At 35.9% G+C, this 121,896-nt stretch overlaps 4 protein-coding genes and 1 long non-coding RNA gene across 9 annotated transcripts; 2 read left to right on the top strand and 3 right to left on the bottom strand.

Moving 5' to 3' along the window:
- Positions 1–2,986: 2,986 nt before the first annotated feature.
- On the bottom strand, positions 2,987–40,259 carry LOC128218260 (trichohyalin-like). Its single transcript, XM_052925875.1, has 50 exons — positions 39,751–40,259; positions 38,863–39,147; positions 38,184–38,257; positions 37,749–37,927; positions 37,176–37,451; positions 36,671–36,905; positions 33,444–33,630; positions 32,652–32,823; positions 32,217–32,371; positions 31,825–31,953; positions 31,404–31,480; positions 30,456–30,570; positions 29,827–29,902; positions 29,197–29,354; positions 28,815–28,909; positions 28,382–28,515; positions 27,718–27,921; positions 27,090–27,277; positions 26,662–26,787; positions 26,256–26,412; positions 25,900–26,016; positions 25,457–25,588; positions 25,058–25,211; positions 24,624–24,747; positions 23,807–23,984; positions 23,101–23,270; positions 22,809–23,003; positions 21,230–21,353; positions 20,612–20,725; positions 20,174–20,289; positions 19,817–19,989; positions 19,342–19,543; positions 18,872–19,027; positions 18,391–18,546; positions 17,749–17,943; positions 16,905–17,067; positions 16,499–16,681; positions 15,428–15,647; positions 14,915–15,063; positions 13,609–13,733; positions 13,083–13,275; positions 12,637–12,779; positions 11,896–12,103; positions 11,445–11,521; positions 10,878–11,063; positions 9,024–9,167; positions 8,643–8,792; positions 8,048–8,152; positions 6,465–6,551; positions 2,987–4,224 (listed from the first exon to the last, which is right to left on the bottom strand). Exons 1-50 carry the CDS (start codon positions 40,000–40,002, stop codon positions 4,204–4,206), a joined length of 7,734 nt encoding a protein of 2,577 aa, XP_052781835.1. The 5' UTR covers positions 40,003–40,259; the 3' UTR covers positions 2,987–4,203.
- Positions 40,260–45,720: 5,461 nt separating this feature from the next.
- On the bottom strand, positions 45,721–48,747 carry LOC128218496 (uncharacterized). The gene is made up of 4 exons (XR_008258390.1): positions 48,664–48,747; positions 47,842–48,021; positions 47,129–47,199; positions 45,721–46,463 (listed from the first exon to the last, which is right to left on the bottom strand). It is a non-coding gene; the product is annotated as an uncharacterized LOC128218496 (long non-coding RNA).
- Positions 48,748–48,826: 79 nt separating this feature from the next.
- Positions 48,827–88,130, top strand: LOC128217033 (nucleolar protein dao-5-like). Of its 5 annotated transcripts, none has more exons than XM_052923846.1 (22): positions 48,827–48,944; positions 63,499–63,541; positions 66,970–67,058; positions 67,443–70,576; positions 72,262–72,357; positions 72,878–73,029; positions 73,361–73,517; positions 74,241–74,328; positions 74,675–74,725; positions 75,272–75,330; positions 76,037–76,108; positions 76,715–76,783; positions 77,376–77,456; positions 77,984–78,160; positions 79,230–79,280; positions 81,117–81,254; positions 81,437–81,536; positions 81,916–82,082; positions 82,981–83,106; positions 83,667–83,726; positions 84,104–84,201; positions 84,583–88,130. In XM_052923846.1, the coding sequence occupies exons 1-22, from the start codon at positions 48,926–48,928 to the stop codon at positions 84,617–84,619; spliced, it is 5,064 nt and encodes a 1,687-aa protein (XP_052779806.1). In that variant the 5' UTR covers positions 48,827–48,925; the 3' UTR covers positions 84,620–88,130. The 5 variants fall into 5 exon arrangements, with proteins under 5 accessions (XP_052779806.1, XP_052779807.1, XP_052779803.1 ...); XM_052923843.1 differs by lacking the exon at positions 48,827–48,944 and adding an exon at positions 61,822–61,922; XM_052923844.1 differs by lacking the exons at positions 48,827–48,944; positions 79,230–79,280 and adding exons at positions 61,822–61,922; positions 78,774–78,815.
- A 377-nt stretch (positions 88,131–88,507) lies between these two features.
- On the bottom strand, positions 88,508–90,052 carry LOC128217475 (peritrophin-1-like). Its single transcript, XM_052924629.1, has 5 exons — positions 89,992–90,052; positions 89,839–89,862; positions 89,436–89,605; positions 88,900–89,230; positions 88,508–88,707 (listed from the first exon to the last, which is right to left on the bottom strand). The coding sequence occupies exons 1-5, from the start codon at positions 90,050–90,052 to the stop codon at positions 88,508–88,510; spliced, it is 786 nt and encodes a 261-aa protein (XP_052780589.1).
- A 4,634-nt stretch (positions 90,053–94,686) lies between these two features.
- On the top strand, positions 94,687–97,792 carry LOC128218136 (serine/threonine-protein kinase pim-1-like). The gene is made up of 5 exons (XM_052925690.1): positions 94,687–94,851; positions 94,963–95,072; positions 95,254–95,665; positions 95,832–96,017; positions 96,220–97,792. The coding sequence occupies exons 1-5, from the start codon at positions 94,776–94,778 to the stop codon at positions 96,426–96,428; spliced, it is 993 nt and encodes a 330-aa protein (XP_052781650.1). The 5' UTR covers positions 94,687–94,775; the 3' UTR covers positions 96,429–97,792.
- Positions 97,793–121,896: the final 24,104 nt, after the last annotated feature.

The following is a 121,896-nucleotide window of genomic DNA, read 5'->3' as shown; positions in this document are numbered from 1 at the left end:
TTGTCAGGACGAAACACGGTTCCGGCAATCAACGCTACCACGGCAACGAAAAGTCCAAACATATCTGCCAACATGTTGCCATGGCTGCCCCATCTACTGAAGAAGTAAGATGCAACAAAGAGAACGTACATCGGACCCAGCTTGCTGCGTAGTCCTTGTAGTTTGGCTTTTAGCCATGTTGGTTTTCGGAGGAACTGAGGAATGGCGGCTAATAGCACTCGCGCCATTTCCCAGGGCACGCTGCACGACTTGATGGCAAGAAAGGGCACTGTAAGGGCACTGAAATAACTATTAACAGATGAAGAAACATGCCAATCAAACAAACCGTAACGTACGTTACATATAGCGAAGAGAAACGCAAGGAACACGTCCATTTTAAAGGCGCTCACGATCCATTCAGCGTTTTTCATTAATATAATGGCTGCTATGGTTAAACAAAAGGCTGACACTTCGGATGGAATGAGAGCAGTGTCCAACATAAGTCCTATAACTAAGCCCAAAAACATGGTTGGTAATCCACTTCTTTTAAAAAAAAAATTGTAGAACATTGTCGCGGCAAGGGCGTATGCCCCACACGAACAAGCGGATGTTAGCGCAGTCATCTGACCAACTTTCAAATTACACTTTTTAACAAATGAATATACTGCGTAAAACGAAATTGCTAGTCCGGCCCAGTCACCGACGTTTGCGACATAACAGGTTGTGGAATAACACAAGACGTTACTTTAAATACCCGGAAGACAATGGTTTATTTGAAAAAGGGTATTTCACTTGGAAATTTGACAATCAAAGCGGGAACTAGTTTCTGAAAACCGCCTACTTGGGGCGTAGCGAGGCCTTAAAAACTTGTAGGCCCGATGGTTCGGGGTTACCCAACCCAAAGATTTCTTTCTAAATTAGAAACAAAACAGTGCAATTTGGGAGCATTCCAAGAAAAAAAAACGCACAATTACATCCATTTTATATGCACATTACACAAACTTAAATATATATGCAATGATTACAATAACATCAAGCAATACACCTAGCAGATAGTTTAAATAAACCTTGCTTCGTTATATACATATTTTGAGTTGTTTTTATTGCGTTTTGGAGTTATTCATTTTTTTCAATTTTCAAAATAGTTGTAGACCCAGGCCTACAAGGATATATGTAGCTACGCCACTGCCTACGCTCTGTTTTCAATAGCATATGTTCGCCCAAGTTATACGTGTCAAGGGTAAGGGCATTTACATGACCATCGAAGGTCTGTGTATACGTGAAAAATGTCATATTACAAATATTACTAAATAAAACAAGGAACATGTATAATTTCAGCGCGACAAAGCGCCATGTACATTTTACAGTATCTAATTTCTAAGCACCATGTATATGCTGGGATTCCAGCGCATTACAGTCAATTATTGGTTCTAACTGTAACCAGTATTCACCATTCTCCTGCAAACAACGATCGTTGGAGTTCATAATTGCACAATATATGTTAGTAATGGTTTAAGATTGTAAGGGAAAGCATGCGTTCACCGAAATAAATTCTTAAGTTTAAAACCTTTAACCTTTACATAGTTCATATTAAATGTTTCAAATTTTATGAAAATACGAGTGCATGGATTGTGACTATGTACAGGAATATCAGTATAGATTATATTTAATTAAAACAAACCGTACTGAACTTTGGTTCAGAAGTATACAGGTTATGGTTCGTAAAGAATTATTTATGTATTACATTGAAGAAGATTCACAAAAAGTTAATCTGCGCACAGTGAATATTGATAAATCGTTCACGTCTACATGTTCCCTAATTACCATTATAAATAATAACCTCCTATACAAAACAACAAAATCAATACCATTTTAATGATAGTTTTGGAAATATCATAGAAAAGCACTTGGGGAAACCCGGTGAAGCTTAGAAGCATGAACTTGCAACATGAGCAAAGTAAGTTTAGGTAACAACTTGCTTGACAGAAAATGCAGCTTTATACAGACGTGGTCGACTGGCAGAGGGAAAACAGATCAATTTCTCTTTTTGAGGGAGAACTCGTTGTCGGGCGTCATCTACTGTAAACTTCTTAGTAATGATAAATAGAAAACATATCAATTATATGTTTCATGTATACGTGAGATATGGAGTACAAATGTATATGATATCGCTATGTTCTTTGGAGACTTGATCATTAATGTGATCAAATTACATTATATAGCAAATTTTCACCATGAACATTTTCTTGTAAAATTTAACAATCAATTTAATCGATGTGAACGATTCCCTAAAGCTAAATGCTTTTAAATTCTAATGCGCACACATAATTCGTGCCTTTTAAACGCCACCCAGCGCTTATTACATTTTATACAAGATACTATAATCGTTATCAAACCTCTGATGGATGAGAATGGTTTTACATGAACGTTGAAAATTATATTTCTCTGATAAGGTACATATCTTGATTAATATAATTTGATTTGGTTCCGATGTTTTACTATAAAGCTGCACTCTCACAGATCGACAGTTTCAACAACTTTTATTTTTTGTCTTAGAATGAGCAAAATTTGGGTAAAAGACTTCTAACAAAAGATCAGTTCATATTTACGTTTGAAAATTGCTATGGCAAAAGCACTACTAATACTTTATGAAAAAGGAGTTATTTGGCAGTTTTCCCCAAAATTGAGACGTGTTCTATTGTGAGTTATATGACTAAAATGAAGGCATTTATAACAAAATCAGCTGTGAGACAAAAACTAAAACATATGTGAAAACTGTCAATCTGTGAGAGTGCATCTTTTACCTTTAATCTCACACTGATACATATCATTCAACAGGGGGAAAAAACATCATAAATATGTAATCTAAAGGTCAAGGTTGACAAATGTATAGATAAACACCTAACTTTGTAAATAAACACAAACCTATTTCAGAAAATGCAATCTCGGTGGATGGTGAAGAAAACGAAGAGGGAAAAAAACTAAACACAACTAGGATGTTATTTTGTTTATTTTGAAACAATAAAAGCACAGGCCTGCTGCGTTAATTAAGATATCAACATTTTATAAGCTGAATAATCATTTTTATAAAAGCATTAACTGCATAACAATTTTAAATGTTTTTGTGTAGTAGATTTTCAAAAAATTACACAATAATGTATATCTGTAGTTGTATATTCTTATTAATTTTAAATAAAGATATGTACAATATGATTTGAATAAAATCATTCAAGATAGTATTTATAACTTAGTTTCATTATTGAAACATTCTTTTTTGCAATATATATAGACTGAGAAGAGAAAAGTTTACAACATGATTGAGCTATTTTTGGAAATTATTAATTAACTAATTACAAACTGTTCACATGGGTAACGATTGTCATTATTGGTTCTATAATATCACAATAACGTTGCATGTGTTTGCTGTACTAACTGCATCACATCAAATCACAATTTTCATATATATCACAGACTATATACAACAAATAGGTTAGGAATAAATCACCAGCCAAAATGCCAACAAAACCTACAGATAAGTAAAGAAAACATGTCAAAAAACCATTCAATATACATTATTTACTCTGCAACATTAACAAAAACTGCAAATATAGAAAAACAGCTTTAAAAAAGTATCTTGTAAACAAAGTTATGAAATGCAAGAAAGCAATACTTAAATGCAAGAAAACTTATAAACATGGAAAAAAAAATGTAACAAGTATTCAACGTTTAATTAAAATCCAATTAACTTAATCCTTTGAAAACATTACAGGCTTATGAAATGTTTTATTTGTGCAAAGCCCTGATAAGGTACATACTCTTTAATACATTTTAAATGCAAAATTCAATAAATGCAGTAGTTAGACCACAGGGGGCAGAAACAATTTGTTTTTGTTTACTTAAGCCTTTATGTATATAGAGTCAATGGTAACACTGGCTTTTATAAGTATAAGAAAATAATTTGTTTCTGCTCCTTGTGAGTTAGACAAACTATTTGTAAACAGATACAAAAACAAAATGTAAACAATATGTCAATACAACCTTATCAAAATGTCCTGTTATAACAGAAAATATGTGCATGTTACAACAACATGAAAAACTATTTTGCATAGGACCTTTGTTTACATAAAAAAATATTTTGATTTTGTCTTTGTCACATCTTCTGACACAGTCAAGGAACAAGTATCCTGACTAGACGCCTTTTTGTTTTACCATCCTTTCAGCTTATTACTTTTCCTTTCCTCGAATCTGAAAATATAATAAATAGTTTAGTGTTATAAATTATATTTTATTCATTGGGATGGCAGTATTTTTTGAAGATTGGCCCCAATTCCCCCCAAAAATCATTTAATATCCAAATTCTACTTTAATAGCCCAGTAATAAGCAAAAGTACTTTTAGTGACTAAATATGGTTTCTTATGAAGGCCACTATCTAGGCTGGTAATAAGCAAACATAAGCAACTTGCTACAACTTACACTGAACACTACCTTTAATCCACATTATATCTTCACTTGAGTATGCACATAAAATGCAAGTCACAGATTTTCCATTTAATAAAATCAATTGAAATTCTATTGTCATCTATTGACATAAGCAATAAGAAAAGACAAAAAAGGTTTTACCACGGTACATATAATTACTGGTTTAGAAACATACAATATTTTTTTGTTTGAAGTAGGTCAGGTCTGACGCATGCGAAAAGGCTAAAGGCAGGGAGACAAACATTTTAACAGTTCACAAAAAGAATATAAATGAACTATCTTGAAAATTACAAAATACATGTGCTGTGAAATAGTTTTTTCTTTACTTTCAAGGATAAATTAGTTAGCAAGTTTTGTATATAAAAACAACAACATTCAAGTGAGATAAAAAGGCTTCCAAATATTTTTTTTCTCAACCCAAAGTCCCCAATATAAGTCCAACATAAAATATTTCACAGCACTGTGTTTTGAAGGAAAACTTTGTGAAACAACATCTAAATCACAAAACTGACATGATATAAAATTCATAAAAAACTAACAAAGGGAAAAAGGTGCACACTTTGCTTACAACTGATAATGGTTGTGTAATTCTAATGTTCTGTTATAGTGGTCAGCTGAAATACAATATTTTAATAAGTTGGTGCCAAACTGCAATATTGACAAAAAATTCCACCCAATGACCTTATAACTATTCGATTACTGTCTGTACTGCAGCAGCCATAAAACTTGGAGTGTGTTTGTAAGCTTATTTATACTCGCACTTGGGCCATGCCCATTCGGCAAGTGCTCCGTTAAGATTGTTAGTCATTTTAGGTTTTTGGAGCATAGTGCACAGACAGAATGTAACCCTGCTTAGAGCTTCCCTAGTACTTTATTTGCACCAGTGTATAGCACTGTCACATGGGACCCCCATTTAACGTCCCTCCCGGAAGACAGTTAGTAATTTTTAGTGATGCGATGGGGAATCAACCTGCGACCCCTGGATTGATAGTCAAGTGTGTTACCACTACCGATCTGCCACTTGGATAAATTGTCCATAGGTTATCTACTGGATACTGCTTCCTCATTAAACTGATTTGATTGGTTAATAGTTATCATTGGATAAATATTGACCAATCAATAAGCAGTTAAGTTAACTTTGACTAAATTAAAGAATTAACCAGCATAAAACAATTTGCTGCTGGTTCTAGATTTGAAGTTCCAAGAGTACAGCAATCAAAACGTTTAGTGGGCTTAAAACAACATGATATTTTAATTCAATGGTTTAAATAACACTATTATTTACATTAAATGTCAAAACTTTCATTGATACTTGATCTTGCAGAAAAAATGCCATGTTAATATTTCTACTCTTAAGTTTCATTACTTTTATAGTTCAGGATTTATAAATGGTCTTATTTTAAATTTAACATATTTACTTAAAATATATGATGTAGGATGTAGCTCACTGTTATTTTTTCTGTTTAAACACAAACACATCATCTTGCTAAAAATTCCTTTGTAGCATAAAAGAGTTAACTGTTGATAGCAATTTTTCTTGCATTTATGCTGTATGAACGCAGTAGAGCAAGCGAGCAAATTCCATGAAGCGTGCTAGCGCTTTTTGGTTACTTGCTCGCTTGTCCTACTGCGTTCATACAGCATAAATGCAAGTAAAAATGTGATCAATACTTATATAACATTTTAAATAATTATTCATAATGATTAAAAATTAGCATTATCTTTTACAATTGAGTAGTACTTAAAGAAATGTAACCGACAGCACATCTTTGTTTTAGAAAATTGCTGATTTTTGTAAGGTCTTATATCATTGGTTAAATCACATAATGCTAATCCAATCGGAGCGCAATATTGAAATAAACAATGACGTCATAACACAGTGCATGTTATACAATATGAATGTCAAGATTCACCGATACTAAGGTCTAGAGGAATGTAAATATTTTAGATAAAACACCTAGCAAATGAGGTTATGATTAAAATACAACTAAAACCAAGACCCCACCTTTTTTAAGCCTGGTGAGGGTGAGCGTTTCTCCCGTTGGCGAATCACTCGCTCCTGGATGGTCTGTAACTGCCGAGCCTTCTCATCCTGGTATTAAACACATCAACAAAATAAGGAAACAGTAAGTTTTTTCATTCAATAAGGGTGAATAACTCCACAAGTATTTCATCCAGAGTAATGGATCAATATCTTGAATGGTTTCTAAGTGATGACCCAACACCAATAAAGATGCATCAGGGTATTAACAATACCTTTAATGGATTTTTGCAACACAAAACAGTTGACAGGAGTGCCGCAGAGTGAACTGAAACACTCGTCTGTTTTTAAACTCGAAAAAGAGAATTAAAGCTAGAATTTTGAATAGTGATGAACATGTGCATTATTATTATTGGTTATGTGTGTACCAGTTACATTAAAAAAATATAAATAGAGTTTTTTTGAATGATGGCAAAGGTTAAAGTTTTTGCACGCTATCACCAGCACAAATATATATTTCTCATATGGTATACATTGCTATCATAAGAATGTGAAAAACACTGCATCGTGTAAAACAAGTTTAAATTGTATCTCAAACAGAAAAATAATATTGCAATTTCTACTTGTGCAAACTACACTCTTTAAATACTCTAAATCTTGAATGTGTATAAAAAACATAAGAATTTTTCCATCTACATAATTTTGCAATTTCTATTTAAATAATTCCACTCTTTGTCTATGACAGTCAAAATAAAAACAACTTAAAAAGTGCAACTTTAAAATGAATTACTGCAAATCACTACGGGGAAACTAATTATACTTCAGCCTCCTGTTTGATTGTGTTACAAAGCTGAATACAAATTGTTCAAATGATTTATGAGTTCATTGAAATATAACAAGCAATAGATCAGCGATGCAAAAGATAATTATTCCTAAAACATGCAGTATAATGCAAAAAGATCTAATTTACAGACACACAATCATGTCTTTATAGAAATTAATTCACTAATAAAATGGGGTTGTTAGAACTGCAATTAATGTAGGAGGTTGTATTCAACTCAAATGGATTTTTTCAGATACTGATTTCACAAGTCACAAAATATCAATCAAAATCTGCAAAAATCCATGAGAGTCAAAAATGACAATACAGATCAAAACGCATTTCTAATAAACCTTTTATCATATGCATTCCTAGTTCAAATCACTCAATAGACACACAATTTCATACCAAAAATCATTTATGACTAAATATTCAGTATTCTGTTTAATGACATCATTTTAACATCACCCATTTATATTTGTTATGATGTAAGCAAAGCCATATTGCAGTGCTGTGGAATACCGACTACTATTATTTGTGAAGTGTAGAGTTATGATGGGTATATCATAAATAACAGAATAAACTTGATTATGGTTATTGCAGTTCTTATGCGTCGAATAAAGAATGAATATTGATACAGAATTAAACATTAGAACAAACCCTGCATGCTAGCTGGACTGGTTAAATGTGTGCCAGACTGGTTTAAATTAACACACCAGAGCCCAGTAGTTTAAATCCATGCATGCTTACGTTTAAAAGTTTTAAGCCTGAAACTGCAAAAACAAACCTGTTGTGTCTTTTCGAGGATGGTTTTCTGCCGCTGTCCGATGCTGAAGACCTCGGCAGCCTCGTCTGTCTGACGGCCTTTCCTCACATCTAAACGTCGACGCAACTGAAACACAGACACAAAGGTGTTTATCATAGCAGTTCATACTTTTCGTAACCAACTGAAAAATTACCTATGTCCCATTAAGGCATCTTAATTATTTAAATGAGCTAGACATGTGTACATAAAACCCACCTATGTAACAAAAGCAGAGACCATCATTCCACTCATGGTGGATGACTGTGCATCAATATTACCAGATGCAAAACGAAAGAGTGGGGGTGTACAAATGTAATATCACACCTTTCCACCTCAAAATTTACCTCCTTACCATAAATATACTATTTATTACTTAATCATTAAACAAGATCTACAATTAAGGAGGCAGTTTTTGACACTGACCGCAACCCAAAACATAACAAACACAACAGATGGCTTCACCACTGTCACTACTCATCACATGTAATCAAACACTAACAACTGTAAAAATAACAATTAACACAAGTCTTAAAAAGATCTGCCTCACAATGTCTCAATTATTTTAAGGATACCGTACCATTTCCTCTTGTTTCCTCTGTTGTTCAGTGATCTTGCTCTGCAGGTTCTTCTGGTGTTGGACCATCTGTGACAAGAGGGCGGCCTTCTGTTCGTCGCTCACCTCAACATCCACAACTGTCTTCTCACGGCGCATTCCTCCAAATGGCGGCTGGAAGAAAGGCATCAAAGATGTGATATCATATAGTTACTTACTTTATATTTAAAAACTGATAGCTTGCAATGTGTTGTTTTACTGACAATATTTTTGCTAGTACAAAAAAGGAGCACTTTAAAATTTGGAATCCTAGCTAAATATCAGAAAAAAATAGTTTCTCACTTTCAACACTTGTATATTGTGCAATAGGTTTAAATCAGATTATGATATAGTCAAATAGTTTACCAGAGGAGTTTCATTGCTGCCCCTGCTACTGATGGCCCTATTCTTGTTGTCCTGAAGGTCAAGTGTATTCTCCCGGGTATCTGATTCCTTCATGCTCTTTGCCTCACGTCTTGCGTAACGACGCTCGGCCAACTTCTGTTGCAACTGGTAAACAGGAAAAGATGCTGGCATACAAGTATTCACTTTAGAATGAAATGATGTGAGACAAATGTGATAATCAAGTTAATAATGAAAAGCAGTATGTGTTGAGTGCCAATGCCCAATAATGATGGGTGCATGCTGATAGACCTTTTGCACCAAATAAGATTATATATACTTAAAAGAAGAGTGAAGGGAAATGTTAATATTACATGTACAGGTATTAGCACAGTGAAATACTTTATGTGTTCACTGACTTTATTTCACAGCATCTTAAGCTTAAAAGAGTTAGAATTTTTATCCCTTCTATCAGATGTACATTGACCTGTTGAAGTGATGTTTAATAATGAAAAAATATGATAATAAGCATATAAATAAAATTATTCTCAAAGACGATTTTGGATGACGGAAAATAAAATATTTTTGTTTCAAATATTGATGTTGAGAAACTACCTAAACTAAACAAAATTTTCAACAATTTTTGGGCCGTAGACGTAAAATAGTATGTAATCTGTTCATGCTGTTGATAAAATTGATGAAAGTATTAACGATGTTCATCATACAAGTAGTACAAAGAGTTTTATTGTTAAGAAATCTAGATGTGTAGAAAGCAAAAACAATCAAAATAAACCAAAAAGGATTAATTAAAATTGTAGCAATAATATAAAAAAATGCATAAGACAAAATATTTATACAATTAAGAAGCTGTGACAATAAGAAGGATTTGTTTCGACATGCAAGTAATTCTATAAAGACAATCACTGAAGTTCTTACAAAACATTTAAAAACTTGAATATAACTCAACTAAAATAGTTCAAAACCCCAAATCGGAAGAATTTTGGAAAATTTTAAATAACAAAAGAAAACAATTATTGCTGCTAAGTTTGTTAGAAACTTTTTTAGAAATGCCTATGCTGATGATATGAATGATGATACTGGTAAACCAAATACTTTAAAATAATCATTTCAATCATACATTCTCTACAGCTGGAATTAGCTACTCCTTACAAATCGTTAAAGTAAATGGTAAATTTTCAAACCAGAAACATTCGCCTTCCAATCAAAACCGGCAGCTGGATGTTTGATGTACCAAATTGACAGTAGTATTGGAGACAAGTATCACTTACTACTTGAATGTAGTGATCTTACAATTTCAAATCCATATGTATGGTAATCAAATTTATATCTTGACTATGTTTAGGAAACAAATATATAAAATTATGCCAGTTTGTAAAAGAAATAAATACTTTTTAACTGTCAATTCATATATACTTGCTTGCAAACAGCAATTAGAGTTAACTTAAATCTTATTAATATCACACATGTTCGTTTAAAGCATTGTTAAACATTTTTCTCCTGTCATCTATTGCTTTTTTGTGTATATTGCATGTTTTTTTCTTTAAATAACTTTGTTCTTATGTTTTTCTTTGTCTCATATACTCTTATACGTTCTCTGTGTTCTTTGAAATAAACTTGTAACTCGTAAACTTGAGTGCAAATCCCACTTCCGGATGAGCATGTGAAATAACAGTGTGACTGGCATATTTTTTTCTAACACAAAGAAAATTTACCCATATTATTTTTTTAAAGCTTGAAGAATATCAAAAACTGACAAGATTAAACATCTGTAGATATGACTTCCTAATTTAACTGCATGATAAACAAACAGTTCCAAATCCTTTAATAAAAAACCTCTCAATCCATTTAATCACTCACCACATTAGACTGCCGTCCCTTCTCCTGTGTGACACTATTCTCAATATGCCTCTTCACCTCTGCAGCCTGACGGAGCAGTGCACGCGTACTGTAATCCTCCCAATCTTTCTGCTCCTTGTTAAGACGACGTGCCTCCAGTTTACGTCGCATTGCCTCCTTCTGGTTGTCCTTCTCTGATAACAGTTTCTTAAGGAAAAAAAGATTACTTCAGTGTCTTCAAAAGTAAATGAAAGCAGATTGTAAAGAAACAATCATGCATGTTTTGTTAAGATTTTTTTTAAATTTATGTATTCTCGAAAAAGGGTTCTAATTTTATTTGTATGAATTCATCTTCAAAAGTTCCTTTGCTCTCTAGCCACAGTCACCAACATGTAAGTTCTACAATTTCATATTCAATCATTTATCAGAATCAGCATTCAGTGGTTGCCTTTGATTTTCAGTCAATAAAACACTCACTTTCAATACTCTATTTCTGGTGGTAATGCAGATAAAGTGTATTCTCCTGCAACATATTTTTGGAGACCTAAATGATCTCTGATAAAAAAAATTGGTTCCCTGCATAGTTACCTGTTTGGCTTGCTCATGCTCCTCAAGGAGCTGTCTGCGTATAGCGTCTATATCCACGTCATCTCCCAGGGCTCGAGCTGAAGAAACACATATATATAGTGTAACAGACATACATTACACACAATGCAATACATATTTAAACTGATTACAGACAAATATTATCTTTATCTTTATTGTGTTATTTAACTAAATTAGCTTTTACATAAACTTAATGTTCTAATTATTCAGATCATATTCAAACTGGAAATGCACTTATATCTGGTTATGAAAAGCTATTCTGAAAATTTTGCAGTGTAGCTGAACATATTCCCTTTTCTTCTGATTGACAGGATACTGAACTACCATGCAAAGCAAATCCTCAATTATAATATACATGTACTAAAACTATTTTTATGTATAAAACAAACTGTAAGAATATTTTTGTCATGAAATTCTCTGGCCAACCACCTACCTGACTGTATGGCTTTTTCTGTCTCTTCTTCAAGTTCACGATCCAACTCCGCAAGTTTCTCTTCAAACTTCTCCTCAACCATCTCTTCGTCTTCGCTGCCATGGTCCGGGTGTGACAGGTGGAATATGGCGCCCGTTAGATTGTCGTACCAGCCCTCGCGGCATCCAACGTGCAGGCTTCGCCGCATCTCACGCAACACTTCCTCATTCTGGCAAAAGATGATGAAAATTTAGGTTTTCAGTATAGATTATTCTTGTACATTTTAGCTTGATTGTGACTAAACCTGAAGCTCATTAAATTGTGCATTACCAGCAAGTATATTTTCTGGGGATAAACCAGTTCTGATGTCCATTTTGAGTAGCCAATGAGAAGGTGTGGCACAAATCCATTACTTTTTTGGGGAAATGCAGACACCTAACCATATGAATACCATATCTTGTCATTCATATTTATATATGAGATGTTTAAATAAGTACTTTTCCTAACTCTTATGGACAGATACATATGTTTTACCTTCAATTTTGTATACAAACTTATTTTCCCATATCAATACAATGTTCACACAGTAGTTAAAATATCATTGTGTTACATTTCAGCACTAAAATATACAAGAAACAGCTGTTGATAAAAATGGTTGCTTTTTGCTTTTCCATTTACAGATCTTTATGACACAATTCATTGTCAAATGTGACTAAAACACAAACATCTAAACTAAATTGTTAATATCCATAGAAAGCTCACCTGGTTTTCGAGTAGTTTTTGAACTCCTCGGCCCTCTGCCGTCTGTTTCTCCTGCAGGTCTGTTACCATGGTGAGCTCAACTTCCTCCTCTACAGCATCACCCGCTAAATCTGACCTCGCATTGTTCAGGTAGCGGCGCTCAACTAACATTCAAATGGTATGACTTCAAGTTGCTATCAGACATTTAAACTTTAAGTGTTACTAATATCCATGATGTTGCAAATTAAAATATATAATAACTTTTAAATACTTTCGATAGCAATTAAAAAAGATGAGTTAAATTTAAATTTGTTTCTGTCTGAATTGTCAAAGAATGAAAATCACTATTACAGACAAGGTAAACATTTAAAAATATGGAGTTTCGGATTTATTTACACACATCCAGGAGGTTGAGAAATAGTGTTTGTCACGGACTTTAAGGACAAGTTTTGTTTTATGGCAGTTACCCTCCATTCTGCAGTGTACAGCATCAGACAGCAGTTTTAGCTGGTCGGACTTATTAGCTGCAATGTTGGCGAGGTGGTTCTCACTCTGCTCCTGTGTCATGGTTGACTCGTTAAGCTCTGCCACCTGCTGGGTGGAATGACGACGCCACTTTTGGTGGTCCTGCTCTAATTGTGTCAGGCTCAGCTTCAAATCCTGAGGTCATTTTTGATGATAGGAATAAGAATCTCACTATTTTACTGTCATTGTTTTGACCTATTAAGAACTTTGTGATTTTAAGGTCATAGACTATGAGAAACTAGTATTTTTTTAAATACAAGGATATTTTGTTAGACATTTTCAAACCGACACCCCATTAAATCACAGGTACAGTTATTTGAATGAAATGCAGAAAATTTTCAAGCAAATAATCAATTCCATTGCCATACCAAATGATACATGATAAAAGATAAAAACTTTACAACTATGACTGAAGACAACTCAGATAAAAAAGAAAGAAAATTAGACACACTTAAAACCTGTGTTTACCTCATCAGGCTTATCAGCAGGCCTCAGTGTTGCCTTGGCAATGTCAAGGAGGCCCATCATGGTGTCAAGTTCTTCCTCTTGCTTAACCTCCAGTGTAGTGAGAAGGGCCTCCTGTATACTCAAACCTGGCAATGTACATAATGATAATGAGATTATTTTTTTCCAAGAGGCACATTACATAATTGAAACCCATCTAATGGATCTTTCTCCTTGTTTAAAAGAAAATAACAAAACGTCTCTACAGATAATGTACAAAAATGTGCACAATTTTTCATAAACATATCAGCCCTTTAACAATACAAAGATAAAGAAAGTCTTTTTGAAACGGCAATTGCCTCCACCATTGTGTTGTCATAGCTAAGAAATGATCAATTATGTACATGAAGTTTGAGCAGAAACGAAGAAGGATGTATGGACTTATGACCTATAATTCACCTGAAGGTTAATGTGACCTTGACCTACTGACCTCAAAATCAATAGGGGTCATCTACTAATCATGACCAACTAGTATACAAAGTATGAAGCCCGAACAGTTTTAGTTATTAAATGGAAGCCATTTTTTCACCTCAGTGTCATTGCAACCTTAACCTTTGACCTACTGATCTTAAAATCAAAAGGGTTCATCTACTAGTCATGAACAACTGGCATACCAAATATGAAGTTCATGTGTGCACACATTCTGTAGATATTGAGATGAAACCATTAATCAGCTCACTGCAAGGTCACTGCCAACATATCGTTTTTCACCCGAAGGTCACCGCAACCTTGACCTTTGACTTTCTGATCTCAAAATCAATAAGGGTTATCTACTAGTAATGACCAACTCCCATACTTAGTCTGAAACTCTTGGACCCAAAGGATCTCCATTAATTGAGCAGACACTCATTTCACCTCTAGGTCACTTTGACCTTGAGCTTTGACCTACTGATCTCAAAATCAAAAGGGTCATCTACTGAAATTCCTAGGTCCAAGCATTTTATAGCTATTGAGCTGAAACAAAGTGTGATGTAGAGACAGACTGACGGATGAACTAACTGACTGACTGACTTATGGATGGAGAGGGCAAAAACAATATGTCTCCCCATAATTGATAAAATATTTATTTGTTTTTCTTAGTTGATTAAGAGGCATAACATGAAACATGATTGAAAACAGTGGATGTTCTGTGTTATCTTCCAATCAACCGCCAATGTTTTTTCCTGAGTCTCATTATTTCTCCTTAACTTACAATGTATTCTTGACACAGTATATCATTATTGCACATAGGCCAAAGTTGATACTAATGTCAAGAAACCCCAAAACTAACCTTCCATATCCCTGATGGCATCTGCTAGTGCTGGGTCCATCTCTTCCTTCCCATGTTGACTCATGCCTGACTTTCTTCCCCGCCTATTTCTCCTGGCCTCCAATCTCTCCCTGGCTACATTCCGCTGACGATCCCGCTCAGCTGTGATTCTGTAAATAGAGAATTATAGTGTTATAGCTGTCTTTTTGTTCCGCTTCCTCAAATTGTTTTGTGGACCATCAGTTCATCCCTTGTTTCACAAACAAATGCATGATTGACTTTTAATTACCTAAAGTGGATAAACTTCTGTTTAGCATGATTTGGATTGAAGGCTAACAGTCTTATTTGGTAAAAAAATATCTTCATGTAGTGCTTTGAAAATACTCTAGGAGGAATTTCTTTCTCTTTTCTCATTTTCTCCTAGCCGATATTTGTTTCTTATAAGAATTATTCAAAGGAGTTTCATAAGGTTTCACACGTTTGCTTTTCTACACTTTTGTTTACATTGGTGCAGATATATAACACAAGACTCACGTCTGTTCCCTCCGCTTGTCACCCTCCTTGCTCTGCTGTATGATCATGACGACCTCATTTAACTTCTCTCCCCGTCTGGCCCGTCTTTCATCTCGTTTCAGACGAGCAAGTGCAATCTGCCGCTGTCGTTCCTGCTCGACTTTGTTCGTCTGATTCGACAGCGACTGTAGAAGCTGCCGTTTCTCTGCATCGAAGTTACTTTGAAGATTCTCCAAATATTCTTGTTTAAAGAAACGTGTAGGAATATTAATAACTGCCACAGTTTTTACATCGAACAGATTAAAAAAAATAAAAAAATACGCAATATGCCTCAGACAATCAAAATAATTACTTTTCAAATTTGAAAATGAGAAAAAGCTTAAAGTAATGCTTCATGGGTTTACACTTAGTGATTTACCAAAATGCAAAATTCTAATCCCTTAAAAATATAATGCCTTAAAAGACAACATCTTAAAAAATATAAACAAAAATATTAAATTCAAATTATTTTTTATTCTACAAAGTTAAAGTCTTCAACTTCAGTGTTTAATTGTTAATGTAATTTCGAAATTCATTCTATTTTTTGTTTGTTTTTTACTACAAAAAATTGTCATCTAATTGACATGTTGCATTCATAATATGTTTAATAAAAGAGCATTTATGAGGTTGTTTCTGATGGACATTAGTCACTGTAGTGACGTTTGTGTCAACATGCAAAGTGATTAAAAGCATAGTTTTAAAGTTGACTGAACTGCTGCTATTTAAACTAAGGATAAACAAGTTATTTGTTAATATACAATAACAAACTTTGACATTTTTAATAACAAGGAATTCTATGAAGCATGGATTTAATTCTTCCATAAATCCTGTAAGTTAGGCAACAATGGTAAGACTTTCTTTTCTTGAACAATATATGGACTGAAGTGGTCCAATGGCCAACATCTTAGCTAATAAGCCCTGTCCCCTGAGTGAGGCTCGTAGTACTTAACATTGAGTTAAGACATACACTGACCATTCTTGGAGGAGTTATACAGAGACCCAGACCACGCATGTACATGAAAGTCTACTTAATCCAATTTCTAGCCTGCATACTCACCCTCCGCCTAACTTTCCTTTCCTCTTCCTCTTCCTGCTCCATGATGCCATCGATAGTTGCATCATCTGTCTCAAGGCCTTCAGCCTCACGTTCAGCCACCACCTGTCGTCGTCGTGCCAACCGAGCCTCGAGACGTTCTCGCTGCTGCTTGGCCGTTTCCACGACCATCTCATCAAGCACTAGAATGTTAACGTTGTCTTAATTTTATTATATTTGACACATAAATACAACAGTATTAGATAAAATAATGCTTATAACTATTGTATAAAAGGGTAAGAGTCAACAGCCTTTCAACACTGTTCTTAAGTCACAAAATGTGTTATCAAGGCAAAACTTGTCTTGAAAATCTTGGTATTTATTAGTTTGAAATAATTCAAATTCAAATGCAAACTATCAACGTACATTTCTCATTTTCTAGGTGAGCCCCAATCAGGTCTGCAATCTCGTCAAATTTCCCAGCCCGCCTTAGTTGTCGCTCCTTAAGCTTCATCTCAATAAGCTTCTGTTGTCGCTGTTTCTCTGAGAGGTGATTCCACTCTGTCTCTCCTAACTCCTTCATTAAGGCCTGTATGAACATAAATATTAAAAACTATTACATACCATTAAGGGCCATATGACATTATAAGGTGTATATAGACCGAGGCGTAAGCCATGCACCTTCGGGGCTGACTGGCCGGTCCTTATAATGCCATATGGCCCAAAGTTGTGTGTTATATTCCTTAAATTATACCGACCATTTCATATTACTAATCAATATTTTGAAAGCCCTATTAATGTATTTCATTGAACAAAGCAATTAATGTTCTATTGTGACAATTGTGACGTCAGCCGTCCATATGTTTTTTGGCGAGGTCCTGGACCGGCCAAAAATATGATATGGACCACTGACGTCATAAAACTGGGTTTAAAATATACTGATACATGGACCGATCGACTTTATGTGTACATATAAAGGACATATTTATGTAAGGTATAATATACATATTTATATTAACACAACCTGAATTTAAACTCAAAACTACTACATGCCTTATTCAAACAAAATATTTGAAAGTAAAAATATTCTAATGGTAAATAAAATAAATGAACAACTTAACGATAATATTAACTAAACGGAAGAAAGTTTGAATCTAGCAACCTGTCTGAAAAGAAACAAGCCTAGCCATTAAATTGATGATGAAAATTACACAGTGGTCAACACATTTTTGTCTTTGTTACGACCTGTTAAAGATCAGTTATTACCCACCTCAATCATCAGTTTATCTCTTATGGCATCATATTTCTCTTCCAGAGCTTTCACCACTTTAGCCTCTTCCTGGTCTTGACCTTCATCCTGCGACCTTGACTTGCCTCCTAGCAACAGGGCCGCTATGTTGTCATAGCTACCAGTGTCACTGAGGGAGGTCACTGCTCTCAGAAGCTGCTGCAGACCTGTTAAGTCCTGAACAAGAAATTAAATTTTTTGGAGATTTTAAAGTCAGATTTTAATGTAGTTCTGAATTTTGCAGAACAAATTATATAATTACAGTGAAGCCATACCATTTGTATTTCAGCTTCTATCATATGAAAATGTATTTCTCAGTCTGTGTATTGCCTTTAATAAAAGAAAGATTAATCCGCCCAGTATATTCCTTGTGAATTGTCAAGTCATGTTATTCTATGAATTGACTTGAAAATCTTCAAGAAATTACAGGGCTGAATAATCATTCTTTTATTAAAATCAATTTTTGAATTACTGTTCTTTAAAGGCTCTCAGTGTACACTGTTTCACCAAGTCATGCAATATTAGAGAATTTACAAAAGTGAATTTTTGACATCCAAGTTCTGGATTGACAAACATTAGACAACAAGACTGATCTGAAAACAGAATACCTTGACAAATACCCACCTTATCATGAAGGTCAGCAAGCATTTTGTTGGTCTCCCTGTCCTGCTGTTGTTGAAGGTCGGCCAGCAAGGTCACCTGAAGGTCATCCTCTGTGACCTCACGACCCTGCATGGCTGACTCTGCCCTAAGGATCTCTAGCATCACACCAATTGCATCCTAAGAAATTAAATGCAGATAATTTATAGCTGTTTTACTTTCAATTCCTCATCTGGTATGAAACTTCTTACTTTAAACCTTATAAAGTTGGTTCACATTCTCACTCAAAACTAACATATATATGCATGCATTTATATGATATTCACATAAAACAACACAATTTAGGCAAACTAAATAAATAAACACTTCTATTAACCAATGTTCGAAACATGTACTTAATATCAATTACAAAAGTATCAGCTTTAAATTACAAATGTATCAGCTTTAAATTAAGCTCCTTTTAGATTTTATTCAAAATCAGTCATCAACTTTTTCCCTTTCTTACCCTGAGTAGTTCCAACTGTTCCGCAAGATCATGGTCGTCAGAATTTGCCCAGTTCTTGTAGCGCTCATTCAACTCAAACAGTCGGTCTGCACGCTCCTCCTCAGACACTTTCTCTGCGGCACGTCGTACGGGGCTCACCTCACTCTCTTGCATCAGCTGGCAGGAAGCAAAACACAGTGTTTAATAAACAGCAGTGAACCCTTCTATATTAGGTCATTACCAAAGGCTCAGTTCTTAATCAAGATAATAACTAAATATTATTGCTTTAATGATATGTTTCTTTATAATATATTTTCCATGCCAGGCCTAAATGCAGCTAATTCAGGCACAGGCAAGACGTAATGTTTAACATAACAATTTGCACTTGTAACAATGTAACAAAGTCCATAAACATAAGACATATCTTAATGTACAAGCTTTCTCTCGGATTTCAATAAAAAAAGTTACAAAAAAAACCACTCCTTGCAAACCTTCATAAGTTTCTGCCTCTCCAGTTCATGTCGCTGGTCGAGGGTGCGGGTGATGGCCAGCTGGAGGGAGGCAGGGTCCTCTGTATCCACAGGTATTGGTTCCTCTTCCCCTTTGCCCTGTCTACGCATCCGTGCCGCCTGCAGACGTTCACGGGCAAGCATCTCCTGGCGGCGACGCTCTTCTTCAAGCTGGAGCTGAAGACTGTATGAAAACAAAGGAAGCTGATGATAATTGTTTGAATTTTCAAGAGCTCCAATCATGTTAATAGTTTACACACCATAAACTGCCCCAACTTCTTTTAACAACTGAAATCTTATACATCTTAAACAATTTATTATGGAAGTTTTCTTAGGGTTGTAAGGTTTCAAAAATTCCACAATGGTGTGTCAGGCACAAATTGTACAATAAATATATTTTATACCTGAAGTTAATCAGAGAGAAAAAAAACTTAACAAGGAATAATAATCCCCCTACTCTTTCTCTCTCTCCTCAGCCAGACCCAATATGAGTGCTGCAGAGTCAAAGTTCCCTTCTCGCTCCGCCAGCCTCTGGTCCCTACGTAACCGTGCCAACAGGGCCTGTCGCTCCCTATCACGGTCTGTCTGATCACCAAGCTCACCCAGTCGCCGTAGCAACTCATCCTTCTCCTAAGAAATGGAAAAAATGGGTTTATTTGTATCACCTCATAATACAGATAAACCATGTTTTTATCCAAAGTTTGAGTGACCAAATCCAACCAACCAGTACAACCAACCAGTACAACCAACAAAATTAAATCTCCTTATTCATTATTTCTTAAACAGACATTTTGTGAATAGCATGCATATGTACCTGTTGAAACCTGTTGTTAAGGTCATCCATGATATTGGAGTCCCTGTATCTCTCCTCCTGATCCTCCAGGGCCATTTCCTGTCTCTCTAACTCCATAACTTCGTCCTCAGACATACCTGTAACAAATACACATTCATTCATATAACATTTCATTTGAGTGGATTCCTGTTTTAGTAAATGGTCAAAAAGATGAAAAGGAAATGAATAATGAGTCCTTCACCAACCTACTAAATCCAGTAAGATGGTTCTGGGCTTTCTCCCTTATTTATTCAAAAACACCACAATTAAAAAAAAATGATGGTGGCCAAGACATATTACAATTTATATGAAACTCACTCCCTTGAGACAGTTTTATTTTCCTACACATTTCTCAAATCTGGCTCATGTTGACGCCCATTGTCTTGAAACAACTCATCTTAAATACTTATGAATTTTTACCCTGGGCAAGCCTTTCTTTCCTGCGTCTAAGGCGTTCCTCCAACCTTCTTCGCTGGTCCTGAGTTGTGTCACCCATCAACTCACGCAGGCGCTCCTGGTCTTGTAACAACTCAGCTGAAACAGTGAAGAGTATTACGTTGATCATTCCTTTAATATGTTATAACAATGGTCATAATTATACTATGATTTGAAAGGAACCATTAATAATGTTGAGATTTCATATCAAAAGCAAATTTTCTTAACATCATAAAAATGAATATTGATCACTGTGTTTTGTTGGAACTTATTTACCAAAGTCAAAAGCAGATGATTTAATAAAAAAGATATCTCAGAATCTGAAATTATATCTATTGTAATTATTTCATTAAACACACATTGCATGCCTACTGTCCCAAAACACGCCCATCCTAATCTTAGGACAAAGTTTGGTGATAATTGGTAATACATGTATGTTAGCCAAATGAGAGAGTGGACATTGTAAATACAGTTTTTGCCAATTTGATGGTCATAACTTAGGTGACATTGTTCAGTATCAAACCTTATAGATATTCTGTCAATAGACACAGGCATATAAAAACACAAAAACTTTACTCAAAACTCATATCTAGCTACACTCACCAAGTAGGGCATTTGCCTCATCCACTTGTTCTCCCTTGCGAAGTTGTCTTTCCTTCAGTTTGAGCTGGAAGATCCTTCGCTGTCTTTCCTTCTCTGACATACGGTTCCACTCCGACTCTCCCAGCTAAGGGAAATAATAGGAAATTCAGTGATGCCATGATGCCACCATGTATTGACACTATGTTCATTTGCACTTGTTTGTTAAGGGCTTTTCTACTATTTTGTAAAAATTTAATATAAATAATCAAAACAGCTTTAAACAGAGTATTTAACACTTCCATGCTTTCATGTTACATTAAAAAAAACCCAGAACAATGTGTCCTTGACCAATTTTTCAGTTCTACACATTTATTATTTTAAGATCATATCATCCTTCATACAGCAACAAACCATTCAAGACTACTTATCAATCATTTTCTTTCAAAAACTTCCTTTTATAATGCACCATCCAAACCCATCGGCTCAATATTTCAGGGACCAGAAGAAATACTTTGAGCCTTGAGAATTTCAAGCCAAGTGCAAATGCTTTCTGAATGTGTATTTTTCTTTGATATTAACACATTTATAAGCTCATAAGATATAAACATAGCACTGAAAATATAGATAGCACATGAATAAAACATAAAGCACATTTTACAATTGAAAGGTTATAGCACTACAATAAAATTGCATGTCACATGTTATACAGCTTTAAAAAATGAGGCAATTTTTTTGATCATTTTATTGAAGTATTATCTTGTTGTAAATCATGTACCAAAATCGAGGTAGCTCTGTAGATCTTCTGTATTTTTACTTTCTTTCTTCTTGTGCTAATTAAAGTCATAAATTAAAGTGATGGCATGTTTGCTCAAGCTGTAAAATCATTTACATTTGATAATAATTATGATACCATAATAATGCAAATCTAATCAATTAGTGCCTTGTGCTAAATGAAGCCCTGCAAACTAATCAAGGTATGAAATTCTTACCGGAGATCAGGTAAAATGACATCGAGCCAAACAGTTGTGTTAAATTTTTACTAGGGACTGCAAAAATGACATCTAGCATGGAGAAATATTGACCCTCGAGAAACCCAGCCATCTGATCAAGTTTTATAAGAACTTTTAAGAACATCTGTCCTTTTAATCCTGATTGAGCCAATGAGGATATTGAGTCAAGCAATATCCAGTCAACAAGTTATGACTGTAACTTATAAGAAACCTTTTAATATTTTGCAAAATGCTACAGCCACATGAGCGATTAACATAACTATCCAGGCAAGTAATCAACTTCCCTGATAGGGACCCCAGCCCGTATTCTATCCCTTAGGGTGTCACATCTATCCACCTCCCCCCTCCAAGAGCCTCACTAAGCCATCACGGCTGCAGCTATGCCAGGGGGTCAGGTCTAAGAACCATTCTCATGCAACCAGTTAAATACCATACTCATCTCCTTGATAATAGCATCAGCCCATAGTCTCTCTTTGAATGCATCAAATTTCCCTTCCAGGGCCTCAATATGCCATCATGGCTGCAACTATACCAGGAGGTCAGACTAAGAACCATCCATACAATGTTGTTGCTACCAGTAAATTACTCACCTCCTTGATAAGGGCCTCTGCCAGTAGTTTATCCTTGAGTGCATCATATTTTCCCTCAAGGGCCTCAATAATGTCATCATGGCTTGAGCTGTCTCGGGGGTCAGGATTGAGAACCACCCAGGCAATGTTGTCGGAAATGTTGGAGCGTGTGTCCTGTTCTATCTTTCTTGCCTCAGACATAATGTCATCTTCCAACTAAACAAATAATGTGAACAAATGTTTTTTTTTGTTATAAAAATGTAGATTAATTACTCAAACATTTTTTTTTTATCACAGTTACACAGCATTCTACCTTGCCAGCCAGATTCCTGATGATTCTCTCAGCCTCAGAGTTTTGAGCCTCAAGAAGACTTGCCATGAGTCCCTCTTCCAGTGCCTCTCCAGGGCTGACAATGCCTCGTCTGTCCTCTACCTTGTACACTGTACCCTCTGTCAGAACCTCCATGTTCTCCACTCCCCGATCTGTACACGAAAAACAACTACCCTTTAGTTTACTTGAGATACTAAATCCATGTTTTAGCTCTCTAGTGAAGACAAATACAAGCTGATATAAATCACTTTTGATCAGACTGTATACTGGGGAGAAACAAGCACTAGGTAACTTTTTCAGAGGCCAGGAAAAAACTAGCCCTGATTGAGCTCAATCACAAAACTTTTACATTGGAAGGCTTAAACCACTTTCAACTTTCATGATACTCACTAATAAACTTCTTACTCTAAGTCTGTGGCAATTAGATGAACTAGAAATTAAAATGACATTTTATGCTTAACTATTTAAGGAATTACAATTATCCATAAATGTTGTATTTCAATAACTATAACTAGCCTTAGGAATCTTCTGACCCGTAAGTACAATGCCATGCTTAATTTTACCAGTACATGTTATTTTTTAAATTAAGGCCTTTGAGCAATGTGGCAAAATTTGTCACAGGATAATAGATTCATGCACTTTACAAGTATATGGCCTTAAAATAAAAAAAAAATGCACTGAAACTAACCTTTAAGAGTTTTCTCCCTTTGTTCCCTCAGTTCGGCCATCTTGACATGTCTCTCCTGTGAAGAAATCATGGCCACCTCTTCCTGTTGGCTTCCCATTTTTCCCGTATTTGCCAGCAGGCGGGTAAAAAGTTCCCGCTCTTTTATGTGCTTGTTCTCCAGCAGGGCAACAATATAGTCCTAAATAAAAATGTTGAAATTACATTTTAAACAAATCAAATGAAATTTAGATACATAATTGATTGAAAGTGATAACAACAAAAACACTAGATACAAGTGATTACATGAGTGTTTTCTAATAATTTATTTCAGGGATGGTGGGCTGAACAGAGTGTGCCAGGGAGGGATGTCGCCTCCCTACTTTTTTCTCTAGTATTTCATTCATCAATGGTGCAATTTGTTGTGCATTTCAAGATCTTTTAAGGCCAATAAGTGTAAGTAAATCAATCTCAAAATGATAACAAAACACAATGCAAAGTAAATAAAACTTCTAATAATAGATTCATAGTTAAATAATTCTTACATAATGTGACAATATACAGGTGAAACAAAGTCAATACATCAGTAAACACATCTCAATATAGAAATACTGGCCTTGTTATACATGTGTATACATGTATAGTCTCTAACAACATGTGTACCAGTTCATTTGAATATCTTGAACAATTTTGCCTTATGGCCAAGATTAAAGATTGTACATGCTGATGACAATAATGACACAAAGGCTGTCAACATTTCATAAATCTGTTCTTCTAAAAAGAGAGGAGCTTAACACAGTTTTAATTATCTGTGAGAATATTATCAACCCCATTTCCCTACCATGTGTTCTACCAAGGAGTTAGTGATAGGGCTGTCAGCCTCCAGACTCCTCTGTGTTCCCCTGTCTATATCCTTTATCCAGTGATCAGCTAGCTTACAGTAGCGCTCCACATCTCTCTCTAGTCTGGGATACATAAACCAATATGGTGATTCACTGTTTGGATCATAAATACCACTAAGATATATGTATAAATAGTTTCTCATAATAATCAAGGCATTAAAATGAAATACAAAGCGCTCTTTATCAAAAAGCAAGCTAATGGCTGTTAACTAAGTCTATGAGCAAGCATCTTAACTGTTCTTCCCCTGCCTACAGAACAAACCCATTGAAAGGTAATGCAACTACCCATTGGCAACTGAATGTAAAGAATAAATTTCCTTAAAATTTAACAAAAAAGAATCTTAATCCTGCATGTTTACAAGTAATTATATACCTGAACTTGATTTCCTCCTGCTGCCTCTCACAGAGTCCAATCATGGTTGCCACTGTAACAAAGGATTCTCCATGGCTGGCGAGGGCCACATCTCTATGGTAACGGGTCAGCTGGACCAAGCGCTCCTGCTCACTGAAGTGGTCCTCTGCATGGCCTGCAAGATGTGGAAAGTTATATCATTAACATAAATAATAAATATTAAAATTGAAACATCTAGTTCATATTTTCATACAGTAATAAGTTATTTATACATGTCAGTGATTGTAAAGATCATTTTCAAGGTCACTTTACTCTAGATGCAATGGTGTGTACATGTATTCAAAATGTCATTTCCATCTCAGTGGAAGTAAGACACATAGAGGTAGTGATGGAGGAATGGGAGGTAGTGACTATAGATACCTTTGAGCTGCCTGAGAAGTGCGTGTTTCTCCTCCTCCAGGCGTGTGATGAGGGCCTTAAGAGGGTTGTCTGGCTTGCTCTTCTTACTCACTGCGCCCGGGTCCTCACTCATACTGAGGTTGCTATGGTTACCTAGGAATAAAATAAACATAAATAACTTGCCCAGGCATATTGAAAACTTTTCTGTAATTGATATGCATAAATAGTCAGACAGTGATTTGTGACATTATCAATAAACTTATTTTTTAGTATGGACAATCAACCTTGAGAATTTTAAGTTCTGAAGGCAAAATGAAGGTAACCGTCATTATAGCATAAAACAGTGTAAAGACAAAATCAAAGGCTTGTAGCAAACCAAAACAATATTTTTCTTAGACAGTTTCACACATCCATTGATCAACACAATTCTAACCTACATTTATTGCAACATAGGCAAATCTTACCAAGGACTTGCTGTCCCTTGACTTTGTTCCTGAAGACATGTTGACAAACACCAATCAGCTGGGTGACTGTTTCCTGGAGATGGAAGCCCTCCCCTAGCAATGATGGCATTATCTTGCCTGAAATGATGGGAATAGTTTAAAGGCATTTTAAACAGCCATATAAACAACTCTTAATAACTTGAGTAAGTTCCTTCACTTAACTCTCCAAATGAAGCCTTCAAAAACATTACAATTAAAAACTCTCTTTAAGAAAAAAAAAATTAGTTAAACAATTATTATGAAGCCACTTAAGATCCCTACAATCTGTGATTTAGATGAAATATAAATTTGTTTAGGGGAAACCTTTTAGGATGTACCTATTTTTATTTGCTCCAAAGCTTGATTGTCAATGATCATCAGTTTCTGGTGTTTCTCATTTTGAGATAATGCTTCCCATTGGTCAGTTCCCATTCTGATTCTCAGGCAATCAACCAATAACTTCTGGCGTAACACGGTGTACTTGTTCTCCAAGGCCTGTACAGAAAGAGACACATTATTCAGTACCTATGTTGTTAAATATACAAAGAGACAAAACAAGTCAATGATTAGGCAAAAGTTCTAAAACTGATTTCATTTTCAAAGTGAAAAATAAAATCTACAACAAAAAAAAAACAGTGTGTTACTCTCATAATTCTTATAACTGGATTAAAAAATATCCTGTCTTTTGATGTATATTTCATCTTATAATATAAATTAAGCATGTCATAAAAAACCTCAGATCACCTTGATGAGTAGTTCATCAGTTGCCTCTCCCTGGTACCTGGTGAGCACAGTGATCACGTTCCATGCATTGCCATGGAGACGGTTGTTCAACTCACGACTCAGAGAGGTTCGGATGTCCTCTTCATTCTACATGGAAGTCAAGATATTTCAACAACATAATAACTGTAAAATATTTCATTTCTACTGCTTCTTTTTAGCATTATTTGTAGATGCGACAACAGATTTGTTTACTTGATACTATTGGAGCTCAATGGTTTCAGTGATATGATGTTTTTGTAAATGTTAAATCCTTATCAAATTGTAAGACCTTGCAGATGAAACATGATTGAATATAGCAACCAAGAAATACTCCATCATATCTTTACCTTATCCCAAAGACATTAACAAGTTAGCATTTTAATTAAATTAATGAGGTCAGTAGATCTCACCATGTTCTCAATGTTGACAAGCGTGAGGGCAACTTCCCTATCCTGTTCCTCCTGTAGCTCAGCCAACACTGCCATGGCAACCGTTTCCATGGTACCTGAGTTGCCCTGGGCAACCAGCTGTTCCCGCACACTCACAGCTCGCAGCGCAGCACACTCCTCCAGGATACTCACATGCTCCTCCTGGTCATCTGGTTGTGGACATTAGAATATACCGTAACGTTCATTGCTATACACATAATTGACATGGGTTTGGAGCAATATAACGTGAGGTCGTGATATGTTGTCTAACACAGGAGTTGCACTTAACTGATCTGACACAAACATATCAAATCAACCCAACAACAATCTTGATTTTGACCTTGTTACATAACCAATTTTGAACGTATCATTACGTATGATGCACACATCATTTTCAAAGGGCTTAGACTTTACATTGTAGGAGTAGTATTCTTTTGCCATTAATAATGTTAGATATTCTTCAAACATTTTTCAGTGCACTTGTAGCGAATTCCTTGTTTACATGGCCTAACACATCACACTTGTGTAAAAAAAGTACAGGTATACCTGGACATCAACAATTGTTTAATACTTAGAACCTGACGAAATTTCATAACATATCCCTTGCTACCTGGCACAGTAAGGTTGAGAGCCTGTCGTTTAGTCTGCAGCTCAATGAGCCTGCGTTGTCTCTCATCCTCTGTCATTGCGCTCGCTGCCTCCACCAGATCCTCGAGACTATCCTCCTGCAGGTGCCCCAGTAGCGTCTCGCGCTCGTCAGTATGTCGCTTTAACATCTCCCGCAGGTAAACAACCTGTAGACCTGTTATGTCACCTGTGGGAATAAACTGGGATTATTTGACATCATCACTTCATATTTGTATGATTTATACTTTTATCATTTCTACATTTTAATAATATTTTGTATATGAAATTAATATATTGACCAAAATCTTTATTTCAAAAAACCATTCAATATAATGATTACAATAGGACAACAAAGCAGCCTCTATAAACTTGGGTGTATGTTTTTTTTAAGAGAATCGGAAGGCATATCTGTACTAGTTGACTTGAAAACAGTGAATTATGTGTCCAATTTTTGTGAGAAAACTATGCTTTTTGGATTTTGGCCCCATTTTCCGTCAATACAGCAGTAACAAACATGGTAATTATTATTTTAAGCTAACTGTTGCTGCCTTGCCATTATGCTTATTAATGTACCAACCATCTGAATTATGACCTTAAGTTCAATACAGTATGGATCTTAAGCAAAGAACTGATGTAATCTAACCCACCTGCTGGGGGCACTTTGTCCTTAGTGATGGTAGGTTCCATCCTGTACTCCTCATAATGCTGTAGTCTAACCCTCCGCTGACGGACCCGCCGTCCAGCTAGCTCTGACTGACGCTCTATGTCACTCTGGTGACGACTGGAAAAAAAGAAAATTGACATATACTTAAATGTTAGATTAACTAACTATACTTTTCATCTTCCTTTCATGATGTTTCTTGTAAACTACCTTCAAACATGGTCAACCCAGCAAACAAATTAAATGTCATAGACAATGTGGAGACAAATATCAAGTATTTTAACAATTTGACAACTGAGTAACAGTGCTTCCATTGACCTACCAGACTAAATGTTTTAATATCTTGGATGGCAATCTCAGTTTACAATTCACTAGAGCTAATGATAACTGTTTCAATGTTTACCAATCTTAAACTTAACCTGTTGTTGAGTGTGTCCCTGACACGCTCCATGAGGCCGGCACTGAGTGTCGCAATTTCAAAATCTTCCTCCATCTCCACACGACATTCCTCCACCTGTTATGGAGAAAATTAACCCATTGGGATCAATCAGTATGTACAATCACTTCAGTAGGAAATGAAATTTTAAACATTTTGCAAACATGAAACCTATATGCCTTACTGAAATGAATAAATATAAAAAAAAATGGATAGTATTTTATTAACTTGGGTGTAAAACCTGAATTTTACCCAACTTTACTTATTTACAACAATTCATTCTAATTCATTTCAGCTGTGTTATCTTCAACTTTATTTACAAACTGAACAACAAATTTCAGTTAAATCCTTCAACCATTACTGACCTTAATCTCGACAATTCTCATGTGCTTGATTCGTAGTCCTAGGCTACGGGCCTCAGGAGCATGTAACCATGACAACAGGTACTCTTCCTCTTTATCTCTACGGGGAACGAGGTCAGCCAGTAAGTTCAATACCTCGGTCTGGTCAACTGGAATCTCGGCTGGAACAAGGAAACAATCAGTGTATGTGTAACCATGACAACAGATACTATTCCTCCTGGTCTCTACAGAGAGTGCGGTCAGCCAATGAGTTGGCTACCTTAGTGCAGTCAACTGCTTCAATGGATAGAACATGGAAAAATCTGCGTACATGTAACCATGTAACCATAATCACTGGTATCTTGGTTTCTATGGGTAAGGAGGTCAGCCAACAGGTTAACTACCTCCATCAGGAGCATAGAAACAATCATAGCATGGAAATACAGAATACACGACTGGTGATGAGATGGAAGAATAATTTTTGCTGAAATTGTTATAACTGCAAGAAGATTATACTTTTCCCATGCCAGAACTTTGTAAACAAGCTAAACTTAGCTCATGTTACAACACATAATCATGACTTATGTTGTTTGTTTTAAAGGTTGCTTATTCTTTGATGTTTTATGTCAAGTGTGTTTACTACCAAAGACCTACTAGTTTTCTGAGCCTGTCTCCTCCTGTGGTATTCCGCCTTGTCCTCCCCTATCAAGCTTCTTAGGGCCGGCAGGATCTGTAACGTTCAAATACAGGTAAGATTATACATAAATTATGAAAGAATTAAAACATGCTTAAAACATGTCAATGCAAATTTAATATTCAACTCCTTTGGTAGGAAAAGATAAAGCAACATTTATTTTATGTTTCACAGATGAACTGATGAAATCTCTAAATAGCTTTTAATTGCATCCAATATGTTAATCGTTTTATAGAACGTAATATACATGTGAACAAGATTTGTTTACCATTCATGTGTGGTAACCAGTGCTAATTACCTGTCAAGCTAAGAGCAGACATTGAACCTGGTACTCTCTGATCCAGAGTCTAAGAGGCTAACCACTTGGACAACATTACTGTTAAGGTACAAATGAGAATTCTAGCGGTGACAGACTGAGAGGCTGGGCGAGGGGCTCCCTGTAGAAGTCTTGGCACTGACCAATTCAACCATCTGTTAAAACTTGTCATTTTTGATGATCAGCTTAAGGTTGAAAACATATACTCAAACACAACTGACACACTGGGGGAAAACTGATAATACAATGACTTTCCCAGTCCTGACTACTCACAGAGGCTTTGGGCCCCAGCAGTTCCTCCATCTCAGGAAACTTGCCATCACTGCGGAACTGTTTCTCCTGCCTTACTTTCTCCTTAATAGCAGCATGCTTCTCATCACGCGACATGCTGCAACACAGAAGGTAGGTGTAATTTCTTCTTCCTTAGCTCATGTTTATACTTGAATATAGGGCCTATGATTGGAAAGAACTTTAAACTCGATTGTAAAGACGGCTGTTATCTGATAAGAATTACTCTTCAGTAGGTTCCAGAAGGTTTCATTGCTAGAAACCAGCATTGGTGTCCTTTTTGAGAGGCCATGAGAATTGGCCCCTGGAGTGTCTTGAACCCATACAGGGCTTTTTCTATAGTACCCACAGGTCCGACTATCGGACCCATTCCCAAAGCAAAATATAAGATATTTTTCCCAATCTTCAGGAAAAAATCCCAATCAAAAATTATTATTTTTTTTTTTTTTTTTTTAGAAAGTCTTTTTACATGTACTGGTTCATTTTCAACATCCTTATAAATTATGTGATGTAAAGTTTTTTTGATAATTGAACTCGGAAATCATTGATTTACATCACATTCAGATATCTGTATGAAATATTATCTGTCATGATGACTCATGATTGATTTATTGCAATAGATATTTACACCCAAGGATTAATATTTCAGCCATTTCGGGTCATTTATAGGGAAATAAACTAATATAAAATCATTTCCTAATTCGCAGGAGACTGGACAGCTTTTTCTTTTAACTGTAAAATTTCCCAAATTAGGCATTTTCACGACTCAAAATTTCCCAAAATGTCAAGGGTCTTTTTCCCAAATTGGGCAGAAAAAGCCCTGCCATGTCACTCTGGTGAGAGATCGACACTTATATCACTATACCGCTCTCACCCTTCAACTTTCTTGCCTTTAGAACCTTCAAAATAGAGTTACTGATTGTAAAAACTTACTTATTCCAGTCCATCCTATCCCTGAGAGCCATTAGGAAGATTCTCTTCCTCAGAATCTCATACTTGTGATCCAATGCCTATTTGAAAGTTGAAAGAGAAAACAGTTTTTAAATATAGTTTATATACAGATTTTCAACATATACACATGTGAAGAATAACAGGATATCAGAAGAATAAATATATTTTAAACAGGAGAATTCAATTTCAAATAAACTATTGAATCAAATCGAAATTTATATTGCAAAAGTAACAATATGATCGCAGAATAAGACTTTGATAATTAAAAGATGAATGTGATTGCCAATAATACACCCAACTTCGTAACATGAAGGGATGCTAATGTTCTTCATCTGTAAGTATGCTTTTTTATAATGAAGTAAACTCAGCGCCACATCATGCACTGTAAAACCGCATAACCTACCTTGATATACTCTTCATCCTCCTCTGTGATGTCAACGGTACCCAGGATAACAAATGCAACATTGTCAAAATGTTCCCCAATACGGGCCTCACACTGATGACCTACAGACACTATCACCTGACGCTTCGTCTGTGAAAACAAAACATTGAGTTTGATACAGCAGCAGTTTTTACAGAGTAATGACACCAAATAATTATAAAATGTAACATAATAAAATTACAATAGGTTTTTGAGAACAGAACATAAGCAAGATATAATGTATTTCAAACATTCGCTTGCTTGTGTTAAAATCATTTGTTATGCCAAAACCAAAACACAGATAAAAATTGTAATGTTGTAACTATGTACAATGAACTGCTTATTATTGCCCAAAATGATCATCAGGCTCTCACCATGTTCTGGAGGTCATGTAATGTCCCCTCAAAGTCTCCGCCCTGTCTCTGGTGGAGATCAGCCAATAGGATCTCTCGGAGCACCTCATTGGTCAGCCTCGACACGCCCCCAGTCTCTAGCTCCACCCTCCTCTCCTCAAACTTTATGCTCACCCCTGCAATTACGACAGCTTTGACAATAAATTTGTTTATTATTTATAATATTTCACAGTTGTTATTAAAAACATCTTAACTTATACTTGTACATGTACATTACAGAATGAAAGATAAACGTATAAAAGAAAATGCAATGTAATTCTTAAAATGAAATACCAAAAGAGTGCACAGTGATAATGAGCTCCGATATCAATAGAACTACTTTCTAAAACTTAATTTAATAATCCATCCTCTTTCAATATCGTAAAAACACTCTCATTTGAATGTTTAGTATCATACCTTGAGTCAGTATCTGCAAGAGAACCCCTGGATCAGCTCTGGGATTGGCCTTCCACTGCTTGTGTTGGCTCTGTAGGACCTTAAGCTGGGCTTTTCGGTCCTCAGGCTTCAACTTGCGGGCTCTGTCCACGCCCACACTTGTGTCCTTACTTACTAACAGCTCCATTAGGATCTGAATATATGTGGAGAACATAATAAACAATGATCGAAATAAGCAGTCTCTGGTAAACTGTATGCAAGGTTCGCTCAAAAATTTGAATAGAACTTAGCCTCGCACATCACAGTTTCTGAGACAATCACAGGTCTAAGTTAATGAGCAAAGGGGTGTGTTACTTAAGCTGTTTTCTATTAAGTGCTCTACATCCAAATCCTATGCAACAGTGAGTTAGCATAGAGCATCACCTAGCTCCCTGTGACTAGAATTCTGCTGCCTCATGGACAGTTCTTTTTTTAAATTCAGGCCGATGCATAACAAATCTGCATGATAAAATTTGCATGGACTTTTTTCTGGGCTGGTCTCAAACTTTCCTGCTCTTACACTTTGAATAAACTTTGTATATTTTTTACTGTAAAGTGCTATTTTAATTCAGGTTGTTGATATATAACAGAGCGCTATGTGGTACTCCCTTAAATATTTAATTTCAATGACTAAATTCAAAGAAAATTGATTATTGGGAGATACTAATAATACAAACTGGTAGTTGCTAAAAGTATTCCTTACATCCAAAGTATGCAAGTATCTTTTAAACTGTCAGAGTCAGATAAATCTATCATAATCACTTTATAACAAACCTCCTTCTCATAGAAGTGTTTCTTTGTGACCTCACGAGTGACCTCAGCATGTAGTTCTATGAGGTCAGATTTATCCAGCGCCTCAACATCTGGTTGGTCACGTGACGAGTGGTTGGCGGGCCGAACTCCACGAGACTCCAGACGTAATTGGGCCAGCCGCTCCGTACGACTGCGGTCCCAGTCAGACCTGTGGTGATGGTTGAATATGAGGGTTAAGTTCAAAGATAATACATAGCTGATGGCAAGAGAACCCATTGAAGGGCCTCTACCTACATGTAGATGGAAACAGCAGCTTCCCTAAAATTACAAAGTATTCCATCGCAAGAGGCGACAAGGTTTTTCTCAATGTAAATCATTAAAAAAGTGGTAACTTTTATAATACTTTTTGTAATTATCTCTGTTTGAAAATCCAGTCTTATCACTGTATAATGATCTCACGTTCAAATGTATTATGTGATGTTATGGTTTATTTAAAAATATTCATAATGTGTTCAAATAATGTACGTAAATATGCTCAAAGCAAATGTGATTGTTAGAAAAGTAATAGCACATATATTGCTTCTGTAGAATACATGTATTAGACACATCAAAAGTACAGCAGGAAATCCCAGCATAAAAAATAATGACCTTTGTTTTAAAAGTCACTAATAGCAAAATATTTTAGACACCAAAAATCAAAAGAAAAAAGTTTTAATTGACCACATTTTTATGTTATTTATATGCAGAAAACAGAATGAGGAAAAAATGAAAATGCCATATCTTTCTGAACTAGGACATGAACATGAAGCTTAAAAACAATAAAGCACTGCAACAAATTGACACAAAGTTCAGTATAATGGAAATTTAACTTCTAAATTCTAGCTCTCTCTTAATATTTCCATAAAGTAAAATGAATTCTGAGGGCATCTAATCAACATGTATTTCATACATTCGCTGTTTCAAGTTTAAGTTTCTGACTCATTACCTAAAAAAGATATAAGTCAGGTTTAGAAAAGTGATTCTGCATGTATAACTTTCACATTGATTTGTGTCACTCACTGAATATATGACTAAATTACTCATTTTAATAGTATTTTGTTCTAAACTCCTTGATAAGATTGCCCCTCTGTGTTTAACTAGGTGTGTTTTAATTAATGTGAAGGACTTTGGTCACTTTATGAATTTGCCCATCATAAATTATTATATGGAAAAAATGACTTTTCACTAAGTATCTGCTTTAATAACATTATGTTGAATAAACAAAGTAATATTCAAGATTTTTAAATCTTAAATACTTTTCTCTATATGTTATATATGAATTAGTTTTAATTAAAATTAACATTGTTCCCCCTGTGCATCAAGAAAAGCTTTTACACCAAGACAAATAATATTAAAACACATATGAACATATTTGCTGCAAGGGGGTGGGGGGTGGGTGATACTTAAAATCCATAGTTACTTCTATGGTCATGTATATCTCTATTCAGTTGCAAAAACCCAATAAATATATGTAACTAAAAGTTAAAGTATCGCATACAATGTAACTAACAGAATATCAAACTTTACAAAAAAATAGGAACATTGTACACTGAAAAATAGGCAAATTCATATGGATAGTGACACAAGGTTCTTTTCAAAGCCTGAAACATTTCATACGATTGATTTTCATTTTTATTGCAAAATGCATTTTTGGAAACTTGCATTTAACTTTGGCAAACAGCATACCATTGCAAACAAAGTACAGTATTCTGCACCCTGAACCTATAATAATAAATACAAGCCAATACTATTTGCTAATCCTAACAACATGTGAATATCTAAAAGTTCTTGTTTCGTTCCTATAAGCTGTATTTGGTGAGGAACTAGCAACATATGTCTACATATAGCAGCTTAGTTCCAAGTGAAACCACTTATTAGGCACTTACCAGGCAGGTCTAGAATAAAAGCATGAGAAACAATGATAAAACCATGAACCACAATGAGGGATGTGCATGAAAACTGGAAAGGAGTGTGCAAACTGCAGCCAAGCCACACAGAAGGAATGGGAAATGAATGGCAAAATATTTAAGCTTTTCCTTGAAAAACAAATGAATACTGGATTGTGGCCACCTTTTCAACAATATTTGTTGCACATGCCAACGCTGTCTGTTTTCTTTTAGGGTATAACTCACCAATTACTTGATTATTAAAGCCAAATTAAAGTGCCTTACTAAACATATGACTATTGTGTCTGGCAACATATGTATCTTAATACAATGACATTATTATTTATAAGCGATGACAACGGCACCAAATTTATGACAATACCTCATAACAGACCAGCTGAAAATGTATGGTTTTGATCCAATTACAATTTTAGTTTACATGGACTTTCAATTATTAAAAAACACTCTGACATGGAATTGGTTTACTACGTAGCATAACATGCTCTGAAAATGTTATCAAAGGACTGTTATTAAAGGAGAATGCTACAATATAATTCTCCTACAATACACCTAATTTTATAGCTTAGTGCCTCTTTGTAATATTTTGGAAGTCCAATATAAGCTATTGAGAAAACAAAGTTAAGTACTGTTTATTGATTAACCATTTTCAATAAAACAGCACAATATTTGACAAAGAAGAAAACTTAAATATCAAAACAGGACAAAATTTATTTCTTAAACCCATTAAACCATCATTTTAAGAATAAAGGTTAAGATGTTACTGTATATAATATCCTTCAGTCATAAATTTTTTATACAAAAAATGAACAAGTTACCGGTAATTTCATTGACATTGAATACCATAGAGGTTAATATGAGATAGCAATATATTTTAATGATCAAGCACCAAAAATGACATTTCATGAGAAGCTTTACAATTTTATACTGAAATGAACAATTTTATTTAAGGCTTGTTTTTCATTAAAAATAATATCTATTTGATATTAAATTGGAAAATCTTGCAAAATAGCCAAATGACATCATTATGGAGAAAATGTTATCATTTTTTCTTTCTAGTGTGCATTTGAAACTGGCAAAAAATGTCAGAACTATTTTTTATATCAAAATATACTCCAACTTTATTTTCGATATACCACTTAAAAGCATGTAATACATAAAGTGGCAAAATGCAGAGATACAGAAACAGAAATTCTAGTAAAGAAAGAAATCACTGATGTTCAATCATTACAAGCATTAGTCTATGAAAAGATATTACAATTTTACAACCATGTTCAATTGAAACAAAAATAGTATTCCACAAACCTGTCGGGCTTCTGTTCCACAGCTCTCTCTGATAGGCCAACCGCGGTTGCCACAGATACAAATGCTCTATCCTCCTCCATGATGGAGAGTTGCCTGATTATGCGGGCGTACTCCATGAGGAGAGCCTTGTTCATGGGAATGTTTGGATCTATTTTTAGCGCAGACATGAGGGATTCCCGTTCTTGTTGGTGGCGACGCTCTATCTGCTGCATCAAGCCTGCACATGATGTGTCTCCTAAACCAATGCAGGAAAAGCGTTCATGTATATATGCAATGATAAGAATACTATGGACACCAAAAGGATGCCTTCATTGTTTTCAATATTCAATTTGACCTGATTAACACCAATATATTTTTTGAAGCAAATAAATGATTTAACTTTAAAATGTTATTTAACATGCACAAACATGGAAGGCAATAAATATAACAGCAAAATGAGCGGAAATTATTTAACAACCTTGAAAATATGGTATTCTAAAAACATCTTGGACAGTACATAACTAACCAGAAATTATCTGCTCATATCTCTGCTGTACAGCCAGCGCTACTTCCTGTTGGGATTTTCCTTTGTCCTCCAGCCTCATTTTGAGTTGCTCAATCTGCTTGCGGTGTTGCCGATCGTGCACCCTCAGTTCTCCCATCAGTCCTGTGAGTGATGCGGGGAGTTTGAGGGTGGCTCCGGGAATATCATCTATATCTGAGGCATTCAGGCCTTCTCGAACTAGGTGTTTGAGGTTACGACGTATTTGCTCTATCAGCTCGGGAATCTCATCTTCAACAGCTGATTGGATAAAAAATAAGAAGCTTGTTATTTGTAGAGACATACTACAGTTTATGGTGTAGCATCTCTAACAACATACATAACAATAAATTATCTCTAAAAGTAAGTGCAGTAAGTCAAAACATGGATATTTAATTCAACAGAATGTAGATTGTGAATAATTTTCTTTTTCATCCAACAAGCCATGATTTCACAAAAAATAAATTATTAAGGAAATAACAAAATTAAGGATACAGTCATATCACTTACGAAGCAGGTTTAGAATAAGCTAAGCTGAATTGTATATAATTTAATAACCTGCAGACTGCCTGGCCATTTCATGCATTAGCTTCTCCTTCAGTTTGGAGTACTTGACCTCCAGTAGCTGGTTAATGTCACTGACAGTCACATGACCTTTTGGTTTGACCTTGACCTCAGTGTCATCTACTTCTGAGCCATCATCAAACAGCATTGCCTCAACACCCTGCGTGTTCCATCTGGTGGAAATACATTGTTTTTTTAATGTTCTTTTCATTATAATTGTTAGAAAAGCAACAAGTGGTATGTTGAATAGCTTTATATCATTAAGCTGTTTCCAAGATACACTCAAAAACACTTTCCTTTTATCAACATCTGCCATAAGAAGAAATAAGTTAAAATTGACAAATGAAAGTGTGTCTTTCAATTTCATTTGTTTTCATATAATATACCAGTAATTGTCATTAATAAGATTGATTCATGTAATTTTCATACTTATTAAGTTTTCTCCTTGCTTGAGCTGTCTGTTCTTCAATATGGTCAGCCATCTCTGTAGTTGAATCATCTCCCTTAAATTCATACATATAGAAATAGAATTTATGATTTTATTATATGATACCAACATGAAAAACAACAACATGTAAACACACATAAAAACAATTTGGATCAGGAATTTAAAGCTGATATTAGAAATAGCAAATTAGATATACATACACACAGCAATGAAAGTATGTTCAATTCATTTGATTTTTCATTTAAATCATTGATTTTCAGCAAAAGGGCTGCTCTAAAAAGGATAAGATTAAGTGCAAACTTATGACACAGCTTTAAAACTGCACTCGCACAGATTAACCGTTTTTACAATTTTTTTATTTTTTGTTTTGGAATGAGCAAATTTTTGCGTAAATGTCTTCAAACCAGTGATAAAAGACTGCTCACAAAAGATCTGATTGCAGAGTTTGATACTTTTGTTTGAAAATTAATGTTTAATAAACATAAATTTTTGAACTTAAATATAAAAATCTGCAACCTAATTTTTTGTCAACAGGCCCATATGACTGGTTTACATGCATTTTTACATTTATAAACTGGCTCGTTCCAAGACAACAAAAAAAAGTTGTCAAAACGTTCAATCTGTGAGAGAGCAGCTTTAAGACAACAATACTTAACTAACCAGACTCTCTAGGAGATTATTATATCCTTGTAGGCCATGATCTGCCTGCCTGGCCAACATCTTGTTCTCCTCATCCTTCAGATCTTTCTCTGAGCAGGTGCTTCCGACAGGTGGAGAGCACAACCAGAAGCGGATCTCATCAAAGAATACATCTGCGTCGCGAATTTCCCGCGATGAGAGGAAACGGTTCCAAGTTGCCATGGAGAAAGAATCACCATGGATATCTTTGAAGAGCAGCAGAGCATTGTGAAGAGTGATTCTGTTTTTTCCTGTATAGTCCAAGGCCTAAGACAAATGTAAATTCAAAATGCACAAAACAGCAATTTAATTTTATATGAATTATTTTTTGTAGTGGCCACAAAAAAGGTTTCTTCAAACTTATAGGACTGAGCAAATAAGCATCCAGTATGGAAATATTTTGCTTTTTGATCTCTCCAGCCTTAGTTATGGCCACCAAATCCACACTTCAGCAGCATGATTTCATTATTTAAATGAAATCATCAGAATGAATATGTCAAAAAACTTACAAATAATTTCAAACGAACAAATTCAACAAACATAAAAAGTTTATCAAAATATTATTAACGTAACTGTAGTCTTTTGTGATAAGTTACATAACAGTTGTGTTTTAGAAGTAGTCAGTATGTAGGCACTCTGAAAAGGGAAAGGCCTTTATTTAATGTATACCTGACTTATTTTTCATTTATTATGTCAGCTCATATTTTTTTTCTTCAGTTGAGGACATGAGTAAAAAGAAGTTGAAGAAATACATAACAAATATGGCCTGATTGATATACTCAATGGGTGCCAGCCCCATGTACACATAACTTGTAATTTTTGCAAATACCCATCCACATGTACATGATTTTGTTGTCAACACATATATACCTGAAAATCCCAGTAAGCCTGTTCATCCACTGCCCTCCTCCTCTCAACATCAGTTAGTACATCAAGAAAATCCCTGCGTGTAACGGCTGCCGGGTTTTGGCACACCAATTTCATAGCTCCTTCAACATGCTGCATGCAAACTGGGGAGTAGTACAAGGCCTCACAAAACCCATGCATCTGCACTGAAGACACTGTCCCTTTCCTTGACAAGTCTATAGTGTCAAACATTGATTCAAAGTCTTTGACCCCCATTTTAAAGCTGTTAAAATGATGCTTTAGCGACTAGTTTGTATATCCAATTATTTAACTCTGTGACCCAAGTTTTTGTTTTACTTTTTTAAACACTTTTTTCACACAAGATCAGCAATATTCATTATTAAACAATGTTTTACTCCCTCAATCAGTCATTAACATTTTTTGTTGAATTTATTACAGCTGTCATTTTCGGTGTTGCTCATTTGAATTTTATAATAGTTAAGTTTCAATGAGATGATATCGTTCATCCGCCATTTGTAAACAACCGTCGTAGTTGTGAAACGGTATCATTCGGATCCTCAAATACTAAATTATAAAACGCGGAAACCATAAAAAAGTGAATTGTCTGGAGAACGTGCCTCTATCCAACTTTGACTTTGATCTATAGATATATCGTACGTAGGGTATTAGAACTGCAAGACGGTGTAATACATTATTCTAATATCTTTATTAAGCTGCCCATCTGCTTCCATTCTATTCGAGTTGAATCAGCGCTCAGAAACTTTTATTATTTGAACGGCGGTATTGTTTTGGTAAACAACAACAATAATTCATTATAAGTTTGGCATTTTGTATAAAAATAAAATAATAAAAGTTTTATCAAAAATTGTCAGGTAATAATCCTATAGACATAAGCTCGCACAGCTTTTAAACTGGCTAGTTAATAAAATAGTGTAGAAATATAACGGATGTATAATAAATATACATACATAAATATATAGGAAAATCAAATAATTAAATACTTAAGACGACATGAATAATAAAACGCATGATAATAACCATGATATGAAATATAATATTAAGATTAAAGCAATGAGTTTTAAGACCAATATTGCAAACGATGAATGTGCATAACGTTACTTTAAGTTATATATATAGATATGTAAAGAACAGCATAAAACACGCTTGAGACATAGTGAAAAAAACAACAGCAGAATATATATATAACCCGAGACATATATCGCACTCAAACGTCTAGCTTATCGAAGACACACAACGGAAATAAATTAACTTATGGCAAGAAATGTATAATAACTTTTAAAATTACCTATTTCTTTACTTATTTTAATAGCCAATGATTTGATAAAAATCTTGACCAAATTCCCTTAATCCACTCTATTATTTGAGCACTTTTTTCTACTCCTTACTAAATGAGGTCATATTGTTTACCTGCGTTATATATCGCCTGATTGCAATAAGCAATCATATAACCCGTTTGATTCTTACGCGTTTCTGCCTTACTGACCAATTTCACCCTGTATTCTTCCATACTCATTACTTCCTTGTTCATGCATAATATAATGCCTGGAATGCTTGCCTGATAGTAACATTCACTTTGGAGTTATGTACTTTACTTTGACCATCGCTGCATACGTTATATTAGTCCTTATTAAGTTCCATTCGACAAATTGAAGTTATCCCATATTCTATAGGCCATGTTTGCACATACTATGATAAAATAAAACCACGATGAACGTGTAGGATCTTGGACGTAATGCAGGAACGTGTAAGCATTGTAGCTTTATACCTCGGACATGATATATATTCGTTTACTGGTTAAATGTACAAGGTTCAAAACCCAACACGACAATAGTCGTTTATTAACACATGCTACGGATCTTTCGAGTCTCGGTAAACACCAACATCTTTTTTAAACTTGATTTAGAGTTTTCAAACTCACAAAACACAGTTTTGGATGTGAGTAACATGACCTGTATAATAATGCTGCTGCTGATCAGTTTGCTGATTAACAGCCTATATGTGTTGTTTGTATACGGGTAGTGTTGTCAAGATGTTGTTGATGCTATTTAATAGTAGTATCTGGTTATCATCTAGGTCATGATGTTAGTCATTTTTTAAATCAAAAGCTATGGTTGTCTCCCATCATATCCAAACCTATACAAGGCCATCGGACGTGACGACAGATGGATACTATATGAATGATGGGGGCACAGTAAGCCGACGCGAACAAACATATCCTTCCCCGGACGTGGTATGTAAGATGAACACCACTAGAGCCACATTGGCATCGCTATCAAAAACATCGCCAAATTGGGGAACACGCATGCCAAAATTGGGCACATACATACCGTTGTACAGGGTCGCCATTGAACTGACGTATGGAAAATAGGCACAAAAGTAGGCACTCTCGGGTCGGGGAGAACCATTCTCTGCACCCAGGTTATCCATTGCGTTTGAGTAGTCGAAGTGAGGGGGGAGGGGGGGGGGGGGCACCGGCTTTGAGAACAACAGACGTGTGGTATATGAACATTGAGAGGGGCACATACATATAGAAAATATCTCTATTAAAACGAGAACATGACGACGAAAGGGGCATGCCAAGAATGGGCACAAACATTTCTACATGGTCGCCATTGAACTGACAGGCGCTAACGGGCGGGTCCGTGGTCATGTAGTTCCTCACATGACTGTCACCAGGGGTCGCAAGTTTTACTTTCCACCACACATCTAAAATGCTAATTGTTTTTCGAAAGGCACGTTAAATAGGGGCCCCGTGTGATTGTGTTATACACTGGTGCACGTTAAAGAACCAGGGTAGCTCTAACCAGGGTTTAATTCTGTCTTTGCACTATGCTCCAAAATAATATGACTAACAATCTTATCGGAGCACTCGCCAAATGGGCCGCCTTGCCCGAGTGCGAGTATAAATTAACTCAAAAACCAACAACCAACTTCTCCAACCATTAAGATAGATCAACGGAACTTTCAGTGGTCATGACTTGTTAAAGCTGACTATCACAGATTGTACGTTTTGACTACTTTTTTAATATATTTTTTTTGTCTTAGAACGAGCCAATTTATGCGAATATGCATGGAAACCAGTGATATTTAAAAATATTTAAGTTAAAAACATAATGTTTTATGATTTTTTTTTCTAAAACCGTTAGTAACGCTTTTAGCAATAAAACATTAATTTTCGAACAAAAAAATAACAATCTGCGATCTGATCTTTTGTCAGCATTTTTATTTAACTGGTTTGCAGATATTTGCGCAAAAATTGACTCATTCCAAGACAACAAAAAATAAGTAAAGTTGTCAAAACGGTAAATCTGTGACTCGGAGTTTTCTATGAACAAATGTTCACATATGCAGCCCATGGATTGATAGCTACTGATAATTCCTGTCTGACGACATGGCGGACAGTCAAAACTGACGTTGGGAAATAGAGCATATTATTGGTTATAATACATGTAAAGGCAATGGTGCTCTTAATTTAATCCAGGTGGCAACAATTGGACATTCAAAGTTAATTTCATTAGCCTACATCGAAAATGTTTTGGACAAAGAGTCCTATAAAACAATATCGTTACGAATGGAACGCAAACATTATACAAACTCATGTATTTGAAGAGCTCTTCATATCATTAGAGACCTCTTCAAATAATAAAAGAACTCTTCAAATGATTTGAAGACCTCATCAAATTAATTAAGGACATCTTTAATTGACTTGAAGAGGTATTTATCATTATATATAAGTATTGCAAGCAACAATTCAGTTGTTGATCTCCCAACTTCCGCTACATGTACATTCAAATTTAAATCGTTGAAATGGGTAATAGTAAACAAGGTATAGTGTAACCTTAAACCGTGTACCGCTTTCCGAAAAAAAAGTCCGAAAAATACACATTCTGTTATCCGTCACGTGATACATACGGAAGCAATCGTAACAACTCGGCCATCTCCGGCAAGCTTCGAGATAGACCTCGTAAATAGTAGTAAGGATATACGAAAGTGCGATGCTGCTGCCGGCGATTAACACCGTTTTCAATCCGCGTAAAGAAGGCCCATTGTAACAACAAGGAAATGGATTGTGTTAAATTAAATGTGCTTGTTTAAGAGAAAATATTTATTTTAACCTAAAAAAATGTTCGTTTTATGAATATTTAGATGTTTTCTTATAGTTGAAGCACTCTATTTTCTCTAGAAAAATCGTGAGCACACAAAAAATGTACTTGACAGTCATTGAAATGATCATACGGTTCATGGCATGCATGAATCATTACATCGGATTAAATGCATGCATGGACTAAATGTCAACATTTTCTCAACAGTTATAGGAATACCCTATGAAATGTAAGTTTTAAGTCATACTTTGCCGTGTTATTTTTCACACCATGCCTTGCCATTAAAACAACATTACTATTCTGTAAAATCATTGATTGCATATTGTGCAGACTTTTGTGGATTGTGGTAGGATGGGTGTGAGCTTGGCACCCAGTCAGCTTTACCAGCTGAAATCTATGCATGCTTTTACTTCAGCATTATTGGGTTTGGGCTGCAGATTTTTTTTGTGTAAACAGTTCTGTGGGGTTGAGGTGGGGCGGTGACTATCCACGCAGTAAGCTCAATTGTTAAGAGTACCAATACAACGTTCATGTGGATATGCACCAGACAATTGTAACCACGGCCTCCCCAGGTCTGGGGAATAGTGGGGACTTTGACTTTCAGTACAGCCAACCCCGGCTAAAATCCCCACCCTGCGCGGACGATCCAATGGCAAAATCCCTGCCAAATGCCCCCACACCCAAGGGACTCTAGGTAAGGTCCATTCCCGTCTATATTTTAAGCGAAGATAAAACCACTGCATTCAACCAGCACTGCAGGGCCCCCTGATAGGTAAAAACACGGCCCATATCCCCTGGTTAACCCCAGTATTCCCCCGGACCTGGGGTGGGGGGGGGGGGTACAATTGACTGGTGCACTAAGTTGACAGATGTTGTCTTAAAATTGTATTTGTTCAAGGCAGATCATGCTTCACTTTACCTCCTAGGCTGTGGATAAAACCCACTCATTAGAAGTTTCCTTACACATTATACTGGTCTAAATCTATAATTATTAGTCTCAATATCTTTGAGTAAATTGTCATTTTTTATTAAAAACAACACCAAATGAGTAACTGATAAGATACTCAACTGATTCATTTTTTTTGTAAATAAAAGCCTTAAACAAATATTTAAACAGGTTGCTAAGCTTTTCAGCAATGTATACCAGACTTTTTTCAATAATACTTAATCTATTTTGAATAATTAGCCTTTAGATCACTCTTCACCAAATGACTCTTTTATGTCCAACTCCATAAAATGCAAACAAGAATAATTACAGTTTGGATCAACATGTCTCTTAATTTTATTTTTAATATTAGTCAAGTAATAACAGAGCCATGTGTATGCAATCCAATGTAAAACTAATGATAAATTAGATTTTGCTCCCATTTTTACTTTCATTTCTGTGCCAAGCCCTTTTAAGTGCATTGAGTCTTTTGGGAGACTTCACAATATTTCTGGCGCTTAATTCCCATATATGGCTTTAAGTTGCCCTACAAATTTAAGTCTTCATTACAAAATATACTGTATGTCTCCACTTTAACCATAAACACACAATGAGAGGACTATTTAAAGCATTACCATGTGTCAGAATTATAGATCTTTCTTTACATTTTATTTGTCTAATTGTATTACCGGTCTCTTTAGCAATATCCTTGTGCCTCTTTGAGTACTTGGCTTGACAGTTTGGTTTTTAATACATTGTTTTGAATGTTTTATTTGTACACAACAATGATGATGATGATGATGACACTATGCTATGCCAAAACCTCAACACATTTTCTTCAAACAAAAAAGGACAGTCATTCAGAATAACTTTTATTACATCATTTGAGAAAATAAACTCATTAAATTCAACTTAATAAAGAAAATAAATATTGGTTGCAGTAAGCAATGCGCATCACTTCTAATAAACATTCCAACAGACTGAAAAATAAATCAACACAAATGGAAAAACTGTTTGCAAGTCAGCTAGTACTTATTGTATGCCTTATCAGATTGCTATGCAAGCTGGAAGCTTACAAAATCACTCTTAAGTCTGTTGCCTAAGAAGAAACAAGTATGGACATCCTTTTCCTGAGGTCAAGAGAAAGTATCTTGGAGGTCTTGAACTCACAACCTTGAATTTGGGGCTTATCCTCTAGACCACTTTCACCTTTTCACATTTTAAAGAGCCCAGTTTACATTATGGCATTTGCAAGGATGTGCTCTATTAACAGATTTTCTGAAGTCTTAAAAATTGAACTGAACAAAATAGTTCTCCTTTATTTGGTCTGCCGATGCCATCTGTTTCTGTTTTTGTAGTTATCTTCCCTCCATAATATAGGAAAACCACTTAAAGCGTATATAAATCCTTTATCATTTTACCCTTTTAAAATATATGTTCAGATTTATTTAATAATCATGGACCAACAGATGACTTTTATCTTCAACTTCACATCAGTATGTAAGTCATCAAATATTTGAGATGACAAGATGTTCCACTGAACGCTTTGTTTCCATCTTGCACTCATTTTTCCAAGGAAGGCGTTGCAGTTGTGTTAAGATGATTGCCATGCATTGCAGGTCAATCCTCATACAATGGGATTTTTTATTACATTCGGATTCCAGTGCCTGAAATAGAATACAGAAAATACAACAATAATAGGAATTATATTTTCAGATCAATTATTTTAAAAGCCTGTACAACAACAGAAAAGTATTCATTAAACATTAAGTGCAACACCAATTTAAAGCTGCATCCTCACAGTTTTACTGTTCTGACACCTTTTTTATTTTTGTCTTTAAACAAGCCAATTGGCAATTATTGTGCAAATGTATGGAAACCAGTGATATTAGACTGCTGACATAATATCAGATCACAGTCTTTCATATACAAGTTTGAAAATTTGGTAAAAATTCCTCCAACTAGTCATATAAGGTCACACATAATAGAACAGATTTCAATTGATTGGAAAATATTTTTTTGCTATCGCTTTAAGCCGTATAATTAATTATATGTGTAAATTTAATTTAATTACTCCTTTGGGCTTTTGAAGAATGACCAAGAAGAACTGTCAATCTGTGAGAGAGCAGCTTTTAGCTCTGGACTGCTGGTTAATTAAAAAATATGAAATGAACTTGTTATCATGTTTAAATTCATCTACAATGTTGATATTTTAATACTGTCAATCCTTGTTGGTTAATTGTACAAACATGCAGGTACTTTTGGGCTTAACCCAATAGGATACTTGACTGTTAAATTATTGTCCGAATTTCGAAAATAGCACAACCATTACCTCATCTGCCTTTTTTCATTTGAACAAGCCGGGAATCAGAGTCAGCTGCACCCCTGGTACCATACTCGTCTCTGAAAATGACGATAAGATCAAAATTTAAATGTCTGCATTTCATTGGCACAGTAAAAATGTCAACATTTTTCAATGTTTCTGCATCACCACCACTGGTGGATATCAAAGAATTTAGTCTTGAAAGAAATGTGTGCTGGTTTATGCGTTCAAACTTATTTTGTTAAACCAATAGAATGAAGATCTAATTTATTTAGAGAACTATATTAGTGAACAGGGCCGAGGTATTCAATTGTGCCATTACATTAAGTTGTTTGCTACCAACACTCACGGACATATAAACCATACATCCTTGGTTAAAAGAATGTAAATTTTAATTATAAAAAATTAAAGTTAATGATATGAAATGTATGAGATAAATACACTGAGAAAGAAAGTCTAACCTATTATCGATCTAAGTAAAGTCAGATTCAGACTTATTTGTTATTAAAAAAAACAAATAGAGTATTTGTTTTCTTAATTTTTGCCACTGATCACTGGAGCTTCAAAATTGTTATTTACTAAATTAGAATCTATCAAATGAAAGAATACTTTACCCCACCCACTAAGAATTAATGACATTTCCAATTAGTTTCTCATTAGGGCTCTTTTAAAACTATTTTTGTATTTTATTAAAATACAATAAGTATAAAAATAACACTTACACACAAATAAGTGGTAAAAGTTCGCTCCTCATTCTGTCTTTGGACTAACATATCTCTTGGTTGTTTGAACATCTTCTTGGTCGGCCATGATGGACTATTTTCTAACGACCCGTATTATATCCGAGGCCATATCTTGATACTAGCCGAGGAGTTCCGATTGCCCTGGTACCATACTCGTCTCTGAAAATGACAATAAGATCAAAATTTAAATGTCTGCATTTCATTGGCACAGTAAAAATGTCAACATTTTTCAATGTTTCTGCATCACCACCACTGGTGGATATCAAAGAATTTAGTCTTGAAAGAAATGTGTGCTGGTTTATGCGTTCAAACTTATTTTGTTAAACCAATAGAATGAAGATCTAATTTATTTAGAGAACTATATTAGTGAACAGGGCCGAGGTATTCAATTGTGCCATTACATTAAGTTGTTTGCTACCAACACTCACGGACATATAAACCATACATCCTTGGTTAAAAGAATGTAAATTTTAATTATAAAAAATTAAAGTTAATGATATGAAATGTATGAGATAAATACACCGAGAAAGAAAGTCTAACCTATTATCGATCTAAGTAAAGTCAGATTCAGACTTATTTGTTATTAAAAAAAACAAATAGAGTATTTGTTTTCTTAATTTTTGCCACTGATCACTGGAGCTTCAAAATTGTTATTTACTAAATTAGAATCTATCAAATGAAAGAATACTTTACCCCACCCACTAAGAATTAATGACATTTCCAATTAGTTTCTCATTAGGGCTCTTTTAAAACTATTTTTGTATTTTATTAAAATACAATAAGTATAAAAATAACACTTACACACAAATAAGTGGTAAAAGTTCGCTCCTCATTCTGTCTTTGGACTAACATATCTCTTGGTTGTTTGAACATCTTCTTGGTCGGCCATGATGGACTATTTTCTAACGACCCGTATTATATCCGAGGCCATATCTTGATACTAGCCGAGGAGTTCCGATTGATACGGAAGTTATCATTTTGTAAGATAAACTGAGGAAGTCAAAATGTTTTTGTGTTTACAAACATAATTGTACAGTAGTAAATATTTACTTTGTGCCGAGCAATGGATGCGGATGAAAATGGTAATTAAAAAAAAAATATATATGTACATTGCATTTATAATTTCATATGTTGCAATCAAATGGAATAATCACAGTGACTTAAATCTTGATGTTTCGAAATTATTTTCTAAATGTTATTCTCTTTTGACAATAAATGAGTTGTGACCGTGGCCATTGTTTATAATTCCGTCCAAAAAATAATAATTCAGTATGCAGTAGAAAAATGCGACCCTGATATTGGTACAGTAGCGGAGTGAAGGGGTGCAGGACGAAGTGAACCATTTCACAAGTGAACCTGTTCCTAAGTGTACCATTTCAGGACCAAGTGAACCACATATGCATTATATAGTGGCTATTGTGTGATGGCACACTGCCTGAAAGGTGATAATAACTAGTAATTATCGCCATTTGAATGCAATACTTCACACGTTTGTTACACAGTTAAAGATGTTTATTTAGCTGTTAGAAATTGAAAAGGCATGAAACCTTAGACTTTTAAGCTTCATGACAATTAAAATAGTAGCTATTTTCACTGTATGATAGTGACATAAATTATTTATTACAAATCAATGAATTACATTCATGGTTATTTGGATCGACGTTTACAAGAGCATATTCGCTGGAACTCTTGGCACTATATTGTTCATTGTGGATAATAAAGTCAAACGATAGTTAAAATAAAAAAAGTTATTGCATAATCATGTAGCAACGAATTTAAATTTATTTACATGGAAGTTGAAGGACTGCCCTTCATGTATTTATTGCAATGAAGACTACGAACACTTTTTTATTGAATGTCCATTTTTGACAACTTTCTGGAATGCTATACATGAGATTTTTTGAAAGATGTGGAATACAGAAAGAATTTAAGATAAAGTAATAGGTGACAAAATTGACCAAAAAGAGTATGATATTGTAAACAGTGTTTAAGTCAAATTGCCCATTGCATCATTTCTAAACGTTTTATGAACACTTTTGTTAATGAAATCACAATATAATGTTAAAGCATTTTTGAAAATGTTCACTATTCACCTCCTTTATTAAATTATATTGTTCCACTTCTATTTCTATAGTGTATGTATTGCTTTTTTTTTTTAAATAAATAAATAAACGTGTTGTTGATCATGAACTGGCAATTCCGAATAGAAAAAAATAATTGATATAATGAAAGTATATGTCACTATGTTTGTTCACAGCTTCTGTAAGTGAGCTGTTTAATTAGTAATTACCAATTAATAAGGCCTATTATCCATTAAGTACACTTAAGATTTATTTGTTTTTGGGAGATGATTGAGGTGTAAATAATAAACATAGAGATTTTTTTAACATATATGGAATAAAATTCAACAAAGTAGGATGTATTGATAATATATTCATTATAAGGATTAAATAAAAGCGAATTTTGTTGTTCATTTTTATTTTCTTTTTTCAAAACATTGTTATAGCAAAATACAAACTTCTAATAATTAAACACTTTGATATGATAAACAATTTATTCTCCTTACCTATTAAATCATTTATAACCGGGAAAATAAACTCTAAAACATAATATAACATTAAGACAATATTCCCTATATAACATATAGATGGTTCACTTCGTCTCACCAAGTGGTTCACTTAGTCCTGGTTCACTTGGGAAGTGGTTCACTTAGTCCTACATTCGGAGTGAAGTAGTCCAAATAATTGTACGTTGACAGATTTTTATTTTTATTTTTGATATGGCAAATCCTTCACGTACAAATTGTTTCGTATCAAAAGAGGGTAGTTGTTCCGATCAGGATTCCGGGTTAAAGCTTATAGCGTTTATAAAATATCATAAAAACAAGAAATATTACCAGATAATGTTATTTTATATTAGTTCTGTACACAAAAAAATAAATATCCAACTTATAATTATGAGTTTGACGGCTTTTCTTCATTTCATTCTGTCAAAACATAACGAAATATACATGAAGGGCACCTGCAAGGCTTCAGGGCACAGTTTTAAATCGCTCGGAACATTTTGGCCGAGTTTTTACGATTGTATAACGAGGTCTATCTCGAAGCTTTGTCGGAGGAGGCCGAGTTTTTACAATTGTATGGAGTTGTTCCCCTTCGCATAATTGTTGTCTGTGCCAGTCAACTTTCGTTTTATTGGAAAGGTAAACAACTTGTTTTAATGCATTAAATGCTTGTTTAGTGCAAAATAACATTTCACTTACATGGTAAAATATGAATATAACTCTTTATGATCAATTTCAACCATAAAATACTTCACTTAAAACAATTTCAATATTTTTAAAACTCCCCCGTTTTTTTGCACATTCCCGTTTAGATGTTAGGGATTGGAAGAATCCTGTATAACACGTCTATTATTTTAGATTACTGAGTGAAGTAATGAGCGAATCCAAGACTGGTAGATATCGTATTGTTTTAACACTGAATTTGGCTAAAGAAATACTCAAATTCAAACATCATTCTCATATCTACTAATCAAGACAGCATTTAACTTCATGATGGCACAGCAATAACTAAAATCAAATCATATAATCCATCATTATGGAAATAAATGTTTACATGGTGTAAAGTGTCGCGAAAAATAGCACTGAAATGACTTCTTTTCGACATGCTTACATTGCATCACCTGATGGATGCATTCACTATTTCATTCATTGTGTACTAGGTAGAAGATATGACAACCTGGAAATGCACATTTAGCAGCTATTGGCAAATAATTGTTATCGCTGATTATGATGTGACCCACATCTGGACATAAGATATATTAAATAAATTTATTTTACTTACCTTGCAAATGGTTAGAATTACACTCAGCATCCTTTTCATGCTTTTGGTGCATTTGGACAACTTTATACATTTGGCTACATAAAGTAAGCAGCCTTATGCATAATGCTGTGCATATTTTGCGTAGAGATTTCTACATTCCCTCACTGAAAATGAAACAAGATATGAATCTGACAGGGATGCCGTGAATTTGTAATCCATGTAAAAAGTTGTGTTATTATTCAATGTTAACACTGTTTATATTAAATTAATCCAGATGATCATGAAAATCACTTTAAGGCCTGCATAATTGCCAAGTAAGTTAGTAACTACACTTGACTTTGTGTATAACACAAAAACGAGTAACTTTGAATACAAATTGTTGTACAGTTCCAAATATGTGAAGGATGTTTTACAGCTTCTTGATTGAAGGTTGCTAAAATTTGAGAATTTTTCACACAACGGAAGTACATATGACGTAATGGTGACATCATTCCTATAAGGTGACACACCACCATTGTTATTCCCTATATAATTCAATGTAAAATTATAATTTTCAGACAACATTTAAAGGCATTTCAAGCGAATGCAGGCTATGATAACCACATATATTCTTAAAGTACAAGCTTTAAATTACCTTTTAAGCCAATAATTTAAAAAAGTGGGGGGGGGGGGTCAAGTTATTCCTAAGAAAAATCACTCCACTTGAAAAACAAACTCTAAAAATTGCACCGTCCGCCATGACAGATCTTCCAAAATGACCTTTCAACTATAGGGCAGCGGTTTATGCTTTAATCTATACTCTAAATGATAAAAGAATAGATACTTCAGGTATAAAAGTTTCAGGAATAATGATAGTTTTGATTTACAGTGTATTGAGCAAGTGAAAACATGTCTATCAATCATAAGAACATTTTTTTTATTGAGAATTTTCCACACAACGGAAGTACATATGACGTAATGGTGACGTCATTCCTATATTGCACCATTTCATCAGTTACATGTAATTTGCAAATATTAAGGTCCTGAGTGAGAATTCTTTTCTGCAACTTGATGAAGCCCCCTGACAGCTGTGGTGTAACAATATGACGCCATGGAAATGCATATTTGACAGCTATGGATGCAACATTTTTCTTTAATTGTAAATCATAAGGATCAACTGTATATTAAAAGCATTAACTATTAAATAATAAAACAAATATTAACAGTGCCATTTTTTTTAAACCTTATTATTTCTTAAACTGTGGTTGGTCTGTGAATATCCAGCAAAGTATACAGGCAATTATACTCGGATGGACACGTACCAGTACCCGGGTTCTGAAATTGCTGTTATTACTTGCATGTATAGTCAAATAAAGAATAAAACTATACAATGTAGTAGCTAACACTAAATGTCATTTTAATACTACTGATTGTGCTTAATTATTCTTTTCCCAAATTATGACATTTAACAGCTATTTTGGACTCAGAAATTGAGTGAAATTTGACTGACAGATTTAAAACAAGAACTGTTTTAAAATATCTTGGGGGTTTCTTAAATTTTAAAAGCTTTATTTTTCAAAAACAAGAGTTAATCTGTCTGTTGCATTGTACCATATCCAAGTATGTAAAGACTGATATGGTTTTCCTTATATTCCAAAAATGTATTGTCTTGCCTTTATGCACCAGTCAATTGTAACCAATTATCACTCTTATAGATAATTGTTACATTGATTGTGCTGATGTATGATTCATCATTGTGTATGTTCATTTGAAAATTCTTCATTGCTGTTCATGACTTTGAAATAGAATTTAAGCTTTAAAATATTTGATACCTATTATTTTTTGCCATGGGATTTTCAAATGAGAGTTATGGTGTCACAGGGATATATCAAAAAGTGTCCAAACAATTGAACAAATTGTTTTCATGAATGTTTGTTATTGTGGTTAGGTCTATGACAAAGATTTGGCAATGAAATGAAGTAAGATAGTTGATTGAATTCAATAACAACTGTTAATTAAAGTTGACATAGCAAGTACATGTTTGCAAATTATCTCAAAACATTTATCTATAAAACATACATGTGCATGGTAAAATTGAGTGTGAATCTACCTGGAGCAGTCTTTTTTGTCTTGGTAATAAGTGAGTTCTTCATAACATTCTAAAGAGTTTCTCAGCATTTCACAGTTGAGTTTCTTACTTTTGATGATTTTTTTACCATGTAACAGTTAGATATAGATTTCCTTATAACTTTAGAAATATGTAACCATAGAGTTCTTTGTTACCTTTGTAGAGGCTGGACCTATGTAACCATAGAGTTCTTTGTTACCTTTGTAGAGCCTGGACCTATGTAACCATAGAGTTCTTTGTTACCTTTGTAGAGTATTGACCTATGTAACCGTTGAGTTCTTTGTTACCTTTGTAGAGTATTGACCTATGTAACCGTTGAGTTCTTTGTTACCTTTGTAGAGCCTGGACCTATGTAACCATAGAGTTCTTTGTTACCTTTGTAGAGCCTGGACTTATGTAACCATAGAGTTCTTTGTTACCTTTGTAGAGCCTGGACCTATGTAACCATAGAGTTCTTTGTTACCTTTGTAGAGCCTGGACCTATGTAACCATAGAGTTCTTTGTTACCTTTGTAGAGCCTGGACCTATGTAACCATAGAGTTCTTTGTTACCTTTGTAGAGTATTGACCTATGTAACCATAGAGTTCTTTGTTACCTTTGTAGAGTATTGACCTATGTATTCATAGAGTTCTTTGTTACCTTTGTAGAGTATTGACCTATGTAACCATTGAGTTCTTTGTTACCTTTGTAAAGTATTGACCTATGTAACCATAGAGTTCTTTGTTACCTTTGTAGAGTATTGACCTATGTAACAATTGAGTTCTTTGTTACCTTTGTAGAGTATAATGTGTATAGACCTATGTAACCGTAGAGTTCTTTGTTACCTTTGTAGAGTATTGACCTATGTAACCGTTGAGTTCTTTGTTACCTTTGTAGAGCCTGGACCTATGTAACCATAGAGTTCTTTGTTACCTTTGTGGAGCCTGGACCTATGTAACCATAGAGTTCTTTGTTACCTTTGTAGAGCCTGGACCTATGTAACCATAGAGTTCCTTGTTACCTTTGTAGAGCCTGGACCTATGTAACCATAGAGTTCTTTGTTACCTTTGTAGAGCCTGGACCTATGTAACCAGAGAGTTCTTCGTTACCTTTGTAGAGCCTGGACCTATGTAACCATAGAATTCTTTGTTACCTTCGTAGAGCCTGGACCTATGTAACCATAGAATTCTTTCTGGACCTATGTAACCATAGAGGTCTTTATTACCTTTGTAGAGCCTTGACCTATGTAACCATAGAGTTCTTTGTTACCTTTGTAGAGTCTTGACCTATGTAACCATAGAATTCTTTGTTAACTTTGTAGAGCCTTGACCTATGTAACCGTTGAGTTCTTTGTTACCTTTGTAGAGCCTTGACCTATGTAACCATAGAGTTCTTTGTTACCTTTGTAGAGCCTTGACCTATGTAACCATAGAATTCTTTGTTACCTTTGTAGAGCCTTGACCTATGTAACCATAGAGTTCTTTGTTACCTTTGTAGAGCCTGGACCTATGTAACCATAGAGTTCTTTGTTACCTTTGTAGAGCCTGGACCTATGTAACCATAGAGTTCTTTGTTACCTTTGTAGAGCCTGGACCTATGTAACCATAGAATTCTTTGTTACCTTTGTAGAGCCTGGACCTATGTAACCATATAATTCTTTGTTACCTTTGTAGAGCCTTGACCTATGTAACCATAGAGTTATTTGTTACCTTTGTAGAGCCTTGACCTATGTAACCATAGAGTTCTTTGTTACCTTTGTAGAGTATTGACCTATGTAACAATTGAGTTCTTTGTTACCTTTGTAGAGTATAATGTGTATAGACCTATGTAACCGTAGAGTTCTTTGTTACCTTTGTAGAGTATTGACCTATGTAACCGTTGAGTTCTTTGTTACCTTTGTAGAGCCTGGACCTATGTAACCATAGAGTTCTTTGTTACCTTTGTGGAGCCTGGACCTATGTAACCATAGAGTTCTTTGTTACCTTTGTAGAGCCTGGACCTATGTAACCATAGAGTTCCTTGTTACCTTTGTAGAGCCTGGACCTATGTAACCATAGAGTTCTTTGTTACCTTTGTAGAGCCTGGACCTATGTAACCAGAGAGTTCTTCGTTACCTTTGTAGAGCCTGGACCTATGTAACCATAGAATTCTTTGTTACCTTCGTAGAGCCTGGACCTATGTAACCATAGAATTCTTTCTGGACCTATGTAACCATAGAGGTCTTTGTTACCTTTGTAGAGCCTTGACCTATGTAACCATAGAGTTCTTTGTTACCTTTGTAGAGTCTTGACCTATGTAACCATAGAATTCTTTGTTAACTTTGTAGAGCCTTGACCTATGTAACCGTTGAGTTCTTTGTTACCTTTGTAGAGCCTTGACCTATGTAACCATAGAGTTCTTTGTTACCTTTGTAGAGCCTTGACCTATGTAACCATAGAATTCTTTGTTACCTTTGTAGAGCCTTGACCTATGTAACCATAGAGTTCTTTGTTACCTTTGTAGAGCCTGGACCTATGTAACCATAGAGTTCTTTGTTACCTTTGTAGAGCCTGGACCTATGTAACCATAGAGTTCTTTGTTACCTTTGTAGAGCCTGGACCTATGTAACCATAGAGTTCTTTGTTACCTTTGTAGAGCCTGGACCTATGTAACCATATAATTCTTTGTTACCTTTGTAGAGCCTTGACCTATGTAACCATAGAATTCTTTGTTACCTTTGTGGAGCCTTGACCTATGTAACCATAGAATTCTTTGTTACCTTTGTAGAGCCTTGACCTATGTAACCATAGAATTCTTTGTTACCTTTGTAGAGCCTTGACCTATGTAACCATATAATTCTTTGTTACCTTTGTGGAGCCTTGACCTATGTAACCATAGAATTCTTTGTTACCTTTGTGGAGCCTTTACCTATGTAACCATAGAGTTCTTTGTTACCTTTGTAGAGCCTTGACCTATGTAACCATAGAGTTCTTTGTTACCTTTGTAGAGCCTGGACCTATGTAACCATAGAATTCTTTGTTACCTTTGTAGAGCCTGGACCTATGTAACCATAGAATTCTTTGTTACTTTTATAGAATCTTGACCTATGTAACAGCCGAACTTCCTAAAAGTTTTAACCTGTTTTGAAAAATCAAAAACAACGAAATGTTGTTTTCAGCAAAATGGTCATTACTCCTGTTACAAAATGTCTTGACCATAAGTTGTTAACAAAGTTTTTATAGAATATTTAGCCTCTTTTTATTACCCCACAGCTTCACATTTCAAACAATAATTCTTGTTTCTTTACAATATTTTAAAAATATGATTTTAATGTTTTACTTTAGTTGTTTTTACTTGGTCTGTTTGAACTAGCAAATCATATTAAATTGCTTCAACCTGTGCAGAAATTGCAATAAGGTGGAGGTTGCAATTATTAAATCATAGCAAAAGAACTTCAACTAACAGACAGAACCTGTAGGCCCATATTGAAACTCAAAGCTTGACATTTTTATGTCACTCTGAAAAACTGACGAATCAAAGCAATTTTAGAAATTATATTTTGTCTTAGAATTTAACTATAATGCAGTTCAAAGACCCATTTTCAATATCTAAAACACTGTTTTTTTATTAATCCATACTTGTTTCAACACATTGTAAATTCATTGTAGTAATCCACCATATCAGCTATATATACATGTGTATAAAGAAGCGTCGTAATAAAACTCTATTGCAATATTTGTATTTATAGGCCTTTAAACTTACCCTCAATACACTTTCTAGCCTCGTTCATTTAGAACCGTGTTGGTTAATCCTGAAAAATGCTCAGTTTTAGTACCGTAAATGGTCATCTCAGACCAGTTGACGTTTTCACCTGGACTAACACAACTGTTCATCTCAGACCAGTTGACACTGGTCATCTCAGACCAGTTGACATTTCAACCTGGTCTAACTCCACTGGTCATCTTAGACCAATTGACATTTCCACCTGGCATCACTCCACTGGTCATTTCAGACCAATAGACAAGTTGACCTTGTCTTACACTACTGGTCATCTCAGAAAATTTGACATTTCCATCTTGTCTAATTCAAGTAGTCACCTGGCCTATTACTCCACTGGTCATCTCAGAGCAGTTTACAAAACCACCAGTCCTGGTCTAACTCCACTGCTCATCTCAGACCGGCTGACAAAACCACCTGGTCTAACTCCACTGCTCATCTCAGACCGGCCACTGTATATCTTAGACCAGTTTACATTTCCACCTGACCTCACTCCACTGGTCATCTCAGACCAGTTTACAAAACCACCTGGTCTAACTCCACTGCTCATCTCAGACCGGCCACTGTATATCTTAGACCAGTTTACATTTCCACCTGACCTCACTCCAATTGTCATCTCAGACCAGTTTACAAATCCACCTGGTCTAACTCCACTGCTCATCTCAGACCGGCCACTGTATATCTTAGACCAGTTTACATTTCCACCTGACCTCACTCCAATGGTCATCTCAGACCAGTTTACAAATCCACCTGGTCTAACTCCACTGCTTATCTCAGACCGGCCACTGTATAACTCCACTGGTCATCTTAGACCGTCTGACAAAGCCACCTGACCTCACTCCAATTGTCATCTCAGACCAGCTGACAAATCCACCTGACCTCACTCCAATTGTCATCTCAGACCAGCTGACAAATCCACCTGGTCAAACTCAAATGGCCATCTCAGACCAGCTGACAAATACACCTGGTCTAACTCAAATGGCTTTCTCAGACCAGCTGACAAATATACCTGGTCTAACTCCAATGGTCATCTCAGAGGAGTTGACAAATGCACCTGGTCTAACTCCAATGATCATATTAGACCAGCTGACAAATACACCTTGTCTAACTCCAATGGCCATCTCAGACCAGCTGACAAAGCCACCTGGTCTAACTCCAATGGCCATCAGACCAGCTGACAAAGCCACCTGGTCTAAATCCACTGGTCATTTCAAAATAGTTGACAAATACACTTGGTCTAACTCCAATGGTCATCTCAGAGGAGTTGACAAATCCACCTGGTCTAACTCCAATGGCCATCTCAGACTAGCTGACAAATCCACCTGGTCTAAATTCACTGTATATTTCAGATCAGTTTACATTTCCACCTGACCTCACTCCCCTTGCCATCTCAGACCAGTTGACAAATCCACCTGGTCTAACTCTAATGGTCATCTCAGACCAGTTGACAAATACACCTGGTCTAACTCCATTGGTCATCTCAGACCAACTGACAAAGCCACCTGGTCTAGATCCACTGGTCATTTCAGAAGAGTTGACAAATCCACCTGGTCTTAGTCCACTGGTCATTAAGAAGCGTTGACAAATCCACCTGGTCTAACTCCAATGGCCATCTCAGACCAGCTGACAAATCCACCTGGTCTAAATTCACTGTATATCTCAGATCAGTTTACATTTCCACCTGACCTCACTCCCCTTGCCATCTCAGACCAGTTGACAAATCCACCTGGTCTAACTCTAATGGTCATCTCAGACCAGTTGACAAATACACCTGGTCTAACTCCATTGGTCATCTCAGACCAACTGACAAAGCCACCTGGTCTAGATCCACTGGTCATTTCAGAAGAGTTGACAAATCCACCTGGTCTTAGTCCACTGGTCATTAAGAAGCGTTGACAAATCCACCTGGTCTAACTCCAATGGCCATCTCAGACCAGCTGACAAATCCACCTGGTCTAAATTCACTGTATATCTCAGATCAGTTTACATTTCCACCTGACCTCACTCCCCTTACCATCTCAGACCAGTTGACAAATCCACCTGGTCTAACTCTAATGGTCATCTCAGACCAGTTGACAAATACACCTGGTCTAACTCCATTGGTCATCTCAGACCAACTGACAAAGCCACCTGGTCTAGATCCACTGGTCATTTCAGAAGAGTTGACAAATCCACCTGGTCTTAGTCCACTGGTCATTAAGAAGCGTTGACAAATCCACCTGGTCTTACTCAAATGGTCATCTCAGACCAGCTGACAAATCCACCTGGTCTTAATCCACTGGTCATTTCAGAGCAGTTGACAAAGCCACCTGGTCTAACTCCAATGGTCATCTCAGACTAGCTGACAAAGCCACCTGGTATAAATCCACTGGTCATTTCAGAGCAGCTGACAAATCCACCTGGTCTAACTCCAATGGTCATCTCAGACCAGCTGACAAATACACCTGGTCTAAATCCACTGGTCATTTCAGAGCAGTTGACATGTCGACCTTGTCTTAGTTCAACTTACTTATATAAAAAATTATGTTGAAAAACAATATCAGACAGGCATTGGTATTCCCTTGTTGTATTATTGTTGGAATTTGACTTTTCCTGTGTCTCATTTTAAGGTATTTTCTTTAAGGTCAATGACATATGTTGGTTTTTAGCTCGACTTTTCGAAGAATAGGTGGGCTATACTACTCGCCGCAGCGTCGGTTTTAGGGCAAGTTGGGATTTTCACTTAAAACTCCAATACCATTCATTCAATTGACTTAATACTTCACACAGATGTTCAGAGCCATCACATAATGAGGTTAGATAACTCCATATTATCTTTTATACAAATTATGGCCCCTGATTGATTATGGCACTTAGGTTAAAATTTTAGGGCAGGTTGGGATATTGTTTAATAACTTCTATACCCTTCATTCAATTGACTTAATACTTCACACAATTGTTCAGGACCATCACCCTATGAGGTTACATAACTCCATATCCTTAATACAAGTTATGGCCCCTGATTGACTTGGGTTAAAGTTTTAGGCAAGTAAAAGTTAAGGGCAAGTTGGGATTTTTATAAAAAAACTTCTATACCGTTCATTCAATGCCCTTAATAAAATTCAAACTTATTTACGACCATCTTACAACAAGAAACATAACTCCGTTTTAAGCCTAAATACAAATTATGGCCCTTGAATTTTTTTTTATTTCCTTTGAAAGGCGTATTTGTATATTCTTAACCACATTTTCATAATGGGAAATCAAGTTATTTGAATGACTTGTGTCATTGTTTGAGCGGGCTGGTGGGAGTGCAGCATCCAAGTCACCTTATGTATCAAATAATTTTAGTTAGCTTTGACATAAAGAGACCAAACTTGGTATTATTACACCGTTGTTGTATTCTAAGTCAAAGCGGCGTAGTTGAGCGTGCTGTCTTACGATGGCTCTAATGTTTTGTGCATAATTTATATGGACTCAATATGTGCTACTGAATATAGAAAGGTTAGTTTAGCACCTGCAAGTAAAAAGAGAGTAATCAAGAACCTTGTTTCTACATTCCATGGTCTTTGACCTAAAATTTATTATTGTGCGTCACATTTACAAATGCTTTATGTGTCACTGACCGGCTGTTTAATGGTTACTGACTCACTTAGTGCATGACAATCATAATAATAAATAAAAAACACACTAGGTCTCAATTGTGGTGAGTAATACCATCACCACGGTCAAAGTATGATACTGAAAGAATAAATGTGAATTACATAGACTTAGTTTTACCTCTTTATATGAGGCATAATAATAATATAATAAGCTCTCTGACAGACTATTCATTTAAGTGTTGTTTAAATTGAAAAATTAAATACAAGTGCATCATATTAAGTATATACTTGATTTGAGAAAAGGAGGTTACTAGAACATGATCAGCGGGACTTATTGCAGTAAAAGTGACTAACACATCCATATAGACTGGCTGTGAGGGATGCATTATTTTTCCTCATTATTTTATGATTGTTAGTGACAATAATCATCATTAATGATTCATGCATAATCCAATTGGGATCTGTTCAAGTTCAGATAGTGTCTGGAACTCAACAACACTTGCATTAACAGCATTATGAATCCTGGAACACAGTTGGTGCACCATATTTCAGTTGGACTAAAAATTCATTGATGTTTTGGATATTTGTCTTAATATTATTTAAACAAGTAGTGCCAAGCAGCAGTTTTATTAGGTTGCAGTTGTTCATACACACTAGTTTTGAGCCAAATTTAACTGCGAATGCTCCACAGACCGGAAGGAAGTCCTCCAACGATGTATAAGTGGAACGTGTTTCACGAGTCCAGTTCTGCTGATGCAGTCTGTGTTGTAGATCTCAATGAAATTTCTGAAAATTGGATATTTAAGAAAATGGGTACAGTTTTGATATATACTAATATTCTTTTTCAAACATAATAAGTATCTTATTGATTCTTAGATGTTCACATTTCTTGTTGGTCAAATATTGTTGTAGATATTTATTACCGGTATATTATTTTACCATTCAGTACTAATTATATCATACATACTGTAATCAGGCATTTAAAGTATATTTTCTGTACCATGAAAAAAGCAAAATATGTTGAAAACACTCATTTACTGAAATTATATAAGCCATCAGAGCTGATGTATATACTGCCAGAGTTCATTTAAAAGGTTTTCCATTTCCTAGGAGCTTGCCTTAAAAATATTTACATTATTCTGACTGTACATGTAAACGAACTGTGAACATATGGAAATACTTCATATTAAAAGTGGAATATGTGCTCAGAACCTTTTATTCATAAAACATCTTAAGTCATTTCTTAACTTAAGTCAATATGCATACGTTGTCAAATTAAAAGATAATTATTAATAAGACTAAATGTTTTAACATAGAAGTAATAATTTTGACTGATTAGTGAATGTAAATAAATTGTTTTTGACATAATTTAGAAATTAATATCACCTGACCAGGATGATATTTTCACTTAAGTTTACTTAGAAAATGACGTATATGTAAGATGATTTATGTAATATAATACAAGCCCTGAAAGAAGATTCTCGATGTGTTCATTGGAGAAAATTATAACCATCCAAAACTAATCTAGATTCGGCTCTTACACTTCCCTGTGACTTATATATTTTGTTTCAACCTAGATATCTTAACCATTCCATGAAAACAGTCCTGCACAAGTTTCATGTTGTTTTATACTGTATTAAGTGCATTTTCTAGCACTTCCAACTCAATTTCCTATGTTCTCATTTCTTATAACAAGATTTTTATTTGGGGAATATTGCCATACATTGTATTCTGAGAAACATTTACAGTCCAAGATTCCTGCTATGAGCTATGGAGAATTGAGAGAATTCGTACAAAATGATGGGATGATCAATATTGGTCTGGAATATATAAGGAATTGAGAGATTTAGCGAGGCTAATGTAAGGTAACGTCTAACACAGAGTTGGTACATGCGAGACATTCTCTTAGGCGTTCTTGTGAAGGATCTTTTTCCAACAGTTTTAAGCCACTCAAGTTACTGTTGAGATGCATAAAAAAATGGAATAAATTTGAATAAAATTTATTAGTATTCCATGAATTGATGGAGAGTGTTATTTTTGACACGGAAAGTCACATCTGCCCATTATGCATTCGTACTTGGTAGTTCAGGACTGTTGAAATGACAGTTACATTAATAGACCTTGAACATGAAATATAAAAGATGAAGATTCTTCTGCCATGATTATGATGACAACTGTTAGACCTATAATTTTTCTGACTTTCAAAAATCTGGACTCCCATTTGCATTAAAAGTGTGGGAAAATGTTGATATCTATATACAAGTGGTGTCATGAGAGTGTCATTAGTGAATGATAAAAAAGACAGACTGGATTGTGTGCACCTAGGATACAAGAATAATTTATGAAGGGGAATTCGGAAACTATATATTTGGTCAAAATATATTTTCAGGTACGGACTCCCAGATGATTGCCCATTCGTCAAACAGGCCAAGGTAATTCCAGGAATTTTATTAAATAAAATAAAGAATTGAAACAAAAATGTTAAGAAATGTGTTTTATTGTAGTAATATTAGGTTTCAACTGCCAAATATATTATTGTATATATATATATATAATTGTATGTATATATAGCAATGCAATAAGTCTTAATCAAAACAAAAGTTATATTTGACAGTCTTAAGCATTTCATTCTAAAAAGGTAGAAGGTAAGCATGAAGGCGAAAAGGGTGCTGCCAGAAACTGGACAGGGTGCCACACCATTCCATAACTCATTAAACTTAAACCCAAGTTAGTCATGGACTGGTTTTATTATGTGGGTCATTCAGCGGTTGGTTCCTCTAAGCTCACTAGTGTAAAGAGACATTCGTGCCAACACTTAGACTCAGTTGGGCTGTGCCTGGCTTATGCTGATTTTTTTGGTTTATTAAAGCAGAAATAAGCTGTAAATATTACTAAGAAAGAAACAATATAAAAAGGAAAAAAGATTGTTCCCTTAAGTTGCTTTTCATTTCAAATTGTTTATTTTGTGTAATATAACTGTAGGATTTTGCATAGATTGAAATAACTTTGATGACTATATCGATAAACGCAAAGAAAATTTTATCCTGTGTTGGCAGTGGAACAAGATGTGAAATGATAATACGGTATATAATCCTGTATTTATTACTGGTATTTCTTGTTCGTAATTTCAAAACTTCAACTTCTCAGAATGAAAATGAGCAGAAATTTGTTATTTGTAATGTAATATTTATTTCATTAGAATTATGTGAAGGGTGTAATTGTTCATTATCACAGAAGAATTCATTTATCAGTTTAAGTTACAAAATGATGGTTGGACCTTTCATTATCTTAGTGTAAAGCATTCCAGATGCCATGCTGAAAAAAACGATGTATAAAGCATTCAGTGTTCTTTCATGTTGTGCACACATTTTCCTAAACTAATGCTTTTGTAAACTTAAACAAACACCATATGTTTAATATTCGTAAATAAATAATCTTGTTCCCACATTTATTCAAGTACATGTAACTCGGGTGAAATGGTGCACTTTGATTTTTGCAGTAAGCTTAAGCATTTATAACCATTATATCATCTTTGTAAAGAATGTTGTTCTGAAAAGTAAAAAACCCGGATGGTTTCATGTGTATTGAGCTCATTTAAGTAATATATGAAATAATTTACATACATTATAAGTACTGTAGTATATAACATTATTCTTATAATGCACCACTCAGTTGTAACCACGGCCCCCCCCCCCCAGGTCCGGGAATAGCGGGGACTTTCGGTCCATCTAACCCTGGGTAATATCCCCGTCCTGCAAGTACAAACTAATGGTAAAATCCCCTCCAAATGCCCCCGCACCAAAGGGACCCTAGGTAAGGCCCATTCCCCGCTATATTTTGCGCGAAGACATAACCACCACATTCACCCAGCACTGTGGGGCCACCATAAAAGATAAAAAACACAGCCCATTTCCCTGGCTATCCCCGGTATACCCTCGGATCTGGGGGAGCCGTGGTTACAATTGACTGGTGCATAAGTCTATGTTTCCTCCAGGATTTATAAACAGCATTTTTTTTCTGTAGAAAGACTCACAGAATTGCGACAATGTTTAAATTTGCCTAAAAGGGCATCCTGATTTTATAATAATGCCAGTTTTGCATGATGACTTAAGTATCTGACTTAAAACTTCTGAATGAACCATTAGGAATGCATTATCTTGTATACCACTCATCTAAATAAGCCCCTTCCCCCATCACACACTCTATTTACAAATACTGTATCATAACACAAAATATATTGAAATTCATATTCGCCTTGATTGCATTTACCAGATGGAAAATTTATCAAAAACCCAATCATATCGAAGTTTCTTTTTGTGGTAGCAAAAGTGTACTTAAGAATTTTAACTTTTCAATTTTTTCTGACTTGATTTATCTTCTTGTCCCTTTCAGAATTGCCAAAAAGATTTACAAATTTGATTTATACTGCATGCAGAAATTATAAGTTCATGTCTATGTTTTATGTTAAACAAACTTTCAAGTTTAGATTGTCCTGGATTGCATATCGATTGCTAGATAGGTTTTGATAAGGAGAAAAAAAAAACCTTAAAAGAAGAATTCTTTGATCATTGAAACGACTGGATGGCTTATTGGAAATAATGTTGTAAATATTCCAAAATGTGTATTATTTGTTCAGCAGGGGCCTTGGTACATAGATTTTCTTCAAGCCTTGTTTATCTTGGATAGCTATTTTCCATGGTATAAATCTTGATTAAAGAATTACATCTGTCTTCATTGAATTATCTTAATGCAGATTATGGTCCATTTCGTGGTGTAGGTCTGTTGGATTCACTGAAAAATGGGGGATAAATGAATCAGCTGCTTGGTACCATTTCTGAGGGTACTAGAGACCAGTTAGCAATACACTGTTCATGGTCGGAGTAAAGTTTAAGGGAGAGATTTGATGGAAGACTAGAACAAACATTTAAGCCTGTTTTTAAATACCAAATAATATAACGTTATTGTTTATATAATAGAGATATAACAGAGAATTAAAATATTTGAATATTTCAATTTGATATGGCCCTGAAGGGCGGCATCTACTAATCAGACTGGAAGTCTGCCAGTCTGTCCATCTGTATCCATGCTTAAGTCCAATCAATATTTGAAGAACTCTTAGGCAGAGTTACTCAAACTTGGTAGGCAGGTTAGGTCATTTCAACAAGATAAAGATCATAGTTACCTTGAGCTGAAAAATGGTTTTCAAATATTTATTGAAGAATACTTTACCCTAGAAATCTCAAGCATATAAAACAAGTTGGTTATGACCAGCAGATGATCCATATCAATATGAGGTAAGTAGGTCAAAAGTCAAGGTCGCTGTGACCTTGTAAAATATTATTATAAATTCACTATTGGTAAATTGTCAACCTCCTTTGGAAGATGTCTCATATCTGGTCAAACATCAAGGTCACATTTTGTTGCCAATGTTAAACAAATACTATCTCAGCAATGGTGTTTCCCTGAGAGTGGGAACTCAATCAGTCTTCACAGATAAGTAAAGCACCTCCTGAAAACATTTGTTAAGAGAAATGTGATTTGAATTCAACCCTTTATTCAACATATACATTAAATGTTAGTAATCCATCAAATAAGGTCCAATTGTGGGCATTTGTTACTTCGTGTGACAGCCCTCGTTTCTCTTGTTGTTGTTTTTAATAAAATATCTTTGGACATAATGAAGACTATGTCTCTTTCTACGATAATGTATTTTTGTAATTCATATTATATGCTTACTCCATTTATTCACATATAAAAAAATATATGCGACAAAAAGCTAAATGGTGTAACAAGACAAGATCTTCTCAATTTATCTAGCCTTCTTTTTAACAATCTTCAAAATAAATTCCTTTTTTTTCAGGCCCCCTCCGCCATCAAAGAAACCCAAGCCTTCATTGCCATTGAAACCATCTCTTCCAGCTAAACCAGCGTTGGAGCTGAAAAATGGAGGTTTGTCAAAAAAATGAATTTACACAATGTTGATTGCAATATCTTTTCCACTTACTTATTGCATTTTAAGTAAGACTTGTATCTTGCAAATTGTTGCTCAAGTTGGTGAAATTCATTACCATTAAGTAATCTGCTCAGCTGTTTGAGAGAATATGTAAATTAATAGAGTAACGATTTTTCATATTACCTCATATTGACTAATAAACTGTATACAGTAAACTCAAGGCATGCTTGTTTGTCAATAGCAAAGTATTATTGTAAAAACTACTTTGTATAAAATTGTAAAATATTTTGTGTACTCCTGTGCTTTGATATTGAGGAAGAAACAAGTCTTTATCAGAACTTATATCTAGTCAATGAATTTCCTCTTTTTTCACTGCACAGACGACAGTCCCTCATGCACAACAGAGCACTCCGCTGCAGATCCGACCCCGAGCAGCAGTGTTGACACTGCCCCTGTCCCAACCCCATCTTATTCTGGCTCCACCCCACCGGACACCAGTCAGTCCACACCTCAAGGCACCCCTGACCCTTCCACTCTGGATTCAAGGGCAACTCTCACACGTCCCAAGGGGCCACCACCACCTCTACCAAAAACAGCATCATCAGCCTTGCCGAAAACTCCACCAAAACCTCTACCAAAAACCCCAACCAGACCTCCGCCAAAACCTACGATATTTAAGCAACATCCTCCTGATAATCGCTCACCAGTAAGCTTGACTGAGTCTGAATCAGTTGTAAGGAGAACCCCACCTTCTTTACCAATGACCCCTCCCAGGGCCTCAGTGAGAAAGACTGTAACTACACAGGGCAGTGCTGAATCAGATAACTCACTGAATGTTAACAATAGTGCAGATACAGAAAATGAGAGAAATGAACATGAAAACAATTCTTCAGTGGGCAGGGAAACATATCAAAGTGACAATGATCGAAATACTAATGCAGGTTCTTCTGTGAATTGTATGATGTCAAAGCTGGCAAATTCTCAAGAAAACTTATCTCAATCATCTGGTCCCAAAGTTCCAATGAAACCTAAGCCAAGATCTATGCTTAATAAATCAAGGGAAACATCTAAAAAAGAAAACAGCTCAAATGACATATCTGTAAGTTCTGGAAAATCAACATTCTTTGCTAAACCAGATGAAAAGATAAAAGTTGCTGAAACTAGTATGGAGAAGATAAGCAAGTCGGAGAATGCCATTAAAATAGTTCATAGTTTAGAAAATCCCTCAAACCATTCAGTAAAGTACAAAAAAATGGCATCTCCGGCCCACTCTCCTCTCTCGCAACGAAAACCACCTCCTAAGCCACCAGCTAAGCCTGCTAAATCTGCAGAGCATACGGATGAGCCAGGAGATAACTCTTGGATTAGACATAGGACTGATAATGAAAGTGATGTGCATTCCAGTAACGAACAGTTGAATAAGAAAACTGAAACTGAATCAAGTGTTGAAGAAATTAAGCATACTATTATTGAAAGTGGGGATTCAAGTTCTGTACAATGTGATACAAAAACTGGAATAAAAGAGACTTGCATCAAAACAAAAGTCTCCCCTACCCCACTAAGAAAGCCCCACCCACCAAAACCAGTTGCAAGGCCACGACCTACACCTAGAAAATCTCTTAATAGGCAATCTTTGGATGAAGAGAGACTAGGTGCTCAAACTGGGGATAACCTTACTAGTTCTAAAACTGGTGCTGTCTGTGATAATGTGTTCAAGGAAAAGATGACTGAAAATGGTGTGAAAAATGATGGTGATGTGAAAGATGTTACTGAAGTAAGGAAAGATGTTCCTGAAAGTGACACTGTAGGAAGGGAAAGTCCAGTCAAATTAGATGATGATCAGTACAGAAAGATAGAGAAAAGAGTAAACAGATCACCAAAGTCTCATATAACTGAACTTGAGGGTGAAAACCATAGCCCAGTGATTCTGAGAAAGAAAATCAGTAGGGATACTGGCTTTGATATTCAGGATGTACCTTCGGTGGAAGAACTTAAGAGCCTCTTTTATGATAGTGACGAAGAGACGCAAGCTCCAGGTGGTGGCGAAAACCAGTGTTTGTCAAAGGATTTTCAATTTGGTGATAAATTTTTGAAATTTGCTAGTGATGATTCTCCAAATAAAACAAAAACTAGCCCTACCATAGCTCAACAACATAGTTCAAGTGATAAAGACAGTTTCGAAGATATTTTAGGTGATAAGGAATTACTTGAACCATCTTCACTTTTGAATGAAATTGAAGATATTTTGACTCGCAGCTACAAACATTCTTCCTTAACAAGGTCTGGATCATCACCAGAGAAAAAGTCCTCTCCGTTCCTTATAGCTGGTGAGAGATTTAGATCGGAGAGGTCAAACTCTGTGGATGTAGGAGAAGACTCCCCTATCAGGCCCCCAAGGCCAAAAAAGGAGGGGAAAAGGCTGAGATCGCTCAATCAAATGGCATATGATTCTTGTGGCAGTGATACAGAATCCCTGCCTGATATGTCAAGACCAAGAAGAGATTCTGAATCTTCAAATATCTCCATGACCTTAGGTAAGGCCAGGCCACACCCACCAAAACCAAAAAGACACAAACTGCTAAGAGTTCAAAGAAGCCAATCAGATATTACTGCTATGAAATCAGTGGTTGAAAAGTCCCCACAGACTAGACGTCAACAGTCAAATGAGTCAAATGATCTCTGTGCAACAAATACCCCACCAGGTAAATCAATAGAACCAAACAGGCCGGCTTCTTGGCGAAAGAACCGCCCATCGCGGAAAGCACCACCTCCACCCCCAGGCCTGCCTTTCAAGGTCACACCACCCTCCCCAACCATGAATCTGGACACTGTGGTACCTGTGGATGAACGGGTTAAGTCTATGCACTTGTCAAGACACTCAAAGCATGAGGACACACACAAAAGATTAGTTGACTCTACTGGGTCATTCTACCATTCAATACCAGATGAGGAGGGTGACTCCTCAGAAGGAGAGCATCATGATTATCAGGACATTCCTGATCAGAAAGATATTGATACTCACTTACAACCTTCCATTGCTAATGCTGCAATGTCCAGACCTGCACCAAAGACAAGGAAACAAACATCTCCTCCCAAGCTTCCACCAAGAAACTTGAACAACTCCCACTCATTTGATACTTCCAGCTTGTCATCTGCTGGGCATGACTTTGACAGTGCAATCACTGGTGGTGCTAGCTCGAATGAAGACATGTCAATCTCCAGTAGCTGTTTTGATGGTGATATCAAGTCTCCAGCTAATAAGAAACACCAGCTTCTCAAAGTTTACCCAAAAACTTCCAGTCCTTTTGGCAAAGAGAAGTACCAGACAGGAAGTGATGAGAATGTGTTGAGTTCTGGACTGGGTCCCAGCATGTCTAGCCTGTCTGACTGTGGAGATGAGAGGAATCTGAGACCAATCAGCGACTGCAGTATCCAGTCTGATATCCTATCTGGTAGTCATGGTACCACGGAATCCTCGTCCTCTTCAGACTCAGAACTCGATGAAGATGAAAGGGTATGTAGCCATTTACTTTATATATGATAGATAGTTTCTCTTGCTTTGCACAGATGGGGCACAATTATATGTAAAATGTAGTTGAATAGGGCACAATATAGGTTCCCAAAGGTTGATGCTCAAAAGAAACTTTTTAATTTTATTAAAGTGCATCATTATGTTTAACTCATTTTACTTAAATGATCAAAACGAAAAAGAGCATATGATAATGTATTGATAAATAAATATTAGCCCATAGAATCCCTGGTTAAAAATTTTTTATCCGACATTTTACATTGCAAAATAGGTAATTTCATATCCAGTTTTGTTTGAAATAAAACAAAACAATATCTCTTGCAATAACTTTATCATTCAAAACTAACTTTACCGGAAGGTCTACCCAGAATGCATAGAGTTGAGTATTATGGTCATTTACTTCCACGTTGCCTAAAGTCGTTACTAAGATTACATATTTAATAAATCATTTATCCCAAAATTTAAGATATGGACTTCGAGAAAATTCATTTTCAGGGTAGCCTACATGTTTTTGGGGTAAGCAGCTTAAAGCTGCATATATATATATATATATGCAGTACTTAGCCAAATTGGAACAAACTTTACAAAAATAAACCGATGTTTATCTAGAATGTATGCTAGTTATTTTCCATTTGCCATCAAATTGGAAACTGATCGATAACTCTCAGCATCATTGTGTGTTAATTACTGCAACATTTGTTTATTTTTTTCAAATTTACGTCATTCATTTTGTGAACACATGTGACTGTATAATTATGAAAAATGTAATGGCTGATACGAAGGAAATATATATTTGATCTTTAATTATCTCATTTCCTTTCCAATAATGTGTCATTACGATGATTGGAACATTACAATCAGATTGTTTTTAAAAATGTCCTTGTTTTGGTATAAACATCCTTGTTCTGTTTAGGAATTGTTATAGTTGTTTACTAATGTATTAGAGTACATAATGCAGTATTGATTGCTTCTTTATAAGAAGTCATAAGATTAAACACATTTGATCAAGGTCATGTCGTGTAACTAATGTACATGTAATGTTTTGTGAAAGATTCTATGATATTAATTTCAAGTTGGCTTCGATCCAGTAAAAAGGTCACATTCACCATGTTATTAGTTTGAATTGTTACACAGGAAGTTTTCAATAATTGATAAAAATCAAAATATCATGAAGGATGTACGATTCACTTGTATGATGGTCACTTAAGAATTGTAATCGATTTCGAAATGAAGTTGTTTGTCAAAAGGATTTTACGTCAGATAAACAAACAAAGTGAAAGAAATAAGGTTACTTTAAAAAAGTGTTCATGAACATTTATGTATGTTATGTTAATTTTTGATGATTAAAATATGTATGTAAGGAAAAGATACAACTAAACAGGGTGTCATATATTTGTTGCTATGGGGAATAAGTACCTGCTTAATTACCTGGCTGCAATAGGACAGGCACATGCTTTTGTTTCTAAACCAAAGGTGAGTTCTGTCTATCTGCGTGATTATATGAATTAATTTAAATCTAAACAACAACAACTTCAACAAGAATATCCTTAATTCCATCAAAGGTTGAATGAATTGAAGCTGTATAATGAAGCAGATTGGTCTTACGAACAGTCTCTACTTTTTAATGAAAAATAGATCTTTTGTATTTTCTTATATGCTATTTTTTCCAGGCTATGCGTAAAAAAGAGAAGAAGTTGTTTATGATTGCCAAGGAGATTGCTTCTTCAGAGCGAGTGTTTGTCGATGTATTGCGTCTGCTCAATGTGGTATGGGAAATTTCTGTTGATTTGAGAGAGAACAAATTCTGTTCCTATGTATAGATTAATTTTCACCATCAAAATTATTAATCCTATAATGTACTGGTACACTGCTTGCCAGGTTTCTTAAAATGTTTGAAGTGATTCATAAACAAACTAAGTGTTCTTTCAATGATAAATAAGATTGATGGACGAGAGTCAATATCAGCAACTATCGATAGTAATATGTCATAACCAAATTCTCCTTAAGAGCAGTTCAGAGTTGTTTTAGGTATTTTGGTCCTATTTTATCTCCATTAAAAACAATGATTTTACCCTTATGTTGTCCGAAATTGATGCTCCCCATTTGACAATTCTAAGTGTTAGATACTTGTAATTCAATTTCAAAGTACATGTATAATCAAGCCAAGAATAGCTCAAAGTTTTGTATCTGTTGAATTAATCACTGAAGTTTTAGTGTAAAGTAGTTATTTGTGACCAACTTTAAAATGAAGCTTTTGTCTCATCAAACTTTACTGTTTTCTATCAGGATTTCCGTAAGCACATTTCCAAGGCAACGGAGGACCAGGGTCGCCCAGTGATCCCTAGCGACACACTCAATCGTATACTGGACTACCTGCCGCAGCTACAGAACTTTAATGAGGAACTTCTGGCTGACCTTGAAGACAGGATAGAACACTGGTCTGTACTTTTAATTTAATTATGTGGAATCTTTGTTTGCTCTAGAAGGGGTTTAAAGTTTACCTTAATTCTCACATCTGGAGTTTAAAACATAAAATCAAGGGTGAGAGAGGTCTTGTGGTAAAGGTGTCAGCCTCTCACCCAAAGTTCTTTAGCCTTGAGCGGCAGTAGGGACTCATGGTCAATCAAAAAGGACAAAAATACAATAACAATATGTAAAAAACACTCAAGATATGAATCAGCTATAAATAAATTTATGTTCTTTAAACTGACAAATTCAATATTTATTCAGTTGTTCAAATTGTTTAAATGTTTTTGTGTCACATTGCAGGGAGGAAAAGCACTGTATAGCTGATATCTTCAAGAAGAAAGGCCCGTTCCTGAAGCTCTTCTCCTCCTATATCCTTAACTTTGAGAACTTAACCGCCACACTCGACGATGCCCTCAAGAAATACCCTGCATTTCAAGCTGCAGTGAAAGAATTTGAGGTTAGAAAGTGAACAACTTTAAAAAGCTGATATTTTTTTTATCTTATAGAGGTACATGTAATAGAGATTTTGTATTTGGTATGAGAGTCAAACAGAACGTATAACATCTTAGTTGGTTATCTGTTTGGCATTGATAACTGCACTACAACCCTCTCACTGATCAAGGGTGAGAAAAGTGCTGTGGTATACCGGTACGTTTATATATAGACCATATTACATGAGTGTGCATCAAAAACAAAAGTAATCAATACAAACACTAATTTAATGACTTGTATTATTTTACTAAATATACAAATTGTCACTATATAATCCTCACAATTTACAATGCTTCTAAATTATGACTCTGTCTGAGGGCTATTCCAGTAAAACATATAACCCACGGGGGGCAATTATTTAATTAGTATATAGGTGGCTAATTTGGACCCAACAAGGGTTAATTTGCTTCTGTAGGGGGGTGGCATAATTAAAATGTGCCTTCTCCCCGGGGGTTATATGTTTAAATGGAATAGCCCTGATTTTTTATACTAAAGTTATATTAAAAAAAATTATCATTATTTCATGAGGGTGACATCTTCATACATTTACAATCCATTTCACCTGCAGTAATTTTCCAACATTTTATTTGGAGTGAGCAGATTTTAGTGGCAAAAGTTCATATTAAATTTAAAGGTACGAGCAAAGTGTGGTCTATAATATAATTAAGAATGTTGTTATTCTATGTAGATGGGTCCACGTTGCGCCAGCCTCGCCCTGAAGCACTACATGTTAAAGCCCATACAGCGAATACCCCAATACAAGCTCTTCCTGCAGGGTAAGATACAGTTTATTGTGAATATGTTGGATCTGTCATGAGATGTCATATCATACATAATTTTACTCGAAAGTTCTGGAAATGTGTTAGTGAGCCAGCTCTTGTCAAGCTTACTTCTGGTAATATTTTTGCTGTTTGAGGGCGCACTTGCCAATTTTGCAACAGGTGTTCTTTATAAATGAAATCCATTATTGTTTAGGTGACCTGTTTATTAGGACTACTTGCTTAAAGTAGTTGTTGTCATTCATTTAGCTTTGAAGCTAAGAGTACTAAAAGTTGTTTAATGTTACATCAGTTAGTGTGTGATTCTTGAACATATTTATGCAATTATGAGTGTCTGTTTCAGACTACATGAAGCATCTTCCTGCCGACAGTCCCGAGATCAAGGATATGACCAGTAGGTTCTATATAATTAATGATTATGTTTCCCGCATGGTGTAAATTATGATGAAGTTTAAAGGCTGTGGTAGTTCAAGTGCTAAAATTTCATTTTTTTTTTATTTTTCGCTTCCTCAACCCAAACCCCTGGCTGAATCTGGATGAAACTTTACAGGAGGGATTTATATCTCGCTAGAGGTGCATGCCATCAGCAGGAATGGCTGTGACTTTTTCACACTGTTAATAGCCTTTTTATTCACTGTATGTAGTGAGTCTAGTGTGCACTTTAACTCCTTTAATGGTCCTATGTGTGGTACCCAGCCATGTTTGTATCGTCAGCATCACCTTTAGTTCTTGGGATGTGTTTATTTCTTTGTACTTGAATTAATTAACAGTGGATAGTGTCTTAATACCTTTGATAGCTCTAGTTTGCTCTCACCTTAACATTTAATGATAACGTTTAAAAGTAAGGATGTAAATATGCTTACTACTGTGAGCATGCTGGTAGAAAACACTTCTCTCAGTTTAGTTGTGATGTAAATGATATACACTGATGCTGTTCCAGCTGCCCTGGCCATCGTCAGTGATGTGGCCTTCCATGCTAACGAGAATATGAGGCATGAGGTAAGTGACTGTACTTTGTATTTTAATGCTGGAGAGCATTGTGTTACATCTCAAAAACAACACTTGCCGAACATTAACCGTAGTCAGGTGCATGACATCTAACCCTCGAAAGACCATGTTTTCAATGAAGAACATAAGGTTTAAGTTCATTGTAAATTTCTAGGTGTAACTCTGTTTTAAAAGTGTTTTGAAATAAAGTATTGAAAGCACATTTATCGCATAGATTCTGATGTCACTTTACTGGTGTACCTTAGCACTTTTAAGCAATATAAGGTTTACATCAAAGATATCTTATTGAAATGGGGCCAGATTTATATATTTACATATACATGTTCTTATGTCTTATCTGGACAAAAATAATATGACACAGGGATTTAGATTCGTTAGATTTTATGCTAAACTCTCTTCTGATTTACCGAGGGCCTACCTTATCTGATTTAAACATCATGTCAATCCCAAAAGTTGATTCTTGAAGGTTCTTTTTCTGAACCACCAACCCTTATTTCTAGTATGAATGATAGATACAATCATTAATTTTGTTTCAAACGTGTCCTGTAATTGTGTAGAGATGCTAATCTATGTTGGTTAATTTACCCATATTTCATAAGTGTAGCCTTCATATCAAAAGATTACAGAACCAGTGTTTAAAAAAATGGGATATTATTGATGCAAACCCACACAACTTGTTCACTTGTTTTTTCCCCAGGACTATGTACAGAAGATGTTGGAGATACAGAAGTCTCTGGTGGGTCATTTTGAGATCATCAAGCCAGGCCGGGTGAGTCTTATTTTGTAGTACCAGTTTTGAATAAAGGGCTAAATGTCATGTAGTAGCTATTGAAGCTATATCTATAACACTCTCTTTCATTGTTCAATATATTGATAGTAAAAGAAAAAGTATATAGCATAAAAATATATATATAGTATAAAATTTCACTGTTTTTTAGCTGCAAGAATATTCAGCATTAATGCAGTTAAAAATTTGAGAAGAAAGAATGAGTGAGGTCAATTGGTCAAGGTGTCTGATCTTCACCCGTATGGTTGTGGGCTTAAACCTCACCAGTGCACACTCTTATTGCCTCTCTTAAAGATGCACTATTACTCCCGAATAAGATTTAAGACATTTTTTCCATAAATGCATTATTTAGTATGTTGTTGAGCGTTAATCACAACATTTATGTTTGTTTTACATGTGTATGTATTGGTTTTGAATAAGAGTGCCACTTTAAAGTCACCAGTGCTGGTTTCTGCTCAGGAAAAGAACTCAAGAAAGATTGAAAACAGCTGTCTTTATAAATGTGATTAAATAAATCATTATTTTCCCTATAGATAATTTTATTTTCTGCATTATAAAGAGCATATGTTTTTTAATCCCATGATTCAGTTGTTCCTGAAGGAGGGAGAGCTAATGAAGCTATCTAGAAAGGACCTTCAGCCCAGATACTTCTTCCTGGTATGCTTCTATTATCTAGTGTTATAACGTTCACCCTGGACCTTGTACTGGGTTCAAAGTACTCGGCCCTCTTATTAACAAATTTATCGTAAAATTGCTTTCCCAAATGAAGACTGGTATACCTGGGTAGTTATACTTTCTATTTTGAAACTAAAATCTTTATTGGAAAGTTTTTGTAATGTTTATATGAAATTGCAATTAAATTGAATTGATAATCCGAACATAATATTTAACAGAAAATCTTAATGTTACGATTATTTGTTTTACGCACGTTTAGCATCAGTTATTACTGGACTTCAATGTATTAGCATTGGCGATCCACATACACACATACATGCATGTCAGTAACAAAAAACAAACAATGAGAACTGTTTGGTATTCACTGATCATCTGTATGTAAACATGCATTTAGCAAAACTGAAAAATATGCTTTATTGACAATTAAGCTCTTGTCTTTTAGCTATTATATATTAATTGTTTAACCCTTCAGACAAACATTTATCAATTATGATTCATATATGAAATCATATGAATTACAATTGCTTACATTATATGGTCTTAATCTCTTAATTTTCTCTTTTTTCCATTCCAGTTCAGTGATGTACTGCTGTACACGACAGAGGCCCCGACAGGCTACAGACTCAACAACACACTCTCCTTAACCGGCATGAAGGTGGAGACATTTCATTGTTTTTCTATTGCATTATATTGTGTTAAAAGATGCTTCAAGAAATTAGTTGAATATGTTCAACACTTTTGGCCTTTAAGTAATGGCTAACTATGACGTCGACATTTGCATTTTTACGGACTTGTTCATATTTTAAAGGATTATACAACAAAATTAAACTAGAAAAGTGTCGTAAAACGATTGAAAATTGAATAATATGGAGGCTTGGAATTCAAACGAGTATATGCAAATTGTTGTTTGAAAAAACATATGCCAATATATTATTATGTGAGTGAGTCCCTTTAAGTACCAGCTACTCAGCCTATGTTGGGATATGGCTCCTGTCAGAGGAATCTTTAATAACATTCAAATTCTTTTTTTGTAAGCAGTTACTAGTCAGTGTTACAGGCATACTGTTTTGATGTGTCTTTAATATGAACTGGCTAAGTTCAAATAGCAAACAGATAGGCTAGCCATCAGATAGACTAGCCCTCTGAGATGCATACAATAATGTAAAACACCACCAACTTCAGGTGTCCGTAGCAGCACGTGATGAATACAAGATGGAATTCAGCATTATCTCCACACAACGCTCGTTCACCCTCCAGGCATCTAGTCTCGAGGAACGCGACGACTGGGTCTCTGCAATCAACTCCGCCATTGAGGAGAACACGCTGAAGAGAGACACCTTCGTCACTATGCGTTCACAGGTGAGATTGATATTTTATTTACTGTTAATGTAATCATACTGTAATTTAAAGTTTTATCAATAATGTATTTACCATCTATTTCAGCTTGCTTTTCTGGTCACTTATGATTTTAAGATTACATTTAAACGATTACATCAAGTGTGTGTACAGGGTATTATTATTCTTTGGCCTATGTCTGAAAGCATTTCAGGAGTACAAGCTTTTTGTTTTAAACACTCCCGTTATAAAATCCGTTTTCAGGTACATGACTTTGTGTCATCTACTGCATTTATTTTCCCTGTTAAACTACGTCAAGGTTTTTCCTCTTGATGACTCCAGATCAGCACATACATCATAATGCATGTGTTAATTTGAGGCCGTTGTAGATGTTTTGTTAGTCTTTGAATGTGTTATTTTAAGCAAATTTTATTTTTCCTTCAGGCATGATTCCATAAGCAATAGATAGCCTTGTTTATTTGTATTTTGTTCAATTTTGTGTATGGTCAATAAAAATGTTAACCCTTTCATTCGCAAAATAAATGTATTTTTGAGACTACCGGTTGTAGATCAGCACAATATTAGTATGAGTTCTTTTGAGAGATATAAATAAAAATTGTTAACTATGTCTCCATAGTTCCGAGATGAGCACCTGCAGAGTTCATGGGACACTTATCAGGTGACCTGGCATGAAAACCCACCCATCTGCTCTCATTACCTCAAGTTGTGAAATCAGCTTAATAACTTAATAAGCTCTGTTATATTTTCATACACGCATGATACATCGCAGCTATCTACATTAGTTTTCTTAATTGGCTATAATTCTAATGGAGGGAGGCTTGAAGCTACTACTGTTTTTTTTCTTGAATTTTGCATCCTAGATTTAGTAACTTATGGCATTAAAAAAATAAAGTAGGAAAGAAGATGAAAGCTTTGATTTCACAGCTCTGGGTCATGTGTTTGAACTTCTTCTGCAGTTCACTGTAGGGTCTTGAAGAAACATTTTCTGTGACTTATAAGGCTAAATTTAATATCCTTAATAATATCTGAATGTGATATTACCTCTCCTACTGATTTCTAACTTGTGTACAAGGGCAGTACCAGTTCTGAGGCCGATGAAGAGGTACTGGATGTTGGGGCCTCAGTAAGTGGGCATTGGATAATGTTGGGTGACATTTTGAGGTGTTGTGTGAATTGGTACTAGAGGGTATACTCACCTTTGGGTTAGATCCCAAGCCATCCTAGTGACTGGTATCTTCTGTTTGGTATAGGTACTATTCTCAGACTGGTTGCAAATTTGAACATCACCCATTTCAGCACTTAATAAAATCTGGTCAAGGAATATCACCTTAATATTCAACTTTGTTTGTTTGTTTGTTTTGACTAAAATTTGATACAACTGTATGTTAGCTTTTAAACATCATTGCATAATAAGATAAATTATTTTTATTTTCTCATCATTATTTTGAATTTCCGTTTCTTTACATGCATGGTTTAGTCTTTTGAGGTGAGTTTTCTGTGTACATGAATGTACATGCATACCTTTATAGAAATTCTTAGAGCTTGCTAGAAAACAAATATTCTGCATCCATGTATGACTTGGTGTGATGTTATTGCTAGAGCACTGGTTTTTGTTCTACACTATCTCAGCTTTTTCATTTGTTTAATATTTTGGAGCTATTCTTTCAGTAAACTATACAATCTTGTGCAACGGAAATGTGTTGAGTGCCCATTCAATTGATAATAATTAATTTAGTAAGTTTGGAAAAAAGTCCATTGACTTCATTAATTTCCTCATAGTTAAGTCTGAATTGTTTTGTAAGTGATTAAGTTTGATATTCCATAAAGAAAACCACTTTTCACAGTATTTTGTGTGTGAAAACAGTTGCTTAGTTAGCTTTCTTTATGTTCTACCATATTGTACTTATTTATATATGAGCATTTTTATAGATGCTTGATATCACCCATCTACATTTGCTTAATTTCTTCACCATTGTAGTTTTAAATTGACCACACTGGTATCTAACATCTTGTAAACTTTTACAGAAGTTTTCAGCTAGTTTATTTTTACATGAAATCTTTTCAAAAGTAAAACAAAACAAAAATACAGAAAACCAAGATCAAAACGGTCAAAAGCCCTTAAATATCAAAGAGCTTGAAACCGAGTTCCGATGAATTTTATGTAAAAAATGACCAGAGATTTGTAAAGCTTGTATGTGTGCTAACATAAACTTGTAACTGGTATATATCATAAAAACCTGGAAATGCAACTTTATAACAATCCTACAATCATGCTTAAGTGTGCTGTGGGTGTGCGGTTTTGTGTGTACTGGCAATTTAGACCAGCTTATTTCAGGAAACTGTTATTGTACCTATATTATATAGGAATCTTTACGGCTTAACATTGAACTGGTGCAACAAGATTTGACAACCAATTTTGAACAATTATACTTCGAAAGGTGAAAGCAAAGGTTCCAAGTGACTTTAAATAAAGCAGATATTAACTTTCGCTTTCATGCTTCGACTTTAGATCACCTTCCACGATCAAGTTAACAACGTTGTTAACATTAACAACACACATTTAAGGGCAAGTCTTAAATAAAACAGCGAAAAAAATAATTATTTACAAATGGAAGATTAACATGTATTTCAATATTGACAATTGTTCATTACAATATAATTATCTGAAATTTGTTGTACAGTTATATTTTTGCACCTATATGTATATCTAAGCGATTCACATGCAGTTATGTTTTCCAAAGCAAACTTGATACATATATATTTGCCATTCTGTAAATTATAAGAGCTAGCTGGTCATTATAAATCTTTGTGAGATTGGTTTTCTTAAAACCTTTGACTTATTTTTGTATCACTTGATGTTACAAATGTTTTGGTAGATGATACTATTATTAGTTTTTTTTATTTATGAAACATCATTTAATGAATAAGTGTGTAGTAATTCTCTCTAATTCCATTTTAGGCTCTGATAGACAAGGACTTTGTCCTGGGTCATAAGGCACCACTGTGGATCCCCGACGCACGCGTTACCATGTGTATGATCTGCACGGTTGAGTTTACCGTCACCTTCAGACGGCACCACTGCCGCGCATGTGGTTGGGTGAGTTACTTTAGAACAGTCTTGACATCATTGATCAAAACTGTGGTTGCTGTTCAAATGTTTCAAATAAGACTATTGTAATTAAACGCAGGATTCTATTTAAGATATTTCATAAGTTATAATACTGAAAACACTGTATTGTGTTAATTGGTAACTTCTATATAAAGCTTCTTGTATTGCAGGTTGTGTGTGCTGGATGTTCTGAGAACAAGATAGCCCTGCGTTATCTCAAGTACAAGATGGCCCGAGTCTGTGACAGGTGCTCCAAAGCTCTCAGTTCAGGTAAGTGATATGAAACTTCAATTATTTTTTTTTCAAATTGACCTCAAATTGAATGTTTCAGGTTGGTTAAGACTATCATATTGAATTGTATTACTTACTAGTATATTAGAACATTCAATACTCCGGTATTATAGAATATTGTAGGTAAGAGTTACAGTTATTATTAACCAAAATCTTTTTCAAATATCTTGTGCTTTCAAAACATATTAAAAACAATTGAAAATAGAAATTTAACATTCATATCAGCCAGCTTAAATTCTTGCATTAAAACTATCGGGGCTATATAAATTTCAAGCTTCAAGTTTCAAGCAAACCTGTCATTTTACCAGTGTAGGGCATGTTGGCTTGTGCTGGTTTCACATTTTAACTTTACCAACAGAGAAAGAAAAGCCCTCGGACGTAGAGGAGAAAGAGAAAAGCGGGGAAGAGGAGGAGGGGAAAGCGTTGAGTAAAAGCCGAAATGGGCTCTTTTCACGACTACAGCGGGTACGCCTCAGTGGGCGGATTGAGAAGCGTCCAGGGGTCAGGCCTGAGAGGCTCAAGGAGGTAGGGTGTTTAAGATATGGTTAACTGCTAGTACTGGGAAACTGGCCAGTTGATGCTGTAATGAAGAGTACCCATCCGCTTCTGTTAGAAATATTAGTTTGATTCTAGTGTTTTTTCTACTGTTTTACAAATGAACTTGGCGCTTAAAGGTTTTGAAATATTGATTGATTATGGTTCTGTCCATGTCCACCATGTGAATGTCAATTCAAACTCAGACCTCTTTTGCTTATTGGTTGACACAAATTACTGACTACACCACTGTCAGTGTTTGGTGTATAACTTTACTCATTGCATGGAACTGACTATTTGCAGCGCAAAACATCAATGTATGTATAAATTGTATTGGTGTTGCTTCAACAGCCAATTAAATCCTGGATTAAAATTATGTTCACAAAAACAGCACAGTGACTGTTGATATTCTTTAACCTGTTGAATCTGACTGTTCAAAGCCACTACAAAATTGAACTTCTCTTCAGTAAGAAATGGCATGGTGTGTTTTGTAAACTAATTGACAAGTATGTTTCGCTAACAGTTAATTCGCAGATAGTAGTACTTGATGTGTTTATGTTTCTGAAACCACCAACTAACATGACTCCAATCAAACCGGATTTGAATTCTGATAACGGAACAATGTAGAGATATACCTTAGAACGACAAATGCATGTGGTCTTGAAAGTTACAATATATTCTGTTGTTAAACAAAGAAGGTGATTATTGTGGGTGATCATAATGCAGTTCATTTAATGTCAATTTGTAAGTTGTTTCATACATTTTTGTAGTTTTGAATAGACAAAAGTTGAATTGATACTCAGACAGCAAGAAAAATAATCTTTGGAAGCAAGAATTGTTCTGTCCATTGTATATGTACAATTTTGTAATTGTATATCTCTGTTCCCAGGTGTCAGCGAATGATGAGGGTGCGTGTATGAGTGGGTATCTACAGAAGTGGCACAAGGGTCGCAAATGGAAGAAGCAGTGGTACCTGATCAAGGACAAGGTCCTGTTCACCTTCAAGGCCACTCAGGTCAGTAGTAGGATGTATTATAAATGGTTCATGAAACTTGGTACATATCTTTTTAATGACAATATTAACATGTGTTAAAAGGCCCATACCTCTGGCTTTCATAATATTGATTTATCTTATGCCTCTTCAACTATGATAGTCAGGAGAATGACTGCATGTGCTTGTAATGCCTATGTTGGCATGTGAGTTCACCATCCATATAATAGATTGCAACCTGTTTGCTGCAGGCAAGGAACCGAATTATGTCATGTCTATTTAGTTGAACTACAAACATGGAATGAATTACAAATCTTAATATTTAAACAAGGCAGAAACTACAAAAATTTAATGTTTAAGTGTAACACTTATTGAAGGCTGATCAGATGGAAATGTAGGCTATGATATAATGGTGATGTTTTCAGGTCAGTCTCCAAGTCTCTCATCTTAAATTCCTTTGAACACCATACGGTTATTGACATGAGAAATTAATATTGTAAAAAGCATTGAAGAAAGAAGGAATGAAAAAAAAGTTTAACTTTATTAATTTGGAATTCGTTAAAAGCCCCTTTTTTCATTTTCAGGACACAGCGGCTGCAGACAGTATGGTATTACTGGGGTATGAAGTCACCCGGTTTAATGAGGTAAACACAGACATTGTTTGGTAAACTACAAGATATTGTCTCTACTCTCACACAGTCCTTTTTTACGATTCTTTAGTTTTTGCCTTATCGTGCAAGGTTCATAATAATTTTTAATAATCAACATCGGCAAATAAATATTTCGCTAAGTTTTTGATTGGCGTCTTGATCAATTTCCGATAAATTGCAAATATTAAGCACTCACAAGTTGTCAACAAATACACATTTCCGTTGATTTTTGGTTAAAATCTGTTATTTCTGGAGAATGTATGGACCAAATGAAGGTTAAATTATTTTGCTATAATGTTGAGTGCCAAAGATAGGTATTATAAGTATGAAATAAATGTGGGTTATTTTCAAGTTGCCAATGTATGTTCCAGTTCTTTGAAGGTGTTGAGGCTGGTCTTCTGCTCCAGTTGAGCCACAAGGGGACGACCCCTCTGGTGTTCCGTACAGACAGTCACACCGCCACTGAAAAGTAGGGGGTGTTTTTGTTCTAGTTTCAACTGATTTATAATACAAGTAACAACATTATGTCAATTACTCTCTATACCACGTTGTTGCACAAGAGTGTGGTCTTTATTCATGGGGGAAGCCGTAGTCTTTGTTTTATTGGAGGATAGGTGTTGAGAAGGTGAAGGAAAGTGTTTGTACCAAATAAAATGTAATTTAACTATATAGGCTTACTGGCAGTATCTGTAATGTGACATCTTATATCCCTTTTTACCTTAGGGATCACTCCTAAGACAAAGAGATAAATATGTATGATATTGGCATTTGCTCATTGACATTCTTTGTGGGGGGGACTATGGAACATCACTAAAACATGTAGTTTACAGATTAAACATCTCTCTGTCAGGTGGGTGAATGTGATGAGGGAGGCTGCAGTACCATGACAACACCAGCCACGCCCGGAGACCAGTGGGATCAGGAGAGTTCACATCACAGCACATCAGTAGGGAGAACTTCACTTCACTGGCAGTATCTACATGATATTGGCTGCAAAAACTGTCATAATTTACTGAATTGACAATCTAAAGCATCAGAATTTGGTAAAGCAACCGTGACGACTTGAAAGGCTAAGATGGCGTGAGCAGAATCAATATAATGGCTTTAGGTGGTGCATGCTTATACAGGCACTATTGTTTTCAAGAATCATACTAGAATAGAACAAATGAATAGATGTTTTTAACTAGTTGTCATATTGAATGTCTATGAAGCTTGTTGTCACTTGTAGAAGTTTGGTATTGTCAAAATCCAATTCATTTATGATGAATGATGCCTGGAATGTCGCATAACGTCTTTACTGCTCCCATAAGTCCAGCAAGTCTGGCTCACATCAAATGTGAATACCAGAGATCACTCGTATGGAAAAGAGTAAGTTTGTGAATCATGGCCGGAATCAAAGGATTTAAAACTTGCTTGTTCTGCATGATGAATTAAATTGCAAAAAGTTTACATTTATTAAATTGTTATATATTATGATTTATTTTTTACTTAACATATCGTTTAATACTCAAAACAAAAATGAATCAGATGTTTTGAAAATCAAAATGCTTTAATATTACTCAGTAAGCCATTAGAAAGGTATATATGTGTTTAGTAAGGTAATGCAGTAGTCAATTGATACCACGGCCCCCCCAGGTCAGGGGGTGTACCGGGGTGAATGCAGTGGTTTTGTCTTCGGCAAAATATAGCAGGGAACGGCCTTACATGGGGTGCGGGGGTAATTGGCAGGGATTTTACCATCAGTTCGTACCCGCAGGGCGAGGATTTTACCCGGGGTTGGCTGGACCGAAAGTCAAAGTCCCCGCATTTCCCCTGACCTGGGGGAGCCGTGGTTACAATTGACTGGTGCATAAAAATGTGCTTTTTCTTAAGTTTCAAGAATTAAACAGTTTGTCCAGGGTATATATATTTCCAAAGGTTTTTCACATTCCTGTATATCTGTCATTATTGTGTGTTTCTCTATGGCATGTTGTTGCCCATTTGTGTTGGCACTGAATCTCAGTTTTCATCCTAACTATTACATACAATACTGGATACTGCTAATATTTGCGCTATAAATAGTTTTCCTCTGAAGATCATTGTTCCTTAGATCACCATCCTGTTTGTTGTTCGCTGAAACCTTTGTCAGTGTTATCGTAAGATGAACAACAACTGTATGATTGTATTGTGGTACTACTTTTTTAGGACATATTATATAAAATAAATATATATGGTTACGGAGATAGCATGCATGTTCTTTAAGAAATATTAAATGTTGTTTTTCATTATAGAAAACATGCGCTTTCATTGGTGCTTTTTTAACTATAAATTGTTTTGATAGCTTCTTATTGACATTTTATTTTATCTTATTAAACAACCTGATAGCTTTGCTTCGTCTGCATAGTGGTACTTAGTCTACACACATTTTTGATCTGATTTTTGGTTGTGGTTTATATCAATATGCATTCTGTGTCACATTATGAGGAGAAAACTGAAATAACAACTTGATTTATGTAGTTGATTTATATATCTTCATGTTTTACTTCATGAAGATCTATTGTATTTTAATGTTCTACCAACAAATGAAGGATTTAACAGTTTTTTATTCCGTATAATATATTATGTAATCATGCCATGTAATGGTTATTTGTATAGACTCCTTTTTTCATTTAATACATGTGCACATTTGATATGGGATAACTTCCTTGTATGCCAATCATTGTTTTATTACCAGTTATAAAGTACATGTACTTGTAGATAACGCACACTTTGTAGAGGTTCATTCGGAACACGTCGGCCATTTTCCAAGGAAATCAACATCGCATGTATATAGACAATTTACAATGTCAGAATTCTTTACATTTAACTACGCTGCAAGTAGAATTAGTGATTTTAATATAACGTTTAAACCGAAGGACTTTACTCTTTGGAATCTTATTTATTATGCCCCCTTTTGAAAAAAGTGGGGTATATTGTTTTGCACATGTCGGTCGGTCGGTCGGTCGGTCTGTCTGTCTGTCGGTCGGTCGGTCGGAATACCAAATGGTTTCCGATCAATAACTTGAGAACGCTTTGACCGAGGGACCTCATACTTGGTATGTGTATTGGTCATCACCAGCAGATGAACCCTATTGATTTTGAGGTCAGTGGGTCAAAGGTCAAGGTCAGTGTGACCTTTACATGAAAAACGGTTTCCGATCAATAACTTGAGAACGCTTTGACCCAGGAACCTCATACTTGGTAGGTGTATTGGTCATGACCAGCAGATGAACCCTATTGATTTTGAGGTCAGTGGGTCAAAGGTCAAGGTCAGTGTGACCTTAACATGAAAAACGGTTTCCGATCAATAACTTGAGAACGCTTTGACCCAGGGACCAGTGTGACCTTTACATGAAAAACGGTTTCCGATCAATAACTTGAGAACGCTTTGACCCAGGAACCTCATACTTGGTAGGTGTATTGGTCATGACCAGCAGATGAACCCTATTGATTTTGAGGTCAAAGGTCAAGGTCAGTGTGACCTTAACATGAAAAACGGTTTCCGATCAATAACTTGAGAACGCTTTGACCCAGGGACCTCATACTAGGTAGGCTTATTGGTCATGACCAGCAGATGAACCCTATTGATTTTGAGGTCAGTGGGTCAAAGGTCAAGGTCAGTGTGACTGTAAGCTGAAAAAAGGTTTTCTGATTGTCCATATTTTATTTTCTTATATAGTAGACAGTAGAAATTTATATGTCACTAAATGCATGAGTTGAAGTATCAGTTTTCAGTGAACATCTAGTTTAATTATGCCCCCCTTCGAAGCAGAGGGGTTATATAATTGCTTTGCACATGTCGGTCGGTCTGTTGGAAGACCAAAGCTTGTCCGAGTGATAACTCAACAATTCCCGGACCTATGGTCATCAAACTTGACATGAAGATTAGGTATGACCAGTAGATGACCTGCCTCATATGCATCCAATGACAAATCAGCTGTCATTTCAGTCCATGCATATTTCATTCAATTGTCCAAATATTTCTGGCAACTTGGCGCTCAGGGGGCATAATGTTTGACAAACATCTCTTGTTTATGCAATAATACACTAAGCTGGCCATCAATTTGAACTTAGTAATAGAAATTACACGGTAAATCATTAAAATGATTTATATTGTTATCCATATTTTACGAACTACTTCTACTAATGTACCGGCATTCATCCGAGGTTGTTTTCGATGGGAAATGGCCGAGGAGTTCCGAATGTGTAGAGGAAATGTAGAGTGCAATATTTTGTGTAGAGTTAACCCTACTTGTACATACTTTAAATACTATTATACCATAACGTGTTATTTGTTATACATGTATACATTACCATTGTTGAAGAAAAGATACATTTTGGAGCTTCCATTTACAAAATAAATAAAATCAATAAACAAAACGCCTTGTTACGTTTATTTCATGCAAGACAAGAATGGGACAGTTAAAAAATAAAAACACAGGCATCAATACAGAACTTATGAGTATATTTGCTCTGCCATTAATTTAAAACGGAACAAAATAGCAGTTAAACTACTATTTATTTGGTATTGCTGCCCTGATGCTGCCTATTGAAAAAGCGTGTTGCAAGACGTGTAGAACAATATAAAGAAATGAAGCTTCAAAACCAGTATGTTGAGTGCATACAAAGGTATTTTAATACGATAAGTCTCAGCAATATATCTGCTAGAATTTTAATCCAAAAAGTTAAATCCGATTTATCCACACACATATTTCATCCCCACCACTTCTGTCCCACGATGACACGGTATAGTTAGTCTAGCCAACCAGTCCATTTTTGGGAGTGACGTACTGGTAGGGGGAGGAGCACTGTTTGACGGTCTGTTTCCAGACGAGTGTGGCTGGGCACTGCATCACATAGGCGTCTCCAGCAAAATCACACTGAATGTACTTACTCGGGTCGGGGTGCGGGAAGAACAGGTTGTCGCCCTGGATCGCGTGAGCCGGACACGGGTTACCTGGACAATGGGGACATTTTTATGAGAATTTATCCAGCAAATATAACGATTCTTATACATGTTTTGTTTCCAATAAACAAAAGCACATCTACTTGCCGTTTTTCGCGACATAATATTCATTCATCAAGTCGATTATGTTTCAGTTAACTGTTATTTAAGAATCAAGACAGCTACAAATGCAAATTAACAAACCTGAGGTAACCGCTCCAGTGGCGGTTCCGGTTCCTGTTCCCGTGCCAGTTCCGGTTCCCGTAGTTGTTCCTGTATTGGTTCCCCCGGTATTGGTACCTGCCGGAAGAACGCATGACTTTCGCATGTTGTCGAACACGAGGCGTGACGGGCACGTGAGGAGGATGGGCTGTCCCTGCAGGTTACATTCGTAGAACTTCTGGTTGTCCCCGGGGTACGCGAAGAAGATCATCCCAGTGGCCATGTTGGCGCCGGTGCATGGGTTGTAGGGAGCGGGAGTTTTAGGCGGAAGTGTTGTCGGTGGAAGTGTAGCCGGTGGAGTAGTCTTGACCGTCTAAAATGTATCAACACTTAGTCTAGTACTTCATTGGCGTAAGATTTATCTGCATGTAATACTATATATCGGTGAGATGGTAGAGTTCACATAAGAACTATAAATTGTCTTAAAGAAATGGAAATACTACAGTTTCCGTTTGTTGACACACAGTGTAGACATGCATATATGAATAGGATTGCGAATGCGCCCACACCCTACGTACCTGAGCGCCCATGCACGAGGTGGTCGCCTGGTTGTACATCTCGCCCATGGGACACGTGATCACGAACATCCGTCCGTTGTCCGCACACTGTATGAACTTCTGGAGGTCAATCGGGTGCGGGAAATACACCCTCCCGCCCGCCGACAGACACACATTCGGCAACGCTGGCTCTGGGGAAGAAAAAGGTATTGTACAGTTGTCTTAAAGCGTTTCCTTGATTTGGTCAATATTTCTTTTCAACAAATGTTTCAGCTCAGAAGTTCAAAACCCCAAAACACAATCTAAATGAGTTGGAAAAGAGCGGGAGCAATGGCAAAATGTGCTCTCACCATATTATAAAATGAAATACAAAATGAGGTTGGAATTTGACGCAAAAAGTACCTGGGTGTATGTATAAACTTACCTTGACAACTCGCCTGTCTCTTTTCTGAAATGCAAGAAAAATGTGTTGTTTATCGTTATCAATGCGTGTGGTTTGTGTTTTATAAATGTATTTTACAAAATATCGAGATGTAAGAAAAAAACGCACGCCAATATGCTTTCAAGAATGTCATACCTCTTTGCTCCGACAGAGCGACCTCAATCCACACAGATATAAGAACCACAATAACCTTCATTCTTACTGTCGTTAGTGAAAGTGACGAAATGACACAACTCACGAAAGTACCCTCTGCAATATGTACAAGTGTCGTCCGCTATCAGACGCGGGCATGTTTTGGTCACCGTGAAGCCCCGACATTTCCCCTCCCTGTGTCAAGGTTGTTATCATTTCTTGACCACACCGTGATAATGTGGGGGCGAGGTATGGTAAACAACTATCTTCAGTGCAAAAGTATCAGGCACGAAACAAATCGCCATGAACGCACACTCAGTTTTACTTGACTTTATGTTTTGGGTGTTTGTTCGAATCATTATTGTTGAAAAACATATCTAGAACGTATCCATGCAAGAATATGTGATTTTATTTAGAGGGGGTGGGAGCGCGCGAGGGTGGGGTCACCTCTCATTCCCTCAAAACCATCGGCCCAGCCACTAGCAATGGCGTTAGATAGTGGCACCGGGGATGATGGAAGTAGCCGGTAACTCAGTAACTGGTTGGACATATCTGACTTTTCAAGAGTCCAGTATGTATGTTCGGTACATGGTTATGTTGAGCGGCAATGTAGAACTGGTGGCACTTGCGGCTGCCTGGTAGTTACTATACTTAGCATTTGAAACAATCAAAAACCGATTGACTATGACGGGCAGAATTTACGTTAGGCTAATCATAACTTGACGGGGATGGGCGGCGGCGCATGTTCCACCGTAGTGCGATAGGGTGGGTGGCGGAAATCTCGGTGGTGTGGATGTGTCGCATGTTCCACCCTAGTTCATTTTTTTCAAATTTTAGTGAATTTGAGTGGTGGCGATGCAGGGCAGGGTGCGGGTGGGGAGGGGGGTGGTCGGTGGTGAGGATGAGTTGCCGCGTGCATGTTCTACACTAGTGTGTTGAGATGGAGTGGAAGCGGGGCGGACAGGGTGCCGTTACGGAAATGCTCGGTGGTGACAGTCACTGTCCCACCCGATTTCAGCCAGGTGCAATAATTGGCATATGTTTTAAACTTTATTTGAATATAATGCTACATTTATATCTAATACCTTTCAGCAGTTGCAATTAATTTAACTGAGTAAGCCTAAGCTTTAATGGCAACACATTCTCTATATGCACTGGCGTGTAACCACAAAAACGGGAAATCCCAGAAACATGACTCAAAACTATAAATAACGTACGATCGATGAGCTGATTCAATAGATGATGTAAGACGACTGACTCTTCGAAGTCACTGAAGTTCACATGAGCAACGGAGCCGGACAGAAAATGGTAAGATTTCTTTATCGTTTATTTTCTATACTTATTACCATAGCTATTAATTAGACTTTTGGAAATATGCCGACAAATATACTTCCATTCACGGACGGCCAATGTATGGTTCTGTGAATAATATCATTCGCATTTTCGCCATAGAATGTGATTCAGACTGTGTGCTTGAATTTCCGGTGTGAAATTTGCAGATAGAAGAGATTTTAAAGTTTTAAAATTAACAATTATACCATCTTATAATTGTGAATACCCGCAAGATGTCTTGAAAGTGCCTGCTCCATATGCATATTTAAGTATACCCCTCACGGGCCTTTAGTAAAATGTTGGGGATAGGATTTTTTATCGGTTCCTTGTAAATGGTACCAAGTACGCTAATAATGCAGCGCGGTATCCGTTTGGGTGAATTGTACTGTCAGGAATAATTTGATCGATCAAAAAACGTTGAAATGTTGATTTACTTTTGGGCATTTGCTAATAAATAACCTTAAATCCTGTGAACTCATAGCGTAGGACCAAATGTCCCCGGATCACATAAGAATAGCATCATAATTGTCACAGATGTGGAGAATTAACATGTGAAATTTATTGTCGATTCAGGTAGTTTATACATGTGACATGAACTCGCGGAATTGTTCACATTTTAATAAATATGTGCACTGTAACCAAAAAAAGTGCATTTTTACATCTGAATTGCATTTTTTCACACATTGCTGGAATATGAATCTGCCGCGTATCTGGTTCGTTCCGGACAATCGTGTGTCATTGTTAAACGACTTTCATTGTATTTTGTCCTTCATTATATTTTGTATCCACTCCATATCTCCTTAATTCCTAAAAGGCTTCTTTATGGAACTTTGGCGTATAATGTATGTCGACCATCGCGGCATGGCCGAGCGGTTACCGCGTTGTAATTGCGATCGGAAGGTCGTAGGTTTGAACCCCACTCGCAACACGTCCATGATAAAACTGGTCGGGAACGAAGGCAGCCATTATTTTGTACATGTCTATCAAAATAGAACCCAAAAGTCCCGACTGGAGATACCAAAACCCACTTATACAGGTGTCATTCCGTACTCAAGAGAACCATATGCAGAAAAGTCATAGGCACAACAGCCTGAACAGGTTATACATTGTTATTATCGAGTTTACACGTACAGAACCCCTGTTCCAGGCGCGTCCGCTCCATTTTATGGTCACATTTCTATGGCAAATTTCAGTCCGCTCCTAAACCCCTTCAATAATTTTCATAAAACTTGGTTCAACTGTTCACGTCATTGAGGCCAGTGCAGATCCCACGTTTCAGATGAGTAAGCTTAAGTTAAAGGTTGCAACTGCAGGGCAAAGCTTTGCCCAGGAGCTATATATGTAGTATATACCATTCGTAGATTGTTCATGAAACTTGGTTCAAAAGGAAACATTTTAATCAAGTGGTGTAGATTGTAAAAGATTACATATGCAGAAGAAAACCTTTATTTGTGAACGGTGAGTGTACAATAAGGTGTGATCTTGTGCGGAGAAGTTCTCGTCGCACGTTGATTGAATTGCTTCATGTTGATTGATTAATCAGACACGTTATTTTTCACACCTGGTAACGAATGATATTTCTGCCACTATATGAACAGTTATTAATTGTTTCACACGGCCCGACAATCAAGCCGTTGACACCTTATTAGAGTACCGTACGACCAAAGAGTGATTTTGCCAATTGAGCGGTTATGATATAAAAATCCCGTGGAAAATGTAAACGACAAATCAATCTGAAACACACACTGACAATATACATACTGAGTTCGGCAGTGTCAGATGGAAAGTATGGCTAATATGGCTCTTCGAATGATGACCAGTGATGGAAATATACATGTATCAAGTAGGTTTTTTTCTCTATGCTAAAATGGTTAAAATACTCCCGTAACAAGGCATTTGGTTATAAAATATAAATCTAGACAGAACTTAAAACCATGCGGGATAACTATGGATATTTTTAGAGAATACAAAATCGAGTTCTATCCCATGGACTTGCGCGAATTTAAAAAACAACAACAGTTGATTCGACTTGTAAATGGCACATCGTCAACAGCACATATGTTTTTAATAGTCATTGTCAAAGTGAATGCATAGTTAACAAACTTAAACACGAAAGAGACTCGTTTTCAAATTTAAAATTTGCATTTTATTTTTTCTTTCAATCAAATAAGTTTACTTACTCTATTAATGAACAAATAAAAAAAACGTGAAAAATATTTTTATCATCATGTTGCCGTGACGAAATAGAAAGTAAATGAGTGTTTAAGATGTCTGGCCAGGCTATATTTAATGTGAATGAATCCATTTAACACTAAACAAACTGGAGGGTAATGTGCGTCGGTTTCTTTTTTGGCAATAATACATGGAGTAACTCTTGTGGGACTAAATGTTGAATCTAAACATACAGTAGTTTCCCTTGCACGATGATCATTAATTTGACCACTTGTTAAAATTCAATAAAACTGTCACCAAATTAGGTCACATTGTCGACGTCGTTGAGCCTGAAGCGTTACCGACATGATTTTCAAGTTATGAAACAGGAAATAAAACAATTTAAATTTATAATTTAGTTAATTTATAATTATTATAAACTATCTATGCTATCTGGAAGTAAGATTATTTGATATTGGCCCAGGATCTTATTTAGGGGTAAACTATCACTGTTCAGGATAAAATACAATTAATATTAGTATTTTAAATAAGGGTGTGTTCAAAAGACAAAAATTAGAATATCTAAAATGTACAAGTCCAAACGATTTTAATATTATTTTTTCTAGATCCATTTTTTAAACGTTTTAAATAGATCATGTAAGAAGTTCGGTTGTTCTGTTTTAAACATCTGGGAAAAATTGTGGGTTTAAATAACTATATTGTTTAAATGACCAGTTATCCCGCCGAAACTGTGAGAATTTCAAACCATACACTGAATAACCTAATTGAGTAAATACACAATTTCTCAAAATTTGGGTGGGAATTTCATGAATCATGTTTCGGTTGTGAAGGTAAACGCGGGAAACAGCGTGATTGGTTCAACGCGCCGAAGGAATGTAACGAATGCAAACTCGCAAAAGCCACACGAGGTAAACTGGCAAGCGTCCAAAACCTATTAACTGCCGTAGACACATCCAATCCTTAGTAAAATAGTTCTATGTCTGGGTGAACGTTTGACGTAAAGAACTATAACTAAAAATAATATATGAAACAAAATAATGTTTTCAAAACCCATTTTGTAATTTTCTATGGTCAATCTTAACAAAATATGTACTTATTCGAAAGTTGGAAGCCAGCCAATTGTACTGCGCAATGATCGCCCTAGATTGAGGCTACACACATTGGGTTCAACGATCATAGTACACGCTCAATGTTTTGAATCTTCATAACAAACTTGCAAGTCGAGAGAGACAGACGCAATTGGAGATTTTTCTCTGTTGCATTTCACTGTACACAAGTACAATATGTTGGGAAGAAAGCTAGGATTATTTAACTGTAGTTCAACAAATTTTCATCAGGAAAAGGAAAAACAATCACAAAGTAAGTAAAATACACGTGGAGTTGTTCGAAATAGTTACATTTAACAATGGTAAAATACCGAGTATTAAAATTTATTTGATCCAGTTTATATAATTGTTATTTTTTTTTCAGACAAAGATCCGAGCGAGTACATTGCCAGACATTACCATGTTGGACAGATGCTTGGGAGTGGAGGCTTCGGGACTGTATTCAGTGGAATTAGGAGGAAGGACAATTTGCCGGTAAGACCACGCGCTATTGTGTATTTTGCCTATTCCCGCGAATTTATTACTTGGTTAATCTAGATGTAAATTATGATTCTTTTTTGTCTTTCCATTTTATATTAGAAGCTACTTATTTTCAGTGTTAAAATTGGAAGTTATATTTGTATTTTACAAAGTTTTAACCACTTTATAATTTCAGGTTGCCATCAAGAACGTGTTCAAGAAGAAAGTGACGGAGTGGGGACAACTAAATGGATGTAATGTTCCCATGGAAATCTGTTTGCTGAAGAAAGTTTCACAAGTCAATGGAGTTATCAAAATGTTGGAATGGTTTGAAACCAGAAATGGATATATAATTGTAATGGAAAGGCCAGAGCAAGTGAAGGATTTATTTGACTATATAACCGAGAAGGGTGCTCTAGATGAGAACACTGCCAAGAACTTCTTCAGACAAGTTTTAGAATCAGTGTTAAACATTCACAAATGTGGAGTAGTACATAGAGACATTAAGGATGAAAATATCCTTGTGGACTTAAAAACTGGTGAATTAAAGCTGATTGACTTTGGTTCTGGTGCATATCTGAAAGACACAGTCTACATTACATTTGATGGTAAGCATCAGTTGAAAGTTGGATTTAATAGATGTTTAATTTTATGAGGATTTTACAGACTGAAATTTTAGTAAAAGAACATAAGAGCATCATTCTAACATATAACAGTTAAAACTGCAAAAATATTTTAGGCTCTTATTTATACATATTTATTTTCTTTCTTCAGGTACACGAGTATACAGTCCACCTGAGTGGATCCAGTACCACCGCTACCACGGCAGGGCAGCCACTGTTTGGTCTCTGGGTATTCTTCTGTTTGACATGGTCTGTGGAGACATTCCATTCGAGAGAGATCAGCAGATTATACGAGCAGAACTAGACTTCAACAGCTGCAAGCACAAAGTCTCAAATGGTAAGTTTTCAACCAGAAATATTTCCTCATTTTAATAATATTGTTTTATTTGTTTGATTTTTTTTAATTAAAATTTCATTGATAATTTTTTGAGTTATTTTTATTTACGAGTATTATTTGTACTATGTTATCAAGTAAAAAAAACACGCACCATAACACATTTAACAGCTTATTTTACATTATTTCTTCTTTCCATTTGCAGAAGTACAAGACCTCATCCGCAAATGCCTCAGCATTCGTCCATCTGACCGTCCATCAGTTGAGGAAATTATAGATCATCCATGGATGTGCGACTCAATCTTCATGCAAACCTCTAGTCAAAAGGACATAAAAATTATGAGGAACAAAAGTGAAACAGACTCTCTAGATGGACAGTCCATGAGCAGTCAAGAATCAGTGTCGATTCAATGATGAAGGTGGATTTTACATGAACAAATAGTAATTCCAAAGTAAACTGTGCAATCAAGCATATTCACTGCCAAACTCAGGGATCAGAATTGCATTTTCGGCCAAGTCCGACCGTCACTACATTATGGTGAACATGTGAATACAGGGTCTTATCTGCCAAGCAGAGCCTCACTGGAAGGGTGTTTTAGTATTCATCTGCGAAGCAGAACTGTGCATGAAATTTGAACATGTTAGATAAATGAATAGACTGAATGGGTAAATGAGTATTTATTTGCATAATTGGGAGTCCACACTTCGTGTCGACCAGGATTGAATGATTTAGCTATTAGTTGTGTTCACCTGTATGAAAGTTTTGGTCATCTGTCATTTTATGTTATTGTCCTGTGACAGAGTCATTTTTCCAATGACAAGTCCAAGGAGCCATTTCAATGCAAAGATTGTATGAGTTCACACAAACTTTCCATCAAGTATTTACTACAAGAATAGTGATTATCATTCCAAAACATCTTTAATTGAGACAAAGGTGCTTTATCAGTCATTAAATTTTAATGTAAAACATAGAAGCCGAAATCCCTGCCAAATCTTTACTGTTTTGCTCATAAATGTTTTATGTCAGTGTATTTATGTAGTAAGTGTTTTTATGTCTTAAAAGCGTTGCAATGTTTTATTGTACTATTTTGTACTTTCATTTAACAGTTTTACTGTATAATTAACATCGAAACACAAGACATTGACAATTCTTCCAACTAAATACAATTGTAAAAAGTAATATGATCATGTTACACTTTCATATCTGGTAACATAAATTATTTATTTTTGACATTTTTTCCATGCACAAGATTCTTCATGGAAATATTTGTCTTTTTATTAAAAATTTATGAACCTTCATTACTTGAACTAGAAATGGAAAGCATATTGTCAATATACTGTCATATTTTACTAATAAGTTTGTATTAAGAAAATCTTAACTTGCAAGATGTGAATTGGAATGCACTTTGAAAGTTTGTGTAACTCCATCAAGTTCATTTGTAAATAAATTATCATTATTTATTTAATTTATTATTTGTTAAAATTATAAGACTGTGTTTCTGTAACAACCCCTCACTAAAGATTCCTTCAATTTGCATTTTGAGTTTGTGTTCAAATTTTCATGAAACTTGCTCTTAAATCCAGAGCAATATAAAGTTGGCCATATGAAGTTATTGAAACACAGTGTTATAATTTTTAAGCTTTGCTGTACATGCTTAGCTAACTTATTTCTATTGTTAACTCTGCCTTGATGATTGTATATAAATTATTTTTATATGGAAACATAAATGATATGTGGAAAATGTTTAAAAACGAAGAATTAAAAATTTTAAAATATATTTCATGCTTGTTATTTATGTTGTATCATCATCGGATTATGATGATGTAGGCGGTAATGCCTATGTATCAAGCTTGTGTCGTTGAAGATCAAGAGTAGATACACATGAATCTTTATTAAAAGTTGGATATATCCTAATAAGAAACATAAGCTCTATGAGCTATTTCGACTACAACTATTAATTAAGTTCACTACGTAGTGTACGACAAACAGGCCAGCAACATCTTCTAACTCGCATATTGCGATATCGAACTGATCATGATTCAAAACACCAACTGAGAATGTGTTTGTTCAAAAGAACAGGAGAGTTATTACATTGAAAACTACAGATTAGAAAAAAGGAATATGGAGCTAATTTAATTTTTAATTTATAAAGTTCGCTGCTGTTTTTTATGTACCGGCTGTATCTGTCATAGAAACGGGCCAGTGGATGCGAAACCACGCCTAGCGCGAAGAAAATGTCAATAATGGCCATCGGTTATATAACAGAATGTTTGACCATTTGACCGATGTTTACCATAGCTACCTCTTCTGCGCAGTTACTATGGCCAATACTGCAGTATTAGAAAGTTTGAAACGCATATAAACCGTACGTCTGTGGCACATGTTATAAGTTTAATATTCGTTGTAAAGGTTATGACTTTATTTCAAAATATAACGCCTTATCTGTTGTATAATGGATCATTCATTGCCTGCGTGTTTATCGCTGTATACTATGACATTGCCGCGGGCCATATACTTTGATAGCGTGAGAAATATTGGATTTCGCATGAATGAAAGTACGTCAAATAAACCGGCTATATTATATGGTGTATATAAATATAGCCAAAGTGGTCATCTGGAGGCCAAAGATAACCATAACTGGTTTATACACTTTAAACAGCTACAACATAACATGAGATGATCCATGTTATATAACAGTACCTTGTATAAATTCGATTAAGACGCGGTCTGCTACCGTTTGGATTTTTTTTTAAATGTAGACATAGCTCGTAAAGGTATTAAAAAGCTGAAGAACGCCTCCATTATCTTCGACTAGACCATTTGATTTTAATAATTTTATAATTTTTTCAGGCTACAATACTTCAAGTTAGAAATATTTTCCACCTAAGATTTGCATCATTTAGATCAATGTTTTTAAGCCCGACATTTGATCGAGTGAACTCGAGATGCACGTGTATAGTGCAATAACTACTTAAAGCGTTCTCGTTCACATCGTCGACCGTCGATATTCACCGTCAAAATCAAACTTGCGACGATAACCCACATACAGCTGAACGAAGATTTATCGAAAGGTGTTCCCTATATTTCACCATGCTAAAAGAACTCATCTGCACTCAACTTGAGAGGTCAAAGCTAAGATAAACTGCTGTATTTACATCTCATTTATCATGATTTTCTAATTTTGGTCCCAACTTCGTTATCAGAGACCCAGTTTCCCCAAAAGTCATGCCGTCCGCCGAAAAATTTCATTCATTGTAACTTGTCAAAACCCATTTCTGCCACCCTGTCATTTCCACTTATCCCGTTTTATAAATGTTTGATGCCTTTTTCAAAACACTTCTTCCTCCATTTTGCCATTAATCTTTCGCAAGATTATTGGTTGTTAATTGGGGGACAATCTAGGTTTGCATTTCTAATCTCATTCGCGGCTTCAACGCCGCCGTAAAGCTGTGTTCGGATTGTAACATTTTTGCAAGAGTGAAGGTCTCTTGAAATGTTAATCTGTCAGTATTATATTATAGTTATAGACTGAGAATACTGTCTATGGAATTGATTAAGAGTAATGCCATTAGAAATTGACATATCATAGAATTTGATTATGATTACGAACGTGTTACTCTTCTAGATACCCTATAGTGTGCAATAAGCTTTCCAAGTGATTGTTAACTAATTCCAGCATGTACATGCAAATCGAGCCTCCCCTGTCCCCGGTGCCAGATGTTACCACATGTCGTAAAACTGTCGTCATTCGCCACCATCCCACGCGCCGTCTGACACCAAATCCAGCTCTCAGGTAACACTCGCCAGATAATCGCTGGTTGTGTATGGAGACACACAAATCAAGAACGGCGTTGAACATATTTTCAAATCTTAGTCTTAACCATAGTTAAATTTAGAGCATTACGTGGACACATGTGGTCTTTATAACCAACACAAAGAGTCGAGATGTCCAGATCAAATGTTCACCATACGTAGTCAAACCAGCTGGGTACGTTGACGTCACGCTGCGAAAACTAGCCTTTGATTAACGCGCAATTTACGGCAATTAGGGAGCAGTTTTGCACTCGGTGGGTGTTTATTTGGCGTTCTTGGGTGACACACGTCATCTATGCTGGCATCTATACACCAGGAGCTGACAGGGCGCCTCTGGAATCGCCGGAATGCGCGGTGAGGGTGCTGCTTCTTTGCTGATAAACCACTGGGATGCAGACTAACACCGATCATCGCTGGCACTTGCACCCAGTGTGCAAAATCATCATTTGGTTATCATCGCCTCCATTATACAATCTTACTTGATCTGGTTATGATATAGACCATGTTTTCTCTATAAAAACATAACACCCAGCCGTCAGCACTTAAACGGAACATAATCCAAAACATGTATACCGAAGCCCTATCAGGTTTGTTCAAGATTTTTACTTTAACAAACTGACCAAGCATTAAAAGGGCCCGGAACGTGTTGTAGGTATAAGGGCGTTGGATTTTTTTCATGTGGGATGGTGGTTGAAAGAGGGCATTTACGCAAAAATAGCTTGTCATTGTACATGTTGTTGATGACCATTCGCCCTTCGATGGTACTTGTTGTAGTGTCATCTCTTCGATATTCGATTTTGAACAAGTTCTCTCATAACATCGAAGCTTTTATTAAATGTGTTGTTTCCCAATCAATCGTTTTGTAAATTTCCCAATCCTACCCTTGTTAATTCAATTGTAATTTTGATTTGTTTGTCTGATAATTGGATATTTATTACTTGATGTGACCAATACGTTCTAGATTTGGCCATTCAAAAAATATAAATTTAGAAAGCAAACGTAGATGATCAATGATCCATTATGCTAAGAGTGTACTTTTTTATTTTTACTTAAAGAATGAAAATCACTTGTACAAATATTTACCTTGTCATCTAACATTATATTATATTTACAAATCATTTCGCGGGCGATCTATGTAAATACGGCTGTGGGCGGGTGAGTAGCTGGAGGCTCTGTGGCATGTTGGCTGCGCCGGAAATAACCTACCTTTCAAACCGATTAGCATACTCTCCCCTGCAAAATGTAGCACGTGTAATATGCGAATAAACTGATTTAATAAGGTACCACGTGTAGACAAGTAACAATTTAGATACCCATATGACAAAATGATTCCGGGCAGTAAAGCAAAGTGTTGGTCATAGTAACCTTGCTCACATCTTGCGCCCTCACTCCGTCCCCGCCTACCACTGCTTATAACGGTTATTACCCCCGCCTTATTTTAGACCATGTATATTAAATAATTATGCAATAATATTGAATTTACGTTAAATTAAAATTACTTCCCATTCTCGATGCACCGTTTCATCTAATGCATTGAAATGTTTCAATGGGAAAAGAGAAATACATCGTAATTTTGTATAGATCTATCCTCTAATCAAAATTAGAATGTCTTTTGGCGGGACAATTAACTCTGATTGAATGGAGAGATCGATACCTACCAGTAGAGAGAACAACAGCAGATGTCGCGTGGAAGCCCACATATTCAACCTTTTGATTGTATATTTAGCAATATGTTATGACATGTAGCACAAAGCAAAAGTCATGATTGTTTTTCAATTAGTCAATATCAGATGAAAAACATGATTGGATTGAATTTGAATGACCTGATATATTCGCCCCCGCGCACATTCCATTAGACGCATTAAAATTTTGTGTAATTGAGTATTCTGATAATATGATATATATTAAAACACATTGAGATACAATTATACATAATTGAATAAAATGGATAAACTAAAAACAAGGACACCATCCCTAACTTTCAAATCGTGTATCCTGTAACTTAAGAGTCTCATGTACACTTGATACTGTTATATGAAATTTTGTATATAAAATCTAAAATAGTTTGTAATTGCAGCTGATTTGCGTCATATGTTGAAGTGATCTGTCCGGTTTGCAATGATAAGATCATGTTATGACGGTTTTGTGTTAGAAAGATTACTTTTCAATCGCATTTACAATTTCAGATATATTCGTATCACGATTTTGCATTGTAATAGCAATCTGTTAAAATGAAGGATACAATAGGAGTTCCTTTTGGCCCAACGCGATGTGTGGTAGAGTGCATTATGATCGCCGTTTCCTTTTCGGTCTTTACCACGACTTTTCCTTCTTTAGAAAGGAAGCGAAAACGTGGCAGTAACTTGAAAGCGCTGGATTATACTGATTAGCCAAAATAATCCACGCTAATCCAACACCGACCTAACAATATAGTGTACAATTGCCTTTTAACTTTAAATAATTATGTTTTGTGGAACTGCTGGAGGATTTTTTTCATTATCGTAACCAGTTTCCCGCCAAATTTGCATCTTGATACCAAGTTGACTTTGCAGACGAGACACATAAATCCTGATATTACAATTCTTTTACAAATGCTTATCCAGGATTGATATAACTAATGCGGGTTGATTCAATATTACAGGGCTGTACTGTAGGTCGGTGTAGATACGGGAATAATTCAATCGACATGTGCAACTGTGCACCGCTTATGTTGATATGAAGTATTTGCATTCTTGGGCTATAAAACACTTCAAACCATCTACGATATTTAAAGTACAGAGCGTAATTTTGGATTCGCTACGTGGTCTAGATTACGTACTTGTAAAGCGTATGCTCCAACTATTGGACAAAATCAAGAAAAGGCCGCGGGTAATTAGATGCGTCGTTATGATGATCGGTCAGACCGATGGTGTTGTGTCTATTTACATATCACTGACCGTTAACAGTAAATGAAGGCCATGAGTTGAACAAAATGAACTCTTGCCTATGTTATGTTTCAACTGAACATTTCAACAAAGCTTTGTCATGTTTGTGTACTTTCTTGTTAGTATCGACCTGTGGTTTGACTCAACTTGTTGACATCTGAACACAATGGAACAAAGCCTCCGCTGACGGTTCGAGTCCAGCACGAAATGTGGCCACTTTTTACATCCGCTAAATGTAGATAAAGCCCATATTTTCTACCACATTATTGAACGAATATTTAAATAAATCCATCATGGTCATTGCTAGCGTGTGTTGGTCAAGTGGGAACTGTTAGGCCACCAGGATTCTTCCGCCCAGTAGTTCGGCCCCATGTTTCGTGTGTTTGCATTCGGTGAATTATTAGTGATCAGTCCGTGTGAACAGCGGCAGAAAGTCAAATAAAAGAGGACTTTAGACCACATTCTAACAAAACTCGCGGCTGTATTTCTGTTCATTACGCATGCAGGCCATTTGAATTAAATTACTGAAACAAACATCACAACAATATCATACAAGGCAAACATCTAGACTGAATACAAACTGTTGTATTAACTACGATTAGGGCAGCTTATGTCAACGTAGTGGTTACGTAATCTTGCTCAAGCAGCGCCTGTTTGACCCAGTTACCCACTTCTCCTATCTGTCCATGATAAAATGGATGCACCAGGTCCACCAGGCGTCGAACTCACAAAGCGTCTTTAGTTTATTCCTCATTTGTTATGAGGACATGAAAAAGAAAACACCTATGAACACCATATAGCCCCATTTTCAGCCAGCTATACAAGCTATACCAGGAGTTGACTTTTGATGATACATTTTCACTATTTGTTTGGCATCAGATCGCTTTAAAGAGTGTATAGTTGGGATATTTCCATCAAAGCAATTGGTTTACTATTCAACTGTACGTTGTTAGTACATATATTTAATGTCAAACATATATTTTAATATTTAAACAAATTAATTTGATGAAAAAAATGACGCATTCGACAATGGATTGGCCAAACAATTTCTAATAACTAAGTACAGCTTAGACCAGTAAACTTTGACCTTGAACATGTCAGTGGGTCTCGCTCTGAAACGGGCCTACTTTGATGAGGATCATGGCAAACCTTGAGAAAACCTCCGTATAATTAATATCGATGTAATGGTATCGGTATGATCACAAATGTAGTAGTAATCTCATTATACATCTGTGACCATGACAGAAGGGCTGGATGGATGGTCAGATGCTGAACAATGGACAGACTTACTCGTTCACTCGGATTTCGGTAATTTTCATATCATTATCTCGTCGTTCACCTGCACTTATTTGGTTACTGGTTTGTTTGTTTATTTGACATTATCAAGAATATGGCTTGACCCCGCCATGGCGCCATCACGACTTAAACTGAGTTTAATGCCATTTTACACATGAGCTAGAAGTTATTGCAATTCCCAGTCAATTCAAATAAAAGACAGTGAGATACAAGTGATCCGAGTGCGATACGCTAGCTCTTAGCAAACAAACTTCTTTGTTATTTAGCGTACATGTACATACAACTTAAATGAATTTAACTAGTACTGAGTATTCCAACTTTTTTAAAATGGGAATACTGATGCCATATTGTTTCGGTTTTCGGTTCGACCCGGCCGGGGTTTGAACCCGCTACGGTTCCGAACCTGAAGCCAATGCTGTCGGTGTGGTGTTTGGTTACTGGGTTTGTTTATAATTTGTTTAAACATTATATATTTTACAACGATTGTGAAGACAGTTGTGATAACTTATACTGAATTACTCCCGTTGGCACGATCACGGTTGCACAAGACTATGGTCTTGTGATGAGGGGGAAACCGGATTACTCGAAGAAAGCCCTCTGGACCGGATTGGTGCACCGAGGCCAGGAATCGAACCCGGGACGTTTGCTGAGAAGCAAATGTAAAAACTACTGCGCTAACCGGACTGTTTATGTCTTTAAGTTGGTCTACCCGCACCTATTGGCTGCACTATGGATTGATCACGACCTCAATTTGGTTACTGGGACACATTCTGGCGGTTTCTATACAATGACAGAGTGACGCAAACGCTACAAACAAGCATGTCTGGCACGTTTACTCCAGCTTTGTGAAGCCACCAAACAATACCAGTTTGTGCCATGGGTGTATACTACTAGACTGTTGCCACAACGGGGTTATATAAACAGTTCGCATGAACCGGAAGATCATTTTCATCGACAACAAGCACAGGCAGGAACATACAGTCAAATGGTCCCCAAGTCAAATCACCCGCAGAATAAAACATCCCTCGTTTGGGGAAAAACGCAATATACATGTATATATACTTATGTTGATGGAATATTACCTATATGTTTACGGCCAATGAACTATATTATATTCCGTTCTTTACTTGAAGAAACATTGCTTCACTACATGTAAAGATATCGTACATATACTAGTATGCCGATACATGGAATCTATGGAAGAGTAGAAACGCTTTACTGTGATTTTTAGTGGGGGTTTTCTATTATCAAATACAAATATGTGTTGATGTCACATATTTCTACGCCTTATTCACCTTTCTGTCTGTTTTGTGCATCTAATTACACTACTGTGAAGGGTAGAAATACATGTGGGTGTTTAAATATATATTATCATGCCCCAGTTTATGACCTATACGGTACATGCACCAAAATCTTAATACTAGTAACATAACTGGGACATTAACGAAACGTGGTCTTCAAGTTCTGAAATATCATATCATATGCATTATCATGCCCCATTTCATGACTTATACGTATGTATTTAACACGCATGACTTTCTTACATCAACGTTTGTATGGAGTTTAACGATTACATGAGTTAATAAGTACTACTATTATAATGTTACACATATCAATTAGTGCGAATTGTATTGGCATTTCCATGCCGACGAATCTGTGAAATGTCAGACGGCTCGATACACAATATGTATTATACAATTAATACATTCCTTTTTGACGTGGCTTGAATAACATTTATGACGAATGAGTGTCAACGGTGTCGCAGAAAGTTCACAGTTACAGCCGCAAGAATGTGACAAACCCTTGTTTGACCACTGGTCAGCACTGACAAACGCCTCATGGTAATTTTAGTGGTTAGTATGTATAAATAACTGACCGGGCCAAAAGCAATTGATCAACCGCAACTATTTCATTTATTGTAGCCTGTATTTTCGTGTTTGTTAATATAAATAAAAGATTGCAAAATTCTTTCATACAATCTCTTTTGTAAACACAGAACCGCCCGCTATCTTGAAAGCGTACCGCCATGCCCTGACATGCAAGGTGCACTTATGTTTCGATAGCCTGACCGGTATCCCTTCAACGGCTGGCTTGAAATAGTTTTAGTGGGAAGAAATTTTTGAAATATTTTGCAAAGAATCTCTTAAATAAATATTATACCGCGTATAAGACCTCGTCCAACCAAAGGTCAAGACCAAGGCAAGTCCTATATAAAGACCAAATACAAAGAAAGAGCGAATTATCTACGGTTAGAATGCACTCTCTTTTAAGAAGTGGCATAAACTTATTATGATATGAAATAGATCTTAATGTGTTGTTTTTTCAGCACGGTACCGTACATGTGTGCCGGGGGCGGCTGAACCTACGCACTAAAGGACATAACAATGACTGAATAGCTACTGTGAGGTATACACAACTGAAATGATGTTGCGGGGGAGGCTGAATTACAATCGGGGGCTGGGGGGGGGGGGGGGTCATCTTAAAAACAAATTCACAAACACCTCTTCATCACGCTCAATATCTATACGTTACAAAAATTTGCCGGCTCATTCTGTTACAGAGTCAGAAGTTTGTGAGCGCGTCCAGTTTGAGAGGGCGCGCAGTTCGAGATTGCGCAAAGTAATTTCTCGAAGGGCAATATCAAAAAGTTAGCTGATTTAAAAAAAAACAAAACTTAAATTAATGTTTAATCTATATAAGGTAAAAAAATCTATCGGAATCCACCGGAATAGCCTTAAATACGAAAACGAAACATTTTAGACATATTCATAGTAGTTATTGAACACGTGGCCTACCATACCGTACACGATTATAAGCTGTTTCGCTCCAACATATGAACACAGTGCAAATTAGCCACATATTACGCAATATAATGTACATCGCAATATACTATTTTTGCAAACTAGATTTTAAATCTATAAACAAAATAAACCGATGCATAGTTGCAAAGAATCGTTGAACTATAAATGGTTTTGTATTTAAGTGAAAATTATCAAAATATTCCGATGAAAAATAATTTATTTTATTTCAAAATACTGTTTTCGAGAATAAAATATCCGTTTATCCATTAATCTATTTATGGAGCCATAAACTTAATTTAACGCAAGCTTTTTTTTATTGGTCATCTGCTTGACCAACGTCAATGGTCATTCGTATATACGCACACCGCATATTCAGTTACAATGACACGCTCACGCCTTTCTTCTATAATAATTGAATCACGTTAGTGCTATATTGTACGTATATCATAAACTATATTAATTATGATATCAAGCCGATATTCAATTATAAAATTGTTTACCGGCGTTTCTATGAAAAATTCACCAGATACGTATACGTTGTTTTGATTCGGTGTAAGTGGAAAATGTAATAAAATCATTGGTTATTTAATAGTACATTTTGCTTTCTGAAAGTTCAACATTTATGGCGGATACGCCTTTAGGCCAATCTATTTTTAGAGATATATCTAAATGCCTTTCTGCCTCGTGATTTGTTTGCATTTATTTATATATCTCCTAGCTTCCAACTTTACGTCATAAACTCTTTCAATTTCAGTGCTTTATCTGTTGTAAATTTTCAATATAATACAATTCCATTGTTTGCTCGTCGTACATAATATCTTTAAAGTAAAAGGATTCCACACTTGTCACCGCATTGTACCCCCGGAGTCAACAAATATTAAAATTATTTATGGAGTTATAGTCTTTACCACCGCCCAACTTGTTGACCTTAGTGTCACAAAAGTCTCCAAGGCGTTTGTTTACGGTTATGGCTATAAATACAACTTGACCGTCCAAAGTGGGACGCGGCCGTCAATCCATGGGTCAATTTTGTTTACATTGTGTAATAGAACGTATGACAACAATGGCCATGTATTGCAATATTGTGCATACTTCCGACACCTTAAACACTTTATAGATCTAACCTAAAATTTATCGTTTGCTCAAAGAGAATGTGTGTACATCAATTTCATGCTAAGAATTTTAGAAAAGAATAACAGCAATGTGAACAAACTATTCAGATCTTTCATTGAATTAAAGCTCAATTACTTTTATCACTGGGTAGAGTACTCACAAAGTGCCATCATGAACGAATAAGAAACACGCCTGCTTATGATAATTTTGTTTGTCTAACAGCGCCATCAGGACGGGACTGATTTTCAGCATAACCAATGCAATGTACTAGTTCTGCTTATACTACGAATTTATCTCGGAAAGAAACACTAACGGCCGCAGTAGTTCACTGTTCGCCGTGTAGAGTCGAGCTCGCCCTTTGGCAGCCGGCTGGTAGGAACGTAAAAAACACTAAAAAAAATCCCCCAAAAACATCATCTCAAAACCATCGTAAGACATTAGTGAACATATCTCTGGTAGGAACGTAAAAAATTCGCCGTCTATTGGCCATATACATGGTGTCCACTGTCACATACAAAGTGACCACTGCCCATCGAGCCTTGCCCAATGTTCTTGATGACCAAAAACATGGAGTCCGCTGTCACATACACACACATCGAGTCTTCACTGTGTTTGATGACCGCTGCCCATCGAGTCATTACTGGGTTTGATGACTGCTGCCCATCGAGTCTTTACTGTGTTTGATGACCGCTGCCCATCGAGTCTCTACTGTGTTTGATGAATACTGCCCATCGAGTCTTCACTTTGTTTGAAGACTGTTGCCCATCAAGTCTTCACTGTGTTTGATGACCGCTGCCCATAAAGTCTTCACTGTGTTTGATGACCGCTGCCCATCGAGTCTTCACTTTGTTTGCTGACCGCTGCCCATCGAGTCTTCACTGTGTTTGATGACCGCTGCCCATCGAGTCTTCACTGTGTCTGATAACCGCTGCCCATCGAGTCTTTACTGTGTTTGATGATCGCTGCCCATCGAGTCTTCACTGTGTTTGATAAGCGCTGCCCATCGAGTCTTCACTGTGTCTGGTGACTGCTGCCCATCGAGTCTTCACTGTGTCTGATGACCGCTGCCCATCGAGTCTTCAATGTGTTTGATGACCGCTGCCCATCGAGTCTTCATTGTGCTCGATGAGCGCTGCCCATCGAGTCTTTAATGTGTTTGATGACCGCTGCCTATCGAGTCTTCCATGTGTTTGATGACCGCTGCCCATCGAGTCCCCACTGTGTTTGATGACCGCTGCCCATCGAGTCTTCAATGTGTTTGATGACCGCTGCCCATCGAGTCTTCACTGTGTCTGATGACCGCTACCCATCGAGTCTTCAATGTGTTTGATGACCGCTGCCCATCGAGTCTTCAATGTGTTTGATGACCGCTGCCCATCGAGTCTTCACTGTGTCTGATGACCGCTGCCCATCGAGTTTTCACTGTGTCTGATGACCGCTGCCCATCGAGTCTTCAATGTGTTTGATGACCGCTGCCCATCGAGTCTTCAATGTGTTTGATGACCGCTGCCCATCGAGTCTTCACTGTGTCTGATGACCGCTGCCCATCGAGTCTTCACTGTGTTTGATGACCGCTGCCCATCGAGTCTTCAATGTGTTTGATGACTGCTGCCTATCGAGTCTTCAATGTGTTTGATGACCGCTGCCCATCGGGTCTTCACTGTGTCGGAGGTTGAATCTTGAAACCTAGAATACAATACCGTTCTAGATTCTTGACAACGTTTGATTTTAACTGGAAATGACAGACAACTCGAGCTGTGAGATGGTATCGTCAGAATGCAGGGGAAGATTGCAGATAGTATAGAAACATACGGAATAAATTGTTAGACGACTGATCTCTAGTTGTACAAACCCACCGATCAAGCGACTTACATAGTATTTCCTTGAGTTCATTCCTTTAAAGCATGTTATTGTCAAAATAATCATTATAATAGTTTGTTTTTTTAAAGTATTTAAATTTGACAAAAAACTTCCTATCTATTGTGCGTATAATTGCGGAAGTAGATTTGCTGTGTGATGCGGACTCAGATGAACAACCCTATGTATTACACTGATTTTATTCCGGTTTCCATACTTTGCGTTCAATCTTACAATATTTAAGACGGAAATTTAACTTACTCTATTTTTAATTAAGACGGAAATTTAACAGGTCAGAAATGAAATAGACTACCGGGATTCAACTTTGAAAATGTATATACAATAAGACCTTGAAAAATACGTCAGGAGTCCGCTATTCTCGGACAACTGTATGAGTTCGTGATGCAGGGCGACTCTTTATAATTGTGTTATAATTTGATACATGCATTTGGTTGCTGATTTCAGATTACATAGATGTTAACTGAATCAGAAAATGATCATTAAACATAAAGTTATTACAGATTTATATTTTCCCTCGATTTCAACTGAAAACTAACGAACAATGACCTACAATGTATTTTGCAATCGTTGAAGACCCAAAAACCTTTTTTGTAACAATATTTTTGGTCAGTATGTTACATACGTTTTTCTTTTTTCCTGACGCCAAACCTTTCAAATGATACCAAAGTACAAGGCATCCAAACTATTTATATTTCTATGTAGGATTCCTTAAATGATTTGAACCCCACAACACGATACGTAACACCCGTGTTTATGTCAATATGTGCGCTCTGATGTTGGTCAATACTAAGTCCTTCATGTAATATTCTTACAGGCAGTTTCTGGAGTTAATCCCGACCAAACTGTATTAGTTCAGTCTAAGATTGCACTATGGCGTGGGAGGTGGGAGTTGAGATTAAACCGTTTATAGAACGCAGCTGAGAGACATCCTCATTCAGGTCTCTATGATCTAATATAACTTTAGGATTTATGTAAATTTTGAACATAAAACGTATCCATACGAAATTGTCTACTCTATTTTTGTTCTGAATACAAAACACAACCGTGGGCGGGGATTAATACGAAGAATTTGTTTAGTGTGTTTGTCCACGAATGCTTTTTTGTTTTGTGAAATAATTTGAATTTTATAGATGGTTTGATTGCCTGATTCCCATCATTGTTTTATAGGTCAGGCGCCATTAAATAAATTCCCTTTATATCTATAGTCAATTGACCGATTTGCACGCAAGATAACGCTGTTTCTTCAAGATTCCCAAGCACCATACATGGTGAGAAAGCTCCACTTGTGTACTAAGCATTGAACAACTTCAGAAAAAAAGTTACGTTTCTTATAAGAAAAATAAAATTGGTTGAACGTAACCACTGTGTATTTGGTTAAAATGACCATATCTGGTTTACGAGTACAAACGATGCGATAAAATGTTAACAAAACAAGTAGATCTAGGATGTTCAGCTTTGAAATCACAAACCATCAAGCTTCAAAACCTATAAAGATGGAAAGAAGCCAATTGTCGTTGACAGTATAACCACGGACCTTTAAACCATAGGTCCATGGTATAACCAGACTTCGAATCACAAAAATAGATAAGGCAGGTATCTATGAGAAGGCACTTTCGAATAAGTGTAATTTGCCCTTTAGGGCCCATCTCTTGCACCGAGGTCTTTCCGAATTCCCATGTGGGTGCGAGGAGTTAAAGAATGCTGAACGTCAAAAGCACCATCGCTCACAGCTGAAAACCATATGAATGGGCTGCCATTTACAATTTGGCATTTAAAACAACAAGCACGAACTACAGGTACTGAAGTATTTCACAATTATAAAGCATGTACGGGGCGACGAGCCCATTATAAGACAAGGACACGCAAACGTCAGAAGCATGATTGGTCCTATTTCCAGCGATCGCACAGCCAGTGAGTCAGAACGCGCAATAAGATGAGGAAAGAAAAAAGAAGCACACTTATTTTTAAACAGTACGGTTAAGAATAAAACTTCTTCAGAAAGTATGTTGGTAATAGAAACAGAAAAATACATAATTGTTTTGTTTGTTCCAGTTTTAAACCATGGTTGTCAATGTCGGAAAGATATACACCGTCATGTGGCAGTAAGAGCTTCTTAGGATTGAAAGACAATATCTAGGAATAGTATGTCTGAGAAGTGATTTAAATAAGTCGACTCAAGCCGATGATAGTGCCGGTCGTTGCGGGGAGGCGTGCATGTATCCACGTGATCCTATTAATTAATCAGTATATTTTATTATCTTGCAATCTGAGGCCGAAACAAAATACCAACAATGAAAGCTAAGCTGTTATTCAGTATGGTGTTAAACCATTATAAGAGATTTTCCATATCCACACTAAATAGTTAAGAGACTAACCATTAACACTTAACGTTTTACAACAAAGAATCCGCAAACCCCTCTCACTAGCGACCCTAGGCGGCAATTCTGGCGCTTAACGCTCAACAGCTTGCCACGAATGCAAGGGCTAAGTCTCAGCGTTTCTTATCCCTTCACTGGCCCAGTATGTGACACAGAGCACCAGTTTTAGGACGCATACCTCTTTACGCGTCCTTGCATCCATATTTCATACATCGAATACATTCATAGTGAGCTACTTCATCTAACGTGAATACTTCCGACCTGTGTAAAAAGCGTTGCTGTTTTTTATGACTAGACAGCCTGAACTTGCAAGGTTTATCTAATGCACTTTTTCTGCACATAATCACATCCATTTGTCTTCTAAATTTGTTTCTACGAGCTATCGCCTGTAGAAAATTTACGCACACCATGCGTATTATGCAGTACGAAGTTAATAAAACATGTATACGTTCTAAATAAAGACGATTTGCATAATTGTATAAAGAAATTAAGTATTTTAATGATTCTCACGATTGTAATTATAAATATAACATGATGTTGTTTTTACACGATGGTTTTAAGAAATGCTATTTTTGACAGTCGCTGCTAATGTCCATTACATACATGGCCTCGGCATATCAATTATTGCATTAATTTTGAGAAAAATACTTCAGCAAAACACATAAGACAGGAGGCTGTACATGCTTTTCTTTTGTTTTTAGTTTCTTAATTATTTAAAGACACACAAATGAAATATACCGGTATAGGTTCGAGTTTAACTGTAGAGGCCAATGAACCTATACATATACATCTCATTATGTTTGCTTTTGATGTATGGTATTCAACCACTTCACCAGAACATTCCATAACTGACAGTATACTTTGTATTCGATTTAACTTGTGATGAAAGATCTTTCGCCAATGACCTTGACCTCAAGTCCAGTTGTTAAATGACTTCGACTGACTTGTTTCCCTATTATAGCAAAATGGATATACGTATTACATTGAGAATGAGACTAGTTATTTCAAATAAGCAATTTTAAACAATGTTAAATTTTATTTGTTGTTGTTGTTGTTGTTGTTGATGATGATGATGATGATGATGATGATGATGATGATGATGATGATGATGATGATGATGATGGTGAAGACGATGATGATGATGATGATGATGATGATGATGATGATGATGATGATGATGACTTCTACGAGAGGCATTAAGCTCATTTTCAAAAAATAAAACGAAATCTTATTTGAGATCAAAGGTATAGCCAGCATAAAGATGCCGTGGCGTTGACACAAGGGCCTACTGGTAGTCGTATCAAATGTCAAATTGCTCGATTTATTTGGCTATCATCTTATTTGTATTGTATACTGTACTCATAGTACTATGCCAATTCTTTTACTTTTTCAAAATTAGAATAACAAAAACCAACAAGAAACCAACAAGAACAGAGCAATTGCGATACGGCTCGTTTTCATTATAATGATTACTGCAATGTTCCCTAGTTGCACTGCACGAGCAGTCCTGAAACGTGACACTACAGTTATGCTCATAATTAGTGCAACATATAAAATGTAATAGCCTATATGGCGCGATTCTTTTGATGGTAAGAATTAATTAACTCTTAAGAAATCACTCTTATTGTGTGCCTTATGAGGCAGAAAGTAGCACAGAAATTACCAATGGATTGATTCCTTGCCAGTACAGTTGCAAGGGTCACATCAGAAATAGAATCATTATGGTTTTGCAGCATTTTGAGGCGAGCGCAGCATGGTCGTGCTGTGTCTGACACTGTGTAGATACATGCTTAGATCTGTCCTCTCTATGGAAGTGAAAGAATTTATCATGCTTGAAATGCATGCTTACGAACTATGCGATAGATGATTTAAAGGTCTTTTTTGTCACATGCAAGGAATTGAGAGCTCTGAAGCCAAACAACTATGGTATTGGAATGGAACCTTAATGCACCAGTCAATTGTAACCACGGCCCCTCCAGGTCCGGCGGTATACCGGGGAAATGGGCCGAGTTTTTACCTTTCATGTGGCCCCGCAGTGCCGAGTGAATCCGTTGGTTTTGTCTTCGCTTTAAATATAGAGGGAAATGGGCCTAACCTAGGGTCCCTGGGTGCGGGGGCATTTGGCGGGGATTTTACCATCTGTTAGTCCCCGCAGTGCATGGATTTTAGCCGGGGTTGGCTGGACCGAAAGTCAAAGTCCCCGCTATTCCCCGGACCTGGGAGAGTCGTGGTTTCAATTGACTGGTGCATAACAATGGTTGTAGTTTGCTCTACATTTTATTTTTTTTCTTGTTGTTTTGGGCAATTCCGCCATATTTCATATTTGGGCTTCATTTTTGGGGGGCCAAATTGCTTTGTAACTTAAAAACGCGCAATTTCCCACGCGTAACTTTAAAACGGGCAATTTTCCCGACTGCATGGTACCTTATTTCCTCAATTTGTTTAATATTAAATACTGACTTCCTAACATGATACGTTCAATTTATGTATAAACATTACTCAATCTATCTAAGATTAGCTATACGCCTTTAACTTATTTTGTATTTTGAATCTACAGTATAAGACGCCATCTCGGAATGGAATGTAGCCGGTTCGTTGACGTGACCAAACGGCATTAGGGCGTAATCATTAGTCCTTCGTAGTACTTGGCAAAGACAACAAAAACGGAACAAGAACTGAAGGCCGGAATATTGTAACTGAGAAGCAACAACTATATATCAATATAAACCGAGATATGAAGCGATCATCATCATCATCATCATCATCATCATCATCATCATCATCATTATCATCATCATCATCATCATCATCATCATCATCATCATTTTCATTATCATCATCATCATCATCATCATCATCATCATCATCATCATCATTATCATCATCACCAAGACATCCGAACGATCATTTTGGAATATACTCATGGACGGAATATTGTAGCTGACTTTGAAGATGGGTAATTTTTGTTTTCACTTTTGAATTCCACGAGACGCGTAGTTCATAAGTTATTTGTTACTAGTGTTTCAAAAGCTTTATCACTTTCACCAAAAAATAAAATTAATATTTGTCGCAATTTTCTGAAGGTTAATATTTCACTTACTTTTAAAAATGTAACTAAATATGCTAGCACTCGGTTAACTTTCACTGAAAATTGAAAGTCACTTCCTTAACAGTTTGTGTTTCGTGTATCGATGATTCACGAGAAAATCATGACAGTAACGTAAAATATAAACATTCTTATGGCTTCTGGCTACAACAGGCCAGCTTGTTATCCGTCCATCACCAACACCAGCATGTTGGTGTCTCTCACGATAATATATAGATTTATACTTAGCTGAACTTTCTATTCGGACTGAAAATTCAGAAACTTTGACGAAAGTATGCTGCAGCTCACCAGATGTTCGACATATGTGTACCAAACGATAGAATGCAGAAATGGCAAGGTTTGACATTAATTTTGTTGAAGCGTGTTTGTCCTTTTCTGACTCCTCTTCAGTTTGGTCTGAAAGGTTCTATTAAAAATATGTATTTGGCTAAATATATAAACCGGAATTTCTTTTTGACAGACAAAGCAATTTTTACAAAACATCCCCATCGTTTCACGAATATGAAATGCTTTCAAATATGAAACAAAGATATAAAAACATTGATAAAATGTTAGTGATAACCCCAGACGCTTTAGTACATATTGAATGAATAAGTTTAAATTTCAATTAATTAATGAACATTGAATGGATATATTTGAAAGTTTGATTGACGTTTCCGCCTTTGGACGGTGAATTTAGTTTGTGGCGATGTTGTAGGGAGTGTTGTGAGTAAGGTATGTACTTGATCAATGAAATACCGATCATTTTTGCAGGTATGTACTTCAAACCATTGACGGGGACAATCTTGATTGGCTAACACTATCACGGGTTCTTGTTTGAATCTTGCTATAATCACTCATATCATTGTCATGTGACACATGCTACGCTATCTTGCATTGGCATAATGGCTCTATTCTTAAAATTTATTGTGTAATCTTATTTATTGCTTATGACAGAAGAGAACAGGAGATCTCTTTTCTATCAATGAACCTCGGGAAGTAGCGGGCCTCGGTCACTGTATATCTGAATTTGCATATCATTAACATGAATTTTTTATCACAAATATAAACTTGAATTACATACATTCATGAAAATTACTTTTCTTTGAGCGATTTCAAATTCCAAAAAGAAATGGAATAACTAAGATGTTTAAATCTCCTTGATTCACACGTGTTGCCGATTCAATGGTGGTGGTGGTGGGAATTAAGAAGTGATTAAACAAAAATGTTCGCTTGTTTTTGAATGACATAAACGCTAAAAACGCACATATATCCGGAACATGGACAACTTTAACAGCTTAACTATCGGATATTGTGCACTGAGTTTTGTAGATATAAATGGCACTGATGCTTATAATTAATAGCATTCGCTTCGGTAATGCTGCTTAATTTCCCATTTACATTAACATAATATTACTATTTTACTTTTAGCCATCAACACTTACTTTCCCACTGACCCAGTTTAGAAGTTACGCATTACTAAGATAGGTAATAAAATTGACAGGAGGGACTACTTTCTGTCAAGAACGCGTCTTTAACCTGACACCTGAGTTCTGCCCTAGGTTAATAAGAGACCGGAAGTTTGTATCCCCGCTGTATTTGGGCTGAGAATTCGGCTGCACGGACAGCTTTAGGAGGGGTTTAATCATTATGATGATATTTTATAGTTGTTTTAAAGCTTGACCAGCTGGATGTGTGACCTTGTCTGAAAACACGACCATTCAACGGCTTTATCGTTATAGCTATTATGATGGACAATCAAAAGCAACTCAATTCGATTTGGAGTTTTCTTTAAGTTTATTAAATATTGTTTGCCTTTTACTTATTTAGTTCTAAACTGCTGCTGTTCTGTTGTGTATTTTTCATCAATGTTTGAATGTACATACGCCAAGCTGTTGCAGATCTGAGGTTCTTCGTGAATAGTAACTATTTTTTTTCATTTTTTTTTTGCATCCTTTATTTCAGTATTTTGTACCGATGAGAGAATGAGGAGACCTTACATAATATACCGTTGGTACTAACCGCCTAACATATTAAGATATGACATTATTTTCCATTCCTAAGCGATATATAAATCACGATATTGTATTTTCACATAGACACATTGTTTATGATAATAAATCATATTGTCACTTGCTTCGTCATAAACCCATCAGTTTTCTACTGTACGTCAGAAATTAATGTATAATAAACGTACGGCACATAACGTGATTATATTTTAGCCAACTGCATTCAATTGCAATTATTATTAGATCCATATGATGAATTTGTCATACATTTGCTCTTTTAAGTTTCAAAATGTAAGACAGAGTATGTCATATATCATACATTTTAACCTCAGGAGCGAATTTGAGATACAAGTAATTGGATATTCAAGTCATGATTATGCAATGTATCTCTTTTTGAGAACAGGCGAAAAATGTATGAAACATACATGGACTTCACGTTCTACTTTTAGGAGGGATTCTATCAGATATATAGAACATGTTATTATATTTATGAACATGTTTCTGGTTATCTTATGAGACAATGTTTTGATTGAGTGTCAGTCAGTGGTATTTTCTGGCATAAATGAATACCGATGTTTGTCCAGTATCGGTGCCAGTGACATGGTCGCCATGGGACCTGTGTGTTGGGTCGAGGCTGTCGAGGAACGTTCAGTAAACAGTTACGAGGTATGAAAATGTCATTTAAGCACTTGGCTTAGCTTATGTTCACTGTGCACATGGTAGTAAATGAGTAACGAGGACAACACCAGTGAGTGGCGTTCACATGTAATGCAGTTATATTTAGTCATCAGTGGTTACGTTTTGCGATGTTTTTTTTTCAGGAAAAACAATCACAGCGCCAATTACAACCCTCGCTATGATATATTTGGTCTATGTTGTCGGTAAAACGCGTGTTTTACTGGATGGTTTATGTTTGGACAAAATTCGTGACGCAGTTTTCCTGTCATTATCAGACGAACATTTATTGACGTGAACGTCGGGGTAATACACCGTATGCTGTACGTAAAAGGTAAACGACACTATTAACGGCGTTCTTGCTTTGTTTATTTGTTTTTAAAGAGTGCTAACGCATGCCTTGGCCAATGACCTTAGTCGATGTTCGTTGGGATAGGGTTACGTTCGGATTTTCCCACTTGAAACTTGTCCAAGAATGGTATGACGTCCACAGATGCTGTTCATGTCCTCTTTTATTATCAAACTATAAATTAAGAGTATTTGCAAATGATACTGTTTTACATTCTATAGGTTAGAACATAGGTTCTTTAGACAAATGCGGAGAAAATTTCCAGCCGTCGTGTATTGGTTCTTAGTAAATCATTAATGTCCTATTTTGGGATTTTATCCGTGACAGAAATAGTTGCGACGTAAAAAACAAACTGCAATAATCGGCTTTTTCGGGAACATCGTTCTTTATTCTGCGCCTGCGACGTCATCGCAAGCCTGCAGACGTATCCGATTAGAAACATTTCTAGTGGGAGACGTAATCATTCCTTATTGCGGAAAAAGACATAAACACTTTCAGGTTTCTAATATCTGTCCCCGACAAGATTTCTGTGTTTATCGAGCTTCTGTCGTCATGCCCTTTCCGAGAAAAAATGTCAAAACATTTACGATGATTACACTTCGGGCTCCATCCTTATTATTGTGTTGCCTGAAAAAGTATGATTTGTTTAAATGGAACGAAACGTGTTTACAACTGCTGACAATTACATGTGCTCTTGGTTAACAATTTACGGGCAAAGGTTTTACTAATTGGGCAAAGACGTCAATTTACTGAATTTTTTTTTTTTTAACAAGTAGCATGAGGAATTACATAAGATGTTGTTCTCTGGTTTCTCTGCCTATGTAAAATCAATTATCTCGTGGCAACATTGAAGTCGGTTAAACAAAAAAATATTAATTTTGTAGTTTCAAATCGGCGTTCGAAACAGAAGCTATTTTGTTTCCTGGCACGAAATGGAGACAATAGCTTTAACACCTACCATGCAATAATATGTCATTGGGAAAAAAGATGCTCTTGTGACGTAAAAGTTTAATTGTCACATTTGAAAACCCCACTGGGCGTTGGTCATTATTCCCATTAGCCGTTCATTAGCGGCTGTCAATGTCACGTCACTTTTACGTAAGGTTCGAGCCGCGGGTACAATAATATTTCCTTATTTGAATGGTTGTGTTCCGACCAATAACACGAAACTTGGACTTCAGTTAGAAATAATCACCCTGAGGTCATTAGACACGATGATGTATTTTGCGGTCCAAATTTTTGTTTTTCGTATATGAATTGCGTAAAAACAAATTGAGACCTAGCATGACATTATATACAGAACCATATCGTCATTTCACTGTTTTAGTATACAGAACGTTTTCAATTTTATCCAGGGTTTGGATGTTCCATAGCCCGTGGGTGTCGGTTATGCTTAAGGTGCCTTGGCCGCGGATCAGGTGCAGAAACAGGCATTCTTCACACTTTTTGTCGTTCAGTTTAAAGGGATTAGACACCAGGCCCCAATATCACGAAAATACTCAAGTTAAGTCTTAATCTCAACTCATTTGACAACATAAAAGCATAGTATTGTTCAAAATCTTGTATGTTTTTATACTTTTTGAAAATGTATTTTCTCATAGAATATGTTATTGAAAGATTTGACAATATTTCAAAGAAAACTAATTCTAGAGCAAAAATATACTTGAGTAATTGTTAAAAGGCAATGAATTGTACTCAAGTACATTTTTGGCTGAAGAATATTTTTCCCTTGGAATCTAGACCAAAGATTTAAATCAACATATTCAATGATAGGATGCGGTTTTCTAATGTGTAAAATCATATCTTTTTTTTAATAAATTTTGATGTTTTATGGTAAAATGAGTTGAGATTGAGTTTGAGATTTGACTTAAGCATTTTCGTGATATTGGGGCCGGACGATACAAATGCAAGAAAAAGAGAAAATTGTGGAAAACTTACTTTAAAATTGATAGCGGTGTGTACAACGTATTTAATCTTACTTACTGATGAATCTTAGTGCACATGTTTCTTTCTCAGTTTGTGCGTAGTTTCACAATTCGAAATTAACTGGGTTTGTTTACAACGTAAATACCAGTAAATTTAAAATTATCATCGGTATATGTATATGTACTAATCATGTGACTTTCACATGCTAACACTATACACTGGGAAACTATTATGCGCTATTTTTGAACGGTTAACTTAACTGAGACAGAAACACAATATTCTTTATATCATATAAAATGAAGTATTATCGATATCATAATAGCTCGTACTGACAACTCTAGATGTAACTCAACTCTAGACTTGTTTTGAGGAAATGATGAATTTGCCGACTTTTGGACCATCTTATGGTTAGTCCCTTTAAGTGGTATCCTGCGGTACTAAAGCATATTGTTCAAGTTTAAAAAGCAAACACAAGATTTTTTTCTCTGAAATATTGAACATTTCAGGACGTTAAATGAATGTACCCTTTAAGTATTTACGCTCTTCACAACTTTAACATTGAAATGAACCCTGTATCAAAATAGCAACTGCTTAGAAGCATTGTTTTGTAACAAATCTAAAAATAATGACAATTTCTCAAAAACACATGATTGATACAAATCCTCTCCTTTTAAAAATGAACAGTACAAAGTCAAGTTGTTTTGATTGCTAGAAATACAATATATTATTTAAGTCTGAATGTTAACTTTTCAACATTAACACCTCAAAACTATCAGACATGCTTTATGGTCTGCCGTTGTTTGTCAACAAAGTAAAGTAAACAGAAAAACTGAACATACTGTACCATTTACAACAGTGAATTTTTATAACGTTTCGTGGAAAACGTCAGCGGTTAACGTTTTAACGGAATATACAGCTACAACGTGTTCTTATTATTTCCGCGTGTGGTTCGTCTGTGGTTTGGGGTTGTCATCTAAACCCCAAACAAGCTTTGTTTGAAAGTTAATGAGACAATGTTGGATGGAAAGCGGAAAGCGTACTCAAACAGCTAACCGCACTGTGCAGGTGTAACACTGTTTCTGGACATGCATGACCGGTGCTTAAACGATGTAAGTATAAAAACTGAACTTTACGTCTGCTCAATTGCGATGAAAAATGATTTTTTTCGAGCCCGTGCCCTGTCAGAGATAGCAATACTGGCGTCCTAGTCAATGGTCAGGCGCGTAGCTCACTGTACGAAAATACGCAGTTGCGTGATGAAAATTTGACAGGTCGAAGTTTTGTCAAACCAAACACCCCTAATTTGGAATAAAACCGAGCCGGGCCAGAGGGTGAATGGGTTAATATGATGTCCGTCATCGATCTGTGTAAGTATAAATTGGCCATAGCTACGCGTCTGATGGTGGGCCTCTAATCGAATAAACTACCGCTCTTTTGGTAAGGGGAGGAGGCATTTTTTTAATCAAGAGTAACGAATTAGTCGTAGAGAAAACAACAGGAACGAAAGATACGAAAACGAAAGTGAATGCACATCGTGCATGGGAATGTGATAACGGGAAGAGATTTATGGAATCGAATATATTAAAGTATGGTTTTCTGCACTAAGCAGGAAGTACTCCATGAATAACATTGCA

Source organism: Mya arenaria, chromosome 14, assembly GCF_026914265.1.
Source record: "Mya arenaria isolate MELC-2E11 chromosome 14, ASM2691426v1".
NCBI lineage: Eukaryota > Metazoa > Mollusca > Bivalvia > Myida > Myidae > Mya > Mya arenaria.
The sequence above is the reverse complement of the archived record's forward strand: the minus strand, read 5'-3'. Positions and strand labels throughout refer to the sequence as shown.

Bases quoted from the DNA above. Each gene is read 5' to 3' on its own strand.
- LOC128218260 (XM_052925875.1), bottom strand. From the start codon at position 40,002: ATGGGGGTCAAAGACTTTGAATCAATGTTTGACACTATAGACTTGTCA. The intron at 19,028-19,341 runs GTTTGCAAGGAG...GCTTCCTGCCAG, and splicing joins AGAGGCAGAAACTTATGAAG to CTGATGCAAGAGAGTGAGGT. The intron at 8,153-8,642 runs GTACGGTATCCT...TCTGTGTTTCAG, and splicing joins AGAGGAAACAAGAGGAAATG to TTGCGTCGACGTTTAGATGT.
- LOC128217033 (XM_052923843.1), top strand. From the start codon at position 61,823: ATGTATAAGTGGAACGTGTTTCACGAGTCCAGTTCTGCTGATGCAGTC. The intron at 74,329-74,674 runs GTAAGATACAGT...TGTCTGTTTCAG, and splicing joins ATACAAGCTCTTCCTGCAGG to ACTACATGAAGCATCTTCCT. The intron at 83,727-84,103 runs GTAAACACAGAC...TGTATGTTCCAG, and splicing joins AAGTCACCCGGTTTAATGAG to TTCTTTGAAGGTGTTGAGGC.
- LOC128217475 (XM_052924629.1), bottom strand. From the start codon at position 90,052: ATGAAGGTTATTGTGGTTCTTATATCTGTGTGGATTGAGGTCGCTCTG. The intron at 89,863-89,991 runs GTATGACATTCT...CTTGCATTTCAG, and splicing joins CGCTCTGTCGGAGCAAAGAG to AAAAGAGACAGGCGAGTTGT. The intron at 88,708-88,899 runs GTTTGTTAATTT...CCCATTGTCCAG, and splicing joins CACTGGAGCGGTTACCTCAG to GTAACCCGTGTCCGGCTCAC.
- LOC128218136 (XM_052925690.1), top strand. From the start codon at position 94,776: ATGTTGGGAAGAAAGCTAGGATTATTTAACTGTAGTTCAACAAATTTT. The intron at 95,666-95,831 runs GTAAGCATCAGT...TTCTTTCTTCAG, and splicing joins AGTCTACATTACATTTGATG to GTACACGAGTATACAGTCCA. The intron at 96,018-96,219 runs GTAAGTTTTCAA...TTCCATTTGCAG, and splicing joins CAAGCACAAAGTCTCAAATG to AAGTACAAGACCTCATCCGC.